Source organism: Syngnathus acus, chromosome 3 (assembly GCF_901709675.1).
Source record: "Syngnathus acus chromosome 3, fSynAcu1.2, whole genome shotgun sequence".
In the NCBI taxonomy this organism is placed as follows: domain Eukaryota; kingdom Metazoa; phylum Chordata; class Actinopteri; order Syngnathiformes; family Syngnathidae; genus Syngnathus; species Syngnathus acus.
In genome coordinates this window covers 11,878,189-11,997,444 of record NC_051089.1, presented here as the reverse complement: position 1 = coordinate 11,997,444, position 119,256 = coordinate 11,878,189, and the positions used below count along the sequence as shown (strand labels likewise).

General features: G+C 40.4%; 4 protein-coding genes across 7 annotated transcripts; 1 reads left to right on the top strand and 3 right to left on the bottom strand.

Moving 5' to 3' along the window:
- Window positions 1–2,478: 2,478 nt before the first annotated feature.
- On the bottom strand, window positions 2,479–25,684 carry tnfaip8l3 (tumor necrosis factor, alpha-induced protein 8-like 3). Its single transcript, XM_037247718.1, has 2 exons — window positions 25,328–25,684; window positions 2,479–4,187 (listed from the first exon to the last, which is right to left on the bottom strand). The coding sequence occupies exons 1-2, from the start codon at window positions 25,371–25,373 to the stop codon at window positions 3,625–3,627; spliced, it is 609 nt and encodes a 202-aa protein (XP_037103613.1). The 5' UTR covers window positions 25,374–25,684; the 3' UTR covers window positions 2,479–3,624.
- A 6,210-nt stretch (window positions 25,685–31,894) lies between these two features.
- LOC119121095 (aromatase) lies at window positions 31,895–40,603 on the bottom strand. Its single transcript, XM_037248524.1, has 10 exons — window positions 40,467–40,603; window positions 35,757–36,972; window positions 35,515–35,665; window positions 34,706–34,860; window positions 34,448–34,630; window positions 34,006–34,120; window positions 33,824–33,935; window positions 33,588–33,750; window positions 33,157–33,398; window positions 31,895–32,422 (listed from the first exon to the last, which is right to left on the bottom strand). Exons 2-10 carry the CDS (start codon window positions 35,950–35,952, stop codon window positions 32,165–32,167), a joined length of 1,575 nt encoding a protein of 524 aa, XP_037104419.1. The 5' UTR covers window positions 35,953–36,972; window positions 40,467–40,603; the 3' UTR covers window positions 31,895–32,164.
- On the top strand, window positions 40,275–46,502 carry gldn (gliomedin). Its single transcript, XM_037248523.1, has 10 exons — window positions 40,275–41,068; window positions 41,396–41,447; window positions 41,524–41,541; window positions 41,619–41,717; window positions 42,518–42,637; window positions 42,701–42,817; window positions 42,986–43,069; window positions 43,661–43,786; window positions 43,863–44,013; window positions 44,566–46,502. The coding sequence occupies exons 1-10, from the start codon at window positions 40,469–40,471 to the stop codon at window positions 45,029–45,031; spliced, it is 1,833 nt and encodes a 610-aa protein (XP_037104418.1). The 5' UTR covers window positions 40,275–40,468; the 3' UTR covers window positions 45,032–46,502.
- Window positions 46,461–75,694, bottom strand: dmxl2 (Dmx-like 2). 4 transcript variants are annotated; one of them, XM_037248522.1, is made up of 57 exons: window positions 75,225–75,694; window positions 70,388–70,513; window positions 69,853–69,924; window positions 69,654–69,732; window positions 69,278–69,422; window positions 68,847–68,913; window positions 68,591–68,763; window positions 68,327–68,507; window positions 68,030–68,210; window positions 67,665–67,877; window positions 67,300–67,571; window positions 66,608–66,877; window positions 66,299–66,528; window positions 66,008–66,210; window positions 65,660–65,781; window positions 65,287–65,376; window positions 65,058–65,166; window positions 64,856–64,975; window positions 64,525–64,752; window positions 64,042–64,328; window positions 63,416–63,582; window positions 62,679–63,330; window positions 62,124–62,453; window positions 61,925–62,044; window positions 61,615–61,750; window positions 61,140–61,250; window positions 60,847–61,016; window positions 60,311–60,408; window positions 60,021–60,186; window positions 59,487–59,751; window positions 59,157–59,359; window positions 58,652–59,023; window positions 58,065–58,247; window positions 57,699–57,995; window positions 57,398–57,589; window positions 57,232–57,308; window positions 56,974–57,104; window positions 56,333–56,578; window positions 55,917–56,099; window positions 55,554–55,634; window positions 54,919–54,945; window positions 54,484–54,674; window positions 54,202–54,335; window positions 54,028–54,113; window positions 53,743–53,944; window positions 52,936–53,053; window positions 52,012–52,077; window positions 51,341–51,427; window positions 50,813–50,934; window positions 50,581–50,719; window positions 49,973–50,033; window positions 49,775–49,902; window positions 49,627–49,704; window positions 49,187–49,278; window positions 49,047–49,099; window positions 48,736–48,953; window positions 46,461–48,272 (listed from the first exon to the last, which is right to left on the bottom strand). In XM_037248522.1, exons 1-57 carry the CDS (start codon window positions 75,309–75,311, stop codon window positions 48,063–48,065), a joined length of 9,447 nt encoding a protein of 3,148 aa, XP_037104417.1. In that variant the 5' UTR covers window positions 75,312–75,694; the 3' UTR covers window positions 46,461–48,062. The 4 variants fall into 4 exon arrangements, with proteins under 4 accessions (XP_037104417.1, XP_037104413.1, XP_037104415.1 ...); XM_037248518.1 differs by lacking the exons at window positions 54,919–54,945; window positions 55,554–55,634; XM_037248520.1 differs by lacking the exons at window positions 52,012–52,077; window positions 54,919–54,945; window positions 55,554–55,634 and having other exon boundaries at window positions 75,225–75,311.
- Window positions 75,695–119,256: the final 43,562 nt, after the last annotated feature.

Genomic DNA, 119,256 nt, shown 5'->3' with positions numbered 1-119,256 from the left:
GGTACCATCTTGTGGCATGTTGATGTAAGTTCAGAAATTATTTTAGCCCAAAGTAGTGTGTGGGCGGCATTTTAGAGCCGAGGTAATATGCTGAAGTGAGTTGAGAGCTTCATTTAGAATCTAAATTTTAGATCAATGCAGTGCTTTGCAGCAACTGTGTGCAACTTAATACTACTAGTGACATTATAAATCATACACATCAATAATACTAATAATAGATAGAGAGAGAGAGAGAGATAGATAGATAGATAGATAGATAGATAGATAGATAGATAGATAGATAGATAGATAGATAGATAGATAGATAGATAGATAGATAGATAGATAGATAGATAGATAGATAGATAGATAGATAGATAGATAGACAGATTTCAAAACTTGCATCTGTGTAATAGTATGTTGGGTCTGCAATTTTAAACCAATAACAGCATTTAATTCAACTGAGCATTTCTTTTCACCAGTCTATAATTGAAGGCCATCTGCTCATCATCTTTTGCAGCGTTGGAGCATGACCTGGCCCATAATGTGCGTCACACAATCTCTGTGCGCCATGCTTTCGCTGTAGATCTTTCCTCTGCCCGCTGGCTTGTCAACAGCAAGTGCAATTAAATGACCTGCAAACCAATAGACTTATGCTCACATCACAGATTTACAAGGCCACTTTTATGATCTGTTTGCTTTCCTAGTCTTTGTGTGATGCCAATTAGACATAGAATGCGTATAAAACTTGAGATAGGCCACATTCAGGCCGGCCGATAACGTATTATTGTATTTAAAAGCCCCCATGCTTGGACAGTGATGCTTTCTTTTAATTAAAAGAAATGACCATGTCTATTCAGGCTTTTTTGTTAAATGAAAAAAAGAAAGACCACAAATAATAAGGCTTTAAAGAGGACATATCATGCAAAATGTACTGTTTAGTTTTTATATAAATTTTCTTGTACAGTTGGAGTCTCCAGGATTGTTGAAAAATTTAATCTAATCCCTCCAGGTGACCGCTGACCTTTAACTCCCGACCCCTGACTCTTGACCCCTGATCCTAACCCCAAAAAAATGACCATGTATAGCAGGGGTGGCAAACTTTGACCCACAAAGAAAGATTCTGCATCGACTTTGTGTCACTACTAATATTGCAACTTGCCTTTGCCTTTAAAAAAAAATGTTTCTAGCAATTTTGATTACCATTCATCATTTTAAAATATTGAACAATTCTTACTAGTCTCTGATTTCAAAACTAGTTATTCATCAGTTTGTTGTGTAGCCAATACCTTATATAATATGAGACGTTCATACATTTATTTGGCTTGACAGTCATAATGGCCGTCCGAAGGAAACTATGACTACGATGCGACCCGTGACAAAAGTGAGTTTGACACCCCTGATGTATAGCAAAGCTTTTTCTGGTTAAATAAAATGTCCATGCATAGTACAGCTTTTTGTTTGTCCAGTTCAGCTTTTTGTTTGTAAACAAATGACCATTTATAGTAAGGCTTTTTTTTAGTTAAAAACAACTATTTTTCTTTAGTAAAAAAAATGACCATGCATTTTTTTTTTCACAAAAAAAAAAAAAGAGACCAGTCGTGCTGATTCACCAATTACCACTAGAGGTCACTGCATTACATATTTTAACTATGAAAGTCAATTCCTGATCTCGAGTAGGTGGGTAGACTTGAAAATGTTCATCCATTCATCCAGCAGACCATTTGTCACTGATGTTGGACGTGAGAGACAACGTTGTCGTTTAAGGTATTCCACATTAAACTCAGTCATGCTGGAGCAAAAGAAAGATTTTTATAATTTCCCATAAAGTTGCAGTTTCTTGGAAGTTAAAGTAATATTAAAAATTCATTGGGAAATAAAACAAGCAATTCAGATTTTATTTTTTTGATGAAGTGAATTGAGTGTGTCTGGATATTTGCCCATATCATTGCTTCTCAAACATTTTAAACAAAGGTTTAAACAACTGTGCCTGGATATTTGCCCATAATCATTGCTTCTCAAACCTTTTAAACAAAAGTTTTAAACAAGTGTGCCTGTGAAAATTATTCAGTTGTGTTGCATATTAACTAAATACATGTCTGAATGTGAATTTAGCAAACCTAAACAGAACTGAATTTAGGGATTTTATTTGCATAGCACAAGAGAGAACCCAAGTTCCACATTTTGAGAATCATCGTTGTATTTCATGGTCAAAATCTGATTCACAGTTGAGGTGGCCACATTTCAAGCAAAACTACAAAGAGTTTTTTGAAAGTCTTTTTTTGTGTAGATGAAAAATAACCACAAGGCTAACTTTGATGGTTTTGTCTTTTAACATTTAAGAGTGAAAGGGCGGATGCTGACACGATGTCTGTAGGCCAGAGTACCGCAAGGCATCCTCTGAAGCAGAAATGCTTTATATAGTGGTATTTCAAAACGTTAGTCTGCAAAGTCATGTCTCGCGTGCATCTTTGGGAAGCCAACAGGAAACCTGTGACCTCGTGTGCAATTTGTGGTTTATTTTCCCCATTCAATCCATCCATATAACATATATATTTATATATATGAGCGCCAAGATGTGAGAAGCTATCATTTTCTTGCAATTATTATCAGAAGGAATGACAAGATGACTTTGACAAGAAATCTTTACTAAAAGACAAGTGATACACTCTGGAGAAGTTTGACTTGTCATTGGTTTTATGTACAGATGATTCATGCCAAGTCCATAAGTGTACACGCACACACGAACACACATGCACACGCACACGCACGCACACACACACGCACGCACACACACACACACACACACACATTGATTACCGCAATCTTCCAAATGCAAATATACCTTAATGCATGTTTTTGGGCCATTGGTGCATTTATTTTTGCACACACAAAGGAATGTACATAAAAAAGCCGCTTAAGGATTTATTGGATAATTTTCCTACCCAGCTTTAGGTCCATTTACTAGGAAGACAATTCAGCACATGAGTGGAATGTCAAGGGTACGCAAGTCATACTAGTTGGCCAAAAGCGGAACTAAGAGTGCTAAATAAGTCATTTTGTTCAACTATATTTGTTGTTTAACTAGGGCGGCCTCGTCTTTCTGCCAGTAGTAGTGAGGATAAAAAGTCGACAGGTACATGGACCTCAAGCTGAATATCAAGGATATGAATTACTTGACCAATGATTTTCCATAGAGACCCCCCCCCCCCCCACACACACACTGCCATTCACTCTTTTTTTCCATCAAATATTTTTCTTAAAGCCCACACACACACACACACACACCAACCAATCAATTTTATTTGAAAACACATGTTGAATGATTATGGTAGGTTTCATTTTTACTTCTCATTGCATTTTAATGCGCGTGAATTATATGTGGATTTTTTTAGCCCACTGTAAATGATCAAACAGCTTCCCGTGAACACATACATGACGCACATTGTCCAAGTGTAGGCATGGAGACATACAGTCGCAATGACACACAACAGTGAGCCACATCTGCAGGATGTTACAACTGGCTCCATGGAAACGGATACAGGAAACAGGAAGTTGACAAAAAGAAAGGAGGAAGTGATGCAAGCAGTGGGAGGGTGAGCAGGAAGTGGTCAGGCGGTGAGATGGTGTGAGACAGGTGAAAGGTTAAAGCGTCCCCTCGTCCAGAAGTTTGTTGATGCCGTTGCAGATCTTCCTCAGAGACAGTCTGTACTCATCTCCGTCCCCGTAGAGCTCGGCCAGGAACTCGCCATGGGCGAAATGGTTGAAAACGTGGTCGATGCGAGCGTGAGAGCGAGCCGTTAGGTGCTGCTCGACCAGCGTGTGAAGCAGGTCCCGGCACTCCAGCAGGAGCTCGGACAGAATATTCCGGTCAAAGGTGTACTCCACCTCGTAGAAGGACACCGCCGTCATGGCCGCCTGGTTCATCTTCTTCTTGAAACGCTCCACCGTGTCCAGCTCGTCGGGGCTGAACTGGTGGTTGCGATACAGGATGCCGATTTTCAGGGCGATCTTGATGACGTCCTTGATGATCTTGTGGGCCTCCTTCTTGCTCTTGGTGAACTCGCGACTAGTCTTGTACAGCTCATCCAGGATTTCGCTGCTGGTGTCGTCCGTCAGCATGTTGGCCACCACCATGGTCGCCATCTTGCTCAGGATCTTCTTCTGGGCCTGCAGAGCCAAGGAGCGCGAGTTGAAGCTCTCGTGTCCTTGGGGAGGGAGAGTGAGAAATGAGAAGGGTGGGCTAAAAGTTGTTGTGTTTTACAGCCTGGCTGTTGATGCAGATTTCTTGAGCACCGTTATGTCTTGTTTACATTTTGTCATCATCTGTGGCTAAAGTATCAAGCTTATTTGGCAGAAACGACATACTGCATATATTTTTCCAAAGGTGGTGAGTCAAAAATACTCAATAAGTGAAAAATCTACTTCAATTCAGAACTCACTGACAGCTCCTGATAGCTTTCTTAAGCAGATATTTACACAAGTGCAGGAATAAGTCGAAGCGTAGTGTGGAGCTGAGCAGATGTACTGGTGCAGAAGTGTGGTGCAAGCACATTCTAAAACAGGGCGGCGGCCTTCTTGCAGTTGGCAGCAATGCAGTGGGCTGACTGAGGGAGGAATGATTACTATCTACTGAAGAGAACATCAAACAACTCCAGACAGATAACAACGCCTCTGCACACTCTCTGTCCGCATGCTTCACAGCTGTGCACTATACTTAGCCAAACTTGTCAAGATCAGCAAAGCCTGACATAAAATTTGTGTGCATGTGCATGTGAGGAATTGTCTAATGAAAGCTTTAGTTTATTTTAGGGCGGAGCAGATGTCACATTGTGAGAAAAGCAACAGTTGGTGAAGTGGTAGCATGGCAGAAACATCTTGGTCACAATGGAAAAAGCTGGAGTAATGGCAACACTGTTTGGACAAAAGTATTGGGTCACATGGACAAGTAAGTTGATATATTTATTGATCTCATTGGTCCTATCAGGATTGGAATGAAAACTAATTTGGAGGTCATCTGCATACAAATTTGCTGTTGACACTTCCAAGAGGAAGCGTGGAGCATGAAAAGGTTGGGCTTTAATCCTTTGATTAGATCCTTGAGGAATGCTACAGGAAAGGCGGACTCTGATTTACGATGGCCAACACCAACCAAAAAAGATGTATTTGATAGAAAATAGGATGTGAAAATACAAATAAAACTGTTCATCTGTAATGAAATTTTATTTCCAAACTGTGCCCTGGAACTGGAGTAGCATTTTATTGTTGGTCATCATGATGGTACATAGCGAGCTAAGTATTTTATTCAGTGGCACTTATGAAAAGTTGGAGAAGCGCGATCATTTGAACATGTGTCTATGTGTGGGTGCATATACACAAGAGGCTCAAAGCTGTAGCAAAATTGGTGAAAGCCGGTTGGTGGCATTTCGTGAGTTAGTTTAAAGCAAAATGACATTTCATGAACATATAATTAGCCCAGCATGACATTTAGTAACAAAAAAAACAAACGACTGTCTGCAATCACTTCAAAATACAGATGATGGCATGTGTCCTCTTTCTGCTCTTTTGAATGGCATCATGGGAGGATGAGTGAGAACTCATAAGAGGCCCAACAGCATGCAGATTGTCATCCACTTGTCATTACAGTTCCACTGCAAATATGTGCAACACAAATATTAAAATCCAATTTTATTTGACTGTTTTGCACGCCTAAGTTGGAAGCCCAGGGCCGATGTCCTCATGGCGTTCCTTGGCACGCCACTGGCCATGACTTACTATATAGCTTTACGCCCTCCCCCAAAAACTGTTAATAGTTTCATCCCAGCTGCATCAAGTTGTGCTTTGAAATACATTTAGATGTCACAATGTGGATGTCGTGGTATAACAGTGTGGTCTTCATTACGCAGATCTGTGTTTCACATCAACAGGCTTTTTATCACTGTCATGTCCTGTTGCTTTGAAGCACATTTATTATTTTTTTGTTGTGAGCCGCTGAGATTCCCAAGCAAACTGGAACAATCCGTGAAAGCACGATTGATGAAAGCAACAGCTTTGTAAACATAAAAGAATACCTGCACTGTCAACTTAAAAAATGAATCAGTGGTAAGTGAAATATATTAGCAGGAGTTGGAAAAAAAACATTCAAACACATGGAAAAAAAAAATCTGCATTAAAATAGAAATACAGTAGTTTAAACTAGTACATGAATAGAAAAGTAAGTCTCTGTGAGTCTGCTATCACCAACAAGTTATTGGTAAGCTAATTTTAGAGGTAGAGAGCTCATTGTAATATATTTTGTAGAATAAATGGCAATAAATAACACGTAATAAGTGCTTTCATTGGAGAGCTGCTGAATGACGCTCAGGCATTTACCATAGCCATAGACTGGCTAATAGTTAGCCAGTTAAACAGCCAGTTTGACTTGTGGTCAATCTAATTGGCTGACGCCCACATCACACACCAGGCATGGACCTACCTTTCAAAGCCACACACACTCATAGTCACAGAAGTAGTGTGGCCCATGATAACTGATAGGATAATCTTCAATATTTGATCAAATATTTGATATCAGCAGCCCTAATTGAGACGAAAAACAATATTGTACACACTTGCAGTTGGCTTTACTTCTCTCTATTTAAAGCTTTCATCCAATGTGTCATCATTAATTTAGGTAGGAAAAAGCACCCAGCCTATTTTGACCAAGTGAGGAGTAGAAAGCACAGTTCTGTTTACTAATGTAGGGATTAAAAAAACATCACCATTGCAAAGTTATTCCTGTAAAGCTAATAGGTGCCAATCAACTCAAGAGCTCTCTACAGAGGACCGTCCAACCGTAGAAGCCACGTGTCCACCAAAGGGGTTACATAATAGTGTTTTGGAAGTTCATTTTAGACATTAGGATTAGGAAGGTGCCCGTGGCTCTGCTGGCATTGGCTGTTGACTAGACAGTCCCTCTTTGTCCCGCCTGATGTTTTTGGAGTGCTGAGTAAACACTTTCTGCTGCATTACATCAAAATATACATACAGTGTGGAACATGGAGAGCAGCCAAAGCTGCCCTGCAAAAAAAAATCTATGGCACCATCTCCAGAGTACATCTGGATTTAGTTATTAACTTTTAGTCTGGCAAATATTAGTTTTCGGAAATACATGTACAGGAAGGTCTAAAACCACTTAATCAACAGGGAAGAATTTAACAAGACATGCTCTATCTGAACGCATCCTTAATCAGCAGATCACGTCTGCTAAACTGCTGCTGTACCTCATCGTATTTCTTGGATTTTATGGCGTGATGCGACAGATGTGTGGAATGTGACCAAAATGAATGTCATATCAGAAGCGACCACAGATGGGAAACATTCTGCCAATATTTTGTGGGAATTACATATTTCAATTGTTCAAACTGTAAAGGAACCACAAACTATGATGCTAAACACTGACACTTACATTATCCTTAACAATAAATGGCTCACAGATGATTTGATTTAGAAAAATGCAGCAGAAGTGCACATGTACTTTCCATGCACATGCGCCAAAGACTCCGCAAGTTTTACTAACAACCCAAGCTAAATTTAGCTCTTCTGTGACATACAAAAATGTTAGTCTCTTAATGGAGTCGTATCACTCCCACATACTTCCTTGACCCCGATTATAATTATGATGTAGAGAACAAAACCGCGAATGAACGAATTCTCCAGTGAATACCAAAATTTAAGCAGATATAATAATAATAATAATGACCCACTACATTGAATGAAATTATTTTAGGGAGGAAAAAATGGCTAAATGAATTCTCCAAATATTAAAGGACTTCCCTACAGTCATGCAACACGTCAGAATGATTTTTCTGTGATCCCCCCCCCCCCCCCCCCCCCCAAAATCCTGTCTGGATCAGATATCACCCACTCATACATGCGTGTGTTGCTCATGACAACACGCAGATGTTCAGCATCCGATGACACCAGGTGACACGCCGCAGGTGCATGTGTTGTTTTGCTGCAGGGCACAAAAAAACGTAGCGACCATGACCACGTGCGTGCGTGTCGTGCACACACAACAACACGCGATCTATTTGCCTCAGCATGAGGACCTTTTTTGTCCCGCCTGTAAATGTTATTAGTACAAACAGGAAAAGAGGTGAGATGCTAAAGGGTAGGGGTGTTGTCGGCAAGTGATGACAGCAGCATCTCGAAAATATATTTTCTATCTATCTACATATTGCAGTCAATATTCCTCAGACGTGAATGGTCCATTAAGTCCCCCCCACATACACACTTTTTTTAAATGTATTTTATTTAATGAAGTGGCCTGTGATTAGGTACACCTCATGGACACTTCAATAGGTACACTACACGAGGTAAAAAAAAAAAAAAAGAATGTGTAGTGAACGATTCGGTGAACGATTCTTTTGAACAAATCTTTTGAATGAATCGATTCGAAAGATTCAGTTCACTTAACAACTGGAATGCACATCACTAGTACAAAAGAGTGCAGACGGCCAAGGGCTCCCATGTCAAAATGGTCCACTGGTTAGTGACACGGGCTCTTTCTCGGAAAGAACTTGGTTCGATCCCAGGTGTGAGCATATACCTGTGCTTTTAGAATTTGGAAACTCGCTTTGTATGCGCACGCACATGCAAACAAATGCAAATCTGTGTCGTCACTCGGACACTTTATTAGGTACATTTTCGGTTGTTCCTAATAACAGGTCACTTCATTAGGGAAAAATCATGGTCAAAGCTTCACAGAAAGTGAAAAGTGCCACACCCGCCCTCACCCCCACTTTCTGATTGGCTGTTTGATCTGTGACGTCATTCGGACACTCTATTAGGTACACCGCCATTTTCAGGTGTACCTAATCACAGGCCACTTCATTAGGGAAAAATCATGGTCAAAGCTTCACGGAAAGTGCAAAGTGCCACACCCGCCCTCACCCCCACTTTCTGATTGGCTGTTTGATCTGTGACGTCACTTGGACACTCCATTAGGTACACCGCCATTTTCAAGTGTACCTAATAACAGGCCACTTTATTAGGGAAATATCATGGTCAAAGGTCACAGGTGTCAAGCTCTAGTCCTCGGGGCCGCATTCCAACATGTTTTCCAAGATTCCCTCGTTAAGTGCACCTGTGTGAAAAGTTGGGCTCCTGCAGGACGTGAAAATGAAGTGAACTTTTCACGCAGGTGTGTTTAACGAGGGTAACTTGCAAAACATATTGGAACGCGGCCCCTCGAAGACTGGACGTCAACACCCCTGGTTTAAGTGAAAAGTGCCACACCCGCCCTCACCCCCACTTTCTGATTGGCTGTTTGATCTGTGACGTCACTTGGACACTCCATTAGGTACGCCGCCATTTTCAAGTGTACCTAATAACAGGCCATTTTATTAGGGAAATATCATGGTCAAAGGTCACAGGTGTCAAGCTCTCGTCCTCGGGGCCGCATTCCAACATGTTTTCCGAGATTCCCTCGTTAAGTGCACCTGTGTGAAAAGTTGGGCTCCTGCAGGACGTGAAAATGAACTGAACTTTTCACGCAGGTGTGTTTAACGAGGGTAACTTGCAAAACATATTGGAACGCGGCCCCTCGAAGACTGGACGTCAACACCCCTGGTTTAAGTGAAAAGTGCCACACCCGCCCTCACCCCCACTTTCTGATTGGCTGTTTGATCTGTGACGTCACTTGGACACTCCATTAGGTACGCCGCCATTTTCAAGTGTACCTAATAACAGGCGATTTTATTAGGGAAATATCATGGTCAAAGGTCACAGGTGTCAAGCTCTATTCCTCGGGGCCGCATTCCAACATGTTTTCCAAGATTCCCTCGTTAAGTGCACCTGCGTGAAAAGTTGGGCTCCTGCAGGACGTGAAAATGAACTGAACTTTTCACGCAGGTGTGTTTAACGAGGGTAACTTGCAAAACATATTGGAACGCGGCCCCTCGAGGACTGGACGTCAACACCCCTGGTTTAAGTGAAAAGTGCCACACCCGCCCTCACCCCCACTTTCTGATTGGCTGTTTGATCTGTGACGTCACTTGGACACTCCATTAGGTACACCGCCATTTTCAAGTGTACCTAATAACAGGCCACTTTATTAGGGAAATATCATGGTCAAAGGTCACAGGTGTCAAGCTCTAGTCCTCGGGGCCGCATTCCAACATGTTTTCCAAGATTCCCTCGTTAAGTGCACCTGTGTGAAAAGTTGGGCTCCTGCAGGACGTGAAAATGAAGTGAACTTTTCACGCAGGTGTGTTTAACGAGGGTAACTTGCAAAACATATTGGAACGCGGCCCCTCGAGGACTGGAGGTCAACACCCCTGGTTTAAGTGAAAAGTGCCACACCCGCCCTCACCCCCACTTTCTGATTGGCTGTTTGATCTGTGACGTCACTCGGACACTCCATTAGGTACGCCGCCATTTTCAAGTGTACCTAATAACAGGCCATTTTATTAGGGAAATATCATGGTCAAAGGTCACAGGTGTCAAGCTCTAGTCCTCGGGGCCGCATTCCAACATGTTTTCCAAGATTCCCTCGTTAAGTGCACCTGCGTGAAAAGTTTTTGGTCATTTTCACGTTCTGCAGGAGCTAAAACTTTTCACGCAGGTGCACTTAACGAGGGAATCACACAGACACTCCATTAGGTACGCCGCCATTTTCAAGTGTACCTAATAACAGGCCACTTTATTAAGGAAATATCATGGTCAAAGGTCACAGGTGTCAAGCTCTAGTCCTCGGGGCCGCATTCCAACATGCTTTCCAAGATTCCCTCGTTAAGTGCACCTGTGTGAAAAGTTGGGCTCCTGCAGGACGTGAAAATGAAGTGAACTTTTCACGCAGGTGTGTTTAACGAGGGTAACTTGCAAAACATATTGGAACGCGGCCCCTCGAGGACTGGAGGTCAACACCCCTGGTTTAAGTGAAAAGTGCCACACCCGCCCTCACCCCCACTTTCTGATTGGCTGTTTGATCTGTGACATCACTCGGACACTCCATTAGGTACGCCGCCATTTTCAAGTGTACCTAATAACAGGCCATTTTGTTAGGGAAATATCATGGTCAAAGGTCACAGGTGTCAAGCTCTAGTCCTCGGGGCCGCATTCCAACATGTTTTCCAAGATTCCCTCGTTAAGTGCACCTGCGTGAAAAGTTTTTGGTCATTTTCACGTTCTGCAGGAGCTAAAACTTTTCACGCAGGTGCACTTAACGAGGGAATCACACAGACACTCCATTAGGTACGCTGCCATTTTCAAGTGTACCTAATAACAGGCCACTTTATTAGGGAAATATCATGGTCAAAGGTCACAGGTGTCAAGCTCTAGTCCTCGGGGCCGCATTCCAACATGTTTTCCAAGATTCCCTCGTTAAGTGCACCTGTGTGAAAAGTTGGGCTCCTGCAGGACGTGAAAATGAAGTGAACTTTTCCCGCAGGTGTGTTTAACGAGGGTAACTTGCAAAACATATTGGAACGCGGCCCCTCGAGGACTGGAGGTCAACACCCCTGGTTTAAGTGAAAAGTGCCACACCCGCCCTCACCCCCACTTTCTGATTGGCTGTTTGATCTGTGACGTCATTTGGACACTCCATTAGGTACACCGCCATTTTCAGGTTCATTCGCGAAGATTCACGAGTGAGTGACAGACAGCGTTGCTGCTGTGCCAGCCGACACACGTTATGCCGACATTGATGTTTTAATTTTGTATTTGTTGGATTGTGGTTGATGGTGTTATTATACCGAATGTGTTTGTGTTTGAATAAAAGGTTGGAAAAGAAAATCCGTTATGCTGACGTGTTATAACAACATAAAACACATACATATAAAGCAGTTAACCAAATGTCTGATTTTTATGTTTTAATTGGCGAATATAAAAACAAGGAATAAAACACCAGACAAGTTTTAACATAAATGTTTATTAAAAATAAATAAAATAATAATAACAATAAAAAAAATTCAAACCAGCAATCTAATGTGAAATTGCAGTAGATATATTGGATAACAATATTTAGGCGTATATATACACGTTATTTAAGTAGTGTTATAAATGAAAGATTACCCAAAGAGAAGCATAATCTCCCCGTTGTTGCATAACGGCGCATCCCTTCATGCAATAAAGTTAGCCGTTAGCTTGGAGAAAACGTGCATAAAAGTGGTGTCTCAGTGAGTGGTTTTGTCTTTCCTTGGCAAATCGTAAATCGACATTCTGGCTTACATAGTTCACGCCATGAGGGAGACGCAACGCGTTCACTGACTGATCCGTTGATGCACGGGAAGGCAGTTAACCCATTAACTCGTTCGCGAACGGGAAAGTCAGGATTCGTTCCCTCACTGATCCGTTCTCGCAATGAACTGGAAATGCAAATCACTGACTCGTTCACTCAGATCCGTTCAGTGGGGAACGGGAAATGCAATTCACGACTCGTACGTGAACGGAAAGTTACGTCATTTTCTTCTTCGTTTTGTTTTACGGCGAGGTGGCACCAGTTTCAATGCGCATTACCGACACCTACTGGTTGAAGTCATATGATAAAATAATATTTTGGTCCCACCGGGATTCGAACGCGGGTAGCAGGGGCGAGAGTCCATAGCGCTGACCACTACACTATAGAACACACGCTCGTATTACTTTGGAAGGAACGTACGCTATATAGTTTAATGGAGCAGCTCGCAGACTTGTTGAACTCAAAGTCATCAGCATTAACTCTGCTCCACTCGTGACATGGTTTTTCATTTTGGATGGGTTTGCAGTTCAATTCTTCACCATACTGATGGAATAAAATCGAGAGGTTATTTGAATTCTACGCTCCTCACGTCTGCATGTGCGCTATAGTATGGTCGTCGTTATGTTTCATTATCATCTTTAATGTCTGCAGGCGCAAAGCATTAAATGTCGGTAATGACGCTGTAGGGCGACGTTGTAAATGTATATCTTTTATGCAGTTTTGACCTTTTTGTTAACACGCACATTACATTTGAGGTTATTATTTATTCCTGAATACTATAAATAGTTTGAGATTGAAAGTGACAACCAAATTGCGTTATATGCGTGTTAAAAAAAGAAAAACCTCCATGCGCACTCTTCTCTGTTAGAACTTGCTTTCCTTAAAAAAATCCAAACATCGCATGACAGCTGATGCTGAGCTCCCATCAGGCAATGGTAACATTAACCCCCCCCTAGTTAACATGGGCTGGTCAGAGCAACACGTACCCTCGCCGGGTAATTTAGTGTTGTTGTCTCTATCGAACGCTGTGTGTCACGATAGCACAGCGGTTAAGGCTCCACGTAGTAAACTAATCTTCTTTGCGTCACGGGTTCAAGTCCCGTTGGTAACTTATCTATTTTTTTTTAGTGTTTGCTATTTTTTGCAGCCAATCGGAAATGCAAATGAGACGTTTCGTTCAGCGTTTTTATTGAGAATTTGAACAGTTTTGGAATCAGGGAATTTCCAAGTCGCTGTGACGAATCTGCAGTCGCGAAACACAAAAGTGCCCAACTCGCCTTACAATAACAGTCGTAACTCGAGACGGGGAGCAAGATAACATGGGAGCAACTTCATATGTAACACCGACATTTGTTATTTTGGGGGACACCAACTCATATAACAACGTAAAACACATACTGTCATGTAAAGCAATGAACCAAATGTCTGATTTTTATGTTTTAATTGGCGAATATAAAAACAAGGAATAAAACACCAGACAAGTTTTAACATAAACGTTTATTGGAAAATAATAATAATATTAAAAGTAAATTTCAAACCAGCAATCTAATGTGAAATTGCAGTAGATATATTGGATAACAATATTTAGGCGTATATATGCATACACGTTATTGAAAAACTACTATAAGTGTTATAAAATCAAGATTACCCAAAGAGAAGCATAATCTCCCCGTTGTTGCATAACGGCGCATCCCATTCTGGCTTACATAGTTCACGCCATGAGGGAGACGCAACCCGTTCACTGACTGATCCGTTGATGCACGGGAAGGCAGTTAACCCATTAACTCGTTCGCGAACGGGAAAGTCAGGATTCGTTCCCTCACTGATCCGTTCTCGCAATGAACTGGAAATGCAAATCACTGACTCGTTCGCTCACAGATCTGTTCAGTTGGGGAACGGGAAATGCAATTCACGACTCGTTCGTGAACCGGGAAGTTACGTCATTGTCTTCTTCGCTTTGTTTTACGGCGAGGTGGCACCAGCTTCAATGCGCATTACCGACACCTACTGGTTGAAGTCATATGAACTGAAAAAAGAACGAATCACTTTAGGAAGTGATTCGTTCACGCTCGTTCACTGAAAACAAAATCGTTCCTTTGAACGAATCGTTCACTCACGAGCCAACACTAGTTAAATTCTGAAAAAAATCATAGCTATAAATTACCCACACTTGGTGAGATCCATATTCGGCAAGCCAAAAAAAACCCAAAAATTAAAATAATAAATAATAGTAAATTTGCTGTTGTTTATCCCAACCTTGGGTAAACGTAACCTAATCTGTTTAGGAAAATAACACGGTGTTTGAAGGTAAAACATTATTCAGACTCTAATGATGTATATTTGTGAAGTGTCTCACTGTGGCTCTCAGACTGCTACCATTCGGTGGTGGTTGGAGTTGAGTTATCTTTGCAAAGACCAAATAGTTGACACAGCTCTCGCATTGGAGCTAATATAATTTAGTTGGCCTAATGCTACTGCATGTGATTGAAGACAGATTCATTCCTGTGAATGTGTCAGTTTATGTCTGCTCGCACCGTGGGGAGAAAATGTCTTGATATGCTCCCAGTTGATAAGTGTGTCATCCCCAGGGACAAATACAACCACACCAACCTTGCATCAATACAAACAAAATGTCAGAGGAAATTCACTTCAATGGAGCAAGCTTGACAGTTTGCCTTTCATGCTTTTTTTTTTTTTCCTGGCCTTATCTTTGCGATCATTTTTTGACACATTTCTCTAGGCTGCAACTGGGAAATAACATTTTAATGACCTTCTTGGTTAATGAGCCTTCGCGGACAGAGCACGTCTGACTATGGTACACCACAGCTTGACTGATGAAATTGAAGTAATTTTTACTAAATGCAGAAGTGAGATTTCTTTTTTTGCCATTCAAAGTCTCTCCTCCTCTCAGTCTGTCCTGCAAAGATTCCATCTGCCTATTTTTAAACGCCACTGTCATATAATGACTCAAACACACCAGCCCTGCATGCCACGTGTAAATATGAAGAAGAAAAAAGTAGGCAATTGAGAAAGATATGGTCACCACACAGAGGGCCATAAGTAAGATGTCTTGTTCGTGGTCACGCCATGTTAAATCTTTCCCAAGGCGTTCTGGTATGAAGGAGGTCACTCACCTCACCATTAACAACTATTCAAGATGTAGCAGGGCAATCAGAGCTGCAGGGTTAATGAATAATTCCCTTTTAATCATTCTAATGGATCATCAGCATGAGTTGAACGTCCTTTTTCTTTTTAGTGGGTTTGGATTATTTACTGTGACTGAAAGTGGAACGTGCACAAAAGGCTGCGAAAGGAGATGGTGTACATTTTCCTGGAGGATTGCTGAGGAAAAATTGAACAAGACAAATGAATGTTGGGCTTTGTGATAACACTTTCTGACTTTTTTTTTATGGATGTGGCTCAGCTCAAACAGCCAACTGATAGTGTACACTTAATATTTTTTCCTTTATTCTCTGAGCTATGCCTGGGACCTCCAGTGTGTAAAAATGTTGTCTCATTATGGCTCGTGCATTAATAAAGGATTACCTTATCTTTTACATTCCATTTTGTAGCCATACGTACCTTGAGGCTGTATCACCTTTGATTTGCCTCTATTTACATACACAGTTTTTGATTTATAGTACAGTAAAAGTACCCATCTTAAACTCACAGAAAAACAAATTAAAAGCCCTTTTGAGTCACACGCGACCAAAAAAGCCTTTAGGCTTATTTGATGCTTCGTCCCTCATCTGCGTGTCTCCCTTGTAATCTCCCTGCAGAGTTGAGGTCAAAACAGGAAGTGGCAAGAGATGCGACTGAGTGATACACTGTTTGCTTGATTGCTTGTCACGAGAAAAGTGGAAGAAAGTGACATTGGCGACCTCCACCTCGGCTCCCATCATCACTTTGGCTATCCCTACGAAGGACCACAACTAATCCGGTCCTCTGAGGATAACAAGTGCTACTCAAGACATCCTGTCTGATCAGATGGCAGACGTTGTGGGATCGCTGTCCTTTGACCTCTATCTGCTTGATTAATGCTCCAACCAGCTGCGGACTGCTATTGTTTAGTTTGCACAGAGCCAGTCTCACTCAGCCAGTTCGTCGGGCATGGGAACTGGCTGCCGGCTTTTTCTCCTTCCTTCCCTCTACTGTGGGAGCTTTTCTCTACTACTCTGCTCTGCCAAAGCCACATCACTAGCACATAGCAATACATGGGGTTGATATGTATACAGGAAACAGTTTGCATATAAACAGTAAAAGGGGATTGTTTGGCACGCTAAAAAATACAGTCAAAACCCTCACTAAAGGGCAGATTTTTATTCGAGCATTCGTTTATTTATTTTGTCAGACTACATTATCTTATTTGGTTGAACGTTATGGTGTCTAAATGCACAGTAATGAATTATCTTTTTTTATTATGCTCTTTGCATGTGTTGCTTTTACATGTGTGATGCTGTTTGAAGGTTTTTCATGACAGGAACATCTAATTGTAACTTTTGCTAATCTAGCAATTTGCATGATATGGTCGCATTGCGCCTGCAGACTAATTAGACAATCTGGTGTTTGAAGTATACAATGCTTGATTTGATTTTGTTGTGTGCTGTTTGTATGTATTGATGTTTCGTGTTTGTTAAAGCAGCAGGTCTTAATTTACCGTAACATCTATGCTAATTTCCGTGAGACCATCAATGGGTGTTGATGAAATAAAATCCCATTTTGCCTCACGCACCTAATCAGGAGATATTGAGGGCCCAAGGGGGTTCATGCATCTCCCACACCAAGTGATAATTAAACAAAATGAAGATTTAGACAGAAAGGGGCTGAGTTTTTCTTCTCTCAATTGTATTGTTAGAGAAGTCAACATCATCAAGCGACATCAAATTTCGATGTGCTTGCGTGTTTTAACGTGAGTTTTTTTTTCATTTATTTCCATATTTCACCCTTGTGTCACCCCTTTTTTGTCGTGCATCATTTTCTGTTCATGCAGTATATCTGTTAAGGTTAATTTCTTTTGTTCGTCTGCCAGTTGAATAAAATCAGTGGCTTGTTATGGTAAATTCAAATAGTGTTCAGATCTGTATTTACTTATTTTTTAATTTCCCAAGCAATGACCATCCATAATAAATTGTTATAGTGTTGGTGTTTTATTGGGAATAACAAATAGGCATACTTTTCCTCTTATTTGGCAAGTGTGTGAGTGAGAGTGTTTTTTTCCACAAAGTTAAGTAAACAATAATGTTCAATTTCTTGACAGAGAACGTGTTTTTATAAATTTCAATGAAGTTCATAGATGTCTTTTAAAAGGTTTAAATGTGTTTAAAGTGGGTGCGGTAAATTATACAAGAATAAGGTATGTACAATTAATCGTGGCATCTTACTTATCACGGGTTGGTTTGAAACATATCCCAAATGATAAAGATGATGCAAAACAAGAACAGCAGAACACAGAGGACCTATAAAAAATAAACTGAAAGCTGTCTACTGTCTTTTAGCTAAGTGTAGATTTAAATACTATGACTACTCCTCCTCCTGCAACTACTGCTACTACTAACAGGACCAAGAGGATTTACTGATAGCGCAAATGCCGGTAGTGTTCATTTTGCAGGTCGGTGCAATTTTGTCAATGTCGTTTCCATGGAAACAAACAAAAAAATACTAAAAAGTCCAGTTTAATGTGTAATAAATCACTAGTGTTTTAGTGCCATCCTGGACTAATTCTTATGTTTACCACGTTGAGTTCAAACCATTACAAATTCTGTTACTGTGACTAATTTGTCTCCTTTAATGAAATGAAAGGGCCTATTTTCTTCCTTTTTCTTTTTTCTTTTGTCTGAAATTATTCTATTATAACCAAAAGCACAAGAATAGCTTCAGTAGTTGTGGCATAGTTCTTGCCACATGCTCAAGATTTGAGTCTAAATAAATCCAATGACTATTACTGAACAAAACGTGCTCTTTGATCACCAAGCACTCCAAACATCACTGGACAGAATAGCAACATTTTATGGCTTCCGATTAATAGGGAATCTGCATAATGACCATGTAAAGGCTTTGTCATTGTTTTTATTCAACACAATTGGTGCTCTTTCTTAAATTCCTCGGAAGAAATCAAAGCTTTCTGGAGAGGAAAAAAGAGAACATTTTGTGTGAAGTCATAAATACAACATGAACTGTACATTATCATTCACTCAAGGAGGGGAAAAAAAGGGTATGTGCGTGTGTGTGTGTGTGCATATGTGGAGGAGGGGTGAACATTTGCGCATGTGGAAAAATAAAAATCTGCAGTTATGTCACATAATCTGAGAACAAGTGACAAAGATATACAAATCTGGAGGAGGTGGGTAGAGGGTGGTAGAAGAAAAATGACTAGCTCTGTAACACCTGTCAGAGTGCCTTTGCATCAGATCTACTTTCCCACTCACTCGAAAAAATCTCTTCTCCTCTAGCATCATTGCCTCTGCCTCTTTTACTTTGCCAATCTCCTCCTCTCTGACTGAATTTCACCGAGCTGAACGTCAAGGAAGTAAATGTTTTCCGGCCCTGGTTGAGTAGCTCCTGTCATTGGCCCTCGCCAAGTCTCAGCATGGCATAGCATTGCTTTCAAAGAGACCCACACGGCAGTGCAAAGGCTTCAACTCAACACACACTACTCACAGGCACAATCATCCAGGCAATGCCAACCTTCCCCATAACGCTGGCCCCCTGCCTTGTTTACTAGTTAACCCATTTGGACTCAGTGTATGTCCAAGTGGGCCTGTGGGAAGCTCCAAAAGGACCAAGATCAAAATGCAAAGACTACTGGTTCGTTCTTAGACAAGGAAAACTATTTAAAAAATAAAAGAAATTCTGCTTTTGACTTTACTAATACCTTTTTGGGTCACTAATTTGACTCTGCAGTCATGTCATAAACACCAACTAAGTGGAAAAAAAGTTCAAATATAGCCACGGTGGTACCTTGTCTTCAGAATGCCTCGACACTCGCAAGGCGCATGGAGAATTAGACTGGCGTAATAAAAAGCCAACTGCAGTTGAAATCAGAGCTTTGGAGTTTTCTCATTAGGCCACGCCTCTTAAAGTCACACGTCATCACTTAAATACTAAAATGTGTTGTTTATCACTTAAGTGCTCTTTATAAAACCAGTTTATTGCTTAAAATCGTAATTTTGTTGTTTTTGGCTGGGAATAAAGAAGACATACCCGTGATTATATTGTCTGTCTATTTGTTTTGATGCACCGTTTGTTTTCAAATAGTTATGTATGCAGTATGTATGTATTAGAATGGAACATCCATCTTTTCTCAGCTTTAGTTGAAAATTGTATTTACTGTCACGGGCAATGAAATCTGGCCCTGGGCTATATCTGATGTTATGCTGTCACTTTGTGGCTTCTACATTACAATTAGTAACCACCGTCAGGCACATCTGCTCTGCTCGCTTGTTAAATCAGTGAAGTTGTATTTCTTCAACAGCCATGAGGAAATAACCTGAGTTGTTATGGAACGATAGAGATAGCAGTGGTGCATAATCAGCAGAACAAGGATCGTTTAGCATCAGGAGAACTCATCAAATGGTGTGTGGGTACCTGCTTCACTGGAACAAAAGGACATCACATTCCAAAAAGAAAATATGAACAGAATATAATTCAGAACTGAACCTTATTTTTGGTGGAAAAAATACTTCAAACATTGCTCACATCAATAATAACCACCGTCAAGTGAGATCTTGCTAGCCCTCATCTTATAGCAAATATCAAAGGAACGATATATGTGGGTTTTATTTTCGGCTAGCTTTTTCTGCCGTATTCTTTCAATTATTGCAAAAGTAGGATCACCCACAACAAGGGATGTTAAGACCGAGAAAATCATTTTATGGAAAACAATGGGGGCGGAAAGGCCAGAGGAGTTTGGGTATCAACTTTCAATGTCACCTCAATTAAAAAGTTGCTCCTGCTTTGATTGTCATGATTAAATTGGATATGTGTTTCACTTTGGCCTTGAGGGCCTGATAGTGTTGAGTGTAAAGCCCAAGCGCTGCTCTCCTCATGGCTGTGTGCCCGAGCACCACCGCTAACTAATGACAAGGAAATAACTGTGGTTCACATCCTCTCACAAACACACATTTGAAGAGTTGTCTCAGCCTCGGAGGGAATACATTTCTCCTGGAAAACTAACCCTCAACATTGACAGCGTAAATCCAACCCCTCCACATGTGTTCACTTTAATCCAAGACTATAAGGAAAAAACTGTCACATTTGAGCCTCCCTTTCCTTATTCCCATTAAAATGTTGTAAACCACAAATATTACTGGTTTGTCTTGTGCTTCCCACAATCTATATTGGATAGCAAGAGGAGAAATGATCTGTAATTTAGAAAAGAACACTTTACAATGAAGCAATTGCATAATGGGTTAATAATCACATAATAAACAATTCCCAAAAATGTGTGTGATCATTATTTGGCAAGTTCAGCTACTAAATGCCTCAATTTACTTGCTAACTGAATATGTTTGTTACTGCGTTGGTGAAATTTGTAAGCTAAGCTGAACTTGTGAGCTTTCACTGAAGTGTAATGAGCGGCTTCTATTTATAATTTAGAAAGTGGTAAGGCTAGGCAGTGAATCAAATTCATCTTTGTCACGACGTTGTCGTTATGGTTTCCCTCAGAGGGCCATTGCACCTGTGAAGCCATATAAATCATAAAATCACATACAGCAAAATGATGGATAAATATTTTTGAAATGTGAAACAACTATTTTCTTATTTATTTTAAAAAGGGAGACTGGTAACACCAGAAATGATCAATGTCTTAAATGTATTATGTGACAACTTACAATTTTAGTATTTTCTCAATGAACATGACGGCCCGGATCCAGCCCCTGGGCCTTGGCAAACCCTCTCGATGTTATCTTCAGACTCATTTTTTATTATTATGCTTGTTTGTGTTTTACAGTAAACTTTAGAGTTCATATTCTTTCCTTTGATTAAACATCTACAGGATATAAACAAACACAATTCATGAACTTATGGCTGAAATGTGCTTCATCTTGGTTGTTATTGTTGTTGCTGAACACTGGGAATACTAACATTATATGAGGTAATAATTCCAAGGTAATGTCTCCATATTTCCCTACTCACACTTCATAACGATGAGAACAATTGGTTCTGCTGTGCCAGAGTTAGGTGTGAGTAGGAAAAAAATGTGGCGTTGCCTTCCATGCCACCTCCTTTGTTATATTTGTTATTCACCACAATTATGATCGACTTTGAGTCACCCAGTCCAAAACCAGAACTGGCTGGACATCGTTCCAATAGTCACATACACAAATTTGCTTTGTGTCGCCAATCAAACCACAGATCTCTGTGAGGCCCTGTCAAAATATCTCTGTGGTTCAAGTCCATGTTGTAGAGACCAAATTCCTCTGAATGGCCCATTGAATATTGTGAAACATGTCACATGATGCATACAACACCTGGAAGTCTTAAGGCTGCTCTTTGCAACGACAGGGTGGAAAAATAAATCTCCTGAGTTGCCTTTTCCACTTTTTTTTTTTTTTTTTACAGTTTGTGTTAGAATTTTCCAGAATCAGCTCATGGAGTCTGGGTGTGTGTTGTGTCCAGGGGTGCAATGAGCACTCCCCATCTGCAGATTAGATTAAAGCACTGGGGGATGCATGCAAGCCCAGCACACTGTATTTTATGGAAAAGCTTTCGAGCATTTTAGTCCTTCAACTTGATATCCAGCGTCAGTATGCCCTTTGTCCTCACCAGTAAGACAATTTAGCTCAGTAGTAAAATGATTAAGGCACTCTGCCTTAAGTGCCTTACAATTGCGTTGTCATCAAACAAGCTTAGGTTTGTTTATAATACAACCCAAAAGAAACAGACCTCGTGCTGGCATACTCTACACTATACTACAAAACAAGACACGACGCAATGCGACACGACACTTAACTATACTACACTAACACCACACTACAATACAACACCAAACTGTTCTCGAACAAGTCTCAGTTCAAATGCAATGTCGAAGTCGACAAAAATGCGCGGAAATAACATCAGCAGATGGCAGATTGATTTCTGGTTGAATGATTCATCGGGATTATGTTGCCAAAATAGGCTGTGAGCTGACTCACAGTTCACCAGTATAATGGCAAAGTCTCGAAAAGAATCATTTTCACCACCAAGGAAGAATATTGTGAGGAAAAGTGTAACAGGTGGTTAGAAAATTAGTTAGTGTAGTAACAATACACCCATGTTAGATTTATACCTGCAGTATACATTGCTGTAGAAAATACACATAATTAAATTACATAATGTGACAACATTATAGTTTCTCCTTAGAGGGGGAAGTCAACCTCGATTTTTACTTTGTAATATGTTCTGTGCAGCCCATGTTTCTCTTGCTTATGGTGGCTTGAATCAACATAGCACTCTCAAACGGGCTGTTTGAGCAGATTGGTTTGTGATGTCACTAATTCAGCCTTTTTTAGTTTGTGACATCACTGACTCCACCCTCATCATTTCCAGAGGATGGCTGTTGTCGTTGTTGCACAGCCCATTTCAGGGCTACTTTAAAATATAAACTGACTTTAACCATCAGACTGGTTTGTTGATGATTGCTGGTTCCAGGGTGAAATCTGTCTGGCTCTCGGGGCGACGCCAGCATGTTTGTCAATAAATGCTTCATGATATTGGTATTCTATCAGCAACTCATTCACAAAAAAGTTTTGTCCACAATGGCCTGAAATGGAAAAGCCTCACGAAAGTTAATATATATATATTTTTTTTTTACCACTGACAGTCATCAAGTTAATTGGACTCTTGTATGGCAATAAAATGTAAAATGTCAAATATTAACCTTCCCAAACTTAACGTGTGCCAAAACAGACTGAGTTTTCTCCTGACAGTAAGTGATACTCTGCTTTTGTTTTTGCAACAGGCTGTGTGACCTGCTTAGAGCAAACATCTTCGCTGATGCATGTTAGAGGTCACTGAAAAGAACCTGGAGGCAAGTTTCATCATTAAATATGATTACTAACAACAATCATAAATTGCTCAAGCCAGAAAGGTCACCTGAAAAAAAACACATCAATATTTACTCTTTTGACACTTTGCTCCAGCACATTCAATAGGCGCTATATTTAGTACACATCTCTCATCTGAATAAAAATACTCGTTTTTGTATTTCCATAGTAGTTCATCTTGACTTCATTAAAACTCACAATGCAAAAATGTTGACCTTTATGAGGCACTCATGCTACTTTTTCTTTCCCTTGACAGTAGACGGAATGGTAAAAAATGTGGAACAGCCACAAAGTAGGATACATTTAAGTATGAGTCAGACTATTGGTTCAAGACATTTCATTTTCCTTCGCTCTCACAACACAGGCCAGACAGGAAAGTCCGCTAGACTTTAATTTATCTGCTTTCCCAAAGAGTTTTACAGTTTTGGACAAAACAGAAAATAAAATAGATAGTCTCAGACCATGGCTGCATATGAAAGTGGGGTTTCAAACCTGGACGTTGCCATGCCACATTTTTGTTGCCACCTGGCTCACATCTCAGTGTTCCGCTACCTTCGCCAGGGGATCAAAAGACAGACAGACAATGTGCCAGATGGACAAACAGATGGTGGAGTTCAACATAGCATAATCAACATACAAAGTTGGGGAAAATAAAAAGCCCACAGAATTTGGGGTAACATTAATGAAACAGTTAAAAAGAATTCCAGACAGCAATTCAACGGTTCCTGGAGATGATCAACTTGTGAAACCACAACAATTCTTGGCTAAGGAAAGCCATTTGAGCATTTATTGAAACTGTTGGCGAACGTCTGCAACCTTGAACACTCGTGTAAAACGAATCAAGTATTTATGCTAGACGCATCAGAGAGAAGCATTCAGGGATGCTGCACCCTCCCTTGCTCCAGTCTGATGCGTTGATGACCAAACACGTGTTGGAGCTTGCCAGTAACTGGTGGCGACTGAGCCGCCTTTCACTAGCAGCCGCACTCTCTGTCGGTCGTCAGTTATCATTAACTCGTAGCAGCATGGACAGATCCACACACCAACCGCAAATATGTTTTGGGGAGCTGATGTAATGACAAATGGCACCCAATCGACAACAATAAAACAAAACCAAATAATATTAAAAAAAACATCATTTAATTATCATGTATAAAGTAGGATGGATGTATTCCATGTTCAGATATACAGATAGGCTTTTTCCAAGGCCGGTACTGATTATTAGCGATCAAGGAGGCTGGTAATCGATAATTGGAGCTGAGATATATGCACTGGCGTCAGGATTTAAAAAATACAAACTCCATCTCTTAATGTTGTCGAAATGTCTTTAAGCATGTTTATTCAATACAATTTCAGATTCTTTTTTTAATCTCACTCAATAAATTTAGTTCGTCCCAAGGATTATCAGCATGTCTCAAAAGGTTAAAATAAAAAAAATAGATGACCCCCCAATAGGTTTAGACAGTAAATACAGTTTTCCAAATTTCAAAATGACTGAAATTTAAAATGTTCACTTATCTATTTTTATTCATTAATTACCTCTAATAATACATTTAGAGTACACATTAGAGTTACTACTAATGTTAAATGGAAAGCACCCATTAAACTTCTTCTAATATTAAATCCATTAAAGTTATTTCTAATACTGTATTAAATCAAGCGTACCCATTTGTTACTTCTAATGTTGATGTAGAATCAGAATTAATTAGAGTTACTTCTAATATTATATTTCAAAATTGCTGTTAGACTTATTATGTCAAGAGTACCCATTAGAGTTGCGACTTAAGTTTAATCTACAGTACTCAACAGATTCACTACTAAATCTAGAATTCTCATGTGTTACGTACGTCTAATATTAAATCTAGAACACTTATTAGTTAGGTACATTTTAAAATCTATAATACCCTTTACAGTAACTTTTAATTAATGTGTAACATCTGAATAGTAATTCTTACCCAGAGTGTGAGTGTAAGATTTGAAATATCTGTGATACATGAAATGACTTAAAGGCTACCTCCAGAATATGTGCAATACAAGACATGAAATGTAATGAAGAGTATGACCTGTTGAGTTCCATTATGAAGTGAAATGAAGGCGAGTTGCGTACCTGGCAAGAAGTCCCCATCACTCTGATCTCCAGAGTCAGAGTCCATGTTCTGCTGCAGGACGCAAGGAGATTGCAGAATTTCTGATTCCTCTTCTGTCACACTCTCTTCTCTCCCCCTCTCCTCTTCTGATTTCTTCTCTTCACGCAAAAAAAAAAGGGAAAAAAAAGGAAACCACAATTTATTTTCTTCCCGCTGAGCTTCCCTTCTCCACCCAGTCCTTGGATCACTGCAGCAGTGGGAGGAATGCTATAGGGATCATTTGCTGAGCTGTCCTTTCCTTTCTTTTTTTCCCTCTACTTGTGCTCCCTTCTCCTGACTCCTTCACTTTGCTCCTTTCTTCTCCTTCTCATCTACTTTTCTGATGCCCCCTCCCCTCCCACCGCCCCCTCTTTTTCTCGTCCCTCCTGTTCCTCCTCCTCCTCTCATCCGGTGCTGTCCACTCCAACTCTTTCTCGACCTCTTTCTGTATGCAGCCTGTTCCTCCCTCTCTCTTTCTCTCTTCCTCCTCTCTCTCTCTGGGCGAGAGTGCTGGCTGTGTTTTTAGCAGAGCAGTGGGAGAGACTCATTCAAGGCAATTTAAAATTCATCCCAGCAGTATGAATCCCATGACCTCTTGTTACTGGCTCTCATAAAATGAGCCCCAAACTATCCATGGTGGTCACATGACACAAGGTCAGTTGCTGTTTAACCATAGGCAGTAAATGTTCCTTGCACATAATCTCCAGGTCCGATCTAGGCCACTTTGGGGTTGTAAATAAACTCCAAGCAGTGTTATGGAAACATGGTGTTGGTCAGGGAACCAAAACTGATCTATTTATCGTGGCTGTTTTTAATGTTGGCCCTAATGGTGTTGTAAACACTACTTTGTGGTTGAGTGTCCTTGAATGAACTATTAATGATCATTTCCCCCCTGAAATATGTTTACGCGAACATTTGTGCTTTGTACTTTCCCCATTTTCTTTTCTTAGCATGACAAAAATAATTAACTGTTTTTTTATTTCGCATTATATCATTATGGCTTGTTTCATTAAAAACAGCAGGTAAAAAGATCAACAGTGTCTGGAAATTTAAAACTGATTGTTGGGAAAATTGTTGGAACCCTTCCATTAATGAGTGGAAAAAACAACTCACTGAAATAACTTGAATTTGACTAAAGTAATGAGATAAAATCAACCAATGAAAGTCAGACATTGTTTTTGAATTGTGATTAAACAGAATTGTATTAAACTTATGAAATGGGCCAGGACAAAAATGACGGCACTCCCCCAAAAGATAATGCACGTGTTCAACCAAGGTATTTTTCTTCAACTCACCGGCTGAACAACTCACCAGTTTTCTGAAGCTGAGCCGTGATTGGTTGTGACCTGAGACCTGTCAACTGTGATGCCATTTTCAGTCGACAGCAAGTGGCAATATGGCCGCCCCCTGAGATGGATAAAAACAGGTTAATTTTCGTATTCCACAAACGTAATATGAATCAGAATGCCGTGTTTGGACTAGTAGGGGCACATACACGTTATTGTAAAAAAAATGTCTTGACTTACCTTTTAGAGAGACCCACAAAGGCCATTTTATTTGAAGCACAGCTACAGATATTTTTATTTATTTTTTGCTCTCACATGGCCTACTTTTGAAACCTAAACATAGTTTGCTGTGCAGGATGTCTCACCACCCACCATCCATCTCTTGCTGCATACCACTTCATCTTGGAAGCAATCCATAGAAAGTTATTCCTCTCATGTTAGATGTGGAGTAGTGCAGTGTGTACTCGTCATTGTTTGACTTGACTGTGTTCCATTGTGCGGCAATGACTCAATGCACAATTGTCTTTTGTCTGTGGTCGGTCTTCTTCTGTCTTGTGTTCCCGTATGGATTCTAGCGTGCGGGGGCAGGTGCACGTGCAGTTGGTGGCCTGACAACAGTTGCAGGCCAAAGTGGCCCCCAGGTGTGGACTTGATGGATGCGCAGCAGGAACATAGGCCACCAGATGCCATTTGCTGGCCTCGGGCTCACTTAGAGCTTCAATATTAACCCGCATTTGATATCCAGCTTTAGCTCCATGTGCTTGTATGCTCTTTGACTGTACAAGTACAATGACAAGGGTGCCTTAGGTGCCCTACTAACAAAACGTTTCCCACAAATTTTCCATTCCAGAACTTGAGTAAGACAACATACCAATTGGTAAAGGTTAGTAGTGAACCAAAACTTTGCACTGGTGACAGGCATGCTACTAGTCCTAAACAGCAACAGAAAGGTCACCTGAAATAAAACGCATCAATATTTACTCTTTTGATGCTTTGCTCCAGTATATTTAATAAGTGCTATATTTAGTACACTCATTTTTTTAACTAAAACCCACTTCCGTAGTCATTCATCTTGAGTTCATTAAAATTCACAATGCAAAAAATGTTGACCTTTATAAAGCAGTCAAAATTCTTTCCTTTTACAGGAGTGATAAAAAATGTGGTACAGCTACAAAGCAGGATATATTGAAGTATGAATCAGGGTAATGGTTGAAGAAATTTAATTTTTCAATTTCAAGCATTTATCCTCTATCCTCAATCTCGTCACAAGGATGACAATTCAGAATACTAGTATAGCTTGTAAAAGGACCAAGTCTTGTGGAAAAACTACTAGTAAGCATACAAGTACTAGACAGCTACATATTACTAGCGACAAAAAACTACCAGTGGGTGTGGTGGTGGTGCTACTAGTACCCATTAGTTTTTGACATATGCCACTACTGGTGACACTAGTAGTGGAAAAACAACATACTAGTAACAGTCATCCTACTTATTAGTTGGGCCTAGTAATATTACTAGTGCAGCACAATAGTATACTAGAAATTGGTAATTGTGTCCAATGACACTTTGCACTAGTATTGGGAAAATACCACTACTATGACTTTTATCTTACTAGTGCAACCTATATGCAAGCCTCATTAAATAGATATTACTTATTCTTTGGTCAACACAACATTTTAATCAGTCTAAACCACAGTCCAATCCAGTTCTCTGCAGGGCAGGACAAACCAAAGACAGAACACTAATGACCAGTGGTGCCTGCAGTATTTTTACCCTGTCCTATCCCATGAGGAAATTGTGCATGAGTAGCATTGTCATCATGGAAGACTGACCCTGCTTGTGTTCTAACAGGAAAGAGTGGATATTTTTTAATTGAGCTTTCATATCAAATGATGTTTTTATAGAGTGAAGTGACATTCATAATCCCTTACTATTGAGACTGTTTTCAGTTTTATCCAAACATTATGAAAAGACACTCAAAGAACATTTCTGATGAAAAAAAAAAAACGATGAGCATAATGACACGTTGATTATTGTAGGACGTGTGTACAATTGTTATGCGAATAAACATGAGTGGATTAGAGAATGCAAGTGGAGTAGATTTCTAGGTCCATCCGTTTAACGGCAAGTTGCCATGGTAGCAATATGCCTGCAATCTGAATGTAGGCTTTAATTTTGGAGTAGTACTGTTATTATTGCATGTACGCTGTTTTGGCATAAGTGTTGGGACACCTCGCTATTATAGTGACAATAGATGAATGGATTCCCGTTTTGCAGCTATAACAGAGCCTGTCCAGTTTCAATGAACTTCCTGTAACCTCTCATTTCTGATACAGGGCAAATCAAAGCTACCTGGTGACTAACAGAGGAATTCTTAACCCCAAGCTAGATTTCCTGTCTTTTAATGCAACAATATTCACAAATAGAAAATATGAAGCATCTTTTTGTTAGGCTATGTACGGCCAATTGTTGTAATCCAGTCAGTGTGATAAACATTCCGGTCTGGATTTCTTCAGACCACAATGCTGGGGAGATGGCTTGCATTTTTACGAGGGACTCTTTGCAAGTATTTTATCCTGATCATCAGAACCGCAGGCTCATGCATATAAACATACCCAGTGAACCGAAAAAGAAAACTGCCATGGAAAATACTGCTCAGTCTTTATACTGTCAAAATACTGACAATGTAGAGAAATGAGTACGTTAGATTTCCATGGCAACTACAGCTTTTATTGACGTAGAATTCCATCTGGGTGTTGAAACCGAGAAACAGTATGGCCACCGGCATTTGTGAATTTTTACACTTTTGTGTGTGGTGTCTAACGAACAGCGTGCGGTCAGTCAGGCAGCAGACATGAGGAGAGATAGTAACGTTTTGCTGTGTCTTACGTCTGAGATTTTTGGAAGGCTCGCTGGCATCACGCCAAAACAAACCTGTCGCGCATATGCAAGTACATGGAGCATCTTCTGTCTATTAGGAGGGGAAATAACATTTAACGTTCAAAGAGAACAAGAAATATATTCAGCTGAGCATAGACAGCTAAGATTAACAAGGTTACAAATCAACAAAAATCTCTTTCTATGTTTAGGAAACTGTACCATTTTTAATATTATTGGAGGGAATAGTTTGCACACAACTCAATGGTAAAAAACAAGCATTATTCTAAAAAAAAGTAAAAAACATCAAAATCAAAAGTCATGTTAGCAAACTATTTCCTTATTCAACATGTTATTCAACAGAAAGTTCCAGTGCATGCAACAATCTATTCTTGTTTACAAACTGAGAGAGATTGGGAGTGTCTGGAGAGTTGGCGTGTGTGTGTGTGTGTGTGTGTGTGTGTGTGTGTGTGTGTGTGTGTGTGTGTGTGTGTGTGTGTGTGTGTGTGTGTGCACGTTTGATTGGCAAGAGGAAATGACAGTATCAGGCGCTCATCTGACAAAGCAAAGCGATAATGAAGCCGTTTCACCCTGGAGCTGGGAAATGCCAATATGTATGAGTATATTGTTTTAAAAATAAAATACACTTGTTAAATGTTTATTACCTCTTGACCTTAGTTTGTGATTGTGCTAGGTAACCAAATATTAAAACTGAACATTCAAGTTTTTAGAATTATATATTTAGAACTTTGGAATTCTTGCAAGTCGGAAAGACAAACTGGTAACAGTATACATTACTACAGAATAAAGTTATGTGGCTTCGTTTAAACAAAAGTAGTGCTTTGTCAACTTATTGTGCCACAGTGCTTTTTTGCAAACACATCCTCTGTTAATCATTGAAAACTCACCTATTTGCTGTTTTTGCCAAAATGTTGTGGCATCATGGTGCGAAGAAACTACAATACAATTGGTTGAGCTTCATGTGGACAAAGTACCGTAATTTTCGGACTATAAGTCGCACCGGAGTATAAGTCGCACCAGCCATAAAATGCCCAAAAAAGTGAAAAAAAAACATATATATGTATATAAGTCGCTCCTGAGTATAAGTCGCCCCCCCACCCAAACTATGAAAAAAACCGCGACTTATAGTCCGAAAATTACGGTAGTCATTTAATGTCATCTTGTGGCATCTATAGGCAAATACAAAATACATTTTCATTTACCTGTCTCAATCCACTCACAATATTTACTTCAATGTGTGCATGCCACACCTTTTGAATTCAATAAACAGACACACAAGTTACTTGTACCTCTCCGTTTGTCCTCGAAACTTCAGGCCATGGCTGCAGGAAGGTGCACACTGGTGCTAGAGCTGCTCTGCATCTTGCCTGTCTGTCATGACCAAACTGAGCTTTGATTTCTCAGAAAAAGTACCTTGCGTAAATTCTCACTCCCCAGTCATTTGAATCACAAGAAGGCAGAACTTCACACGAGGCAAGGCACAAACAAGAGCTGCAAACCACCGGGAATTTAGCACAATAACAACACACTAGCTCGACTTTCTGGCAGACATTGACTTTAAAGCTTGCCAAACATCACAGTGCAACTGTACAAACATCTCAAAGCATAGTTCAAAGCAGCAAAGTCAACAAAAGGAAATACCATCATTGAACTTACCTCAAACCAAAGTAACAAATACAGGAAACATGTAAAAACTATGAAAAGCAGGAAAGCATTCAGTTTATCTTCAATTAAAAATAAAAGCACTCCAAAACAGGCAGTCCAACAAGATGAAAACACCGCCATAAAACCAGGAACATTTTGACCACGGGTGCTATCAAATGCGATTCCAGGCATTTATTCATCCTTGATATCCACTTTTTATCTTCCATCTGCAATCACACTCTTTGTCCTCACGAACAAGAGAATTCAGTATATTTTTAGAATGATTCGGGTGCACTGGTGGGACTCAGTAGTATAGTAGTACAGGAAAGTAGTTCACTACCAACATTTAATTGCATACTACCTTTACGTGTTTAGTCTAGAATAGAATAGAATAGATCTTTATTGTCATTGTCACACATGTACAATGACATTCGTTACATTCACATTCAGGCATAAAAACCGTCTTCATCCTATTTACACACGTCGTACTAAATTTATCAAAGGTTTGAATGGAACACCATGACAATTTTGTTGTCACTTCTAATCGCAGCACCAACTGAGGACCTCAGCTGTACTGAATGTTGCAGTGACCTCTTCTGGCCGCCACATGTAAAGACAAACTTACCTTCAACAGGATGAAAATAGTGTTTCACGTTTTTCACATTATTGTCATTCATCCTCAACATACGACTATAATGTGGCAAAACAACAGACAACAACTTATTCAGTAATAATTTATTGAAAGTGAAAAATATAATAATAATATACAGTTTAATATATGATAGTGATACATGTTACCAAAACAGCACAATTAAGATCTGTACAGCCATGCAACAGTAAAACACATAGTAGCTCAATGTATGTAATATATCCACTTGGTAATTGTTTACATTGAATAAGGTGAACTCAATGAATAAGTAAGCAATATTGTACTGTACTTATGTAGTCACTATATAAATGTCTGGAAACGGAAAAGGCAAGCAAAAAGTCTCAACGAGGGTCCCAGTGTCCTCTCTTTCTGGGTAAGAAAGTCATGGCGAGACTTTGGCTGTCCTGCTGATGCGCAACAGGCTGCTGGGAGAGGTTGTTGGTCTGCTGGAGGCAGTCCAGAGTCAAACCCTCATGAGGGAACACGCAATACTGGGAGAGCAGCGTCGCCAAGATTGATTTCATCATGAGCAAAGCAACGTGTTTGCCTACACATGCTCGAGGGCCCGATCCAAATGGCTGGAAGTAACGACGTGGCGCCTGAAGGAAAGCCACTTGAAAGTTATCAAAGAAATCAGTCTAGTTTTATTTCCAGCCAAACCTTGCATATTCACGATTTAGCATTTGCAAATTTTTTCCCGACCTTCCTTCCTTTCCTCAGTTTGTAAAAGTGTATTGTAGCAGCTCGGTGCCAAGGTACTATGTTGACATGAGCTGAGAAGTTTGTTTGGACAAAAGTTGTGCTTTGATGCCATCTCGCAGATTGTTGATACCATGGAATTGTGTTGTTGAAGAGCTTCATTTCGAGTTGTACCCAAACTTCACCCAATTTTACCCCCTTATTTATTTATTTATTATTTTCCCCTCCTGCCATAGTTCATTAGCACCCGAATATCACAAGATGGCAGCAAACCACTACTTAACTCTAAACAAAGATCCTCGTTAACTCACTTCAACATGGTTCCTTGGCTACCAACAAGCTGCAAAACGGCAGTAAAGCGCTACTTTTGTCAAAACGAGCTTTTCAGCTCACGTCAAGATGGCACATGTGATATTATTATTACTACTTTTGAATACTTTCTGTAGGAGTTCACTGAATTGTGGAATCTTTCCATTGGACCAAAATATGAAACTCAATAACTTCAATTGAGAAAAGGAGGGACAAAAGCAAAACATGGTGTCAGTATTGCTTCTGGAAAAGTGCAGATTTTAAGATGAGTTTTGTCCCTATGAACACATTTGTATTATAACTCAAGAGAAAAATGTCTACTTACATTCTTTTCAAAGTTTTGTAGATTCAATTCGTTGGGTTTGGGGAAGAACTCTGTGCGATGCATGCGGCCGGTGTTCAGAATGATATTTGTGCCCTTTGGGACACGGTAGCCATCAATGACGTCGTCACACAGTGCACGCCGCATGGTGAAGTCCACCACAGGGTGGAAGCGCAAGCATTCATTGATGAAGCTCTCCAGAACTTGCAGCTTGTGAAGGTCATCATTTTGCAGGGGTCGCTCACCTAAAAGCAAACAAATCACGAGTTCAAGACTGATATTTTGACATATTGGCATTGGGGTGGGCTGCATGTGGGGAAAATAACAGCACACAACTCTGCCACATATATCTCAAGCATTCTACAATCAATGTCAATCAAATAATTATGACAAAAAATAGAACGCATGCACGCACGCACACTGCCAATCCTTACCCATGACGCTGTCTATTTCCTGGAGCAGCTGCAGCTCCACATGTGGATGCTGTTTGAGAAGCAGCAGCATGAAGAAGAGGCTGACCGAAAGAGTGTCCGGTGCGGCGATCACCATTTCCAGCACGCACTGAGTCACGTTCTCAGCGGAAAGCTCGCCACGGTTCTAAAACCAAATGATTATAGTGAATATTTTTTTTGTCCTAGCGTGGTGGACGGGTCAAATGTTTTTGTCCAACCTGTGTGAATATGAGCTCGGCAGTAAAGTTGATGTTGTCTAGTTTCTCTGCTTGCTCCACTTCTCTTCTTTTATGCTCCACGAGGTCCTCAATGGCATGTTGGAGCTCCTGGCTGGAAAGTGAAAGATAATGTTAACACTGAAGCGGATTTTGATGGATTCTAGTCTGATCACGGGACTTACGCTGCCGACTTGTGCCTTTGGTGAATCCAGTCAAACTTAAAGTAGACGTCAGGTTTGATCAGGACTGTCTGCCATGTCTCAAAATACTTTAAAATCTTCTGCATCAGCTCCTTCTCTGGACAACAATGCAATGTTAGAGAGGCTTGTTTCATCTAAATAAGTGTTAAACAATCTAATAAAAATCTACTTCAGGTGTCTTGCTAAATGGGTTTGTTCCTTTATTTTGTCTGATATTCTGTGTTAAATTTGAAATATTTTCTTCTATTTCATCCTTTTTGGGACTCAAATGGCCCGTGATCATTATGGTGGAGCTGGAGGATTTTTATGAAGCTGTTTACTGTTATGCAAAACGTCTATTTCAGTCGGCCATCGCCTTTTGTTCTGTCAATAAATCAAAAACCACAATATGGCCCAGGGCCATGACAAACAATATTCCACTTACCATTGAAGGGCACATCCAAGAAGAGTCTATTGGAGATGTCGACCACAGTGCAGCGCAACAGATTGAGGACATCCACGTTTGTCAACCCGTCTCCTCCCACAGCCTTCCTCAAGTGCTCCAGGTGGTTCTGCGTGGAAGACACGCACACCTCCAAGGTCTGGTGAAGGCCCGGCCCCGTCAAGGCTGCAACAAAATGTTAAAGTTCTTCACCTCCTTTGCTAGCTGCTTATCAACTCAATTGAAGTGCAATGGTTTTACCTTTGGTGAAATAGGTACGTATTTTTTTCCACTGGGTGACATTGTTGTTAAATATAATCCCTCTCTCATTCATCCCGATGCAGCTCAGTCCTAATTTGCTGCCAAACCGTGAGGTGTAATGTCCATGCTTTAAAACGTGGTGCACTGCCGATGCTCTGATGAAGATAATAGAAGAGTTAGGGTCAAAATGAGCAGGAATTCAATTTACAAAATTGAAGGTTGCCTATCATATTAAATATTTTTCAGCAGAATCCCGATTAAAACCAGATTTTGATTGTCATGCAAAAAGATTTGTATATATTTATTTTTGTAAGTGTTGTTCCTTAGCTAAATAGTGCAACTGCCAATGTTTTTTTAATGTACGGTCCCAATATAACTAAATAAGATATTAATGTGCTTGGTGTGTTTTCCGCTTTATCCTGCATGAATTGATTCACAGTTATCTAGGTCAATGTTTTCCAGCCAGGAGGTACCCGCAGGGGTATGGAGCAGCACATTGCAGTAGATGATGTTCATTTTCATGAATCAAGTTGAATCAAGGCAAATAAACTGGTTTTGTTTGAATTTGTTGTGTTTCTGCTCTTGTTTGGCAAAAAATGTTCAATTATGGTTCATTCCATTACTTGAATATGAAACCTTTACATTTAATTATCTTCCACTCCCAGTTCATTGCCCGTAATTCCCATGCAAAATTTCTAGCAGAAAACATTTCTAAAATTCTCCCAGATTATTTTCTCATGACATAATAATGATATTGCATTTTATGATGTGAATCATTGACCTTTTCAGAATTAAGTTGAAGAACCAACCTGCTGAGAATGAGCGTCTCTTCTCCATCAATCCAAACTCTGACAATGTCACCATACTTGTCGTTGTAGTAATTGCTGGCTGTGCCTATGCCCGTCCAAATAAATCTCAGGTATGACAGAAGCGGCCCCAATCCCAGGCAAAAATATGGACCTGTAGAAAAGTAACATAAAGAAAAGTAACTTACTGATAAATGGCTGAGAAAGACACGAGTCATCTTAGGACTCTGTTCTAGATGACCCACCTGGTACTCGACGCTTGTCCGTGTACCCGCAAGCCACCAGCAGCAGGCAGATGAGTAAAAGCAAACTTCCGGTTGCCACGGAAATCCCAACTGATGCCCCCACGGTTGCATTCCGGGAAGCAGGGGCCAGTTCCGCCGCCATCGCTTCCAAGTCTACCACAGTCGTGGTCCGTTCACAAGCAGACATCAGCTCCATAAGAAGGTCGATGAAAATAAGACGGACACAAATGCTGCAATGAAGCTGCACAAGCACAAGCGCTTCTTCTTTATAGGCTGTCGACTTGGGTTATGAGCCAGGTCAGGGCAACGTAAAAGCCACAACATGAGTGGGGAAAAAGTAAACAATACACTTGTAACCTTGAGGCTTGGATTGAGGCCCGTGTCCTTGCGCATATGCTACAGTGCAGTATTTGACAGTTCGCTGATGAGACGTTGCACTCGCCTCCTTTGAACATCAAATGATTCTGCTTGGAAAAGTCATAAATGAACACCTGCTTGGATGATGATTAGTGAGGGAGGAAGATTTTGCATTACTGTCATTGATGTATCTTTCATGTAGCTTACACTCGGTAGCTCACACAGGTTGTGTACAATCGAACAAAATAGAGGTAGCAAAAGCACTCGCACCAGGACTTAAGTCCATGCAAATGAAAATAAATGTCTTGTAAATTTGACACCCATTCTTGAAGAGTGCTGCTAATAACCCTGAAATTTTTGAATAATTAAAACAAATCATCGAGAAGAAAATAAATTAGAATTTAAAATCATAAGAGAAAAAGTTTACTGTGGGTCTTCACCGGACATTCACACTGTATTTGATATTTTGGCTCATTCCTCCACGGAGATGTCTGTGTGATATTTTTGGGCTGTCGAAGGGCAACACAGGCTTTCAATACTCCACAGATTTTCTCTGGGGTCGAGGTCTGAACACTCGCAAGGCCACTCAATGTCTTTGAAATGCTTTGAGGGAGCCACTCCTTCATTGTTGTGTTTATGATTATTGTCATGCTGGAAGACCTGCAGCCACATTTCATCTTCGATGCTTTTATTGATGCAAGAAAGTTTTGACTCAAAATCTCACATGGGACCATCACCATGCCTTACAATGAGTTGAATTGGTGCCAAACATTTTGATATTCTCCAGCTCCTCTTCTGGATCATGCATATGCTCTGGAAAATGGGCCTGGACACGTCTGGCACTGTAGAATTTGATTCCCTGTCAAGAAAAGAAAAGAAATCTGGGGATTGGGGCGGTCAGTCATTAAAATCAGGCAGAGATCTTAAAGCTTCGATGTGACTCAGAAAATGTGCCCAGAGGCCCTCACCAAGAGGTCAAGGAGCCCTCAAGGGCGAGCGGAGGTTTAACTCCTTAATCCACCTGCATTGGGAGGGAGTTTACAGTTAAGGAGTATCTAGCGGGCAAGGTGGAAAAGACAAGAACTGTCCGTAAAAGTTTGGAAGCCATTGGAGGCAGGGGAGTGCCAAACAAATCAACATAGCCGTACCTAAAAGAAGCCGAAGAGGTGGGAGTTAGGCAGATTGAATTTTCTAAAGAGCTCAGACAAGGACATAAAAGTTCCTTGATCATAAAAGGTCTGTGAGTTTTGCTATACTTTTGTCGTGCCAAGCCCGCAAGGTCATATCCGTGCACGAGGGCAAAAGTAAATGGTTGTTTACAGAGTCTAGGCAGGGGAAAGAGGGGGCCTGGCCCCCTCAAATAAATGTTGTGCTCCCTCCAACTAAATCCCCCAAACTATATTACATTTTATATATTTTAATTATCTCATGCATCTCTCCTCTGCTCCACTTAATGTCAAAACGTCCAAATTGCTTGACCCATGAAATATGAAATGTACTATACGTGATTTGGACCAAACAATAACTAATCCATCCATCATCTGAATCTAATGTGTAAGCGCCGATCGTGGCGCAAAGCAGGTTAGAAGCGTGTGTGTGTGTGTGTGTGTTTGCATTGATGCATTCAAGCCATGCATGTGCGCACGCATGCAGTTGTTTATAGGGTAATAATAATTGGTCCGCCCACGCATTTCTTGCGCCCCCCTAAAGAGGCAACATCCAGATCATTGCCAAAAATTAATGGAACATATTGAGTTGTTCATTGAAATGTGTCCATATCTAATATTTATTTATATTCATATTAATATTGAAAGAGTAACAGCAAAGAGTGACAAAGCCTCTGCTGTTTGGAGGAAAAATGCCTTTGTTTTGTTGTGTATAAGTCAGCCATCGCCCACTCTCGTCTAAGAATGTGTTGTGTTCAAGCGGTTGACTGTGTGCTGAGACCCTGATGTGATGGAAGCATTCCGCATGATGTCAGAGACCCAGATTGTTTTGCATGATCAACCAATGCTCCTTATGAGCAGATGTTAATATAACCTCCCCCTTTTGTCTTGAGGGGTCAACAAGCACATTTAACAGTAAATTGCTATAAATATATCAATATTGAACTATTTTTTTGCACAATAACCCACAAATTGATTTTTTAAATTACCGTAATTTCCCGGACTATGAGGCCAAGGTTCATAATTATTGAGATATGCCACATGATGCGGAAAAGCACTGCTTTCCAAAAGTGAAAAGTTCACGTCAACGTACAGTCGTTCCTTGACGCAAATGAAAAAAGCATGTCATAACAATAACGCATCTGTGAAGCATTTAAAAATATAAAGACTTTTGTCCTTGTCTGGAGGAGCAAAGCGTGACATCATAGCTTAGTGTTTGAAAGAAGATAAGGCCGACAGCTGCATCTCAGGAAGAGTGGAGGAGGGGCCATAGCAGGACCTGCACTGTGTACTGTACTTGTATTAGTTAGCTACACATCATGGATAAACCATGTGAGATGAATTTCATCATCCATTATCATCCATCCATTTTCTTTAGCCCTTGTCCTCATTGGGGTCAAGAGTGAGTGAGAGCACATCTACACAAATAAAAAGGATTCATTTCTTTCGTATTTTCCCCTTTTTCTTCCAGTAATTCTGTCCAGGAGTCTCAATACTATTGTCCACATTGTATCCTTAAAGTGCACTCATTTATAGATCCACTTTATGATGCATGATGTGCACCTTACCCGGGATATGCACGCAACCACAGCGTGTTATGGTTGCTCTTTTATATGTTTTTGCCCCCAGCCTCAACTGTCCTGAAGCACCATGAATAAAAGGCAGAAAAGAAGAGAGCCCTGATGTGCTCTTAATGCAGCATGTGTGTACACATGTGCTGGAGGGATTCAAGCTGGTCAACAACTCTCTGTCGGTGACCCACAGCTTCAGGCTAGAACTCTGCTCCTTGAAATCCAGAACCTGAAACCAACTGGAATCTTGCACTCGAAGCTGTATGTGTACAGTATGTGAGTACTTTTATTATGGTAGAAAAAGATTGGGATGTCTTTAACCCTTAACAATTGGTCCAAATTTGTCCTCAAATTCCTCTGATCTATCCGTCCGTCTTGAATCATGAGGTTCAAGTCAGGATCATTCATTCACATAGTTTAAATAGCTCTCTGTCTGTACTGCAGGCAACAGGGAGTAGCCACTTTTTCACTGTCAAGGATGCATTCAAGGCCTCCAGCAGCTATGGCAGACCTGTCATTTTCCCACAGAAACGTCACTTTTACGGCCCAAATGGAAGCAATTGAAATAGGTCATTGTCACAGTTAGTGGATGGAGGCTGCATGAATGTAAGGCATGGCTTGCTGGAGGAGAGGTCATGAACTGACTTGTGGAAAAGTCCACTGCAATTGTACATTGACGGGATGTGAGTTTTCTTTGGTTCTACTGATATAATCCATTCAGCATCATTAAGAACACACTCAATTTGAGTGAGACAACTGTCAAAGTAATACTTTCATCCTAATCGACAATGGTTCATTCCAGTTCCAACCTTTTCTGTTCACCTTGACTGAAACCCTTAAACTGAATCAAAAGAAATAGTATGATCTAAATAGTTGAGATGTTGAAATGTCTTGGTTTTAAGTGGTTATCATTTCTTGGGTGGGAAAGGCAGAGAAGCAAATGTTGAAGAAAGGGAGGAAAAAGAAGGAGGATGAGGTAGTTCATAGGGGAAGTAATCAAGGTAAAAGGAAATGAAATAAGATTTAATCACGGAAAGCATAAGAAAAGGAGAACACGGTGATCAAGTGGTTAGCAAGTGTGCCTCAATTCTTGGTTTTGGTCTGAATCTCAGATCGGAAGCAAGGAAGAAAGTAAGGGGACAAAAATGGGTTGTTAATGATTTAGGAAGGGAAAGAAGTATTATTGAAAAAAAAAAACAAGATTAAAAAAACAAAAAAGGTCCACGGTCTTGAATGAACTATGAATCATAGCATTACTCTGCATGTTCCACTACAATGTACAATATGCAAGTGCTTTCATGTGTGTGTGTCTGCCCACGGCGATGCTCTAGAATGGACTGTGCTGAATATAAATCAGGTGACTGAACAGGCGGGGGTTTCTTCCCAGACAGGCCCAGAATATTGTGTCATGCCCACTCCTACATAACTGGTTTGCATGTACTCACACACATATATACACACACCCACTTGGCGACTGGCGAGCAGCACAACAGGCGCTGTATTTACCAGCCAGCCTTCACATAATCCAGACTGACTTTCTGCTTAGCCCCTTTGGAGTGCTCATCTCATTTGTGGTAAGGAAGGACTACTTTGTTGTGGCTTTAAATATTTCTTACCAATGCTGAGTTGTACGGGTGACTCCAAGAGAAGAGCTGGGGACACGGTAACCATGTGGATCCCGACCCCCAGCATGACTCGCCCTCAGCGGCTGGTGCTCTACGGGACGTGCGTGCTGGCCTTGTTAAACTCTGTGGGCCTCCTGGTGCTTCTGGTCCAGCAGAATCAACAGCATGTCCTTCTGGAGCAGATGGAGGCCAGGCTGAGCCAGGTGGAGCAAAGCTCAGTGGTGGAGTTTCTCCAAGAGATGCCCAGAGAACGAGCTCAGAGGAATGTTGGCAAACCGCGGTATCAATACTCCAGAAACAAGAGGAGTGATGCGCTCGAGCTGGAGGAGGAGCAGGAGAAGGCATTAGAAGGGACACAAGAGAAGGAGGTAGGGATGGATGAGGAGCAAGAGATAGAGCAGGAACTGGAGACGGAGCTTCACCAAGGGGAAGACGTGGAGACCAGCCAGCAGGAGGTCAGCCAGGAAGTTGGGCAGGAAACTGAGTTGAAACCCAGGCACAATCGAAAGCACAAGCATCGTCATAACCATCGTTACCAAAAGGAGGGCGTGCACGATGACATGATGACGATGCTCACGTACTCCATGGTGCCGGTAAGATGACATACAACTGGATGGATGGATGAATGAATAAGATAACATTTTTTATGTTATTACTAATATAGAAATATTTGGAGAAAAACTAATAATTTTTTGTGTGTACAAACAAAAACAAAAAAATCTAAATAAACCTTTTAACATGTTTTCCTGTTTTGTTTTTTTACTTCATGGAGATAAAAAAAAGTAATTCCATATAAAATTTAAATGTGATAGCAGATATTTTGTTTCAGTTATAAGATGATACCATTGTGTTAAAATTGTAAATACACTTCTAGCTACAGCCTTATTCCCTCTTAAATAAAATCTTTTCTTCCCTACTAGATTAAATTGTTGATCGACATTTGTAACAGCACCAAAGGAGTCTGCTTAGCCGGTACAGTCTGACCCATACGTACATACTTGTTATTCACCCTTCATATAGTCTAACATTCCTCAACTGTTTGTTACAGGGCCCCCAGGACCACCAGGTATGTGGCATGCACGTAAAGTATATTGCGTATGCACACTCCCGTTCAGAGCCCAACATTGTTTTGTGTTACTTTAGGTTTGCCCGGTGCAGACGGCATGCCTGGCTTTAATGGAACGGATGGCATTCCTGGGGTGAATGGGCTTCCCGGAGCTGATGGTAAACGAGGGAAAAGAGGTAAGGGTGAGGTGTTAGTAGTAGGCCTGTCATTAACTAATCGTTTTATAATCGATTATTCTATTGCTCAATTACTTGGGTAATCAGCCCATCAACATTATGTCCCTGTAACCTACATTAGACTAAAGACCTATCATAAATGAATGAATTATCCAGCCGTGACTGTCACGCTGACCTTTATTTTCCTTTTACATTTCACGTAATAAAGGTCACGTCAGACTTGCAATCGATAACTGCTTCATGATGTGTTGCTAGAACAAGCTTATGTTAGTTAGTTAGTTAGTTGGAGAAGCTTTAACAAGCGCGAGTTTAACCGAGTTGTAATTACAGTTTCAAGGAAGGAATTTTTGTGGTCGACTTAGAATTAGACACTTATTTTTCCCTTGCCCTAATATTTACACACCAGGTTATATTCGAATATCTGGTGACCATCTGAATGTAGGATTTCTGAATCTATCATCAGGAAAACAAAAATCAAAATGACCTCATGAGGTCATAAAATACATTGATGTAGCCCAATCCTGACAAATCCATGAATTGTTGCAAACAGTTTTGGATGAGTGTTGTTTTGTTGAGTTTGAGGGATTACATGATGAGCGATAGGTTTATTTTGGAACAAAGGAAACTGCTTTGGTGTATGTCAGAGTTTCTGGTGTGAGTGAGAGACTTTTTTTTGGGGCTTGAGTGAGAGGTGAATATTATTTTAGGCTCATACGGCACTTCATATCAATCTCTCCAGTTCACGGGAAGTTTAAGAATAGTGTTGAAAGCATTAACACTGTCTTGGTCGTCGGTCACAGGTGAAAAAGGAGAGCCGGGAGAAAGGGGAGAACAAGGAGAGCCGGGGGAAAAGGGAGAGCAAGGAGAGCCTGGCCTACCTGGAGAGGATGGTCAACCGTCCAACGATGTCATCATTGAGGGTGAGTCGCGACGTGTTGTTGTCACTTATCATGATCCCTGAGCTCTTGAATTGTTTTGTGCAGGTCCTCCTGGCCCTCCCGGGCCCCCTGGACCCGTGGGTCCCCCTGGACCTCCAGGACCTCAGGGGCCCACAAGAACAAGGCATCACAGAGCACACCTGCAAGCAGCTCAGACCATGGGTGAGGGGAAATAGATGACGAATGGGTGGATATAGACAGAAAGACAGACAGGCAGACATACAGACAGAACTAGACAGATCGATGGAAAGATCATTTTAGGGGGTGCTTAAGAGCTATTTTCCATTTTAAATAGGACTCTTTAATTCCTCTTGTTAATGCTTCTTCTAGAACAATTGTACTCAATTCCAAATGATGATACTTCGTTTGCGAAGACAACTGGGAACCTCCACGAGAAGGCATCAAGGAGGAACGGTGCGTTCAAACCAGTGTTGTAACAATTTGGGATTTTTCATCGTAGTACAATTTTTACTTTGTTTTATTTTTTTTTGTAAAACCAAAATATTTCAGATCAACCTCAAAAGCCTGTGTATGAAATTAATTGACAAAGTAAAAAAAAAAAGACATCAAAACAAGCACAGTTATTTCTTGAAACCAGGGTCAGATTAATGACTCGCCTGATTTGATCGGCCATGATTAGTTTTTTTAAAATCAGCAAAAATCCCCAGATTTTGTGTCAGATTTTTTTTTACACAGCAACACATGAGACAAAACAATAGTATTCACCCCCCTTCCCAAAATAGTGGATGATTTTTCTTTGTTAGAATCTTAAATACTACTAAAGGACAAAGTAATGTCAAACTGTCAAAGGTGCTGTCTGTAATTGTAGTTACTGTAGTAATACTAACTGGACCAAAAAAAAAAAAAGTTATTGTATTCATCACAAACATTTTTAATTAATCTGCTGATTAATCGGTAATTTGGAATTAGAATCGGGATTGTTGTAAAAGCAAACTTCATATCTATCGGGTTCCACTTGTAATTTTCATTTTGTTGTCCCCTCAGAGTGCCTGATAAAATCTCTGATCAACCCAAGAAATGTGTCAAAGATGGAGAGCACATTTGGAACATGGATGAAGGACACTGCCGTGCTCAATGACGAACGCGTATGGGTGGCAGAACACTTTTCGGGTCGGTTGGACCTTGTTGACCTCGCACCGTTGACCAGATATGCTTTGAACAAGAAATAGTAACTGTTTGCTCACAGGTCGTATGCTGAAGGAGTACCAGACTATTGCAGCGTTGCAATACAACAACAGTGACATGGTGAATGTTCGAAAGTTCTACCAGGGGTGCGGTCACACAGTACACAATGGGTCCTTCTACTATCAGATTGCTGGCACATCCAGCATCGCCAGGTAAGCAATGCCACACAAACTCATGGAAAGCCATTTGAACCCTTATCCCAGATCATACCAGTAGTGATGGGAAAATGAAGCTTCAAATTTGCTTAATGAAACAATTGTATTTTTCGACTCTTCTGGATGGCATAATTGGTTTGAATAAAGTTCAAGGAATGCCAAGTCAGTACTTACAGTCTAGGGTTGAACAAATAATGGCATCTTGAGGATTAGAAAATGACAACGGCTTCATGAAGTATGAATTTGAAGCTTAATTTTCCCCATCATTACATATTCGTAGCCTAAGACAACTACATGTCACTTGTGAGGCAAACTGTGCACAGCACATCAAATAAATGTGATTTAAGCGTGTTATTGTTCAAACTGAGTATAATATTACAGTGGATTAAAATAACATTAAACATGACATTTTAGTGTATTGATGAAGACTTACACCTGTATTTTTAGGTCATTTTGGATGTACTTTGTGAGCTGAATATTACTTAAGGTTTTAAAAAATGAGAAGCACTGATGTTTAATGCATACTCAACGAGTTGTGTTTCGTGACAGATTCGATTTGGACACAAAGAAGCTTCGCACACTCATTGTAGATAACGCTCTCTATCACAACCTGGCTTATCTGCTGCATAACTCCAAGACCTACTTCAAACTGGCAGCGGATGAGAATGGTCTGTGGCTGATTTACGCCTCCAATGTGGATGAGAGCATCGTGGTAGCCCAACTGGACCAGAAGAGCTTCTCCATCACCTCCTATATCAACACCACCTACCCCCGCATTAAGGCTGGCAACGCCTTCATCGCCTGCGGGGTTCTGTACGTTACGGACACCAAGGACGCCAGGGTCACCTTTGCGTATGACCTGCTGAAGGGCAAACCAGTTAATGTAACCTTTGACCTGAGGCCTCCAGGTGGAGTGCTGGCTATGCTCTCCTATAGCCCCAAAGACAGACATCTGTATGTGTGGGACAACAACTACGTCAAACTCTATGTTGTCCACTTCATCTCTGATGAGTGACATGCAACACAGCTGATAATCAAACTCCTGATTTTTTTAAAACTATTTTCAAAGCATATAGTTAGCTCTTGGAAAAGATTTATATGAAATCTTCTATAGGGGATTAGGACCAGGGATGCAATATATGCAAACTCATCACTGAATTAAATGTTCCAACCATACATAATGGGACTGTCTTAAACCAGTATACAGTGGCACAAACATTAAATTATAGGGGGGCTTGAGATATGAGTGACTTGAATTTTCCGAAATACGCAGTTGTTGGGCTGCTTTTTTTTTTTTAATTTGACTTGCAAACTAAAATTCCAAGTAGATACGAGTGCTGTATGGTTGAAGATTACTGTTGAATGGTTCAAATCAGAGGATTTTGACAATTTGAAGTTAAAGAATGGCTCTAAACGATGACTGAAATAGTTGTTGATGAATCTAATTGTCGATTAGTTGTCACAAATAATTGATTCATTTTGAACACTTCTATGACCAATGCTGCGTTTGTTGCAGTGTTTGACTGTGTGAGTGAGAGGAAACAACAGGAGCGTTGCTGATAAACTGAGACGGATCGTACCAGTAAACTATTTATTTAATCCTCATTAGCTGGCAAACTATTCCCATACAGCCATAAATACACACTTCTGGGTGTATTGCTCAAAGGAGCCGGCCTGCTTCCCCACCACAAACGTACACTCCCCACATACCCATGTCACACACACACTGAAATATTTGAGTGTAATTTTCCTGATTCATGGCAAAAATCAAAATTTAGTTGTGCAAGCTGCAAAAGATAAATGGTATTCCCATTCATTTCAATGGCTAAAGTTGATTTGAGAGTGTGGATATGAAATCTCTCTAGGCACCACTGGAGTACAAGAACAGTTCTGTTGTATTGAAGTTGAATGAATTTTCATTTAATCTTTCAATATTTATTTAGGTGCAATTTATATCTAACTACCCTCCCAATGTTTGAGTGTTAGTGTTCAAACTTTGTGTAATGTGTCTTGGAATAATATAGAATGCAATTTTTAGGTAATAAAACCCCCACTTCTTTTTTTGATCAACACTTAGCAGCTACTATATATTAAGGTGGTACTTGATATAAAATGTTCAAGCACCTCTGTCAAGAACAATCATGATTTGTGTAAAAAGTACAGAGTGCTGTATTTAAATCCCAATCTCAGTGTTTGTTAGGTAGATTGACATTCAGGCGTTACTAACAGATATTTTTTCACCATTTATATCAAACAAAGAATAATTTATACCAGGTTTTTTACGCTATGTCTTGCATGCTATTATCTATATGTATTTGACGTCTTTCTTTATATCCTGACCTGTACATAATGTATACAACAGTGATTTGTGATGGGCAGAACTGGAACATTATTTCGAGGGACAGGAAACATCGACATAATGACAACATTGCCAAATCCCCAGATGAAATAAAAATAATTTATTCACTTTACAAAGGTAAATCTCACACCATGACCTGTTCTTTCTTTCTGGCATCAGTGCCTTTGCAAGCACCTGCCCGTGATAGTTTGTGTTGCCGTGCATGCATACACACTTATATACACACACACACACCAGACACCAGTAGGGTCACTGGTAGAACACATACAATACACATAATGGGCGGAAATACGGGAGAAAAACACAAAATCTGTTTAATAAATACCTAACGTACACCTAACAAAAGTTACAGCTAATTCAGCCAGTATGATACAAACCAAAAATAAAGAAATGCTTTTATGTTTGTACACGCTGCTGGGATACTTCATATGTATATATATATAGAGATATTTATATCATTTATATATTTAAAACTATTTCAAACATTTGACTACTAGGCCAAATAAAGCCAGACATTCATTTGTACTTAACAGTTTCTTCTTCAATAACCTACCGGTATTTGAGATAAATCCTTTTAGTGTCGCCATAATTTGAGTGCAAGTATCTATTCTTTATGGTTGAACAGTAAAAACGACTACTGAGATAACACTTTAAGACAATAGACTGTGTTGCACGTCTCCCAGTCAAGTCAGATACAGTAAAACCCCTTACATTCCTAAAATAAAAGGCATTAAGTTAAACACAGGAATTGTCAACCAAACAAACACATCAATAAATAATAAAATTCAATTATTAGAAAAAAAACAAAACAACAGATGTCAACATCATCTTGTGCAAAAAAATATACCAGAAGTAATCTTTCGTGTTTCCGCCGTGGGTGACTGATTATGGGGCAAGCAGACAGATGAAACCATTGAAATCACAGTCACGAGAGTAAAACATCATCTTCCCAAAAGGAATGTTCTAGCAGTGAGGCTGCCGCACAAACAGGCAATTGAGGGCAGGTGGGCGGGCGGGCACACACAGCAGAGTCAGCACACGCGCGCACACACGCACACAAGGCCAGACCAGGACAGGTCAGTGTCTGCGAAAGTGGGGGATCACTACAGGAGCAATGCAGCATAAACTCTTCCATAAGGGCTGAGAAAAAGCCAGGCATAAAAGGAGGGAGGAGTGGAAACAAAAATTCAAACTAAAATGTTGATTCACACTTTGGATACCACTGACTTAATAACAAACCACAGTGCTGCTTACAGTAGATGCTAAGAGAGAGTTCAGCTGTGGGCACAAAATGACGACAGTTACACACGTTTTTTTTAAAAGTTTTGCCAGAGTACTTTTAACAGAGCACTATCAATAGACCTGTGATTGCACCGCGTAACGAGAACAGGACATGCATAGCTTCCCTAGGGACACCTTCTAAGAGTAGAGATTCTTCAATAAAATGACAATAAATCTAGCTTTAAAATCAAGTATGTTACCTTATGCTTGATACTTTTGCTTGTAGCCTTTGGGAAAAACACATTGTTGCAGCTCCGTTTGTCACTCAAAGGTGAACTTATGAACACGCTGAAAGATGCCCAAGTAAGGCAATCTTTTGACCAGCTCCTCTATTAGTCTAAGTGTTGGTGATTCCCCCCCCCTCTCTCTTTCTAGTTCCTCTTTGGGCTTCTAAAGTGGAAGAAACTTACAGGACGTCGACCAAGCTGCTGGGGATATTGTAGCGGTCGGGGAGGACCCTCATCTTAAGGGTGCCGTCCGCCCCGCAAGTGAATATGCGATTACTGGGACGTGTTTCCACCTGCATGACGCCGGCGCCGATGTTGCGGAAGATGGACTGTTTGGCGTGCTCACTGCCGAAGGAGTGCATCAGCCCGTGGCCAGCCAGCTTCCACACCTGGAGAAAGATGCAATCCATACAATTAGTTTATCAAATGCATTCTCCTAATTGAAATGAATTGAAATGCAATCCCCCGCCCCCCCAAAAGAAAAACAACCAAAAACAAACTAGCACCTCATTGCAAATACCTTCATATTTGTGGTCCAACATTTATAACTTTGCAGAACTTATTCTTTGTTAAGTCAAGTCAAGTCAAATTTATTTGTATAGCCCTAAATCACAAGCAGTCTCAAAGGGCTTCACATAGACAAAAATTGACAATTAATCTCAAAGCATCCCCTGATCTTAAGCTATTTGGTGAACATTCCAAAGGTGCTTTGTTTGTGTTAAGTCATTGCTTATTCAGATTGCCTTTTAGAGTCACTTCAACTTGCAAAACACGGTAGCATTGGAACATTTTGCATCGCGATAAAGATAGAATACTTGGTATTTGAAAAGTTGCGTGGTTTTGGCAAGTCACCTTCATGTTGCCCTCTGCAGAGCCAGTGACAAAGAAGTCCTCGAAGGCGTCCAAAGCCAGCGCCTTGATGGCTGAGTCGTGGGCTTGGAAAGTATGGAGCAGTTGTCTCTGGCGGATATCAAAGACGCACACAAAGCCCTTTCTGCCCCCAGTGATCAGTAGCTGCTGTTTAGGCGCATACTGCAGTACAGTGGCTCCATTCTCGTGGCATGGGAAGGCTAGAGGGACAAAAAGGAACAAATATAAATGTCCTGAGAGGAACATGTATGTGGAACACCGGAGTCATGTGTTGACATGCTTGGCTTTCTTACCGTGGACCATGGTATTGCTGGGTGAAATCAGTGTGTCCCACAGACACACATTTCTGTGGAAGCGCAAGATCACTTGTGTCACTGTGTACCAAAAAAGGGAAGGAGCAGCAGCGCTGGAAAAAAAAAAACTTGATGCTGACCTGTTATCGTTCGACTGTCCAGCAGTGGCGATGAGGCTCGAGGATGTGATGAAAGCAAAATCTCCGCAGGTCTTTGTGTGACATTGCCAACTCTGCCGGCGAGATTAGCAAAAGTAAATGTTGTTCAAGAGTGTATCAGGACTACCCTTTCATCTTATTTGCGGTCATTTTGGGCCATGGAGAAGAATCAGGTTTGAATTTAAGAAGTACCTGACAATATATTGCACAATATGCAACCTCAAAACTGAAACTTTGTACAATTTAAAGAGCTAAAATTGGAAACATCAAACTTCAAAAATCCCCACCCTTGGAAAATTTCATTACCTTAACATAAACACAACTACGATGGTGCAACATAAGGAAGTGAGGAGGTGTCAACAGATTGCCAGCACAATGCCTCCAGGATTTAAGTAACGGGGGCATAGAGATGGTGAACTCACCAGGTAGGGTTTGGGGTTGGATGATGTTTGGTTGACTTGCCACAGGCTGAGAAATCCCTCTCCGTCAGCGACTCCGCACTAGAGCAATCAGAGCAACCTCATCAGACAGACAAAACAAAGGCAATGTATGTGCGCGGGGTGCACGTACCTTGTTGCCCTGGGAGTTGAAATAGAGTCGAGTGACACGAGCGTTGCCTGCTTGTCTGAAGCAGATGAGCTGCTGAGGTCTATTCCATTCAAACATTCTCACACTGCCATCCTGAGCTCCGGTCATGTCTGATACAAAACACACACATGCATAAGACATGATGACCAAGATAAACTCAATTGAAAAAAATATACTTACAATACTGATATATGGGGTGGGAGGTCATTCTCTTGACGTTATTAAGATTTCTCTTCATGATCTGGAAAAGATAAATGAGACATAATGGCAACTAGGCTGGCTGCAACAACCCTCACCTACCAAATCCTTCTATCTTGCAATCTGCATCATAAGGCGCATATTTATCAACATGGCGGGAACGAGGAGAACCCAGGCCGGATGTAAGCGTGACGCAAAGCTGCACCTTGGGCTACAGGGCTGTGAGAGCGGCCGCTATCAATGTCTCTCTCAGTAACGCAAACACACTCGCTGCCTGTATCAGCCACCATAGACTCAGCAGGCCAGCTGTTTAGGCGGCACATCTTAGTTTTCCTACACATTGATAAGAAATGAAAATACAAATTTCTCACAAAATGTGCACTGGCCATAGATGAGTAAATGTATTTAGCGGAACTACTGCCACCATGGAAAGCTCTTAAGCATTTATGCAATATCCTTGATATCAATATTAAGGTCATACAATTTCACTAAGACACTTACTTGGTTATAGTCATGAATGCGAATAATGTTTAAGATTTATAAATGGTATAAAAATATACGGCTGTGTGTATGCGTGTATGAGCCTGTACCACGCTGGCCCCCATGCTGGTCTGCCCACTGCCCAGCCATGGCATGGATGCGGACACGGTGATCTGCGGTGGCGCAAAGGGACCAGAGCTGGCTTGGGCAATGTTGGTGTGAGATGATTTGTAGTCCACGTCGTCAGAGCTGCAGAAACGGTGCACACTTTTACAATTCTAACAAGTCGTTTATCATAGCATTAAATAAGTCGTTTGAAGGAAACGTCAGAATTAGTCAGACCTGTGTGACTCCTTATCAAAGTCCTCTCCGATCCAGGTGTAGGGTTGCACAGCCACCAGCGTTGACACATCGACTTCCTGGACATCATGGGTGGAGGCCAGCACTATTTCATTTGAGTTAGCCTGGCAAAGAATGCGAGCAAGTGGGGGAGAGAGCCAAGGATGGAGTGAACCAAACAATAAAGGGTTTTCTCTCATTTCCAAGAAAGATTGTGAAAAGCAGTACCTCCAATGAATATAAGTACTCTACTTGAAGCCACTTTATTCAAAAGCATCAATGTTGTCGATGAAGGTCTCTTTCAAGCACTCTACTTTTCAACATTCTGAAGCAGCTTGGCGGTTCTTTTTGTAGGCCAAATAATTTATAAATGATTTGTGCCTATTGCCAGGTACTTGTTTATGCTCCTTTTCACCACTCTAATTTCAAGCACCAATGAGATGCAATCAAATAAATATAAATCTGGGATCAGTGGAGCCTTATGGTATATTTTGCCAATACATAAAATTCACCCAGGATTACACATTTTACCTTGTTGATTGCAAATGCCATGATTATGTCCGACTCCTTGTGAATGATTTTTGCTTTGCCTCCCGGGTAGCCCAGATCTGCCTCCACCTGGATAAATCAGGAGAGCAGATAAAAAGCAAGTTCAACAGTACACATTAAGAGGACTTTTAACACAAACTGTTAATTAGTTAAGAATTTGGATGGAGAAATCAACTCAGCTGCAGCCATCAGCATATTTTGTGGAAGCAGCATTAGAAGAGTCAGGTTAACAAGAAATGAGTAGTTTGAGAAAGATCTGACAAAAGTATCAGAGGTGGAAATCCCACACAGCTCTGACAGTGAACATGCAAGTTAGTAATTATATTTTGTGCGCTACGTAGAGGAAGCTTAGATGCTGTTGTCTCCAAAGAGTGTGAAACATAAGAACATCCATCTGTTATTGGTAGGAATTGGATGTGAGAGTGGAAAACACAGACATCCCTGTGAGGGGTTAAGATTAGCCTTGACTAGATCATATGCTTGAATAGCTGCGGGAGCAGTCATTATCAAGCCAAGCTGGAGAGCAGACATTCACCACAACCAGTATATTTCTTAAATGTTGCTCCTTCAAGCTTAGCCATCTAGTAGTGACTACCACCAACAGTCAGAGGGACAGACAAAGCTAGCCTGGTGATACTTGGTAATACTACTACCTTGTTGGGACCGCTACCTCCAGCTACGCAGTTTGGCCTTACATGGTCCGTATGGTTGTCTACAGACTACACAACACACATCAAGGCGTAGAACACACCAACACAACACAGCACAGCACGACACAAAACCCATGCACACACACACAGAAAAATAAAACATGGAATGAAAAATAAAATTCAAAGAATGCTGAAAGGACTTCTGATGCATGAAATATAGTCTGAATGTATTCTATGATGAGGCCACCTCAGAGTGTGCACTAAGGAACGCTTATCTGTCTATGTGGGTAACCACACAGTAATGAGCAGTTCCAGACATCACAAAAGTCACTTAACTGTCACGTACTTGAAGTTGTCTCAGAAGTCAAAGCAAGGATAGTATCAATATCAACAGATAAAAATGCTCAGGGCCTGAATTACAAAAGGTTTGCACACGCAACGGGCGAAAACGTGACTGCTCACGGCAAAGAGATGTTGAAACTGATCTCCTGGTGCTGCGTCTAACTAAATTGCACAATTGGAGCGTAGTTCATTTTGCGCATTCGCTGAAGATTTTTTTCAAACAGACGAATTTGGCACACGGAATGTGATTTATCAAACTTAATACAAATCTTTTGGTGTGCTTCCAAATGTTCTCTTGTGAAAACCATGGGAGATATCTAACTTGCAAAATCAAAGTCTCCCACACTTTTACATCTGTTGCCAACAGCGCGTGCAATCGGTTAAACTAACTGAACACTCAATTCATGGCCCGCTATTTGGGAGCTTAGTAAATGAGCACTTTTCTGTGTAATAATTTACAATACCATTAATGGGTCAACTTCAAGGAGTGTTGGTCCTAAATGATGCCCCACAAACACGACATTACACATGCCTTTATCCCTGTGCAAAACAAACAAATATCCCAAAAGCATGTAATCAGCTGACCTCACACTGCTTCCTTTTCTTGGTGAAGATGTAACGAATTAAGGTCTCCTGAAGAACTTCCTGTTTGACAAGAAAATGCCACAGGCGTCGAGCTGGAAAGGACTGATGGTTTTTTGTTCTACAAGACAATAAATTTAAACATGTCAGAATGATCAGAATTAATGAATTCTCAGATCATCTCATTAATACCCCTCATACTGTACAAAATAAAGAATTTGGGTGCATGAGAGAGTGAAAATTGAGTTCTTTACTCATTTCTAATGAGCATTGTTGTATTCCTTTCAGAGAAAATGTAGAAAATGAAAATGCAGAGAATTAAACTATTACTATCTGCAGTAAAAGGGTTCCTAAATTGGGGCTGCTAATCCCGATTATTTTGGTAATAATTGAACTCAAATGATCATTTACTTTTTGGTACAAAACAAGAAAATGTTTATATGTGGTCAAAAATATTACGAAGAACACATTTCTTTGAAACACTATGTCAGTTTCTTTCAGACGAAACAAAATGTACAAAATTTGTTATTTTAAAATAAAAATATGCAAATGTACAAAGTATGGTTTTTGTGATTGAGCAAACCTAGTTCACTGGATATTAATGCATACTAATGTTTTTTTGCCAATTTTGTAATGGTGAAGTGTAATAATCATAATTGTAATCGAATCTTGGTTAAGTGCACAGAGCTTGACTAAATCATGTATTGATGCTCAAATAAAGATGCAGGCATCACCCGCCTGACGTTTATGGTCTTCTCTAAGATCAATGTGCGTGTCAGTGTGATTGATTTACTGTACAGCAAGTCTTACTTAAAAGGAGTGTTGTCTGGCTCCAGCATGGCCTTGTGTCGCAGTATGGCAGGACCGCCTCCAGCACTGAGGTCAGTAGGGTAAGTGTTAATGTAGTTGGGAGGTGGACCGTCAAATTTATTCATGGTCTCCAATAAAATGTGTTCCCAGTTTTCGAGGGTCTTCAACACAGCGTTTGTGAAAGGCGAAGTGACTGGCAAGTCTGCAGCAAAAACAGCACACAAAAATATTTTAATGAATATGCTACAGTTAACTGAAGAGTAACCCGATAGTGTACGTTTGTACCTGCAAAGTCAAGCCCAGTGATAGGGAGGAAGTTCTTAATAGAGTGATGAAACAGTTTCACCATAACCAACCGGATCAGAGCCCAGCTATGGTCCCAAATGGACAGCACACAGGATTGTTAAAAGCAGAAGCACAGCCTTCCAAATAACAGGCTAGAAAAGAAGCACAGCCCACCTGTAGGAGTTGGGGTCAGAGTGCTCAGTCATCTGTGTGTCAGAAAGGAAAGCGTCATCATCATCTTCATCATCCTCTGCTCCACTTTCGTCAGAGTCGCACAAAGCATTGCTCTCTGACAATGGCAGGAAGGGCTGAGAAGAAAAATAAAAAAAGTAGAGGTGAGAGGGAACAAGGGAAGTAACAAACATCACATTTCATTTGTTTGGGTGTAAAGTAAATTGGATTAAAAACAAAACTCTTATTGATTCCAAATGTGGAAAAATGCAGTCGGTGGCTTACTTTGGCCACAAAATAGTCCCACATGCTCAGCTCTGGGGGAATAAATTTCTCCCTGTACGTGGGTCTCTCTGTGGGCAGCGGAGGTGGGGCGGCCGGCGTTTCCTTCACAGGGCGACCAGGTACCAGCATCCTCATATTAAATCTGCGCCTGTATCGGTCCCCATCCTCAGCTGGGGGCTGAGTGGGCACCACTGACGGACAAAACAAAGACACAACATCCTTCAGATTTTAATTCTATCGGTTTGGTCCAGACTGCAAAATGCTGAATAAGGAGGATCTGAGACTGTGCATCACTGTAATGACAAAATATCGAGAAATACATCAGGATGAGTGAATTGCATCAACACCCAGAACACATCCAACTGGCAATATGTAATCTGTGCAAATCTGCACTGTGCAGACATTCAGCATACATTCACTTGGATATGCACAAACCTGCACTGTTATCTTGCAGAACTATCACTGGCATTGCACCAGACAAAACAAGACACAACACAAAACAGAATTGACAGAGCAGTTAGACTCACAACACATTCTTGTATGACTGAAACTAATGCAGTAGATCACAAAATTAGAGACAGAGAAACATCAATGAATGATGATGTTCAGTAACTCAAATAATAATGGAAAAAGGTTTTCTTGGGCGAACCATGTGAAATGCGTGTGCCTCGGCGTTTGTGAAATGGTGCCGTTATCTGTACTCAAAAGGTCAGCATTAAAAAAGGTATTAAACTGATTCCTATGAATTGATTGGATTTGAAGAGGGCCACTTTGCCTCTGTTCTTCAAACGCTTGTCTCTACTCGCTCCTTTGCACTTTTAGAGTCGAAATGCCAATCTGTATCTTCCCCTTCCACAAAACAAAATCAGGGCAGTGAGCGGTGCGAATTTCGGGCAACTCAGTGAATCAGTCTACATTGCAATCATTAGTTATAATCACATACCCACTACTGGCGCACACACTAACTATCACGCATTGTTAACATCAAAGGATTAACACTCGCTCATCAAGGCTATTTAAAGAGTTTTAGGTCCACTGCTTCATTACTCTAACAACTCCACAGGATGTACCTGGTTTAGCCTTAACTTCAGAATTAATCTGTGGGGGGTCAGCTTGGGCTTCTGTACCGTCCTTGCTTGCCCCGACTGTTGCTTCAGCGGCACAACAGGAATGATAGCATGAGTTGAGCACAAAGGACAATGCACGCACATGCAGTACAAAAGACAAACACGTACACTGCAAACAAACACCAAAATATGCTGTTGGCTTTTCAAAACAACCCACTTCAAATCACACATGGCTGTTTATAATAGACATTCAGTGTTAACCACACAACAAAGAGAAGGGGGGTGGGTGTCATCAGCAACAGTGCAAACCTGTACTGTACATCTACCATGCACTTCAATCCTGCAAACCACCAGCTTGTTACTCACAGCTGGTCTTAGTTGCTGGTGCCACAGTGCCTGGCCCACCTCCCCTTGAAACGAGAGGGGGGTACTGTTTGGGACACTGGGTTTCATAGGGAATGGGTTTGGGGGTTTGGGTGAGGTTGCCCTGCTCAGGTCTTCGTGACTCCTGAGACTCCTCTGGCCTGGCTGCCTCAAAATCAGCTGGCACTGGGACACAGGGCAGAGCGCACACTCACACAAGACACTACACATCTACAACAGCATCTTAGGAAGTACATCAGGGCTGAGTGGACGTTTTTGGCCCTGATGACATTTCAGAGAAGCATTACAATGGAGGGAAGAGACGTTGACAACGGGATGGGGCTAGGGCATATAAGTATAGAGACAGGCAAATAAATGCAAAGACAGAACGTAACTAAGTACACGAACACTAACTATACCTGGTGGGGCCTCGGGCCTCTTTGGCTTTATTATGACTTTGGCTCCTCCTCCAAAGACTGCGGCCCACATGCGGTTGTTGAGAGGATGTGCGGCAAGGCGGAAGAGTTCATTGCTGTTGTGGGTGCCCAAGCCGTGGATGAGCAAGGCTAGATAAACAGCCATGACTGCTTCACACAGTAGCACGTTGAGTCTCGGCTGGTCCTCCTCCCTGGCAGACGTCAACAGAGAAATCAGGGACGACACACCTGGAGAAAAGGAACACGCATGCATAACATTATCAAATAGCATCATAGCAAAGAACAAAAATGCAGTCTGTGCACGATATAAAGGCAATTCAGAAATGAACATAATGAGCAGGATCTCTCTTTCTGTTTCCTTGCCAGAGGCCATGAAGCTCCTATTATAGAACACCATCTGCCTATTTGCATAAACAGACTTCCTGCTTTGCACCGCTACCCCCACTTTTCATATTCTCTCGCTATCATGTCGTTGATGCGCTCTCATAGGTCAGTTTATTGAAACAACTCAATTGCACTCTAAACTGATTATGCTAAATATGTCAAACACAGATGAATGAAAATGCAAATCATTCAAAAACAAACAATGGCGTACTTGCTTTTTCAAGTGCAAAACAATTTACCTGGCCACTGCGCAGGAGCAGAGTTTGGAGTGATATGTTCCTCTATGCTTTCTGTACGAAGTCGTTTCCTCTCACTGAGCAACAACCCCTGGTACACCATTCCAGTAAACTGATTGGCCTCTGTCTGGCTGCTGAAAAGTCAATAAAAAGGTACGAGTTTTCATCTACAGTGAAAAGGACAAGGCCTGCTGTAACTGCACCGAAGAGACATACATAAAATATGCCAATGAACATTCAAAGGCGCGAGTTGTAGAGTACCTGTAACTATGGCTGTCACACAGTGCCTGATAGATGCAAGCAGACAGAGATGCTGCCAGTGTGTGTAGAGCATTTACCTGAGGCAGACAGAGACAATTCATTGTTCTAATTTTCCACTCATGAAAAGGACACTGAACAAACTGTGTGAATGAATTTGAGTTCGAACCCGGTCATCCATGATATCTGGATGCGGCGGAGCCTCCATGAGGGTGACGGTGTGCAAGATATCATGAATGTGGTTGCTGAGATGAAGCACGGGGTTGGCTATGACCGTTTTGGTGGTGGCAATGCAGGCCGAGAGCAGAGGCAAGGTGGTTGGAAGAGGGAGGGGAGACTGCAGCTGCTTCACTGTGATCTCCTAAAAACAAAGATAAGTGGCTTCATCATTTACTGTGCCAAGATGAGTGACATGGAACTTGCAGATACATATGGTAGCTAATCCAGTTATTAAACAAGTATGTGGCTACCTGTTGGCTTTCCTGCAGAAGGAACAGGAGCTCCATGCGTACAGAGGTGACTCCTCCGCCCTTGGCTCCATGGAGACTGCAGTAAGAGAGGAAAACCCGGAGGAGGGCCTGGTTCTTCCTCAGCCAAGCCTTGCGCCTTTCCGAATGCTGCTGCTTAGCTTGAAGGCGCCGTCGCTCCATTTGGTGACGCTCATAGGCACAGGCGTCGAGTCTCTCAAACATGTCATCTGATATATCCACTGATGCTGCTCGTTCCACCCAGTGCTCTGCTTCTGACTCTTGCTCCTTGCCTTCCACCTGCATATTCATAAAAATAAAACAGGATTGGTTTGAGATATTACCTGAAGGAAATGTGGAATATTTCACCTTGTAGTTGCAGATGTTATGAATGGCTGCAATCTCCTTTTCCAGCCAACTGTAGAGCTGAAAACGAAGTTTGCCTCCATCCACCTCGAAGCCGGTGGCTAGTGTGCGCAACTCTGTCATTAGGATTTTTAGGCAGGCACGGAACTTCAGCTGCTCTGCTATCACATCCACCTCAGACTCACCCTAAAAGATAAAAAGAGAAATGATCATTTTCTTGTTCACTATGAAGTGTTACACCAAGCTCTACTAGTAACTAAAATAATTTCTTTCATACCATTAGATTAAATGACAGCTCTATTTCATTCCTACTGACCCACCAGAGGCGGTGCTTGAACCACCAAATGTTCCCTTTGTGCATGCGCAGTCCAAGTGTACAATGTATTTTAACGGCTGAGGCATTTAACTCCAACTTCAGCCATTAAATCTCTGCTCCACTTTGAAAATGTTACGGCTTTGCTCCACTTCAATGGAGTCATTCTCATATTAATTGAGTACATTTGGATGAAAGAATTAAATGACATTTTTTAATGACAGAGCTGCACATTGGGACAGTTATTTATAAACAGTTTGAAGGTTATTTGTCCAACCTGTGAGGCATCTCTCTGTAGCTTAGTTTCAAAAGTTCCCTCTGCTTTCGTTTCAGTTTCAAGTTTCTTCATCGTCAGACAATCCTCATCGTCGTCTTCATCATCATCCTTGTCATCCCCCCATTCGAGCTTTAGCTCATCGTCTTCCGACTTGCCAATGGGTTGGCTCCAGTCCATCCCACCTGCATTGTCATCTCCTCCCCAAGCCGGGGGAGCAGGGGAAGCCCAGTCTATACCTGTGGTCCGTTCTAATAGCAGGCTTGAGTTTACGTTGGCCTTGGATGAAGCCTTGCTCAGGGGAGAGGAGCCTGATTTCTTGGTAACTTTGGGAATTTTGGAGAGAACCTCTAGGGCCAGAACTGGGCAGCCCACCTGTTGGATTACATTGAAATTACTTGTGTGTTAATTGTCAATTAGACTCTGTCGAATGCTTTTTTTTTTTTTATACTTTTAAACAGGAATGGTTTGAGTGGTTACAGCCATTGGCCCAGATAAGTAAACCCACCTTGAAATGTGCATTTGCTGTGGTGAAGAATAATTTGCGCTCTATGAGGTTGATCTCATCCGCACTATTTTTTTCTGCAGTGAGCCCCACTGTGGTTGCTGTACCCTCTGAACTTGCAAAGTGCCGCCGGATGATGAGTGGGTGGGTTCTTAGATAGTTGTAGAAACTGAACACTACAGGGTTGCAAGATTTGACCATCACATCTAAAACACAATACAAAAAAGTGAGTGAGAGAGAAAGAAATGTGTGAATGCCTTAAACCAAACGAAGCCTTTATTAATGTTATTGAGACTTCACAAGTAATGTACTGAATGTCTCAAACCAACTCACCAGGATTATCATCATCATCTTTGGGGGTGCGCTCTAAAAGTGTGTCCAGGGCTTGGGTGTAATCCTTCATTATCCAGTACGCTATGCTGCGCAGGAACGGGTCAGGGTGAAGTCTAGAACAATGGTAATGACTTCCGTCCTTGTCACATCCAAGAACCTTCTCATAAAGGAGGCCTTGGCACGTGGATGAATTCTCAAAGTCTGCTTCATACAGCCGAGCAACTATCATGGCTAACTGGAGGTCCTCCATCTTCTCCAGCAACACCTACACACAACAAAACAGTAGATGGGATATGAGCGGCAGATTAAAAATAAATATTAAATGCAAGTTTAGGCATCTAAGAAGCTTTACTTTTTGTTATCTATGTTTTGACTATATAGCATGTAAAACCTTGGTCAAGGAAAGATATGTGGACATTTACCCCATTTATCAATATAATTTGTCTTAGAGCTGCAGAATAATCAGCTGTCTCAGAAACAACAAGAATCTCTATTTTCAGATATGAGATATGCATTGGTGAGAGTTGTTCACACCTCTATTGCATCTTTGAGTGATCCAGCCAGCAAGAAGAAAGCAGCCGACTGTTCAAAGCGTTGCTTTCCAAGCAGGGAAAAAGCATTTTTTAGAGCTGCCTTCCTCCACCGGTCTTCACTGAAATTATTCTTGAAGAACTGAGTCATCTTCTCATCATGTTGGGATCTGAGAGAAACAAACAACTTAACTTCATATCCCCACTTAGTAATACTGTAAATGAACGGTATCATTTTAAAATTGAATAAATAACTAATATTGATGCACTTTTTTAGGATAAAAAAAGTCCCACCTGAAGAGCCCCCACAGGACAGCCTTTTTCTTCATGGCCAGGTAGAAGAGAGCAGCATCTAAGGGGTCATTGTGCCTCTGGAATGCAGCTTTGCCCAACTGATAATACAGAAAATTATTCATGATTAAAAAAAAAGAGTTAAACTTTTTTTTTTTTTTATAATAAACTGATAGACGGAACATATCCCAAATCCAATTCTTTTAGGTGATTTTTTTTGGGATCATAATTTTGTAACATAGCTACACTGTACATATTTTAAGTGCAAGCAAGCACATTTGACATGGAAATGTGCAATTTGTAATCATTTTTGTTAGCCTGACAATAAAGTTAAACAACAAGAATTGGACTTAAAGGTTAAACTGAAACAATTTTGTGCTGATTTCAGTGTTGTGTGAAATAGTCAATCAAACTGTAGCTGTCCCTTACCAGCACTCTGATAAGCACACCAAAAATATTGAAGACTTGTAACATAAATTATTTTGGTGCCGCATTACGCTATTAGTAACATGTTTCTCAGAATTCAGATCTCTAGCTACCTTCTCCACCATTTTCCGCAAGGTGTTGATGTTGCGTATCCACCAACCAACACCAACAGCTCGGAGTTCAGACCACTGGGGGTCACCTCTCTGCATGGCCGGAATCATATTCAGCAGCTCCTCCTCTGCCTCAGAGTGAAAGGCCCAGGCAAAATGGCATGTTGACAGACCTAACAAGGACATATTGAGAGAGAAGATGAGTGATGGTGGCAAGAAAAAAAAAAAAGTGTCAGCATTAAATGAGCTGGAGAGTTCACCGTATTAAATAAAACAGCAGTGTCAAAGTGTTTTACCTTGGTGAAGAAGCTGCATGCGGTAAAGTGGGGGCAGAGAGGTGAGCAGGCAAGTATGAAGACGCATGGCCAGCAGGTACCTCAGTCCACACTCGTCCAGAGCCTCGCCTCCTATAAACACAGCAGGTAGCTGTCAACTGGTGTCACTGATATTCATTTGATTGTGACGTCTCCCCTTTAAACCCTTAAAAAAAAACCTGTCCTTTTGCATGTCACTCTGTTTCTCTTGTCCCTGAACCTTCTTACTGTCTCTGTGCTGGAACAACCTGCTAATGTCTTCTCCTCAAAAGACTAAATAAACCGGATTATAAATTACAGAAAAAAAAAAAAGACGAAAAGATAAGGACAATGGACGATGCTGCAAAGTGCTTGACTAAATTTTGGTGTGCACAGCCTTTGTGTAAAGATAAATCACATATGTTGTACGTTCCAAGGTATCCAATAAAAATGACACCGCATTGACACAATTTCTGACCTGTGTATTGTTGGTCAGTGGAGCTGGTGACCTCAGCACTAGTGGTTGCTACCGTGTCAGCAAGGGCCACCAAGAACATTTGCTCGAGTCGGGTTAGTCCAGGGAGGCTGGAATGCATAAGGTGACTGGACAACACCTAGACAGACACATGGGTAAAGGACGAGTCATAATGAAGCTGCTTGATGTTGTCACTATGTTTTCTGGCTTCTTCTAATAAGTAAGTTTGCTGACTTAATTTACCATTAAAGCATTTAGAATTTCTACACTTGATAAAAATGTAACAGGTTCATTTTTTCAGTCTTCTTAATACCTGTGCATGTTCTGGTCCAAAGTAGGCAGGACCGTATTGTGAGAGGTTGATAACACGAGATTTCTTCTCAGGTTTGTCAGTGGCAAAGTTCACAAAGTCGTCTGTGGTGACTGTTGGCACCTGTTAACACAGTCATAAGTATAAAAGAAATCAGCCTCAATCTTCAACGACAAAATGCTTTCGACCGTTGTGTACAAACCTGGAAGAGGTCAGCATACTGGTCCTCAGCCAAAATGTGCCCTGCCTCACCGTTGGCCACTTTGGGTCCTTTGACAGTTTCTTCTGCCCCCTTGAAGGAAGTGTCTTCGTCAGCCAACATGAGCGCGTAGAGAGGCAGTGGGGGGATGGAGTTGATTTCGGTATAATCCCTTCCTCCGTCACGACCGGCTACGATGGTATCTTTTGCGGTGCTGCCGGTCACACTGATGGTTCTGGACAGATGTCTTCTGGCTCCACCCTCACCTGCCTCTACATCTCTTACTACAGCGACCTCCCCAGCAATACACTTCACCAAATGAGCAAGAATGGCCTGGCAGAAAGACGATTAAAATACACACAGGAAATTGCTGTTAAATACTACTAGAGTAGTGGTCATCAAATAGCGGTTTGAGTAGCACTAGTAGAACACAAACTATCTCTAGTGGAATGCTAAAGAATTACTGAATTATGTCAATCACAGTGTTAATGTAGAAAGTATTTTTTTTAAGCAGAACATGTTTGAGAACCACTTTACTAAGGGATGAGGATGACTCACCTTGGCGCGGCGAACCTTTCCCAAATCCATGAGCTCAAGCAACTGGGTGGGATGATATTGGGGTAGAGTTGGGGACAGGGAGTGTGCTGCCTCAAAAAGTCCACCCTCTTGAAGTCCAGCTGGGGCACGTAGGGCCTCATCCACTGCGGTGCTTCCTTCAAAAACACTCTTGGACCTGGTTCTCCCTTCGAAGACTGCGGAAGAAGTTGCGGTTTGACCTCCAGCAATGTCTGCAGATGACAGGTTGCCCTCCTCTCCCTCACCAGGCTTCTTGTCCTGATGCCACTGGGCATACACATGCATCTCGCAATCCATGCCCACCACCAAGATGCCATCCCTCACCCAAGAGAGTGAGACTGGCAGAGATGGAGTACCATCCACAGAGGACAGCAGGTCCACTGCCCTTAGCAGGATCCAGCGAGAGCGGATCCCCTGTTTGATACTGCCCCCTAGGGGTAGGGTGATGACAGCCACACCTTCTTTGCTGCTTGTCTGCTCATTGACCATGCCAGAGATTCGACCGTACATAAGAATGTTGGATCCAACCCCCACTGTAAGGATGTGAGAGCCATCTTCTTTTGACAACCAATCCAAATGGACGTAATGCTTGATGTTGGGTGAGTTGTGGTCTCGGCTCATGTACAGGTCCGACCTAGTACAGAGAGCAATTTCCTTATATATTTGAGACAGCTGATAGCAGCAGAGTAGCTTACAGAAATAGGCAGTGCCTCCCTGACCTGCTGTAAACAAAGAGGTTAGAGTCCACGCTGACTCTCGGGTCCAAGGTTGACGAGGGTTTGTTGAATTCTTCCAAGTGGAGAGTTTGCTCCAAAACCCACTCTGAACCACCAGTTGATTCACACTCATAGATAGACACATGCATGGAGAAATCTTTCCCAGAAATCTAGAGGGGGAATAAAAAAAAAAGTTAAAATATATAAAATGGCACAGAAATTATTAAAAGTAATGCTGCATTATGAATTATCACCTCATTTTCAATAATTCTTCACAAATAGATAATGATCTTTCCCCAAGTTGTTTGATTTTTTTTCATCATTAACCAATTTAAAATGTTATGATTTCTTTGAGAACAAAACTATTAACTCTATTGAACACTAGAGCCATTTTGGATTTGATTTTGGAAATGCAAAGAACATGCGCAACAGCTATGACATATCTTGTACGTAAGGTTTGTTGACTATTTTACAAATAAAAATTATTTGAACTTGAATGAAATCACCGTCTCATTAATTAAGGCAACACAGACTCGCCCCATGTTTTGGGGGAATTGCATATACAGGCAACAACTGATTTAAACATGTATAATGTAATCTTGGAGCAATAGAACATTCAAATATATTACCTGTCCTTGACGTGGCTGTTTAAAAGCCACAGCCAGCCTACCAATGTAGGAGCATGACACGGCAACAGGCCGCCCTGACACAAACACAGCGCTGTTGTTGTCTTCCTCTTCGTTCATTAGAGCCCACGGCTCCCAGCGGTACATCCTCTTGTCCTGCTCATTGTCACTATCTCCATGATCACCCTCGACGGCACAACGCCAGAACCGCACTCGAGAGTCAGAGCAGGTAGTCACAATCAGATAAGGAGCCAAGCACACGGGGTAGATGGAGGAGGAACTGAGATGACCTAAAAGAAAAACAAGATGAGTAAAACAAAAATAATCCGTAACCTAGTGCCAGATACTCTCCTCTTTTTTAGCATGTAGTACGTAAATAATTTGCAACATATTTATATTAATAAATAAAAGGTAGCTAAATACAGATTCGTAATCCAATTCTTTAAATTTGAAAATAATAAGAGTCAAGACAATGCTCAGGCTGACCAGCAGACGGTGTGGCTCTGGTAACCTCTACCCCATGGGGCAGGTCTAGTCGCTTGCTGTACACCAGTTTGGAACTAAGGATGAGTTTGCTGGCTGACTGCAAGTTGACTGTGGAGGCTGAGCGTGGAAGAGGCCTGATAGGGGAGGTCTCTGGAGATGAGTCGGGATTCATGACTTGATTGGGAACCATGAGCTGGCTCTGGAAGCTAGAATCTTCGTTCAGATCATCTGCGCACAAAGATACAGTAACAATGAAGCTGGATTGCATTTTAGAGATGAGAGTACACAATAAAACTACCAAATAATGCTTCTATTAAAATAAATATCTTACCAACACAGGCCTGAACAGACTGGAGGTGCAAGTGCCACATTTGTAGCACTGAGTTCCTGTTGAGATCCTTTTCTATCACCACTAGGAAAAACTTCTCCGAAAATGGTGGAGGGTGGTAATCTGGTATCAGAAAATTATTTGAATATCAGGTTTGCGAAGTTGTAGAAGGTGCAGTATTAAACATATAGTATAGTGAGTGCACCTTCGCCAGATGGAAAAGCAGTTGTGTGTGTGCCTGGTTCTTTTTGAGGTTTGTAACCTAGAATGAAGTCCTCTTGGAAGACATGGAGCAGCTGCGTGGTGGAACCACACTATTGCATATGGAAAAAGAAAACGCAATCACAATACATACTCTGTGTACACAATGTTAGCATTCCAAGATCTGGATTCCCCCCACGCTCAGGAAAGTGATGCGAAGAGCAATGACTCACCTGGTTTGTAATGACATCCAGCTCTATGATACAGCCAGGTCTGGCGGTAGACTGCTGACTGACAATGTTGAAGACTTCACCAACTAGTTTCTGAACCGTGACACAAAAATGATTGTAAGTATAGAGAAAACGTGGTGAAAATGCAAAGATATTTTTATGTCATCTATGATGCTAATTCATGCCTTGGTTATTTTTTCCCCCCCAATATGGATGAATTATATACAGTTTTGTGTTTTGGTTAGTTCCGCTTCAAACGTGACACCCACCCAATTAGTCCACAAAATATCGTTCAATTCAAAAACAGGGAAAAGGTGACATATGGTTGCCACATGACAAGTGGCATTCGTGTGTTTCTGTGTGTTGGTCCACTCACAGATGTTTCCGGATCTGAGAGTTCATCTAGTAGCTTTCTGGCATCGACCACAGCTTGATACAGACGAAGGTTCTTACCATCTGATGCCACAAAGCAGGCACTGGCACTATTACAGTACGTTCCTGAAGGGAGCAAAATATAGTGCGACAGTGAGATGAAACAAACTTTTAAGGCTGTAGAATATAAGGAGACAAGATGATTTCCTTTGCATATTGTAGCTGAGTAGACTTTGATCATCTGAAATACCAAATGCATGACTGCCTCTCAAAGCTGAACGAAATGTTGCTGCACTGTCTTTTATTTTAGACAGATAACATGAAATAATTCAGACATCTTTGACATGTTTACCAAGTACAGAGCTGGGGACAAGTGAAGGCAGCCAAGCAACATTGCTGAAAGCAGAGGTGTGCAGCGAGTTGATCCGAGCCAGTTCGGAGACCCCTCCGGTGCATGAGAGTGGTCCAATGTGATCCACTCGCCACAAGATGAGTTCACTGTAGATGGCATTGGGGTCATGGAAGGTCCTTGTTGCTGCATTGCGAAGCTGCTTCCTGATAAACAAAGAGAGAAATCCTTGTGATATTTATTGTCACTACCTCTTCTGGTTCTTGTCCATTATACCTTTTCATTGCGTCTTACCTTGGAAGTCCCTTTGGAAGGGGAAAAGTGGGAGGTTGTTCCCCATCCATGCTTCCAGGAGCCGAGGGAGGTGTAAGCAGTGCATTATGGTGTGAGGATGTGAGCAGCAGTGGCAGCACTGTATGACAGGCTTGGTCATTCAAATGGAAACGGTGGCCACAATAGCGAAATTTGTGGGATACGGTCATCACATTGGAGAATGCGGAGTGCTCAGCGAATGTCACGGCCCACTGGAAACGCAGACAAACTTCTCAGATTCTGCTAGCATACAAAAATACTACTATTCCCACTCCATCCCCCCACACACACCTGGTTAAGAGATCCGTCAACATGCTTGGAGACCATCATAACTGCAGGACTAGTGCCGGGATTAGGAAAATAAGAAGAGGCTAATGCAGGCAAGCCAAGGCCGGCCGAGGCTGAGGCAGAGTGAGCGACGTGTTGAACCATCCTTCCTTGATCGCCTGCCCTGAAACTCTCCCTCTCGGTCAAAGTACAGGCATACATCAAGATGTTTTTACTCAGAGAGTTGGCATCGCCTGTAGGAAATGCCACTGGGATACGGGAGGAAAAGGACACCTGTAGGCATATTGGGCAGGAAAGATAACCACAATCATTCACAGTGATTTGATTGTTGGATTTACACAATAATTGCTGACCAGCCAAAACATTATACCGCATACATTAGCTAATTGTCAAGGAGAGCCAAGGCAAGGCTATATCAAACGGTATGCCTTTACAAAGATATTGAATTTAAATGCACACTGTCAGAGAGGATTTGAACACTTTGGTTGGCTTATTTAGCTTCACAAGAGAGGCAAATCCTCCTCCACTATAATCACCAGTGAGTGTAATGTATGCCTGGATGAGCATGTGGCACAGTAATCACTGATTAAAAGCAGCCAAGCTAATATTTAGGAGAAAAAAAAGACTTAATTTCACTTGCGTGACATTAAAAGCAGGACACTGCAAGGCTTTCAAACCATCAAAGCTGTTCTTACCTGAACCTGTCGGAAGATCCCTTGGTTAAATTCATCCAAGTACTTGACATGCCAAACAAGGAAAGAGCCATCAGTTGGGTGGATGGTGAACAACATGTCAGGACTCTTATTCCACTCTGTGATTAGAATCTCCATCCTCCTTTCCAGCAGCATTGAGGGCAAAGGCAAGCTGGAGCTGGATCCTGGTGAGGATGCCTTTGTGCTTCCCTGCTCCCCTGTCTCCGCTTCCTCTCCAAGTTCAGATGAGCCTTTGTCAGACATCTCATCCAGGTCTAGAAGTAAAAAAAAAAAAGTTTCATCATGTGCTTGTGCCATATACGCAATAAATGTGTCATTAAGGAATGTCCACTGGACTCTGGTCGTACCAAAGTCAAACTTCAAAGCTTCGGGGTCCAGGGGGTCTTCTGTTGCATGATCTAGCTGCTGTTCAGAGTACTTGCGGAGCTGTAGCATAAAAAGATCCATCGAGCAGGTGAAGCTTAGATCTTTATTATTGAGCCAATGAACCACAAATCCTCCTGCCCCGGTGCCATCATCTGGGTTGAAGAGCGTAGAGTCTGCCAGCATTGATGGGATGTCTGCAAGTGAAAACAAGGAATAAAGAGGAAGCGGAGACAGATCGATCATTGAGACACAGTAAATCAATACAGATAAGAATAGCGTATGCTGTAACTAATAGGAGATGAAATGGATCTAAGGTAAAGACGGCTGCTTCGGCGAAAACGCCTACCTGTGTTGGGATTAATGCTGGCTGAAATGTGGAAGTGACACAATGCGTTGGCATGATGAGCAATGTGGCGATGAGTGTGTGCATCCTGCGTGCCAAGCTGAGAGGGGAGCAGCTCACTGTGAGCTACCAAAGCAGATGATCGTCGCCTTCCCCGACGCAGATGCTTCAGGTGGTGAATAGACTGTTCAAACCAAGCAAATAGCAAAGATTTTAACAACAAAGAACAAAAAAATCACAACATATTTTTGCTATCAATTATTTCTGTTGAGGTGTCATAAACTACACCATGTCGTATACCTCCAAGGCATGTTGAATCTTGTCCTTGTTGCCTGCCAAGCCTGGCAAGCTAGAGCTAAACGAATGCGTGTTCTCAGATATTTGCCCCCCAAGCAAGCTGTCTTCTGGAAGCAGGGTCTCGGACCACAGCCTACACACGCCATCCTCACATGATGTCAGCAAAACATTGCACACCGAACCCCTAAAAGACACATGAAGGATGCACTTGACATCCACAAAGGAAATACAGGACTTCATTTTGCAAATAGATATTCATTTGCTTACTTTGGCATGTACTTGCTAGTCTTCCTCCAGGACATACCGGTGACCGAGCGAGGATGGGCCAGGTAAACAAAAGAGAAGTGAACGGCGGGTGGTTTCTTATCCGCGGGGTCCTGAACGACCACTGCGGAACGCCAGCCCGTGGTGGGATACCACACTTTGAGTAAACAGTCATCCTGCATACGCAAACACACACGTATCATTTTTGGTGATTTCATTCGGTGTCCTTTTATTTTGCAAAGTCAAGTTATTGGCACACCTTCCCAACTGTTGCAAAGTACTCTCCATCAGGGGACCACTTGGCAACGTGCACAGATGCAGCAGTCCTGTGGGCCACACAGTCACATTAGCTTAATGCAAAAGAAAGACAGCTCACTCATGGCTACCACTGAAGCTGCCGATGTGCAATTTATGGGGGGGATGCTTAAAAAGCTTTCACTTCCCTGTTTGGGTGGTTTTACTGATCATGCACGTTTGTCATAAGATGAGAATTACATGAACTGAAGTTAAATCACATGACTTGCAGCATCATGATAGAGTTGAAGCTTTTCACTATTGAGTTATCAGAAAACCCTCAGTATCACAATATTTTCTCATTTGTGAAGATTCTAACTAGATTTGATAGATCTGCAACTCATGAAGCAGAAAGGAAACATTTTCCCTCGTCAGTTACGCATAAACAAGACGCACTTGCACTGCCAGACACAGTTCCAGTCATTAAGAACAGGATGGAGCTTTTCCTCAGACGCCTGGCCATCCTCCTCTTCGATTAGGGCGTCTGCCAGTGGTGGGGCCCACAGCTGGAGCCGCTCGGTTGCTGCTAGGATACGGTTCCCTGAAGACACAACGGCACTAGGTGACACATCTCACGGCCAAGTTGATGACTAAAGAGCAAAGAGCATCATTTGTATTATGGGAGATACAGAATACTCAATTGCACATGTTCTTCAGGGCAACTGAGGTGGTAAGGAGGTAAAAGTATTTCAGGGAGAGGATTCAATTAGTCCGTTTTTGGAGAGAAAAACATTAACGTGTTGATTTTATCACACAGAAAGCATTGGCATACCCTGTGGGTCCCAGGCCAGGTTGTAGGTGATGGCGTCAAGGAAGAACTGCCCTGTCTTTTGCCACTGATAGTTAAGATGCTGTTAGTGACAGGAGAGCAACACACACACGCACACCATGCGATGTTATTGGCTCCCTCGCCCACTTCATCTTATTACATTTTTTGGTAAACAATAGTTTTTATTAGACAAAATGGCTACCTTGTGCCGTTTGTTTGGGTTGGTAGAGAGAGGTTCAAAGATGCAGACTGTGTTTCCATAGGAGGCAGCAATCTACATAAAAGCAGTATTCAAAACCATTAGAAAATAATATACAGGAAAAAAAAAAAGATCTTGAAGATAAAAAAAACAAAACAAAACATCAATAAATAGACATCTTGAAAATTACAATCAACACAATGCTTAACAGCACCTGACTGAGTTTAAAAAGATGAGAAATGTCCCTTAATGGACAAAGAAAGAATACGTACTGTTAATCATAATCATCATCATAAAAGAACAGCTATAGCAACGTTCTGTCCTTTTTCTTTCTTTTTGTCCTCTTCCATCTGCTGCCTTTTAGAAGCTGGCAGCACTTTACAGAGCTGGGGCCAACAAAGTGAAACAAGCACAAAACTAACGACATACACACTTCAAGAGTGTGCTGTGGTTTCAAAATTCAATGACTGCAAACAAAGCGGACAAAAACAAACCGAGTGCAGCAGTGAAGGAATTTGAGTGCGAGGTCAACACTTACCCTGCCGAGCTGATGGGAGCACTCCACACAGCCCACCTGAATGTTCCCATTCTGTGCTCCTGGAATTATCTGCACACACTCGAAGTCACTAGCCAAGATCACCACATCACAACCTGAGCCATAAGCCTGAAAATGAAAAGGTTTCTCATTAAAATGTGCCATTAAAAAAAATTCTGTTTGAAAAAAGAAAATACAGGTGCAAACAAGTAGCAATTCACTTTAGTTTGGGTTCTATATCAAATATACAACACAAAAAGTGAAGAGCTTAAACTGGAGAGGATTATAAAGCATCAACGCAACACTTCTTCACCATCATGAGCCCAAATTACATAAATAATAGTATTCAGGAGTGCACACTCGCATTCACACAAACAATATTAGATCATAAACGCAGTGTATTTAGCAAGTTTTAGCCTTTTATTTAAGGTTATATATATTTTAAACAGGAGTGCCTGAACAACAGCTTATGTCTTCCATTATTCAGGAGAACAGGAGGAGAGGCAGGGAACCACTGAGTCACACAATAGGGACGCTTTATAGTCACCACTGAAAAACAAACTAATCGTAGCGGTTATGGCCCCGGTGGTTGATGCAAGATGAGTCTTTGTGCACGCTGCATGCGAGAGGCAAGTCAAACGAAAACTGCAGTCCGTGGATTACACGTCCCCCCCCCACACACACACACACACAGCTTCATCTGCTGCAGCACATCACGACTCGGAATTAAAACGTGGTCACCGTCACGCACTGTCTTGGGCTGCCGTGTATGCGGTGGAGATTCCCTTTAACTGAGAACAAGTCATTTCCATCTAGTGGGGCTCTGAGCTACTCGACAAGTCAAAAACACGAGTACACCAGTCACAAACTGGAGTCTCTCATCACCTCTTTGTTCCCTTGGTTTGTGTGTCCTGTTTCTCTTTCATCATCGACATGCGCCAACAGTCTCATGGATAACCAACAAGGTGCGGCGGAAAAGGTGTGCAAACAATGACCGCTTGTTTGTTATGAGAGCATATTCCTGATGTATAACAAAATGACACCATTAAAATACAAATTTGGAAGCACGTTAGAAATACATTGGAGTTTTGTAGCATTTACGACCAGCAGTGTGAAAATAGACCACTTATCATTTCAGATGACTGGATGCTGAGATGATCAGCATCTCCGCATATGGGAAAACAACCACTTCTATTAACACCACCCATTCAGCCATTTTCAACACCGCTTATCATATTCAGCGTCATGGGGTGCTGGGGCCTATTTCAGATAACTTTGGGTGAAAGGCGGACTACACCCTGAAATGATAGAGACAAATGACCATTTGCACTCGCATGCACACCATCGCTGAGTGGGAACTGAACTCAGGCTGCCTGGACACAAGTCAGGCGAGTGTGTCGCAACACCCTCAGTGACTACATGACTATCACAGTTTTCGAAATGTACACAGCATACAGGAACACTATGAAAATATTTGTGTTCCCTTTTATTCCCATCGCAGTCTGACATTTTGACAAAAATCTAAATGGATATTAACTCAACTTTGCTCTGGGGCCAACGATTAACTTATTTTGTTAAGCATCTGGATATATGTTAAATGATTGAGTCACTATAGCAAGGTGCAATATACATCTTCATTTTAATATTACGATCAATGGGACCGTCCACCCTGCACAATCACAATCCCGCCGCCAGTCTTGTCATCTTTCATCAAGCAGGAACTCGCCTGCAACCTAATGAACAGATGGACAAAGACAAATATGGCGTTCCTCTTTCTTTTTCATTATCTCGCCGGACAATAAAGGCTCAGCAGAATCCTGCAGCATCATGACTGACTGACTGACACTTTTGTTAGCTATCATCACGATAGCATTGCTCAATCAAATCTGATGGTAGCTTTTGACTCTACACAATGTACACACTTAGGAAGGTTAGCGTTTTGATGGTGGCATTTTTCTGGACTTCAAAATATACACCACCAATACTAGTTGGAAAAAACATTTACTAATGTTACAAATTAATGCATTCACAAAGCGACTTTGGTTGATCCGAAATATATCTAGGGAGGTCAATCCAAATCAGGACACCAGGGTTGTACTTTTCTCCTGATCTGATCAATGCAACATTCCACCTTGTCAGTATTTAAAGAATGTAGCTGACTGAATAAATATTGCTCTTTTCTTTTTTTTTTTAAGCACAGTACTGTAGGAGGAGGAACGCAATCGCGAGTGTGAAACTGAAAATGCATTAAAGTTGAAGTGAATGTCTCGATATGGGAGATTTCTAATGGTTTCCATTTCAAATGTTTATCCTTGCTCAATTTTGGGAAACTCAAGGGTGATTTTTACACTAGTAATTTCCTGGAGGACAGCTTTGGTGTTTTTACAGTACCAATGAGATCTGCAGGCACCTTTGTTTGGAAGAGCATCTATTCAAGGCAATTCGGGGGAAAAACTAGGGGCATGCAGCTGTGTGGGATTTTTTTTTTTTTTTTTTTTTTTTTTTAGAACAAAGTGTGAACATGCATGCACTGACTGTGGCAATGAGAGTAGATAAGAAGAAGAGAGCGAGAGATCACTTCTGTCTTTCTTCCATGCAATGGCCCCTATTCCCAGCGACTAACTCAATCATGCAGACATGTTCTGCTGCTGCAGCTGCTCCCAACACTTTCCCGCACGAGCTTGGCTGCTGCAGTCAAAAGCCTGAGCTAACAATATTTTTTTCTTGCTCCAAATCAAAAATTTTTAGCCAAGAGAGAGAACCCCAGTATGTATGGCTTCTATTCCGACAGACTACTGTGCACAGTGAGTCAAACAAAACCAAGCTCTTCTCAAATCTGTATGAATATTGTCCGAACATTTGCAATGCAAAAGACGTAGTTGATGCTGCAAAGTCTGAGATATAATTTTTTTATATCACACGGCACTATGATAGAGCTCGGCACATAAATGCTTTTTATTTCCACTGTGCCGGGTTTAGCAGAGCAGCCCCAGAACACAACAGAGCCTGTTCCACTGTCGGCACAGTGTTCTTTGCTTTGCACAAACAGCACAGACATGATTGAAAATCCCACAACGGTCACAAGGCCACAGTCCTGGCCTGTCAATATGCATTTCAGCAAATTCCAGTCTTATCAACTTCAAGTTATTTTAGTCATGACAGTAGGGTTGTGAAATAACAGTGGTGAAATAGTGTTGTGTTAACACTCTTGTGCTTGCATTTGTTGTGTGTGTATTCCAGGGATGTAGCCCAAGAGCCCACGGGGTCAGTGACAGTGTGAATGAAAATACATCGGACAGATTGTCTAGTGTTCTTCAAACGTCCTCTGGGACAGAGAGGGGAAGCACCAAGTGCACAATCTATGGCCTCAAGGCAAAGTGCACAACTTCTGCTTCAGAGCTAGTTCCAACCTACGCTGATGCACGAATATGAGCCTCAGAGCAAAGCTCGCATGCATTTGCAGCCTCCATCTGAAGTTAACATCAGGGCAGAAGAGAACACGTCCCCTCTATATTGCAATTCAAAAAGATACGAGTTAGCCCGCAATAAAATACCCTAATGAATGTCAGGAAGCAGCCAGCATCTGGAAGAAAATGTATACAAAAAGACGAAACAAAAATTTGGCAGCCATTGCACCTGCCTTAAATTTTATTAAGACAGTCACAAAACTTTTGACGCAAACAGTCATTATACAGAAAGCTTCTAAATTGTTAGCTAAATCTTTGTAAAGCAGCTTGTCCCAGACAATGTCAAAGGAGTAAGTTGCCAGTTTCATTAGCAGCTGCCAAGAAAAACTTGAGTTTTAGAGGGCAGATTGTCTCATGGGACATAACAAATTACTGTCCCTGAATCATCATAAAAAAAAAAAACGGGGGGGGGGGGGGGGTGTCAATCCTATCCTGACCATTATCAATTGATTACAAACAAGCTGAACAAAAGCATAGACTCTTCAGTTTACTTCAAATGGTGCATTTGAGGTAAATGTGAAAGGTAATAGGAAAAGATTGAGAGAACCATTCCGCATTATTGCCATCACAACAGCCACTGTAATATTATTCTGTTTGTGTCTTCCAAGACAAAATGCAATATTGACCAGTTGTCTGGGACCTCCCCGCATGAAGAAGAGATAAACATTGGGAAGCTTGTGGTTCTTGCCATATGTGACAAAACGTGCATCTATGCTGTTTCATAAGCATCAATATGAATTTGGCATTATTTCCAAGAGTCACTGCCGCTAGCGCGTGTGTCCATATAAGGCTGCCTACGTCATGGCTGATGCTGGGATGACAGTGAGCTAATGATCCGTGAGGAGGATTTAACGCCAAATGGTTGCGAGCTAAGCCACTTCTACAACTAAATACTATAATGTCTCTCACGTTCAAAGTACAGCCCCCTTCCTCGTTATAAGCACGGTAACATTTAGACCACCATACAGCACAGTATTTGCGAGTTACGATAACGGATGCGCAAAGGGATTCCCTTGCAGTAATTGCAACGTGACAAGATGCTGCTAAAGGTCATTGAGTGACTGCTATTAAATCATGTGCATAGATAACAGCGGTAATTGACTAGTGTCGATATTGGCGTAGAAAGGTCAGTAATTGTTTTTTCAATACAGGGCAGACGATCAACGAGGAAGGCAGGAGAAGTCTCGAGTGTTTGGGATTCTCACAGTGCGGCAGTTTGCTAGCTTCATACCCGGTTAGCTTTAGCGGACTTTAGCTTCAGCGAGCTAGTTCGCCCCCGTCCATCTGGTATGAGGCTAGCTTGCAGCCCACTCACTCCGCTTGTCACTAGTTAGCATCAACTCAAGTCAAATAATATTCAAATACAAACTCACCGTGAACGGAACGTCATTCACGCTCCCCACCGAGTAGCAGCAATCCCCGGGGTTCACTGCTCCCGTCAGCACCTGATGCAGATGCATGTTTTTTGCCCCAAAATTTGTATTATGTATTTTTACGCTGCAGCAGATGCCGTTTTTTAATTATTTAGAGCGAGTCCACCCTGTCGGTTTCTCCATCTGGCAGCAACTGGGGATTCCATCAGTAAGCGATCAGTAAGCGTTCGAGTCGTCCACGGCCTCGTAACGTCGTCTTGCTCCACAGACGTCGTGGTTGGAGAGCGAATTTGTTTTCCAGCCGTAAAATGTAATTTTACGTGACCGACATCTACTCGCGTAAAAGTGGCCATCCGTCGCCTTTCGCTGTCAGCACCATCCCCACGATTAATCGTCAAAGCCGAGGCAACAGAGGCAGCTGAGGCTCTGCAGCGAGCCAGGCTGACATGCGCGTTCACGCCGTTGCCTAGGCACGACTGGGTGCTCATAGATCCACAGCACCTAGATCAAAGTCTGACAACGACTTCATTAATATTCACATTTGTTCCCGATTGATTTATATAAAGGAATCGTTTGAAGTAAACCCTGACCTATTTGAAACACTACTTTGCAATATAAACCCGAATTTAAAACCATAGCCCTAGTCATTTGAGACCCTCATTACAAACCCTAATTAATACCAAACTAGTCTGAACCCCTACTTTGAAAGCCTTAACCTAACCCCAATACAGTCCATGGAAACTCTAAGCCTAGTTTAAAAATGTACTTTAAAACCATAAACCCAATTAAAACCATAATTTCAAACCCTACCCTTTGTTTGAAACCCTAACTCTAGTTTGGAGACCAGTTAAGGGTTTATTTTTTATACATATTTTTGTATGTCTGTTCTGACATCCTGAAGACTGTGTATGCGACACCCAAGAGTAGGGTGACATGTACATTAATTCTATTAACACAGTTCAATGATGCTAATGATGACAATGATTGAAGGTTGTAATGGCACGCCTGCTGTAAAGTGCTTGCACCTCTCCTACACTTGGGATCACAAATTTTGCAGCTGACCAAGATGATGTGTAATAAATACTGTATGCAAAAAAACATTGTTTTATTTCATTCAAATGCCGTGTTTTCCAATTCCTACATTGTTGCTCACATACATAGACAATAAAATATCTGATACTTCTACAGTGAAGTTTGATCATGAGTGAGACAGACCCCGGCTAAAGTTCAGTGTCTATTGTTTGTTATCTGCGCTTACTCATCTCGCCAATGATGAGATTTGCAAGTCACATATTGCTGTTTTCCTCTGATGTCCTGGCACATGTCCATCGTCACGTTACTGTGATCTCCTTGAGTTTTCTCTGTCAATAATGAAAGTATTAACACTGACTACTACTCTATGTAAAAACAGCTTTCAAAGCAGTGGCCTAATTACTTATCCACTGTGACATCATCTGGAGGAGCCTGCCTGCCTGCCAGCAAACATGACATGCAGTATGGCAAATGGTAACAAGGCAGCAGCGTAGAGAATATATGTATAACATTTACAGTGTCAGTAACAATGCATGGCATATTTTATCATTTGCCTACCTGTACCTCCTATATTAATTTCAAAATCACGATACCGCAACATCTGCAATATACTGAATGTTACCAAAGAAGTGAAATGTTCTCATTATGGAATGTAATGCACTTCAACCCAATCATGCTGACTTTACAGAAATCTATCCACCTTGGCTATGGCCCCAGTTCCAAATGGAAAAAAAAAAAGAAGCATGATGCTACCACCAATGTTGGTAGGATGTTCTTTTGGCAATGAGCAGTGTTGTCGACAAACATACATTTTGAATTATGGCAATAAAGTACAAGTTTTGTTTCATCAGACCATAACAAAATCTCAAACACATGGGAAAATGTGTACAGTAAAACATACCATCACGATTACGATATCGTAGTTTGTTCCACCCCTAAGAATGTCCTCTTGCTATTTAGTGTCTTTAATATGGTTGTTTAGTTGTTTACTATTGTGGATTGATCACTCAATGATTAGAAACAGCTTAAGACAGAACAAAATTCAATGAACCAAAGTTCATGAACTATAGACTATAGAATTATAATCCTTTTAATTTTTATACTCAACTTTGAACCAGTTTGTATAGAAAATGAACTTTCTCAACACTGGCTGTAGACTAGAACATGCAAAGCTTTACAAGGGATGAAGAAACTTGAGTCTAAGTCTAACCAACCAGGATCTAATAGTGCTTGTTCATTTTCAATGCAATTACAGAACAGTAATTCTTGCCATCAAATCCATCATCATCAATTTAAAGAAATACCACAGAGTGAATGTTTATGGATCAGTCAAGATACCATATTGGCTTTGAAGGTTTATGAACATTTCCAGGAAATATGTATGTTTTTAAATTTCTAATTACCTTCAAATTAAAACTATTCTGTTCATCATTGGTTCTGACATCATAGCTGACCTGTGAATAAGGAATGTAAAATATTTTGCTTAATGATGTTAGAGAGAGTGAAGCACAGATGGTAGACGCTGTGAATAACAACTACCAAGTATATGTCTATGCATTAAGGTTGGTTGGAGGGTAGCTGATGTTTTTTAGACAAGCCTGGGCCATCTAAAGAGAACATAATTAAATGCATTATAGATTTTCTCATTTCATGGATGGCTGCTAGCTGGAGGCTGCGCAAATGTTGCCCTGAGGTGCAAGATATTTTACGGGTAATGGTAAGGATGGAATGGAACTTGGACGTGTAGTTGAATACAAAAATGAGTGGTGGCTTAAAGTAATCTAAATGTGAACGTGACAGTACATCTTACATCCGATTTTTAAAAAAAATTCATTTATTCATCGCTTATTTTATTTATTATTTATGGTTTGTGCCTTCTTGTTTTTGTTTTGTGTCGCCTACTTGTATGTCTCGTCACCGTGGGATGGAGGAAACGGAATTTCGGTTTCTTTGTGTGTCTTGACATATGAAGGGATTGACAATAAAGCTGACTTTGACTTTGACTTTGAATGAAAGTGGAAATGACCCAATACAATCATAAAAAAACACCTTTAAATATCAAACCTGCTACCCCCCTCCAACATAACTTGTGAGGCTACTAACCCTAACCCTTAAAATCTCAGTATACTTTGGAACATTGATGAGAAGGGATGACTTACTGTGTAAAGTAGCAGTATTTTTTTTACAACATCAATAAAAAACAAAAATGGCTTCATGCAATACACAGCTGAGGTCACGATGGAAGGTTAAAGTCCTAAAAAAAAAGAATGAAACCAAAACAAGATTTGTGTTTGTGAACATACATCCACACACTTGTGAGAGATAATAAAGTGAAGAGAGAATAATGGCGGAAGATTGGAGAGGAGGCAGGCAAGTCAAGTGTGCAACCCTTCACCTGATTCATGAACAGATGTGACGCACACGCCTCCGGTCTTGTGCTTGACCTGCAATCCGTGTCTTGGTCTTCATCTTTTTCCCCTCTCACTAAGCAGAGTGTGTTGTAACAAAACGAGTTATACCAACAACTAACTACAGTCTTAGACGCCGGTTTCTATTGGTTGTTATAGTGTATATGCTACATGTTTGATATTAATTTCTTGACAGGACAATTGAGGGCACCTCCTGCAGCTCTTCACTTTGAATTGGACATCCACTTTTTCTTTGGATTGTTTTAAATGATGTGTCCTATGTACCCTCTCTGCATCTATTGCAGCCTGGTCATCCTGGAAGGGGGATCCTCCCATCTGTGGTCTCTTCTCAAGGTTTCTCATTTTTCCCCCCAGTAGTTTTTTTTTAGTTTTTCCTTGCCGTCCTGGGAGTTTAAGATCAGGGGATGATTGAGAATAATTGTCAATTTTTGTACATGTGAAGCCCTTTGAGACTTGCTTGCGATTTAGGGCTGTATGAATAAACTTGACTTGACATAAGTGTAATAGACATCACAGAAATCACAAAAAGCCATAGATACGCCGCACCGCACTACAAGCTGCAGGGTTCAAAGCTTGTGCAAAAGTAGGGGCTTATAGTCCGGAAAATACGGTAATTAATTTGTATTCCACAAACAAAAGAACACTGTGTTTCAACTGGTTGGGTTGCACAGGAAATTTACATGTTGCGAAGAAAAATTTGGGATTGACCCTTTAAAAGCAAATAACCAGCTGTAAAATGAGGACTGAACTTTAAATGTCAAAGAGTGATGTGATGATGCGTGACCATTTTTGTAAATGATTCACTTGTGGCCTGAGTTGGGGAATGCATTTCGGCCAAATCATTGGAAAAGTAACATCACAGACAAAACATATTTAACATACCCAAACTGAGACAGATCAGTAATTCATAGTCAACATTGATTTCTTTGAGCTTTTCAATTATTTTGCTTGTTCTTTATATAATATGACCTCAATAATGTCCGCCTTCATATTTGACTTTGGTGTTTGTTTTTCATTTATTTTTATAACCCTGCATCTTAAAGCTCGTTTTGTTCACACTCACTCTCTTGGTCCTGAATCTGTCTTGCACACTGCAATGCTGCACAATCTCTTAAAGACCTCTGTGCCTGCAGATACAGAAGATTGATGGCTGTTATCAGAGTGTTGTCTCTCTTTGATACCATTATGCCTTTTTCTTTCACTCTTTAAGCATCATCTTTTTCACCCTTTTACTGTGGTTAGATGAGAGTCACATGAAAAAGAAAGCCTACTGAGACATGAATGATCTTCATTATAAACTAGATGAAGCTACAATAAGCAATGTGATTATTTCCCTCACATTAAAAAACAAAAATTTCGTTTCATTGGACATCTCTGAAGAAATAACATAGTGTTAGACTACCATGTATGTAATCAAGGCTGTGCAGTATAGTGTAAAATTACAATGCCCTCCAAAATAACTCAACACACCAGAATTAATGTCTATTAGCAAAAACATAAGTGTACCCCAAAGTGAATATGTCCAAATTTTCTCCAAAAATCTATTTTGTAATCCCTTCACAGCTGTGGGCTCACTGATAAATCTCTTTCACATTTTTTGGGTGATCTTTCACTGCCACTGCCGTTCACATTACACTGTGGCATGATTTTATTATTCTTTGTCTCACTTAAAATAGCATTGCATTTTACAGGTGGTACACACAATCTGATTGATTCCATGTGTGTGTTTCACATGGGCCCTGTCTTTTGGAGGCCAGAGGTCACTGATGTAGTGCCTAAGAAAGGGCTTCTCTCAGAATCTTTTGTGTTTCATCCTAAATTTTATGGGGTTGGTTTCCTTCATTCTAAACTCACCTGAACATGTTTTTGGTAAGAAATGGCCAGGTAGTTTGTCCATGCAAAAATAGTTTTGCTATTTGGCCACATACCCTGGTTTGAGTGTTTTTTTTTTACACAAACCTTTTCCTCTGCCTCTGTTACAAATGCTGAAAATTGTCAACTTCACAAAGTAATTTCAATCTCATTTTTTTAAAAATCAATGTGGACATGAAATTGAGTGTGGTGTCAATCTTAGCCAGAAGAGGTCACTACTGACCTGCAAGATGACAAAGAGCTTTCTTACTAAATGCTGTAGGACTGCTCAATGTTGTACTTTAATTTAAAGATAATACAATTGCAATTAAATTCATGTTCATTTAGCACACAAATCGACTTGTTAATGTGTAAGGTGTTCATAATCTAATGAACAGTAAAGTAATTTTATCTTTAATTTTAAGAATGTAAGGACTCGGATATAATGGACACAGAATAAATCAGTCATAAAATTTCAAACAACAACCAGGGGAAATTAGATCGCCACCAAATAAACTAAATTTGTATGTATATATATGTATGTCAATATTTTTTCCCCGCTCAAAAGCTCATGGGTATGTTTTTGTTCCTTGGCTGATCATTAATCTGAACCATCACATGAAATGTTCCTAATCAGAGACGCAATGAAAGAATCACGATGGGACTCATTACATTTTGAGTTTGGGTGAGCATTTAGGTGTGAAAGAGTGACTCTGTAAGGTAAAGCAATAGCAGCGTAAAAGACCTTGACTTTAATGGTCCTTGTAAATGTTAAAGGAAGACTTCTTATCTGAGCAAAAGAGACAATGAAGCCAGACGGGATGGCGGTTCCAAATAAAGGGAACTGGTCAATGAATTGTAGAATTAAAAGAGACTCTTCCCAACCTGTTAAAAAAAAAAAAGGAGACTGTCATTGTTCTTTGTGAGGTGAAGTCTACAGAGATTTAGGAGTATGGAATTCAAAGGTAACGGCATTAAACTTTAACGCCAAATATACAAAACGCCACAGTGGGAGTAAAATCCCTTACATTTATTTTTATGACACCTCATCATTAGTGGAACTGAGATCCTGAAAACGACAAGCTGGGTTAGGTTATTTTCCTGGACAGTGATATGAATGAGATGAGAAGGCAATTTCTCAGGGACTTCTAAATACTGCATATAAAATGACAGAACTGCATTCAACATCATTTTCTTACTCAAGACATAAATACAATCCTTTTCATCACAGAGAGTGAGTAAATTTACTACTTATAGTATATTTCCACAACCCAAACCATAATATTGAATCCAACCCTTCTGCCACATGTAAATAACCTGAATATAGAAAGTCTACACACCTAACATTTTCACCACTTGATGTGCTCAACGACATATACAACTCAAATGAAAATTGAATAAATATTTTAGTGATAAAGTAGAAATAACATATGATATAATGCGGTTGCATAAGTGCGCACACCTTATCCCCGGGACATGTGTTCATGGTTAACCATTTGATAGTGTACTAGTCTGTCATTTTATTTATTTATTTAGAAATTTATTTGGCTCAAAGTTTGAGCAAACACTGCTAGAGAACAACAGATTGTATCTTCCTAACATTAGGGGGCAGCAGAGAATAGGAAATACAATAATGGTGACATTTTAGAAAAACGTTTCTTTCAACAGACGCTTGGAGAACACCCCCAAAAGATTTGAGCACTTAAGCACACTGTTATGTGTGTATATGAACTCAACGAGTTTTATGTCTTCTGCATGTGCATTAAAGATACTGTCTTTAATGAATGGTTTCTGCCACTGATGAAAATTTGACTGCTCTACACCAAAGTGCTCTCTAGTCATCAACACAACACAGATAAGATCACAACTGGACACTTGTACAGTACTTTGGTAAGAACGAATTGCCCTTAGAGGGCCATTTGTTTCTGTGATTAGATTGTGCCTCCTTCCATTATCACCTCATAAACCCTTCCCGCCCTTGCCAGTCACCTCTGCTCCTCTTCCTCCAGCTTTCTCCGGGTCCTGCATTTAAAAAAAAAAAATCCTAATCAGGCCCCCACATCAGCCTCTTGTCATTTCAGGTTGTGCATCTTCCCTGCCTCTTATCACCATTACAGAATGTGGCCGGACCAGGCCTGTAAGAATGAGCAATGAGGCAAGCTGCGAGCGTGCAGTGGCTCAGGCCAAAACGGTAGCCATTACAGGGCTAAAGCACTACCAGCGTGTTTGATGAGGGGGAACAACTGAGACTTGCCCTAGGATACCCCATTACACTCCCCTTCTTTGTCTTTCTGTCTGCAGCCATACTCACATACACACGCACACATATTCTTTATAAGTCTTAGTCGTTTTAACTGCTATTTAAAACCCATGTCTGTCATCTTGTCTTAAAGGATAACCTGGAAGCAGGAGTCTTGACTTCTTTCAACAAGCAATGCTTTACTTTTGACATTGTCAAACAAAAGTACGTAAGTGATAAAATAGCCTAAAGTAAGTATTAAGGTGTACCCACAATCCCACATTTAGGTCTTGATAAAAGGAGCAATATGTGTTTTGTTAGAATAGCAAAATAATGGATGGGATTGTAAAGAAAAAAACAAACAAAAAATGTATTAGGTACTTAGCTATCCACAAAATAGGACAGAATAACTTCCAATAGTAATGGCCTGCTGTGCTAGAAAACAAAGCACTGTCAGAATAACTCAATGGTCCTTTTTTCCCCATGCAAAATTGGTTTCAGTAGTACAGTGAAGTGAACTCTGCTTTTATTTTAGTAGCCTATCCTTGTAAAAATTCACATACTTGCTGTTTTTGTGCTCAGGTAAAAAAAAAAAAAAGTACTGTTTTCTCACCTATTTTGATTTTACATTACCAATCTTTAGATATTCATCACATCACATTTCAAATGCCTGTTGCTTAGCAGATCAGATTTTGAGCTTGTGAGGGGTGGGCTGGACAGTAGGCATATGATCAACGTGAGTATTTTTTTTCCTTTGAGCTACCGCATTCTTTCTTGACGCGCATCACTTAGAAAAAACAACTGTATATATTTTGTAGACTGAGGGACTGTGAATTTGATTCAGTTGAAGATGTACCGTGTTTGCCAGGCCTTTATCAAAAATATGACTACTCAGCCTTAAAGCCAATTATAATTTGTATCAGACTTGACACAAGCCATCAGACTCTGTGGCGAGGGGAAAAATACTTGTTGAAAGTGGATGTTGAAACTGAGAAACTCTAAAATATAGTCACTGAGCTGATATGAAATGAAGGAAAGAAAAGGGAGCTATTATTGACAGTACTGTGAAATCATAATGTATTAGATGCAATAACACAGACGGCCAGGCTGTGAATTGCAGCCACTGCTTAGAAAATTGAATAATTATTTTCACCTCTGCATTGCAACTCTAAAAATACAAACTGAATTGACCCATATTCAAATATGCTACGTCTGGCTACAGGACAGAAACAAATCACCCAGTTCAATACATTGGACAGCTTTTACGTCTCCTGAGATGAGGCTCTCAACATGATATTCCTACATCAGTCATCTTAACGGTGCTTGACATGTTGAAAGGACGAGGTCTGTGTGAACATAGCAACAAAAATAGCCAATCAAGCAGAAAAATGTGCTTTGTAGGTGCTGTTGATCATCACAGGATGGCTTTATTGATTTGCTGTTGGAACTGTGTATCCGTATGTCCGTATGTGATGTTCTCCATGAGAGTGGGAGCATCGGAGGAGCTTCACTTTTGACTATTTGTTCTAAAGCAAATATAATTACCCTGGCCACCATCAAATTTTAACCAGAGATGGCTTTGTATGTGTCCCTAAATGTGTACATTAGGTTTTTGTGATATTTTTCATTTTTAAGTTTAACATTTAAAAGCTTGCACAATCCGAATTTGACTGAGTTACATCTGATCAGTGTTTATTGTGTTTTGTTTTTTGAGCCTGATCCTAACCTTCAATTCTGAAATTCCACTTAAATAGAAATTTAAATACATATCATTCTTAGAGAATGAATGCTAACATATTGTACAGTGCTTAAACTGTATAAAAATCCACTGGACCATATTTTAAAATAAAGTTCAGAATATACAGTATACAGAATATACACTTATGTCAAGAAGCTTCATTTTAAAATATTTGATTGTATTTCATCCTTTCAATATGGCATGGGGGGCGTTATTTAACATTTTCTTTCGCAAATCATTAGAGAGAGTGTGTGGTGTTCTACACTTTGGAAACTGCTCTAGCCCAAACGTCAGCTGAGGGAGACTCCAGCTCACCCTTGAGACTTCTGAGGATAAGCTGTATAGAAAATGGTTAGATGCACTTTTATTGTCTCTACCTTCCTTCCATTTCAATAGCCCACGCTGAGAATGGCAGGCCCACGAATTATGACCATTGTTCAGTCAGAGAGAATTCAAAGCTGAAGGCTCTGTTAGAGTCGGTATATCGACACAGTTCTGAATAAAATACTTGGAATTTAAAAAGCTATTCAAAGAATCCTTATTTAAAGAATATTTGTTTCATAAGGCTGACAGCTCAAGGTAAGATGTGCACAATTGAACTAAGACGGGCACAATTGAACTGTGTGTTAATGAGTACACGAGTTAGAATTTCATAGCATAGCAGTCAAATAATTGTTGCTGTCTTTTGATTCCTGGCCAGTGCCCCAATACCCTGTCATTACGACTCCCAAGCCTTTTCAATTTTAAAGTTGTATAGTTGAGTATAACTTGCATTTCTGTTTAATACTTAAGTTGCTTTTTGTGGGTAGAGCAATTTGTGATTTATAAATTCTTAAAGTCACCTGTGTTGGTGTTGGTAAATTAACCTCCTGTGAATTGCAAACAACCTGCCAGCTGCTCCAAATTGTCAGCTTGCTTTTTCAAAATGAAGAATGTATACCAGTGAAGATGTCCAATGGAAAAAAAATCTGCAACCCCAAAGCTACTCCCAAAAGGGAATTGCTGTTCTACAATCAGATTATAGAGGTTATAATTCATTTATTCACCAGAAGGAAAATGTTTTTGCACTTTTTGAAACAAGTGACTGACTGATTTCAATCATCTTGTAGCCTCTGGTAGGACAATGTAATTTCAAATTGAACTGTGCCTATAATGTTCTAAATATAAACAATATGGAATATGATGCACGATAACCAGTGGCAGTCCTAGCTTGAATAGCTGTGCGAGACCCCCTTCATACGTAGCAGGGAGGTAAATGCCTCCAAAGATAGAAGTGGCCTTGAAAGTTATAACACGGCTCCAAATGACCTAATAACTGAAAAATAAATCCTGCAAAAACAGCATCAAGTGCTATAAGTGGCGAGATATGGTTGAGTGGCGATGATATTGCTGCCAGCTACAAGCATCAATAAACGCTGGAGATCCCACATGTATTGTTCTGTCTGTTCCGTCCAATGAATGTGATCATCCAAAGTTGAGGCGAAGGCTATTTGTTTTGTCTAGAGAATGATAGATTTGCATAAATATGGCTTGTTTCTTCAATCGGGAAAAGCAATTTTTCTAGCATACACTACACGAATCCATAGTGCTTTTCAGAGGCAAAGAAATACAAGAAATAATGATTTGAATTACAAGATGAAAGTCAAGGTGAAATCCCAACATTATCTATCCATCCCATCCATTTTCTGTACCGCTTCTCGCCATGGGGGTCGCGGGCGTGCTGGGACCTATCCCAGCAATCATCCGGCAGTAGGCGGGGAACACCCTGAACCGGTTGCCAGCCAATCGCAGGGCACACAGAGACGAATAACCATCTGCACTCACACTCACACCTACGGGCCATTTGGAGAGCTGAATCAGCCTACCATGCATGTTTTTGGGATGTGGGAGGAAACCGGAGTGCCCGGGAAACAATCCAAGCAGGCACGGGGAGAACATGCAAACTCCACATAGGGAGGGCTGGAGGTGGAATCGAACTCACACCCTCTGTGTGTGTGTGTGTGTGTGTGTGAGTGTATGTATGTATGTATATATATATATATATATATATATATATATATATATATATATATACACATATATATATATATATTCAAAAACACCTTAGTGCAATTTTTCCCAGCACGAGTTTTCATTCTATTTAATTCAAACTATCTTTAAAGTTTCATTAGTCCCTACAACAGATCTTCTTTTTTCCCCTGACCCTCCTTCCTCTGCTAATGAAAGCCACATTCAGCGAAGTAATCTCAAGTATATAATCAGACATTAAAGTGCAAAACAGCAGAAAAGTCAAGTGTGTGAGCCAGATCATCTCTCACTTTAAACTTAGGTTGCGGAATCAGTGAAAACAAATGTTCTCTGCATAAGATAAATGATGGAAAAGTTTTTCATCGATTAAAATCATCAAAATATGAAACATCACAAAATGTATGATTTATAATGGCAAAGTACTCAAGTTATCCAAGTCTGCAATGGCTGTTGTTGTCTCCCCATAAGATTATGTAAATATTTGGGGGAAAAAAACTTGCTTGAAATCTCTTTCTTCAGGAGTTTAACTGAGTACTTGATTGTAACCAGTCAAGCAAGATGACATGTATGAGGACATGCAGACAAAGGAAGCGAGTACATCATTTTTAGCCTCCATAATGAGAGCTCATCCATCTAAAACATTGATGTATTCTACTGCATAGCCCATTTGACACAGCTGAGGTCAGGCCCCTTTTACACATACAAAGGTGGTCGCTTTTGTGCCACCATGTTGACTGTTGTGGCTTATTTACTTTATTTGGAAAACATTGGAATACAGTGCTCTTCCAAAGACACAGGTGGAGTTTTGTGTGCTTTTGTGTGAGACATCAATTGGTCGGTAATGGAACGCTATTAGGGCCCTCATTTTGAGTCATAAATAACAGATGTCATGGCGTTAGCAGCAGACTCAATTATTCATCACCCTGAATGTCTTGAAAATGGGCCTGACGAGGCAGAGGTTTAATTTTAGCCGGCTATAATTTGTACTGTAAATGGGAGGTTTCCAAACAGCCAAACCTCATTAGGAAGCACCAGCATGACTCACTGTGAAAAGAGAGAGCTGCGCACAGAGTGAAATAAAGTGCTGCTGTGTTTTAATTTTACTGTCGGAGGCTACCTGCTGCTACGGCGTGACAATCAATGGTGCCCTTTGAGAGCAAAATATTATTTTCATTTTCACATTTGCTTTCCACGACAGAGAGGAGCTGATCACACAATTTGAAGTACAGGGACCCTGTAGTAATAACACAATATACTGTAACTGATAGATGAATAATTAATGTCACATTTCCCAGAGCAACTTTGCATTGTTTATGCATGTGATGGAGTTTGACTGATTCAAACCGCAACTCATCAGATCATTTTTGTGAAGTGTTAAAACCAGAATTGGATTTTATTCAGTATTTTATGGCCAGTAATTATTTGTAATTATTGATTGTAAATTATGGATGGATGGATGGATGGATGGACAAACAGATGGATGGACAAACAGATGGATGGACGGACGAACAGATGGACGGACTGACGGGTGCATCCATGGATAGATGCATGGATGGATGGAACTGTTCTAAATTGTAAAAAATATGCAAACCATCTCTTCTTATTTCTTCTTTAAAACATTTTGTACTCATTTGTCATGAATCCAAAGCATGCAAACATACATTATGTCAAGTTTATATTAAAATTACAGTTTGTCTTAAAGTTTCAAATGTTAATGACCCTGGTGACTCACTGGAGGATCAGAGTGATCTAATGCTCTCAAGGCTCTGCCGTGTTGGAAATGAGAAAAACTGATACATTTCATATTCCCCAGTGGTGCGTGCCACCACACTCATTTCCATTGTGCTCACACATGTGTGAAATTAAAGCTATCAAGACCATTTGACTGAGAATGCTATTACTCCAATAAAACATTTCAAAGGAGGAAGTATCGCTGAGAACACATTTTCTTGCTTTGGTGGCCTGCAAGTCACGAGGGTAATAGCAACGACACGATGCATCCACGTGGACGACAGGTGGTGTCAACAGATAGAAATGGAGGGGGAGTCAACACAAGTGTGTGTTTTGTGTGCATGTGTGCCCACGTACACAAGCTTGAATCTATCTATGTGTATCCATATTCATTAGATGGGCAAAGAAAAAGCCAATAATGATTGTGTCACTTGAGATTAAGGAGAATGACCTTCAGATGACTTCAAATGGAGGATGGAAAGGGCGGAAATGTGAAAGAAAGTCAGAAACGTCTTCAGTAGGTATCCCTGCTTTGCATTTGGACAGGTGCACTACAAGCTGTTCTTTTGGCACCTGAAGAACACGCTGAGCAATAGCTGGAGGTCCTGACAAATATTGTGATACACACATTTTGTATCAAAGGAAAATGAAACAAAAGGGAAACTATCCACAGTGTTGTGCATAGGTGAACTTAGAACAGCTGCTATGCAAGGGTTATCTGTGAGCTAATTGGACATCGTACTGTAATGGACATTATTTCACAACATAGTATGCAACATTATAAAAATGCAGGGCATATTGGTCTGAGATCAGATTTGAGTGGGCTGAAGAGTTGAGACTGGTCACCTTTTTTTGTGTAGTGAAGTGGAAGTCAATTTATTGTTCTATTGTTTGTTGGTGACATCTTAACAGTCAGGGCGGGCGGCCCACTCACAGAAAATGGTGTGTTGCATCAGGAATAACATCTCATGTAAAAACTGAGCCAAAAGCAACATTTTGCGGGTGATTTGCTGTGGCAACCCCGGGAAGTTGTGTTTGCTTTTTCTTGAAAATATTACGAATAAAAAATGGGATAGCGATTTCACCCAATTTGGGTTCCTTTTGACGTTTTAAGTATGTTGATTATCGCTATACACTGCTGCTTTGAGTTAATTGCTTTGATTTGCAAGTCAAATTTCAAGATAGTGGTGGTAATGAGATCAACTTTACAAAATGCACGGGTCTTCACAAATGAGGCTTGAATATGGTTCAAATGACACCATTCAGTTTTTATTTTTGGCCCCCATGTCAATTTATTATTGCTTTAAGTATACAGTATTGTAATTGTAAATATTGAATTACTTCACAGTCAAAAAACAGAAAGAGTCCTTGCACATGCAGTAGAAATCCAATCGTAATGATTTCAAAAGGAACGTCTTTTTTTTCTTTTTGCCCCAAACAGACAACTGAATAGAAGTGAAAAAGCAAATCTGGTCCATTGACATAATCATATAATGAATAATATAGGAGGATTATGACTGTGACCTTTAGCATAGCCATATAATTGAGAGCTTAGTGATTTCCATCTCCACAATATATGTGGCAGAGAGTGATAGAGGAAAGTCGGACGTAGAGAGCTTACCAAAAGAAAGGTGTAGATCAAAAAAACAAGGTGCAGTGAAGATGAGGAGAGAATTGAAGAGGCAAAGGTGTGCAGGAAAGAAGATCCCACTGTGTTCCGCATCCCGCAGGCCCTGACATTATCGCGGGGGACAGACAACCACGAGGGCGTCTCAGTGACAGCAGAACGTGGAGGAAAAAGGTGGAATAAAGATGAATAAAATGTACCATCTGACAGTCATCATACCTGACATTTACCTGCTTTTCATGTGTGCTTTCTTCACATATGGTGTTCAGAACAGGCCACTCAACCTCGATTTGCAGCAAGCGGTGATGCTTCAGCTTGAAAACCACACGCACGGTTATCGTTAAAAAATAAGTTGTGTTTATTTAATACTATGACAAATAACTCGGTGAAACATGAAGTAGTTAAAGATATAAAATAATACTCAAACTGAATACAGTTACTATATACATATCTATATATTTTTGAGATTTTAATCACGCTTTAAGGACCTATTTGGGTTTTTTGACGACATAAATTCTGAGTAGAAAAAGTATTACAAACCTTATAAGACTTTCCCATTTAGTCAAGCTGTATAGGAGAGTTTGGCCTTATATTGCTAAAGAAGATATTTATTCCACACTTAATGCGGACCTGCCTGCTGTGACACTGTCATGGGATTATGAATAAATTATTTTAAAAAATTGTAATCTGTAGATGTCAGGAGATATTCTGGAGGCAGAACACAAATGACTATTACTGACTTGAATTAAAATGATGGAAAAAAAACCTTTTATTATTTATTATTTATTATTGTTGCTCGATATACCCCATAAAGTTGAGGTACTTTTCAATTACCGTAAAATCAATTTATAAATGAAACCTTCATAACAACTAGTTTACAAGAGATTACAAGACTGCCTTCTGCCTGGCTCAAATAATTTGTACTCTGTTTACAAGTGTACCATCAGAGAACGCTTTGCCTTTCGACGCATGACATCAAATGCTCCTTAGAATGTACGATAAACAAGTCATGTACAAGCAACAGCCAAAATACGCTTTTAATCTCAACAGTAGCCCATTCATTTTATAAAATAGGATTGTTGGAATGAAATTTTACTACCTTCGCGAGCTTGATGAACTACCTCCCAGCTAGCCAAAGATGCTCTCCCTTCACGATCTAAATTGCTCATGCGGAAAACCAGTCTGCTTTCCCTCAAGTGCAAGTTTCCATTATAGCAAATTGCATCATTACAAAACCAACGCTGACAGAAAGTTATTACAATTAATGAGAAAGTGCCTCATTAAACTTGGCCATGACATCGCCAGCATGCTGACCCCAAATCAAACCAATCGCACAGCCCTCCATTGTAAACAGCGGTGGTCCGTCCCTCAAGTCAGTTAGCACAGGTCTGCAAAATCAGCATTATTGGGGGCTTGCTGGAGCAAAGATTATTTCATCATCATTAAAACTCAGCCAACCAAAACTTTATCACACACCAGGCAATTAGCCTACACGACAAACTGGTCATGGATATGCATTTCCCAAGGGATCTGCACCACAGGCTTGTTATCAATCTCTACTGTCAGAGGGACAAATGACTCCTCGCAAGAACTGCATCTGCCACATTCAATCCACACACACAAATGAATGCTTGTGTAAAAGATGATCAAAAAAGGAATAAATCAGACACCTATGTCTATGGGGCACGCAGAGCTTGCCTCTTTACATTGGTGCTTCTCAATTATTTTCTGTTATTTGCCCCCAGGAAGAAGAAATATTACACGTCCCACCCAAACTCTCCTCAGTACTATAAAAAGTATCTTTTATCTATAAAATAATAATAAGTACACCTCTGGAAAAGCTTGTTTCCTAATTAACTTGTTCCGTGGGGTCACACACACCAGCTTTGTGTGTAGTTTGCATGTTCTCCCCGTGCCTGTGTGAGCTTCCTCCGGGTACTCCGGTTTCCACCCACATTCCCAAAAACATGCATGGTAGGCTGACTGACCACTCCGAATTGTTCGTGGGTGTGATTGTGAGTGTGAATGGTTGTTTATCCGGCTGGCCTAAGGCTGCTGGGATAGGCTCCGGCATACACATTTTAGTTTCGTGTTTACTTTGGAGCACTCTGAAAATGACATAACGTATGTTATCGTGTCGCATCTGGCTGTGCCTTCTGTAAGCTTGACTCAAGTGTAGCTGCGCACAGGGAACTTATGATTGCATGAATACAACCCTTTCAATAATGCATGGCATATTGAGTCAAAACCAATCATAAGCAGAGCTTTCAGGAGCAGCAAAGTCAAGCCAGCCATGCTGTGCTGAGTGAAATAATGACTACAAAAGAACATGTAATATTCAAGACACAAGCATGCGTGTCATCGATTTAATATTTCACCCAAATACTAAATGTTTTAACAATTTTAGTTGTGTGTGTGTGTGCGTGTGTTCGTATGATTTCATCTTGAATCCATTGATTTGCTTCAATGACCCTCTGACACATGATTGGTTAAAGATGGTGGGCTGATGGTTGTTATATGTAATTCCCCTCCAATCAGCAGCTTTTGGGTCTCCATGGTCACACTAACCTTACCATTTGTGGTAAGACTTCATTGCTCTTTCTCTGATCCACAAGCCTTGCCCATTACTTATAATTTGGACTATTAGTCAGGGAGTACCATCTGGGTCCTCTAATTATCCTCTTATGTTCTCTCGCTTCTCCTTGCCTTGCATTTCCTATCATTTTTTTCTCTCCGACCACCTTTCCTCCTCATTTTCCCACAAACACTGTTAACCAGCAGAGGTGTTCTGAGGAGAGATAAAGAGAGGGACTGTTGAAGAGAGACAAACATTTTTAATTAGGAGACATCAAACTGGAGAAATTTAAAATAACCTTAGTCATATTTTATTTAATGATTTCACTCATTTCCCCTGATTGCCTATTTTGTTTGAATACAAATTTGGGATGCAATGCTTGGCCACAACCTTCTCAGACTACAGTATTGATCATTTGTTTTACAACCGATAATCAGGTCTTCCTCTACCAGCCAACAACAGGGGCAGCTATGTGACTGGTGCTGAGTGATGGTTCCTCAGTGACCCCTAGTTTGACATCAAGAATATTTAAAATGAGATTTTGCAGCATAAGGATGAAAACCATTTAAATTGAATGCACAAATTATAAAAATATTTAAATTCCAATAGATTCCAAAGCCACCACCATGATCGATGGGAATTTACAAAAAAAAATGGTAGGTTTATGGTAGGCTATACTAAATGAATGATTTTTACTTGAAGGCAGCTTGCAACACACAACAGAGAACCTCCTGTCCTGGGTTAAAATGTTCTATGAGTCTCAAGAGCAGAGGTTTGGTTTCTCCTCTTAAGTAGCCAAGGAGACTATTAGTAAAAAATTATGGCACCCTCCTTAGCATGCACAGACCCACACACTTAATTCCTTAGATTTAATTAGCTTTCTTAAAAGAAAAAAATAATTCCTTAAAAAATCTTAGTATCCATTGTTTGGCACTACCAAATGGAGAAAAATATCTTTGCATAAATAAAAACAAGTAAACAAACCAATAAATAAATGACACATAACTGTTAACTTGAAAAAATCACCAACATAAATGTTTAAAATGAAAACAGTTCTTGACGAATAAATAGTGAATCAGATTTAATACTAATTTAATAATAATTTTATCAAGTTTAATACAACTGAACTATACTTGAGCAGTAATTCTTTTGCATTCCAGAGTACCACACTTTGATAATAACATTCTTTTTTCTATGTGATCGATTTTGTCAGGCAATTGTCCAAAAGCCTCTGATAATTGTTCAAAATGTGAAATGTGTCAAATCAATGGACACAAACCAGAAAGTAACTACTGATTCTTTCAGTCCAAAAGTGTTTTTTTTTTAGTTGAGTTTTTTTTAGTGTTTAGGGTATTGTGTCATAGTCCAAGTAAATGGGATTTTTTTTCTCAAAGGTCACCTCAAGTGTTTATCTGTGCCCACTACGAATAGCTCATGTTCACAAGGGAAATCTGTCATGCGTGGATGTCCTCTGTCATAATACACAACATAGCACTGCACTTTTCTTTTTCTGTGTTGTTGCTTGTGACAGTTCATGTCAGAGCTGCTGCCATTGCGCAAGTAAGTCTTTTAATGTTTCACTGGACCAGACCAACAGTTTGAACAATGAACAATGACAGCATGACAGCCATTTGCAACCTCATCATTTTTTCCCCCTACAGGTGAAAGTAATTCCTAGCCTGGTTCCTGTCTACCGACATATCCAGACAATTACATTATTCTAAATTGAATGAGTTTGGAATGGAACTAAACCATTTTGATTCGGGCCTTCTCGCCCAAAATTTGTGGTCTATGACCTGATTACGAATGATACATGGAAGAATCACTGAATTATACTATGCATAATGTCACAGTGGCTTAGCCCAGCCTGGAGCGATTAAATTCAGCACCCCACCTTGGTCCTATCGATGAAGAGGGGCCACCATGCATGATGACACTTTAGCAGGAGTAGGTAAAGATGTGCATATCTGTGAGCCGAAGAGCGACACAGAGATAAATAAAACTATTTTACTCATGATTAATCATACAACTTATCTCCTCATATAAACATTGATATTTTTCAACTTAAACGATTGATTGTTTTTTTCTTTTTGACGTTCAAGAAAAGTCATGTGGTGACCACCCTGACTGGAGGGGTGGGGCCCTTGTGCCCTCTATTGACCACATGGTTATTTCAATTAGCACATAAATGTTTAATCATTATTGAATGAGGGGAAACTGGCAGAAGACGTAAAGACAATACAGCTTTGAATGTAACAAATGGTGTGAACATGCTATGTTTGGTAAAAGTAAAGGGAGGATGTAAGTTGGCTGAATTGGCTTTGTGTGCACTTCAACGAGCTGCGGTTCTGGGATGCCGTCGAGCTGATTAAAATGAAGAGCGTGCTTGTGCAGGCCAGCTGAGTGCCGAGTGCGCCGTATCACAAGTCTCTGCTTTTAGGGGCTGTATTCGTATCACTACCAATGGCTTGAGCACACTTCCAAATCCCAGAGCCGTTGGCATGGTGATCTGTAGGAGATTCTGGGACTCAAACACCTGTGTGTTTCTAGTTTATGTTTTATAAAAATGTCCTGTTTATGTCGTTGTTTTGTAGCTGCTGAGATTTAAAGCACCTCTTGGGCAGGCTGTGTTCCTAAATCTTGTTTATAATCCCATTTTAAGAATGTTTCTAAAGAAAATGCTTTCCCTCTCTTTTTAAAAAAAATTAAATACATATATAATTGCATTCACCTATGGTAATAAACTATCTAATACTGGAGCAAGTGTGGAGCAGCTGCTCTTCTTTTAGAAGTAGCCCTTCATTCTGCATTGGAGGATGTCGAGACTGAAGTATATATTAACAGATGAGAATATTGAAAATGCTTCGGAGAAAAGTCATGTCTTATTTAGAAAGACACCACTTGATCATACTCCATGCACAAGGAGCCAAATGCTCGAAAAGCATGCTAGTTTTCATAGGAAACATCTTCTTCATCACTTATTTGTAATGTTCTTCAGTATTATTCAGACAAGGGGGCAGAAACACAAGATGAGATGAAGAAGAAATAGAAGAAAGAAATGAATTTATCAGCCGAACTGGAAGAATTAAGAGCTCACATTTCGGTGGTGTCATGCGAAACATGTCTAAATGACATCTCGGATGTTAGATCTCTGAGGCTAGAATTTGTTCCTCTGAAATGTAGCACATGACTGACAATGTTAGAATATTTGGGAGAAATTGTAATATCGGTTTGGTTTAGGATCTATCGTCTGTTGTGAATGTGATTACACACAGACAGACTCTCGGAAAACAATTAACAGTGCCACGATAACAAAAATATACAGACAAATACAAACATATCGTACAACAAAAAAGGATCATAAGAAAGCAGGCAGCAATGATCTGAACAAATTTCCCCCCAAAAAATCTGTCACACTGTCCTCTGTGGTCACAAACACTACAAAGGGATTCCATAATTGGGTGAAAAATGAATCATGATCAAAGCATTTCAAATGACAGAAATGCTCATTCTGATTTTCAGGTCAGACGTTCACCACCGTGTTGACTGATTTGCTGATACGCTATTTGAATCTCTGTTGGTGCTCCACACATCATAATCATTACACCACAATCAAATACCAAGACTCCTTGCATCTACACTTGCTCTTTATCAGTATGTGTTCACTGATGCATAAAGGAAACAGCAGTGCTCGATCATATTCGCCGAATACACTGAAGCTGATTAGCGAAAATGAGTCGATGTGCCAAAGCTTCTTTTCCTAATCCCGTGATTAGTCAAATAATAAGAGGCCTGTTTTCCTGCTCTCTTGCTCAATCACACAAAGACAAAACAAGAGTTTTGGCTGAGTTTCTGAAACCGGGACTGGTATCTACACTCTCTCAGAATGGTCCCTTGGCCACAGCAGTGGCATCGCAAATATGAGAGCCAAAGTCTTGATGCCAGACAAGCTTTTCTTGAGAGGACTGGGTTTAGATATCCAACAAGAGAGCTGGTTAGTGCGTTCCCAAGCTGGACTGAAGATTAACCTACTGGCACAATTGAACCACTTCCAGTTTGTTTCTTTGGACTACTTTCTCTTGAGGAAGACTGACTTTTTCAAATTTGCCCAGAAACAAGTGCACACAGATAAAAGTACACACTTTACACTTTTTCCCATGCTGCGAATGTACAACCTCTGTCTTCATTTTTATCATGAAACAGCAACGTCCTAAACAGATAAGATGTGGGGACCCTGTAGAATAACTCTTTGAAGATAATTGCTGAAAAGGTGCAGACTGTTATGATGACTAAATACCAACTTGTGGATCCCAAAGCAGAAAGACACAAGTGAGCAATTCAATATATATATTTTTTTTTAACCAAAGGGAACACACGAGACTGTGGAACATTGACACACAAAAAGAAAACCTACAAAAGGTCAATCTAGAGCAAACTGCAAAAGGTATAAGTCAGAAAGAAAAAGAGACTTGACGGAATGAAGGAAACCTAAAACAGAACCTGGAGACTCCACCCACATCTACTCTCCCAAGGAGATTACAAAGAGAAAAGAAAAAAACAGGCAGGGGGAAATTTTTTGTTAAATCATACTTGATGGCCTTTGCGGTGTCCTGACTGCTCTAGAGTGCCTTGTTGTTGTGCCATGGATTTTTTTTTTTTTTTAACACATTCAAATTTGGCCTTGTAGTAGGACCTAAGTATGAAGGCGTATCCAGCAGACAAGGCATATGTTCAGTTAAGGTGAACAGACAACGGGATATACTTGATCAACATAAACATTTAACTGACATACAAAACCACACACAAAAGAAAAAAGAACTGAAGAAGAGAAAATGGAAAATACAATTAAGCATGTGTCCAGGACCCCTGGAAACTCGAGCTATGGCTGCTGAATATAATTCATTTGCAAACGAGTAGAGGAAAAATATAAAGCCCAATTTACCGTGGCTAGAGACCTCCAAAGGAACTCTTTTACTCCAATCTTTCACGCAGACAAAAAGCTGCCGCATCTTCACCCCGTGTGAGAATTGCACCTTTGAATCTGCATCTGGGGCAGAGGCACCCTGGCTAAAAACAAAGAATGAATCGATATGTTTGCTTTGCAATGAATGCACTTTCAAAGAAACGCTGTCAAAGAGGCCAGGCCAGCGTACGGTCAACTAAGTTATTGTCAACTATTCCCCTGGCATCAGGAGAAGATTTTGGAGTGCATTTTAATTTATTCTTTTTAAAAAATGTGCAACTCAGTGGAGCGTGAATGGGGCCTTTTCATAAGCCTCACACTGGTGTGAAATGAGGTGAAAAGTATCCGACTTAGAAACGATGCGGCAAGTCTTCTTCAAATGTCTGTGGAGGTTTGCTGAGGTGACCCGCACAAATCAGCTTTTGAAAGGAGTCAAGTGTGAACTGAACACAACAGGAAACAAACACACATGCAGAGTTCTCTCTCTGACATTTTTGCAAAGCATGACCTTAACCCTAACCCTTTCTTGGGGGCCCTGTGAAACAACAACATGCTACACATACAGACATTCAACAAGGGTTGCAGCAAATAAAAATTTTGCTATTCAGATAACCTACAGAAATGCTCATTAAATAATCAGGTATTCTGATAATTTACAAAAAAAAAATTCTTTGTTATGAATACAGACGGCAAACAGACAATTCACTTAATAAATATACCAAATAATTGGAAATATTTAATAGCTGCAGCCCTAAATGTCATGGCTTTTCACAATAAATAATCAGGATGTGAGAATATCTTCTTAAGAACATGCTAAAGAACAGAACTCAATGACACCTACAGTTACGTATTCTGCAGCAGAAAGTCGTCTCATTTGATATCATCTGAGTGTTGTATATTTATCAAAGTGACAGCAGGATGCAGGGATCCAACAGAACCACTTACTCACTAATGGCTTACACAGCCATGGATCATTATCCTTCACAGCATAGCACAGCACAACTGCGCACTGTAAAGCAGAAAGCCACATGGCCAAACCCCTCGGCGGACACAGCACTACACTGAATCCACTGCAGTAAGAATTGTGTTGGAGGCTGATTAATCCCTTCCAGGAGTGTTTCTTAAGTTTTGCCTCAAAGATATTCACGAGTGCTACTTGTTCTCTAAGTGCGGCATTTGAAGTTAGTGGCGCTTTTGGCTATATCGTAAGTTCACTGCATTTGTCCTAAATTATTATTTAATCATGACAACGCGTTGTGAAGCCATACTTTTTCATCCATCTGTGCCTCCGGTGTAGTATAAACAACGAAAAAGCCTCAAATGGATTACGTTGTATAGTTTTGCAGCAACAGTTGGTCAATGGACAGAGTTTGGCAGTTAAGATGGAAATACACAACGGTGGTGAGATGTGACATATTGGGTTAATGAAAATAGAATTGTAGCACTGATCCATCTGTTACTTCAGGCAAAAAAAAAGTAGAGCTGGTACAATTGCTTGGCCAATTAAAATTCAGAGGGATGGATGGAGGGATCAGAAAAGGGAGTGATAACACAGCACGATGAGAGCCCCTGTGAAGAGAGTGTGATTTCACAGGCCAAGTGTGAATGGGCTGAGTGAGCGAGGTGAGAGCAGTGCCCGAGGTGAGAGAGGCTTGTTCTGGTGGAGGAAAGGGTTGCGAGTCCAGTGGGTGGAGAGTGCTGATCTGAAGGGAGGACTGGAGCGATATGACGCGTTATGATTTTGTGAGCTGCACTTTCAGAGCTGTGTGTACAGTGAGTGCAGTATATGGACAGGCGATCATTAGCCGATACAATCTATTTTATTGAATATCTGCACTTAAAGCAGAATGTAAACTGTGCATGACTTGTGGTTCAGCAATACAAATAAAAGTTGAGTAGAGAAGTTGCACTTTTGTTTTTTGGGAGTTTATAATCTAAAAAAGAACTGATATGGCGTAGTAGCACGTGTGAGATTTGGGCTGAGGTGGGGGAAATAGTGTTAAAAAAAGATGAGTGTTTTTGCAGCCAAGGTACAAGACAAAAATGTGACAACGGCTGTGGGACATTGAACGAGAGAGAAGCCAAGCCCTGATTATTTCTTCCCAAATGACTTCAGAGGAAACATGATGATGTAAGCCCCTCTGATTATGACTGTGTTTACTCGTCCTGCAGGGCACTGCAACGCTGGACCCATTTTGCTTCGGCAGCACTTTCCCACTGAGACTGTCGGAGCTAATTCAATTACGCAGGCACTTTGTTGGAGAGCCGCATTACGTATTTGTATGCAAATCAACGTGTGCACCTAACTTATGAAACCATTATATTTGCATGTTGGAACACACAGATGGGTTCCCGTGTTGTAAGCTAATGAATTTGATTATGGCGTGTATATTTAACTTGCAATTCATATTTAATGGCTTGAGCCACAAAAGGCGAGAAATGCGATTCATACTTTAAACAACAAATCTCAACAGCTTTGAGTCAGGCGTGATGGTTAGTGTGTATTTTATTTTGAAGTGTTTATTTGTTTTAAGATCTGAGACAATGTGTCTGATTAGAGTAGAGGTCGATTTCCAAAATTATTTTATTTTCCTCCCTTCATTGTTTTTGTGACAGTCTTCCCTTAAACCCTTTGACCTTGGAAAATGATTATCTCTCCGAGACAGTGATTCAGGGTTTGAAGAGAAATTAGGGAAGAAATGTAGTGGAAAAATTGCAGTAGACAGAAAGAGTGGAAACTGAAGGCACTACAATATGTTTGCAAAGGAAATTGTCATCATAATTTTGTGTTATGTGTTAAGCATTATAGTATGTTATACAAGTAGTATGTTGGAAGTAATATACGTTGTAAAAAAATTGGTTAATAATGTTTCAAAAACACAAGTAATTCTATTATGTTAAGTTTGACAGTTAACAAATACATAATTGTTTAATATGGTATTGTTACACGAGAAGTATTGTAGACTAGAATATTGTGAATACTCTATTTTTTATGTATAGATGAGAGAGATGTGACTATTACTAAATATAGGGAAATGATTATCGGGGAGTAGGCATTTACCGTCTTTTTCCATGTATAATGCGCAAAATTTAACTAATTTATTGCCCTAAAATCTGGGGTGCGCATTATACATGGGGACAATTTTTTTATTTTATTTTTTTTAAGAAAATCTCCCTCGAAATAAAACTTGAAATCACCTTTCTTCTTGTTTGTTGTCAATCGCGCATCGCATTCAGCCTATTTAAGAAATCACCAGAAAGATCACCATGACAATTGTGAACACACAGAAAGATAATAAATAACTGGAACATCACTCAAATATTGGTGATCCCGTTGAGAGATTATACATGGGTACAGGCTTTTTTCCAGCATCGACATGCCATTTTTAGGGTGCGTATTATACATGGGGGCGTATTATACATGGAAAATTACGGTATACTGTAAATATGTGTTAGCAGGTAAGGTATCACCCAATTCTGTTTTGATTGGTTTTCCTTTTCCTCTTTAATTTTAATATGTTTACGGTATTAATTTAGCTGTTTTTCATTTATTATTATTATTATTTTTTTAAAATCAGCTCAGATTAACTTTACTCACTCTTATTTGCTGCCTTTCTTTATTTCCCATTTTGACTTTATCTAATGCTTCTCCTCATCCTCCCCTGTCCCTCTAAGCATCCTTCCCAGCTCCCCGTTTCTATTTTGGCTGTGTTGAGCCGACCTTTTCTCTGTGTCTATCCATTGGAGATTTCGAGCACTCATCAAACATGACCTCCGCAGCAAGGCCTCATGCTTTTCTCTCCCTCTCTGGTCTTACTTTCTCCTCTCTCCTCTGTATGTCCTTCTCCCCTGCTCGCCTTTGTTCTCCTTGACACGGAGTGAGAAGGACAGGAGGTTGGGACCTGCAGCAGCGGGTGGTGCTGAGTATAGACTTTGATCATGGAAAGAGCGGAGAAAGGTTGCTGACACACTGATATGGCTCATCCTTGGTCGCCTTAAGATGTGAATGGTACTTTACTTGTTAAATACACACTGGACAGAATGTCCAGACGAAGGGGGCAGCACAAATAAATCTTAAATTAATATTAACAAGTAAATGAAAAAAAAAAAAAAAATATATATATATATATATATATATATATATATACACACAAACGCACGCACGCACACACATACACAAACACACACGGCAAATTAAAATTAAACATTTTTATCTGCATATATTTCCCATTTCTGTATAGCTGTACAGTTGCTGTACTTGGAAACTTTCCAAGGTTGCAAAAGTTCTCAAATTTTGCAGAAATAATTGGCGGTGGCAGAGGCTCAGTTCATAACGGACTTTGCTTTGGACCAGCGGGTCAACTGTTTGAATCGCATTGTGGATGAAAAATAGATATATGGAAATTGAGGTTGTCTGTTCCATGAATGCTCTTAAGATGCTCTTGAACCCTGAACCGCTCCAAATTCAAGTGAGGGAGTACAGTTTGAACACCTCATCATTCTGAAATCTCTTAGTCTTGCATGTGTGGTCTTATTCTCTGTTTGGTGCCATTCTTGCAAGGAGACAATAGAACTTTTCCCCATGATTGATGTCACACATCCAGGTGGCAGGAGCTTTTGTGACCTTCATTGGCACCATTAAGAAATCTTTGCATGTCATTTGAGCAAGGCAGAGTGATTGAGAACACGGGCTAATCTGATTGAATTATTGCTCGGATTAAAGGCACAGACACACTCTCTGTGGTGAAATGGATAGTGCACTGGAGACCTGATGTTAGCTCACAGGCTAGCCATTGCTTTGCTATAAATTACTCAACGATAGCCCAATCACAATTTCATACATACTATCTGTGAAAAAATGTCTTCCACAAACCCAGCAGTTTTGCGAGATTCTCTGCATAAACGTCAACCACATTCATTTGAATTAGTCTCCTCACACACCTCAGAATTTTTGTAAAGAAAATGATTGGTTTGGTTTAATACACATGCAAATTTATACATGTGAAAGGCAATTTCCTCTTATGGGATAAAAACATCAACATGTTTTTTTCCATTGTCTTGGATTATCTTCTGCTGTCTCGTTGAATTCTATTTTGTTCATGACCTCTAAATATTTAAATTGGTTTCTTTTTTGTTTTGAAATTGTATCCTGGCATGCTTGCTCCCTCCCGCAGCGAAGGAAAGACTCCACGCAGCTCCTCGGTTATTGCAATATAGAAAACCACACATATCCAAACACTAGGAGGCATGTATTTCTGAGTTTGTTTATGCAAAACACAAACGCTGACTCAAACAAAACATGCCTGAAGAGATGTGCAGAGATTGATTAAAAACTGTAAAGATATAAAGAAAGTCAAAGATGAAAAGAGGGTGAAGAAAGGAAGTCCGTCCCTGCCGTGCTGCGGGCTCTGAGTCAAGATGGAGCGCAGGTGAGTGCTGGCTCAGGTAAGGTGTAATTTCCTGTTCATAGTGTGTGTAGGCTTTGCACCTGCAGGGCGACATCCTGAAACACAGCTGCTCACCCTCACGCGGGAAGAGACCAGCGAGAAACCGTATTATTAAAAACTGCGCTTTTCATCAGAGCAACTGTTCCATGGTACTCCTCAGTTCGAGCGAGATGAACTGAGACCAAATGTGCCAGACCAAATGTTACATTTGTATGAAATACCAAAACCATGTTGGCCTTTATGTGAACATAAAAAAACCACTCGTAACAGAAGGTGTAAAAGAAACCATTTGCAGTTGGAGGTGTGTAGAAAAAAAAGTAGTTTCCATTTGACTAATCCAACAGTCAAGCAAGTAGAAGTTAGAAAAGGATTGTTTAACCCTTACATTCCATTTGGCATTTGACAATAATAATTGCTCAATGCCACTCTGATATTAGAGGATTGTCTAAAGTGACCCAGATATACACACAAAAGGAACATATTTAAAATTCAATGCTTTTGTAAAAGTACCACAGTTTGCGTAGATTGAAAGCTCTAATAAGGTCCAGCGTGGAGCATCTCTGCACGTAGTCGACCCGATGTTGGTAATAAGAGAGGCTGTGGTGCTGTGGGAATGGTCCTGGCCGATAATTGGGATTAGCGGCTTTTAATGCATTTGCAAAAGACTTTTAGTTCATAATTTGATAGATAGCACAGTTATTTCCGCATAGTTTATACTGGCTTGGTTTGAAATTGACTCGAAACATCTTACCTGTGGAAAATAGTGAGGGTGTAAGGTTTGAATGCAGAGTTGCAGAGGAGGGCCCTTTCAGTGCTTGTACGCAATTGATTTTTGCAGGAGCATATGTTTAGCAAGTAGTTTTATCCTTTAATGTGCTGTAATACCGACAGAATTAGGCTCTTAAAATAATTATAACGTTTAGTTCCATCCTGAATTGGTTGATCCCTCGCTGCCATAATTTAAAAGAGGCGAGAGGATACCGAATGATGCTTTGACTATGCTGTGAATATTAAAGCGGATACATCCACATGGTTAAATTGTGACTATTGATGGAGGCTAGCAATGATAGCACATCGGGGAAGTCTGTAGGAACATCAATAGATGATGGCCCGAGGTGGGACTGAATAATTCACTGAGAGAGGAAGTGCTATGTTCTGCTCAGGGAGACGTGCAATCTGCCACGAATTTGCCTGCTTTAACTTTGATCATTTCCTCTATTAAAGGGGAAAACAAGTTCAACAATTAATTAAAATGAGTTCAGGGGGATTTATTGAATATATTTGAATTGATTTTTGCTCTGTAATGCTTTTTTTTTAGATTGCTGGTGAGTGTTTAGGACAGACTTCTGCCACAACCAAATGTTCATGAAACAGAGGGAGAGAAGTAAAAAGTTCCACCAGTTTATTGATTTCTATATTTTTTAACTCTGTTTTGATCCATTCATCTACCCACCCATCCATCTTTTTCATAAACAGATGCATGACTTGAACTGTCTTGGCTTGTTGGGTTCCAAATAATTTAAAATTATGCAATCCCTTGATTTTTAAATCTGACCTGTAGATCATTGAAGACCTCAACATTTTCCTGGCAACATTTTGTTTTACTTTTGTATCCATCGCAGCAGGATTGCAACGACTGTGCATGTCACATTTAGTTTATCCTGTTTACTGCGCACTGAACCTGCCCAACTTTCTCCTGTCACTCGTGATAGTTCTATTATTTGACTTTTGGATTTGCATAGGGTCAGCACATTATGTGCTGCTGCTGTCTACATGATCTTGTCATGCTAGCTCCAATTTGTTTCCTCTTTGTTAACATATTTAAACACAAGCACAGTGAGAAATCATCATGTGTTCCATGGTAATTTGGTAAATTAATTATGGTCCAAAAATAATTATTTACAATATTTATGACAAACAAAAAAATGCATCTTTGATAGCAATGTATAGTGACAGGCAAAAGACTTTCCTTTCTTTTTACTTTTGTGTAAAAATGAAAAGAAAAAGGTGCCTTAAAGGCCGCGAAACACTCCACTACAACATGTATTAGGACAGCAACATATAACGCTGACACAAAGAGAAAACTAAGCAAGCCAGACTGCAGGTGGACAACATGTTTTAGGACAGCAACATATAACGCTGACACAAAGAGAAAACTAGGCAAGCCAGACTGCAGGTGGGAGGAGCTCATTTTGAAACTCAATTTGAAGATGACAGACTCGGCTTAAGAGAAATGTGGAGGAGGGCTCTCACTTGGGAGGTGTGAAGACTGGGTTACACAACCCAATTGACATTGGACACGAGTGCAGGTGGAGCCCAAACACACCCACCCACGCACGCACGCACACACACATACACACACACACATAGTATTACAAAAGCAAAGGTCTGTCCATCCCAATTAGCTAGCTGCTGTTCAAGGTCACTGAGTGTCAGCGTGTGTTGCACAGAGATAAGTTTCCCATTAATGGGTGAGCACCTGTACTTGACTGGATAGGGTCTAAGTCACTTTTTCACACAAACATTGCTATATTAGCAAGTCTAGACCAAGTAGTGGAATATATAGTAGTCATATTAAATATTAAAGATTTGTTTTGTGCAGATTAATGAGCCTTTCGTTTATATTGACGCTAGTGAAAATAACAATAACATAAAAAATGCAGGTGGTGGGTGTCATGACATTACCCTTTCCAGCATGGCACCATGCATTAAAAGGTAGAGAGGGGGAAAAAAAATGGATCTAATTTTACTTTACCACTGCCATGATTGTAAATAGTATCAAATATTTGCAACATAGCAGAACGGGAACAATGAACTGGGTTAGTGTGAAAGTTCACTGTATCCGGCTATAGTAGAGATAATAATAGCAAATGTGACGTTTTTATGCCATTGCTCTTCTTCCATGGTCACGTATATGTTCTCGAACGTCATCTACCTCCGAGTACATAGATTGGAAATTCTGATTGAACAGCATACTAATCCACAGTCATTTGTTTTGATTTGAAAATACACTTCATTTGTTATCATTACCGCATTTTCCAACCAATCATGCCAATTCCACCTTGCCCATTCTTTTTTTTTTAATATCTTATCATCACTCTTTATTCGATCACTTCACATGATCTGATCAGAGAGGAGGAAGAACAGAGGAGGAAGTGTGAATCAATAGATTTTCTACCTTGCCCTATGGCTAGGTTAGAAATCAATGTCAACGGGAAATTAAGTCGTCATCTCTGAATGCTGCATCGTGCAGTCTGGAACAAATACAGCTTTAGCACTGAATGTTTATATCTTGGAATAAGATGATTCCCAATGCCTTCAGTCTGCTTGGAGAAAAGTACTGAAAGCATAATGGGCTTTCCAAAAATATCCGCTCATTTGACAGTGGACTTCAAAGAAAGGGATCTTTATGGGAAGCCTTATATTTGGGACAAAAGTATCTTAACGCTTCATGTTAGGACATGCATGGTGTTGTCTTTTTAACTTCTGTAGAAAATGAATGGAGAGGAAAAAGAAAAAATGACAGAAAGACAACCCAACCCCTGTGCCGTTTTAGATGACACATAATGTGACGCAAGCTTAAGACTTTTGGCAAGGAAATAGGTGTTGCTTTAGTACATTTCATGGATATAAAAATTCTACACACTTGTTTAAATTAGAAAAGCTTTTCCGCCTGAGGCAGTCCTTCTCAAACAGTGGGGTGCAACGTCAGAGGGGGGTGACGTGCGAGAAAGCTGTTTTATTTATTCATTTTTGCCATACCTATACAATTTATTTGTAAATGTTTTTGTAAACGTAAACATTTAAAAAATGTAATAATGCGGTCAGAAAAGTGTGCCCATCTTTTCATCACTAGGATATGTGGTCAGAAGCTTTAAAGTTCTAGCTTTGTTTTTTAACTGTTCATAATTCATGCCTCCTTTTCTTAAGCTCGAGTTCAAAAAAACAAGAGAAAGAAAGCAAAATAAAACTTCTATCTGCTTACTTAGTTATTTAAGCTACAATCTTTCATTTTCTGTAATTAACATTTCTTTCTCTCTAAAAATCAGTTTTATGATCAATAATTAATTATAACCCTGATGTTTTATTTGGAACGAAAATAAAACTGAAAGAGAGGGAACAAAACAGGCAAAAGAGAGCTGGAAAGCGAGACTGCGAGGGGAAATGATTTGATCTGTAAACAGAAAAAGTCTAACATCATTTTGAGCGAACAGAAAGAGTTATGGAGAGGTGAGCACTGTTATTTCTCGAAGGGCCTGTGCGAAGTAGCTCATACTGAGGCCTCTGGCACCACATCACTCCAAACAACCTAATTGCACGCCGATGGGAGTGGAAAAGCCTTGTACAGACCCAAAGGATTTCTGCATAAAAACAGCACCAGTAACGAACAACCTTGTGTTGCAAAACCACATCAAAGTTTTCTGGTCTTCATGAGTCCGAAATATCTATGCACATTGTCTCCAAAGGTTAATCCACATAGAAATTTATTTAGATAAGGGAGGCTGAAACCATATTTGAATACCAAGAGATTAAGATGTAAATCATTTCCATGTATAGAATATTTGTAGGTAATACAACAAGTGCTTTAAGTGAAGTGTACTGCTATGTAGCACAACATAGTCCCGGCACTTCTCAATTTGAGCCTTGAGCGGGACTATTCATGGCGTACCTGGACTTCACATTAGCCCTCTGTCATTTAGACATGTCAAAGAACCTGCAAACAAGCTCATAATGAATAAAACACCACCAAAGGCTAACTTTGAAAAAAAAAAAGCTTCCCCAATAATGTATTGACGCCAATGCCAAACATGGTGACGTGGCATTTAGCTGTTATGCTGCATGCACATGAAATAAGTTTGAAACAGAAGTGAAGGCAGCCCCAAATATAAGTGCTTTAAAATCAAGTTTAAAATAATGCTTTAAAAGGTTTCAGCATCCTTTGCCAGATTTTTCACAAGTGACTTGAATGACTGACATGAAGGTGATGTGGGTCAACAGATCATGTGACCTCAGTGACTCTCAAGGTGTTAATGACCCCACATGAATTTGGATTCCCAGGCATTTCAAATATAAAAGGTTGTCAGGTGAGAGGTCATATTAATTATCGAGGTTCTCAAATAAGTCTTCTTGCATGCAACAAGCACTATTATGGGTAAAACCACTTTTACACTGATAGGTAAAGTTGGGACAAATTGGTGAGGATGAATGCTTTGGACACATTGTCGTTTAGTAGTACAATAAAGGAAGGTATCCTACAGTGGACATAACAATTTTATACACCCCTATTCAAATGCCATATTTTTGGAATGTAAATAAATGAGACCAAGAAAAATAAGTTAAAAACATTTTCAACCAATTATCTTTACAACGTTTGTAAGAATAAACTATTATGCTAATGTAGTAGCACAAGTGTGCACACCTTCATAAAAATGGGGATGTGACCTTGTTTACAATGAACTAATCACATTCAAACTCATGGGAGTCAGCACAAACCTGCAACTATTTAAAGTGCCTCTAATTGAACCCCAATAAAGTTCAGATGTTCAACTTGGCCTTTCCTGATTTTCCATTTTTTGGAGGAGTGGTGTTCTTTCCAAACAGAAGCCTGAGGGTTTTGTGGTAATACTGAATGATATTTGGAAGCATTTATGATCCCCCTCCACCATGCCTAAAAGCCCATTTTGAGCTGGGTGGGGAATTGAGTCCAGTCCAAAAGCTTGATCCTACCACCACAATACTTACTGGAAGTATAGTGTAGTATTTTACAAGAATGAGCAGTGTTGTGTGTGCCTGCGTGCACATGTGTGTTTTAAAAACACCTTTTGGCGCACCAAAGTGCAACTTTGGTTTCATTAGACCATCATACATATTGCTGCGTGCGTTTGGGAGAATTTAGGTGTGTTTTGTTAAATATAGTCAGACTTAGATGTTTTATCTTGCCATTCAACCCCATAGGCCAGAGCTGTATAGAATATGGAAGATTTTTTGGCACACGTACTGAACAGCCAGAAAGTCTCTTGACAGCCTCCTTGACCAGTTTTCTTCTCCTTTACTCATCAATTTTTGGGGATGCCTAGCTATTTGTAATGTCACTGATGATGACTGTCCTCACCTTGTTCTTGGTATATTTCATGCCTTGGAAATTTTTTTTGTAACCTTCTGACTTTGAACAATGAGATCTCTTTAATTCTGTGGAGGCTCTCTCTGGGCCATGGCTACGTGTCAAGTAAGATAGATAGTGCATGGTCAATTCGAACAGTTTCCAATGACACAAATCCGCATGAATTTGCACTAGAGGGGTTTTAGAGCACCTGTTATAAACTGGTTGACACATGATGAATTTCAACCCATCTTGCTCTATGGCAGCATAACGAATCCAGTTTTCATTGGACAACAGAAAAGGACACTTCAACAGTAAGACTAATAACCAACTAACAAGGTTGCCATATGGAGCGTATGCAGGAAAAGTGTGTTTGGCCTGGAGACTGGGTTAAAGGCCTGGAGGGGTGGTGCTGGGGCTGACGAGTGGAAGGAAATATGAGGCAGACTGGCAAAGACAGCCCTCTAGTAACAGATTAATTCTCCCTGTCATGCCCGCCACACACAGATATTTGTGACCTGCGGCGACTGGCAAAAGCCAATGTCTGGCGGGGTACGAACGGATGTATGTATGAATACTTAGTCGGCCTCATGTGGTCTGGCGGATTGCTGTTTTTGGAATATTACCTAAAGCCTTTGCTGTGATTGACTATTTAAAATTGCGACTGAATTTACGTTACTCATTAAACTTCAAGTAGTAAGTCAATGAAAATATGCCCAAAGCACTTTGACAGGTTTCTCAAAGGCCTTAAAAAGCCAGAGGTAAGACAGCTTGTATCTAACAAATAAAAGTCAGGGCTTGCTAGTATATGGTATGTGATAAAGATTTATCTTTAACCTTTACAGGTAAATATTTCTTTCTCGTAACTTTTGAATATTTGATATGTTGAAATGTGCTTTAAGATGAGTTTTAAAAAAATATATATATATCCCCAACAGGTGTTTGGGCCATGAAAATGAGAACCAAGCAAATGAATTGTTTTAACAGGATAAAACTGATGTTTGAATTTGTAGTTCTGCGAAACTGTAATTTTTCTCGGCATAATCCAAAAGGATTCATAGCATTTTGGTCTTCCAATGTCTGTGTATCGTATGGCTGTGTCCAGCAGTGCAGTATCACAAACATCACATATGCATATTGTCACTTTGTAATGTCAAACTTCATTTGTGTTTTTGTTGTTCTTTTAAGATGATTGTTTTTTTTTATTGTGGTTCACTTATAATGAAAATATGTGATTATTCTGTATCTTTAATGTGTTAGGTTTCTACCATGTCAGCAGATGGCTCCGAGGGTTTTAAACAAGTGATGCCAATGGTGTCTTCATTCAGGGATATTGTTTTTAGGGTCACTTTTCTCTTCAGTGTCTTGTTTTTAATATTGAGGCTGCTGTTGTTGTCTTTTCTTTCTTCCTGCAATTCAGGTTTCAGGGGTGACATTTGAATTTCAATTATTGAGGATTTTTGTTGTTAGTGTCTTGTACAATTTTGCATCTGGCATCACATTTACATCATTTTAGTACAGTATACGCTCCACTAGATAGGGTTAGAAATGTCTTTTTCTGCAATTGAACAGGGAGGTAGTTAATTTAGTTTGAGGCTAATTAGTATGAATAAAGATAGCCTCGAGTCCCCAAGGGTGTCGTGCACTGTCAGGCTTCCCTTCAGAATCTCCACGCCCCACTGCACCACTCCTTTCCTTTCTAGTATAACACAGAGCGGTTGCTGCCAGAAGGAAACCGAGTACTGGATCGTATCATTCAACTAAGTTTGTTGCATTAGAATCCATCTAAATGTCCAATCTTTCATTCAGCTGTAATTGAAATTAATTATGTTTGATTTGAATCAAGGGCCTGTTCCTGAAAAGGATTTGTGGATCCACTTATGCATCTCTTTATGAGAAAGGAGAGACTGATTAAAATATTTGTACTCTCGTAAGAGCTGCAAAGAAACATGACTCTACAAAGTCATTTATATCATACAGTGTAAGTTAGCAGATGTGGAAAGGCCAATAAAAGCAGCTGTAAAAAGCATCTGCTCACAGACCTGAGTACATTGACGGTCCTAGCAGTAAAGGCGCCCTGTGTGCCAACATCACCCCTACAAAGCCCATGGTCCGGGTAACTAGTAACAAGTTTATTTATTTATTTTTTTTGCCCTGTACTTGTACAGTCGACCTCTAGAGTGGATCAGCGTAATCTCAAAATGTAACAACACAATAACTGATTTGCATTGCATCAGTGTGTGCTGTGGTAAACAAAATACATTTCAATTTACTGCAATATAACAAATTACCCTCAGTCTACCTAATGTTCAGTCACGTATGTTCTCCGCACAAAAATACACTGATCTAATAATCCACACACAACCTCACCCTTCACCGAGTAAAGCATATTATGAGTCCAGCCCCGAAGAAATGTTTCCCCTTCAGTTGGCAGCAGGTGCACCTTTTGTGTCTTCGTTTACCACAGTTATCTTGGCCTTGTTCAGTCTTTGCCGATGAACTCGTGTACGATCGAACAATTGGCGCCTCTCGAGGCTCTCGCAGTGTGCAGCGATTATGCTTTAAAGGGTTGTTTACTCTCTACTTGGATTTTGTGTAGGCGTTGCCTTGGCACTGCTAATACGGATGCCGCAAACCTGACAGAATGGCTACAAGGTCAAAGGAAGTAGAAAAAGCCCTGCAGAACGATGGCAATAAATCCACAACATTGGTAAGGCAGTTCTTTATCCAACTTTAATTCTCAGCTCTTAATTGCCTTTATGAGCGTTGTGTTAAAAACATTATTTTTATTTTTTAATTTTCGTAAACACATTCTCACACACTTACTGTGCGTCTTTAACTTCATCCAACATAGTATGTGGTCTGTGTGTTTGTTGCACTGGATCTGTTTGGGTTTTTGTGGACAAACTGTCTTTGGTACCACTGCTGCTTATAGCAATATCATAACCAATCTGTTAAACAGCCATTCCATTTGCACTTTATTGTAGTCAGCCTTCCTGAATCTCAGTGGACCTTTTTTCTCCAAAGGAGGCAATTACGTCTCACAGGCGCTCTTATTTTATTTATTTTTTTAATACCGCAGGGGTCTCACAGTTTAGTCTAACTCTAACTCTGCCAACTCCATCTGTCCAACCCATCTGGCCCATTACCTTGACTCAGACCTGACAACTTTTATTGTTTTATCATAGAGCACACACACAGAGCGAAGGGAATCACCTGTCTGGAACCAACCCGGTGCAGCATTAATGTTAATGAATCAAGTGATTTAAGACTTCGATCTTAAATTAAGTCAGGGGAACAGATTGGGAAAATGATGAGAATTAATAATTCAACCTGTTAAAGTGTGGGCCCATTTATTTGAGGATGCAAATATATGTAATTGGAGACTACTTACAAAAATTCAATTAAAACATGACGTGTAAGGCCTACAGGTAAGAAATTCAGTCTAATGCCTAATTGACATCAGATGTAACTGGGTGGGAACTGAAACAACACATAGTGAACCTCTACACACACACATACAGTGGTGAAATAAGAACCATAAAAAGCATTTTGGTAATTACCAATGTTGTCTGTTCAGGGTTGTGGGGGCATGAATCTTAAATTCACTGGTTTGTAGCTAAGAAAATTAAGCTCTTGAGATCATTTCTTAATTTCCTGAGATTAATACAATACAACTCAAAATTAAATACATTACGGCTGACAGATCTGTGTCACAGAAGGAGGTCATTGTTCTGGACAAAGTTTTATGATCTTAATTACAGTTATATGTAGCTCTAGTACTAGTAGGGTATTGTTCCCTCATGTATGGAAGTAACAGCAGATGTGGGCTGTTCCCCACCTTATCTCATGTCTTATACAGTGATCTGATAGATTTGTGAGCCATCGTCTCCCCCCGACATTCACACCCACCGCATTCATATTAAATATGCACATCACCACCACCACATACAAGCGCTGCCGTCTGTTCACAATTACCAGCCCTGACATTTAGTTTCTGCTGTTTCCCATTTCCTGAACTCTGTGGAGATAATTCTCGCTGTCTTACCCTCTCTGCACTACAAGGTGACAGGTAACATGTCCTCGTACAACCATCACATATCACCTGTTGTTTGCCTTCTTAGAACAAAGGCCGCTGGATTAAAAGTCATATTCATTCACAGAAACGAGGGTCTATTCCTTGGCATTTGCGTCTCATTCCATGTCATGCCGAAGACATTGATAACTATTGTTTGAGGTGTTTCGAGGTCAGAGAAGTGTCTTTATCACTCATTTTGTCATTACAACTCCCATAATGCATTGATGCGGTCTGTAGTTAGTCACAAAGTTTTTACTTTCAACTTTGTGTCATTTGTTGCAGAGAACGATAAATCTTTTTGTTATGTTTTTTATGTAAATATCATACGGGTTACTATGGGTTATCATTTCTAGGTGAGAAAAGAGATTAAGAAAGAAAGCAATTTAGCCTTTGGTAGTAGTGGAAACCACACAGAGGTCACTTGTGTTTATCTTTCAGCTGACAGACTCCCAAGTATTATTTATGGTTGTGTTGCTGTGAAAAGTGTAGTCCTCTAGTTTCTGGCTTTCATTCACTTATGACTTAGCAGGTTCTTGTGTACGTCACACTCGCTGTGTTAGGAACTATCAGAGCTGCAGTTTGATATTATCATGAGTTCATGTACATATGTTGTGAAATTGTGTTTGTTTTGTCAGCGTGCAAGTGGCCTTTACAGTGTGATTGTACAAGGCATACGGTATCAGCCAGAAGGCCACAACCGCTGTTTCATCTTCAGACTTTGACACAGGGAAGCACCCAGGGGGATCAGCTGCTCTTTAAAAAACACAACCACACATTCGCTGGCAGTGGGACATAAACACACCGACATTTCTGATAAGAGAAAATGTGGACTAAAAATGTAATGGCATTAGTGTGTGTGTGTGCTTGTGTGGAAGTGTTGATTAGGAGGCCTCTGCTCTGCAACTCTCAAGAGTGTTACAATGTGTAAATGGAGGGAATACGAAAATATGGGTTTGACATTTTACTGACCCACAACTACTTGAATGCCTTCTAAGCAAAACAAAATGACTTCACTTTTTAGATTCATCCCACACAAAGTGATCTGAAGTAGTGTTAGCATCTCTCAGTGATGCATTATATTTAACACTTTTGGCAGATGTAAAAATTATTCGATATTTTTTGTCTCCCCGTTTGTTCCTCTCACCCCACATAATTGGATGCCGTCAGATGCAATAAAAGCTCAGCTGAGTGAGACATGAATAGCCTTCACCTCCTTTTCTATATTAACATTGCCTTCAAATTCACTGGAGAGTGGCATGGATATTCTCATCATCAGGCTAAAAATAGCTATTATTGTTCTTCTAATAAGCACTCTGGGAGCAAGAATAAAATTGTATGAGAATGGGTACATTTCTGTTCGTGTATAGAAGTCATATGGTACGATAAGATATTTGAATCTGGAAAACGCTATAAGAAAAACACAACTGTCAATGAAAAGCTGTCATTTGGGGAAAAAAAAAGATTTATTGTCTTTTCTACACTATCAACATTGATTTGAAATGTAATTGTTCATAAAAAATAAGACAAGCACTTCTCTAAAACACAATTTACGCCAAAAAAAACCATTATTTGACACCATTCTTCTGTGTACCAATTTCAGTATCTGCAGTGATGATGCGATGTGTCAAGCAGCAATAAAGGCCTGTTTAATATGTGCCGCAAACTGCAGTCCCGTTCCTAAAGATAAGCGCTGTGACCATTTTTTTGTCGGCTGTTATATCCGTTTATGCATTCAAAAAGCCAATTAAAAGGAAAAAAAAAAACTGTTCTTACAAGCTAGTAATATTGTCAACTGGTGGCAGATGACATCGATTGGAAAAAAAAAGGAACAATCAACATGGGAAAGCAATTGACTTGAGCAGAGGGAAGTGTGTTGATGAGTCGAAGCTTTAGCCGTGATGTTTATCTTGTTTCATTGTCCCATTAGTTTTTTTTTACCTGGTTAATTGTGTGGTTTATTTTTGTTATTGCTATTATTTTTGTTATTACTCAACAGCAAAAGTTGTGCTTCTGTTACCTCACTGATCCATATAGTCTTGCTTGCGTGGGGTTAACTTGATTTTCTTATGACAATATGTTAAGAGACAACACATTTGCACCGTGGCAAAACTGCCAGCGCATCCTGCTCTTCGTAACTGTGCAAGGCCAGTTTGCCAATTTGGCAGACAGGGCTCCATCAAGCTGGGTGGGCCAACCAGCAGAAGGAGTGTCTTGGCGGAGTGACAATTTGATGGCAAAAAGTCAATTCAAACCTGCTCAGACCATGTCGAGCACCGGTGCAAAGTAAACAGACTTAAATCGGGAGGCCCATGGAAATGACCAAATTCCGAGTTTCCTCATCTGGTTTAATTAAAACAACAACAAAATCATAAACAAGTATAACCAAAACTTCCTCAAAAGGGAAATTATTTTGATGCTTGCTTTATGTCACTGCCTGTGCATGCAAACCTCCAGACCACTCACAAAGCCATCGCTGTGAAAGCCCAGGTGACTTTTGTCAAGGCAACCGGCATCCAATAATATCCTTGTGATGAGTGTCTCCCCACTGCTGGAGGAAACCTTTGATGACATTATACATTGAGACATAGTTCACAGTCATTAATCATGGTCAGACCTTGTTGGTGTCAAGAAACCTTTGCAGTTCGCACATTGCCTTAACCAATACAAAATAATTTAGTGTAGATCGAACTGTAGTCAAATTTTGATCTTAAATTCTGTTGTCTTACTCTCCACCTCATGATGTGACCTGTAAGCAGCAGTAATCACACAATAGTCATCAGTAATTATTGTTTAAGAGTAAATAAACTAATGAAAGCTAAAAGCAGAAATCAGCCTTTTGTTTTTCAAATTCAACCTGGTTCCACAGGGGAAAAAAACACGATAGGTGAAATTGTGAACAGTCAACTACAAATAAGCCGGTTAATAAGTGTGCCCTTGCGTCTGATCACCAAAAATTTGACACAGCAATTTCCCGCTTGCTAAGATATACTGTAACAAAAAACTGTTACATCATAAAACGTCCACCTCTCAATATCAAAAGTGAACAGTATTGTAATTGTAAAAGTTGAAGTGGAAGTTATTTGATTGTGTAGTTGTACCTTGTATTCTCTGCTTTTTGCCTCCTCCCAAATAGTACAAAACGTTTTCTCAAAACTTGTTTTCATGAATTTCAAACCAATTCATCACTGAGGGAGGAAAATTATTTTCATTCAATCTTGAAAGAGAACAATGATTAATTTATTGATGGGGTAAAAGTATGCTGTCATAGTTTATACTGGGCGCGGTAAAGAGTTGTCCATTACTCATAGGAGACCAGAAATGAATGCCTGAGTCAGTCAGTCTATCACTATAGCGTCATAATTTATTACAAGTAGCTGCCCACCCCCACGCACACAAATTCAATTAAAGGCTTTGCTAAACAGTGATGACGAAATACAGTCAACCCTACAAACTGTCCGAAGAGCCCATTGTAGCGTTTACCATCACTCCAATTTAAGATGTCACATGATCATTTACGTTAAAGGTTATTACCACAAAACCAGCTACTCTTCTACAAAAAAAACCCTCTATGATGTCAACCCATAATTACATTAGAGAGGCTCGTTCTTCAATTAGAATGGTAATTTTCCATTACAGATGCAAGGTGTCACTGAATATTGAATAAATTGACCATTCATTTGAAACTAATGCTTTGGTTCAGCGATTGCTAATGAATATCTTATGAGCTACAAATACTAACAGTGGGACGTCTATTATGTGAAAGTGAAAATGTAACTGGCAGCGAAAGAAAAGGCCCGGTAGAGAAAAATAGTCAACTAAATTCTTATTCCAGTCAATAAACCAGAAACAATACTTTAAATCAACCACAAATGAATTATTTTGGTTTAACCCAATTCATTAACAGATTAACAGAATAATACATGCTCTCATTCATTTGAGTGAAACGGAAGCTCTTGTATGCATATAGGTTTAAGTAGTCCCGTTTATAATCACAACATTTATGAGTTAAATCATTTAAAACAAGCACCCATTAGTTTGGTCTGAGGGACGATGTTCACCATCTCTTTCATTTGCTCAAAGCATGAGGCAGAGGATGCTTTGAGCCGAAGATGTGCTAATGGGGATAAAACACATTGTCGCACACATCCTTTACCTGTGTTGTCAAGGAGCATCACTATGAAGTGGTGATGAAGGGCAACATGATCCCACCTCAACCTGCTGCTAATCCATCTGCCTAGCCTAACACTTCCCTGCTTCTCCTGCTAACCCCACAGAATAGGCACATTTCTATCTTGTGGAAAATGCAAGCATCAAACAATTTACCCACAGCATTGGAAGCATCTTATTGGTCCTATGCTATGAAATTACAGAAATAAATTAAAAAATAACCAAGATCTTTTTACAGGTTAACTTAATTTGACCTTCTTCAAATTTCTGAATGCATACATTGTACTATGTAAGTGGTGTCATTTTCAGAGACAGAAACAGTTGTTGGATTGAAACATTCATTATTGAACATCCTCAGACGCAAGATTAATATTGATATCAACCTATTAAGAAAGGATGTTGTTAATTCTGCCTGTTGTGCTCAGTGTCTTGGGCGTAATCGTACATCATGTCATGCGGTTTTGCCACAGTGATTCAGTTTAAAAAATATAAACCAATATGTTTGCTCTCAGACTTGGGTGAAATGCTGATTCTGCAGCCGAGTGTTATGTTTAAACTATGTTTAGGTTAGTCTGATGCATGAAAATAAACCTGCTTGTTCACATAAAGGTCTGGCTTGGGTCAACTCTCATGACGGCATCTGCCTTATTTCCTGATTGGTGGTTTTCGGATGGGAAACAGTTCAGCAGTGTTGGTTTCAGTGGTTGAAGCTACCACACACACACACACGCTAACACACTAACACTGCATACACACACACATGAGGCTTCATAACAGCAATGACAAGCAGGGGTGACCTACAGTTGACCTGGGAACTTTGCCACTAAGCAGAAGGCTGAATTGACAGCCTCACTGAGCTCCCTCGCGTAACAACCGGTTCACCAAGGGACACATGTACAACTGCATACACTGATACACTGCATAAAGAGACTTGCAATGCTGAACGCTTTTTCAACAAACAGCCAGCTGGGGATATTATATTTAATTTACTTTAGTCCCAATTAAATTTTAGAAAGGCTGCTATGTTACCGCTACCATTACTTCCATCTGTTTCATTTAGATTTTTTGTTGTTGTTTTCTTAAATGTGGTAAACTGTCAGACTTCAGTGCATTACAGTAGTCTAGCCGAGATGTTACAAAGGCATGGATTACTGTTTTTAAGTACTGTTGGGAAAGGAAAGGCTTTACCTTAGCCAGCTGCCTAAGATGGAAGAAGCTGGATTTAACAACAGCACTGATTTGGCATTTGAATTTCTAATCCCTCTGCAGTTTAAGACGCAGGTTTGAGACTATAGGCTTGAGATAAGACTCTAGGGGTCCCAGGTCAATAGGTTGTGATGTACATGAGCCACTGGGATCAGAAAATATACGTTCTGTTTCCTTTTCATTGAAATTTAGAAAATTGAGTGACATCCAGTCTTTGCAAGACATGAGTGGTATTTAGGAGAACACATCCTTTTAGCTCAGCAGGACATGGCAGGACTGCCATCCGTATAGCAGTGGAAAGGAATGTATTGTATTCGTAGGATGGAACCTAGGGCCAGCAAATGCAATGAAAACAAGGGCCCCAAAATACATCCCTGTGGAACACCATACGACAGAGGGTCAGAGAGGGACTCAAAGCGACCGAGGCTAACACAAAAAGTTCTGCCAGCCAAATAGGATCTAGGGCAGTGCATGACACAATAGTGTCATTTAGCCATGCAATCTGCCAAGAGCTGCTCAGTAATAAGATGGGTCAGGACCAGACTGGAAGTGAACTGTCACGCCGCTACCACCCTCATCTGTGATGAAAGACATTGTCAACAATTCTCTTTGCTGCCATGCTAATCCTTGTCAGAAAACAACCCTGTTCATCGTTCATCTCCAGTTCTTCTCTCCTCTGAGCTCTATTTTCTTCTACGTATATATTTGCTGCATTTTACTCTGTTCTATTCCTCGCTATTGTGAACAATCATCTCCTTATCCTTAATTCCAATATGTGTGCTGATCTTCAATTCATTTGTTATTCAGGTCAGATCATGCCT

Bases quoted from the DNA above. Each gene is read 5' to 3' on its own strand.
- LOC119121095 (XM_037248524.1), bottom strand. From the start codon at position 35,952: ATGGAGCTGATGTCTGCTTGTGAACGGACCACGACTGTGGTAGACTTG. The intron at 34,861-35,514 runs GTTGGTTCTTCA...TATCTTCATCAG, and splicing joins GAGACGCTCATTCTCAGCAG to AGCATCGGCAGTGCACCACG. The intron at 33,751-33,823 runs GTTGGACAAAAA...ATTTGGTTTTAG, and splicing joins CCGAGCTCATATTCACACAG to AACCGTGGCGAGCTTTCCGC.
- tnfaip8l3 (XM_037247718.1), bottom strand. From the start codon at position 25,373: ATGGACTCTGACTCTGGAGATCAGAGTGATGGGGACTTCTTGCCAG. The intron at 4,188-25,327 runs GTACGCAACTCG...TCCCTCCCCAAG, and splicing joins TGATGGGGACTTCTTGCCAG to GACACGAGAGCTTCAACTCG.
- dmxl2 (XM_037248522.1), bottom strand. From the start codon at position 75,311: ATGCATCTGCATCAGGTGCTGACGGGAGCAGTGAACCCCGGGGATTGC. The intron at 49,279-49,626 runs GTGAGTTCACCA...TCTCGCCGGCAG, and splicing joins CCAACCCCAAACCCTACCTG to AGTTGGCAATGTCACACAAA. The intron at 49,100-49,186 runs GTCAGCATCAAG...GCGCTTCCACAG, and splicing joins GGACAGTCGAACGATAACAG to AAATGTGTGTCTGTGGGACA.
- gldn (XM_037248523.1), top strand. From the start codon at position 40,469: ATGCTGAGTTGTACGGGTGACTCCAAGAGAAGAGCTGGGGACACGGTA. The intron at 42,638-42,700 runs GTGAGTCGCGAC...TGTTTTGTGCAG, and splicing joins CAACGATGTCATCATTGAGG to GTCCTCCTGGCCCTCCCGGG. The intron at 43,787-43,862 runs GTCGGTTGGACC...GTTTGCTCACAG, and splicing joins GGTGGCAGAACACTTTTCGG to GTCGTATGCTGAAGGAGTAC.